General features: G+C 42.1%; 8 protein-coding genes and 2 long non-coding RNA genes across 14 annotated transcripts in view; 6 read left to right on the forward strand and 4 right to left on the reverse strand.

Annotated features, from left to right (window-relative positions):
• LOC306838849 overlaps window positions 1–36,645 on the reverse strand; it is a 332,925-nt gene extending 296,280 nt beyond the window's left edge. Inside the window, exons 1-2 of the long non-coding RNA XR_013781130.1 lie at window positions 36,551–36,645; window positions 18,064–18,226 (exon numbers count right to left, since the gene is read on the reverse strand). This is a non-coding gene — a long non-coding RNA (uncharacterized lncRNA). The remainder of the gene's footprint in view (window positions 1–18,063; window positions 18,227–36,550) is intronic.
• Window positions 1,499–7,015, forward strand: LOC306838809 (ectonucleotide pyrophosphatase/phosphodiesterase family member 7-like; the record flags this gene model as incomplete). Its single annotated transcript, XM_079367184.1, has 6 exons — window positions 1,499–1,736; window positions 2,166–2,311; window positions 3,239–3,868; window positions 5,407–5,638; window positions 6,133–6,256; window positions 6,424–7,015. 6 exons carry the CDS (start codon window positions 1,499–1,501, stop codon window positions 6,479–6,481), a joined length of 1,428 nt encoding a protein of 475 aa, XP_079223310.1. The 3' UTR covers window positions 6,482–7,015.
• cbx2 (chromobox homolog 2 (Drosophila Pc class)) lies at window positions 8,232–14,479 on the forward strand. Its single transcript, XM_079366001.1, has 5 exons — window positions 8,232–8,332; window positions 8,441–8,484; window positions 10,555–10,620; window positions 10,990–11,059; window positions 11,137–14,479. Exons 1-5 carry the CDS (start codon window positions 8,261–8,263, stop codon window positions 12,466–12,468), a joined length of 1,584 nt encoding a protein of 527 aa, XP_079222127.1. The 5' UTR covers window positions 8,232–8,260; the 3' UTR covers window positions 12,469–14,479.
• Window positions 33,446–41,505, reverse strand: nog1 (noggin 1). 2 transcript variants are annotated; one of them, XM_079367222.1, is made up of 2 exons: window positions 41,453–41,505; window positions 33,446–35,124 (listed from the first exon to the last, which is right to left on the reverse strand). In XM_079367222.1, exon 2 carries the CDS (start codon window positions 34,513–34,515, stop codon window positions 33,847–33,849), a length of 669 nt encoding a protein of 222 aa, XP_079223348.1. In that variant the 5' UTR covers window positions 34,516–35,124; window positions 41,453–41,505; the 3' UTR covers window positions 33,446–33,846. The 2 variants fall into 2 exon arrangements, with proteins under 2 accessions (XP_079223348.1, XP_079223349.1); XM_079367223.1 differs by having other exon boundaries at window positions 33,446–35,016; window positions 41,453–41,498.
• Window positions 41,506–60,098: 18,593 nt separating this feature from the next.
• Window positions 60,099–64,696, reverse strand: pctp (phosphatidylcholine transfer protein). The gene is made up of 6 exons (XM_079365992.1): window positions 64,515–64,696; window positions 63,401–63,518; window positions 61,937–62,016; window positions 61,652–61,823; window positions 61,416–61,483; window positions 60,099–60,882 (listed from the first exon to the last, which is right to left on the reverse strand). Exons 1-6 carry the CDS (start codon window positions 64,641–64,643, stop codon window positions 60,808–60,810), a joined length of 642 nt encoding a protein of 213 aa, XP_079222118.1. The 5' UTR covers window positions 64,644–64,696; the 3' UTR covers window positions 60,099–60,807.
• A 652-nt stretch (window positions 64,697–65,348) lies between these two features.
• On the forward strand, window positions 65,349–69,366 carry tmem100a (transmembrane protein 100a). 4 transcript variants are annotated; one of them, XM_079366670.1, is made up of 2 exons: window positions 65,349–65,667; window positions 68,110–69,366. In XM_079366670.1, exon 2 carries the CDS (start codon window positions 68,197–68,199, stop codon window positions 68,617–68,619), a length of 423 nt encoding a protein of 140 aa, XP_079222796.1. In that variant the 5' UTR covers window positions 65,349–65,667; window positions 68,110–68,196; the 3' UTR covers window positions 68,620–69,366. The 4 variants fall into 4 exon arrangements, with proteins under 4 accessions (XP_079222796.1, XP_079222797.1, XP_079222798.1 ...); XM_079366671.1 differs by having other exon boundaries at window positions 68,113–69,366; XM_079366672.1 differs by having other exon boundaries at window positions 65,349–65,601.
• Window positions 69,367–80,535: 11,169 nt separating this feature from the next.
• LOC306838741 (small integral membrane protein 36-like) lies at window positions 80,536–81,122 on the forward strand. The gene has a single exon (XM_079367087.1). The coding sequence runs from the start codon at window positions 80,703–80,705 to the stop codon at window positions 81,003–81,005; it is 303 nt and encodes a 100-aa protein (XP_079223213.1). The 5' UTR covers window positions 80,536–80,702; the 3' UTR covers window positions 81,006–81,122.
• A 6,233-nt stretch (window positions 81,123–87,355) lies between these two features.
• mmd (monocyte to macrophage differentiation-associated) lies at window positions 87,356–92,728 on the forward strand. The gene is made up of 7 exons (XM_079367218.1): window positions 87,356–87,806; window positions 88,862–88,943; window positions 89,035–89,195; window positions 89,554–89,628; window positions 89,715–89,816; window positions 89,990–90,059; window positions 90,489–92,728. The coding sequence occupies exons 1-7, from the start codon at window positions 87,772–87,774 to the stop codon at window positions 90,690–90,692; spliced, it is 729 nt and encodes a 242-aa protein (XP_079223344.1). The 5' UTR covers window positions 87,356–87,771; the 3' UTR covers window positions 90,693–92,728.
• Window positions 92,729–93,415: 687 nt separating this feature from the next.
• LOC306837598 lies at window positions 93,416–95,391 on the forward strand. Its single transcript, XR_013780980.1, has 2 exons — window positions 93,416–94,792; window positions 94,837–95,391. It is a non-coding gene; the product is annotated as an uncharacterized lncRNA (long non-coding RNA).
• Window positions 95,392–95,645: 254 nt separating this feature from the next.
• On the reverse strand, window positions 95,646–106,998 carry hlfa (HLF transcription factor, PAR bZIP family member a). The gene is given in 5 exon segments (XM_079365331.1): window positions 95,646–97,747; window positions 98,018–98,107; window positions 98,109–98,224; window positions 105,006–105,359; window positions 106,551–106,998. Coding segments are annotated over 5 exon segments (891 nt in total). The 5' UTR covers window positions 106,666–106,998; the 3' UTR covers window positions 95,646–97,531.
• Window positions 106,999–122,732: the final 15,734 nt, after the last annotated feature.

Here is a 122,732-nt window from a genome sequence, read left to right on the forward strand (position 1 = left end):
GAGGCACAAAACTTTCCTTTTAAATATCTAATATTTCACTGAGTCCCATTCCCGGATGAACTTTGGTGAGTTTTGGGGTATTTTAAAATGGCCAAATTTGCAATAAGTTCAGCAGATAAAAGAAAAAAAATACACTACTTATTTCTTGCTTTTCAGTGGGTTACCACAGGAAAGCTTTTGGTGCTTGGACCCTGCTCATTTATAATATGATCTTTGAGATATCAAAGATATAAAAGTATGATACAGAAGTCTAATTTGTCCCTGCAAAAACCATGTCTTTATATTGTTAATCACACATGTCCATGTTCTGCCTTAATGTGATGACACTGTGTTTGTCTGGGGAAGGTGTGCTGCACTTGTTGTGTATCGGCAGCAGGGAAGGCTAACGGCAAAAAAAACCCTGACTTTCTTTTTTTCTTCAAGAATGTGTGAGGCTCCCTGTGGAGTTCCTGTGCAGAGATTGAGAGGGTCAGATAAAGTTTGCTCGCCCCTCAAGTTCAGAGTGTGTGTGTTTGATAAAGTTCTCATAGCAAAGATCTGAGACTCACGGCGGTCTCAGCAGTCCACAACACTCCTTCCAAATCTTGCTGACATTGGACAGCGAGCGTATAGAGTTAATATGGGAAAGCTAATGAATATGAATGAGGTAAATGAAAGCTGATGAATGTTATCCCTTATCTCCATAAAGATTGGACGATTCCCTTGAACCCCAGCCAAGGACACACACAATAAAGAACCAATTTGAAGAGTTACCTTGTCTCCCAATTTGATGGACGTTGATAAGATTACATCACAATGAAAGTGATATATAATGTGTGGCTGAGTGGAGTATGATCTGAGTTGAAACACTGAGGAGGGGGCACTTGGAATAGTTTGTCCATCGCAGAAATCAATGTGGATTTTAAAAGATCTTTTTAAAATAGCCTGGGGCTAAAATACACATTAGGGTTATTAGAATGAATATGTCTATTAGACTCGTTTCTTCCCCAGAGACCACTGCTAGCTGACGAAGAGATATATACTCTCATTTTCCTCTTCATTTTGCCGGTGTCAGATCAATCATGCACCATCCCAACTCAAGGTGAAAGCCATCAAAGTGCCATTCCCTCATTGTCAATGATATACAGGAAACTCCGAAGCACAGACGGGCGGGCAGACAAACAGAAAGACAGCATCAACAAGCGAGTTAAAGGGAAACAAACAGCCGGGATGCCCGGGGAGATTAATCTGCTTTACTGCCAGTCCTCAAGAGCAAAACAGGGGGGGGAGATGAAACTGGCTGTTAACACAAGTCCCAGCTGAAAACAGGACTCATAAACATCATCAGGTTGCATGCGGGAAGTGCTTAGATAAAGTCTTTCCAATCTATAAGATAAGATAAGTTGGAGAAACTTTGCTCAGAGGCTGATGTCTTTGGAGACATCAGGTGAGAGAGGCGGGTCCTCCTTCAGCTCGAGTATAGATTCAGCTCAAGACCTGTGAAGTGCCTGTTGTCACCATGTTGTGGACTGCGAGTCTGTGCCTCCTCTGGGGCTTGAGCGCCCTCGGAGCCCCTGTGAACAAACAATCGAGACAGAAGCTGCTGCTGATCTCCTTCGATGGCTTCCGTTGGGATTACGACCGCGACGTGGACACGCCGAACCTCGACAAAATGGCCAGGGATGGAGTCAAAGCTCTGTATGTCACACCTCCTTACCTCACTATCACCAGCCCTTCACACTTCACCCTCTTGACAGGTAAAGTGTTTCATTTTCTACAACAGTGCTCCCAGTTGGCAGGGGATCTGCATATCATGGCAGAGTAGGAACCAGCTCCGGGTTTAGCTCGGGAAGGATTGAAAAAAGCCACGGGAAAAAGGAATTAGTTGTAATTGAATGTCCCAGGGTCCAACAGCTTTTATAGCTGAGTAAGATAATTATGCTTGGATGACTGAGGGAAGAATCCTGTGCTCCCCTTTTCTTATTTTGACTCTCAAATCATCAGTGCCTGCTAAAGGAAATTTAACTTCCTTGAAATTAAATTCCTCTAATCTCCGAAGTTGGTCATAAGACCTTGTCCAAAAGCGTCATGCCACTCAGCCCGTTAAGTTGATGGAATTTTTAATGTGAATGTGTCACGCTCTGAATAATGAGTGCACGCAGACTGACAGTGATTCTCTTCTGTAGGCCGCTACATTGAGAACCACGGGGTAATCCACAACATGTGGTTCAACACAACCACCACTCAGACGAAGCCGTACTATCAGACTCAGTTTGTGAATGAGTGGTGGGACAATGGCAGTCTGCCTATCTGGATCACAGCGCAGAAGCAGGTCTGTGCAGCACCGTTTCCAGCTTATCTCTGTGAGAGACTGTGTGGCTGTTTGCAGCTCAAGAAACAATTTCTCTTGACAAAACATCTCAGAAGGCCTGCGGAATAATTTCCGCCAGATCATCGCAGCTATATTGCAAATTATGTCGAGGGTGTGGATGTTAACTGCATGCAAATGACAGCTGGTGAAAGGCTGCTTAAAAAGTTGAGCTGTGGGTGAAAGAAAAAAATCTGTAAAATGTTGTTTCCCTTCACGTTGCTCTAAAATATGATTGGATCAACCTTTGGCATGCTTTTAAAAATGTCCATAACTTGTTGTTGTTGTTCCCACAAACAAATATCACATTTGGCAGGCTTTGTCAGTGTCCTTAACAAGTGGCAACATCTGATGTTGAAGAATGAAGCTGAAATGCAAACAACTGCAGTACCTTAAGTGTCCACTTGGGGCTGCCCCCCCCCAAAAAAAAGTCCCATACACACCCCTTCAAAAGAAGACAGTATATTTAGTCTTCAAGCTTTATCTGTGGACCTTCTCCTCTCTCTTCTTCTTGTTGTTGTTTTGATCTTCAGCAATGTCTTAACTCAGCTGATTTTGCTGCGCTTTACCTGATTGGTTTGTTCAGTAACATGGAGTGAGTAATGAGGAAGTGTCGTTATGAAGCTGATTGCACAACAGTTATCCAACCACCATTTATCAAACTCTCATGTCATAGATTTGTTGGATGACTAAACTAGTTAACAGCAAATTCAAAGATTGACAGAACTTCATTTAAGTACTATCATTTGCATGTCTGCTGAGTCTTGCACATGTATATGTGTCTAGAACATCATATTTTAAAGCATAGGGCCTCTGACAAAGCTGCTGTATTCTGGGAGTCTGGAGTCAGAACTACATGCATATTTATGCGTCTTTTTTCTACCCTTCCAGGGGTTAAAAGCTGGCTCCCTTCATTTTCCTGGCACAGCCTCCAGTTACCAGGGACAGGTTGCTGAGGTGCGGGAAGTTGAGCCTTTGCTTTACAACTACAAAAACGAGACTGCATGGAGGATGAATTCTGACAAGGTGATGGGCTGGTTCAGAGACCAGAATCTGGACTTTGTCTCCCTGTACTTTGGCGAGCCAGATGGCACGGGCCACAGATACGGACCCGACTCTCCGGAACGTCGGGAGATGGTGAAGCAAGTGGACCGAACGGTGGGATACATCCGACACTCGGCTGAACGACACGGGCTGAGCGACCACCTGAATATTATCATCACCGCAGACCACGGCATGACTTCAGTGTACCGCAATGGTCTGGTAGAGGAAATCACCCTGTACAAAATCCCAGGCTTCTCTTTCGGTGACCTGTCTTTTCACCTGGTGGACTTTGGCCCTTCTGGGATGCTGTTGCCCAAGCCAGGGAAGCTGGAGAAGGTTTACAATGCCTTGAAGGGTTCCCATCCACACCTTCATGTGTACAAGAAGGAGGAGATGCCAGAGCGTTTCCACTTTGCCAAAAATGATCGTATCCTCCCCATAATTTTATGGGCTGACTCAGGATATGTCATCAATGGGGTGGGTGGACAGAGTCAAATGTTCTTTCCTTTGCCAATTCTCGAGATGAAAGAAACATAGTGACGCAATATCACTTTGAGCCAAGAACCCAAGGCACTTACCAGGCTTTCACTTAGCTCCAACGCAAACCAATCTGTAGCAGTTTTCTAAACATAGAGGTTTTCTCTGATGTCACTTGGTTTTGGTCATGAATGAAATATGAACGAACCTTGAAGGAGCATAGAGAGATGTGCAGCAGCAGTTTTCTCCCCACTGCAAGTTCTATTGATTTACCCTTTAAAGTAAACAGTTACCTCAGGTCGCCATTTGTGCCCCATCAACATGCCAAGCTGCAGAGACCGACGAAAACACATTGGGAAACATTACTTTCAGGAGAGCTTCTGCAACAGTTACACTTGTTGCTGCAATGAATGGGAATGGGAATGGGAATAACTAAATAGTCCCGACACCCTCACAAAAGAAAAGGTCTTCACACAGCACCTGGTTCAGAAATATCCCCCAGTCCTGACTGCAAAAACACTGAAATCACCAGTTTTATTTTGCTCACTGCAAATGGCGAAACTGGACTCTTTTGAACCAGTTATATTCTAATCTTCGTACATTACAATTTTAATCAAGTGCATTTGCATGTCCTCGGGATAATCCAGGCCCTGGCTGATGACATGCAGGGCTCTCGAATGCTTCATGAAGCTATTCATGCCTCAGAAATTCAAAATTAGCATTTTCACTTGGCTCCACGCTCCGCTCAGTCGTTCCACTGTGCACTAACTTTGCAGCTGAATGTGTCAGTGCTGAGAGCCATTAAATCAGAATTTATTTCAAAGACTAAAGTAATTCAATCATGAAATGGCTTCAAATGCTGAATATGAGGAAAATAATCAGCGCCGGGGCCTCCTCTGATGATGAAACTGCTAATCTAAAGTCTATAGGTTAACAGCAGCAATGATCCAATGTATTATCAGAGTCTTTGTTCACTTCCTTTATGGCCATTTTCAGTTTGATCTCAGGGAGGGATATGCTTGCTCAGAGTGTTACTTAACAACTAAAAAGATAACCAGCTGTCCTAGAATATTGACACATCTGTCACAGGCATAATAGTTACCAAACATTACCCAAGGGATTCATGTCTCCTTTTCAAAAATCTGAAAATAGAGATTCCATTTCTAATCTTATTTAGCCGTTTTTATTGGTTGGTATGACATCACAAATGGAAAACAGGCTTCAACTTTCCTGTGTTGAAGCTTTTTTTTTGTTGCTTGTCCAATATCGCCCTCTGCTGATTAGGTAAGAGAAAGCAATATGTGAGCTCTGTTGCTGGTGAGGGAGCTTTGTTTTTTTTTTTTTTACTCTAATTTGCTCATCAAAAGGTAATACGTCAATTTGCAGAAAGCTTTTGCAGATGTTTTTAATCTCCAAGCCCTCAGCTTTGCTTCATTCCACTTGTGTATTTTTCTTTGTGAATGCATATTTGTTTATTTTTAACCTGTTTGGCACAAGCTAAAGAATACGTTGTTTGGCTGTTCTTTGTGTCTGCGCAGTATTTTCCGGTTCAGTTTAACAAAGGCGAGCACGGCTTTGACAACCAGGAGCTGGACATGAAGGCATTCTTCAGGGCAGCGGGCCCGGTGTTCCACAAGAACCTGGAGGTGGAGCCCTTTGAGACGGTGAACATCTACGCCCTGATGTGCCACATCCTAAAGATCCAGCCCGAGGTCAACGACGGCCACCTGGATGTCACCAAACACATGCTGGTTACCAGTCCTAAAACGGGTGAGTTTATATATCAGACTAATGAGTGCTCTCCCTGAGGGTGAGAAAGTGTGTCGCTTCAGCACCTGCTCTTTCCTTATTAGGCCATTCATCCATCATCTCCGACAGCATACACCCAGATCAGATGTAAGTTTGAAAAGGTGAAAGAAAGGAGGTCTGGAGATCTGAAGTAGCTATGAGGAACTTTCATTAGGTGTCAAGTTTCTGTTTCCTGTGGTCAAATCAGCAGTTCTTATCTCTTCACTAATCCTGTCCTATTTCTATTCATACATGTATTTTTAGGTCTCAGACGCAGTGATATTTATCCAGCATGAAGTCAGCTCAGAGCCTGTGTGTTTTTACTCAAAGCATAAACATCTAAAAATGTATTTAAATGTTGTAGTTTTGATTTGTAAAGACTAAAACTTGGTGGGGAAAAGGTGAAAGTAGTGCCCTTGTTGGGACTATTTTCAGCAGTGGATGACTTTTTTTTTTTTTTTTAACGTTGGTTTCAGTTGAGCCCGTGAATTACCTGGAGAAAGTCTTCACTGGGTTGTCGGCAGTGGCTGGATTTGTTCTTGTAGTTTTTATAGTCATGGTGTCTCACAACATACTGAAGAGGAAACGTAAGAATCAAAGGTAAGGACCGGGAAACGCTCTTTTAACTGGAATTACTGGTTGACTTTTAAATATTTTTAAGGGAGTAGTACAATACTTTTATTTATACACTATTTAACTACTTTTTGTGACTGTGGTGTTTCAGATGTTTTGTTTCACCATCTGTTTTGCTTTGCTGCTGTTCTCAGATTGGGGAGTTCAAAACATCTTCCAGAAAAGGAAAATACAAAACAAACTTCATTTTAATCTTTTCAAAATTACCACTTCAGCATGAGATCAAGGGGCAGCTGTTTGTGTGTGAGGAAATTAACTCTGTTTGGAGAGCACCAGGAACCAAAACAAATCACTCGACACAAATGAACAGAAGGCAAAAGTTAGCCTTACAATGAAGAATTTTGGAGCTCGGTTGTTTTTTATGTTTTCATTGTGTTTAGTAATTTAGGTTGTAAAACGTCTGTGGCAGTGTGTGATGGATCAAATTGTACATTTTGTAATTTATTATTTAAATGAATACTTTATATTGTATCACATGATCCTACATGTATGTTTATGTGCCAAATGACTGTCCTGAAAGTGAGCATCTAGGACCAAGTAAAAAAATGAAACTACTTATTTGTAATCTATGAAAACTTAATTAGGCCTACTGTATAACAACTGTTAAAGAAAGACAGCAAGCATGGTACAGATACACTGATTAGAGTAAAATCTCCATCAGGAACAGTCTAGCCTCCTTTGAGAAAAAATATATAAAAATAAAAGCATTAAATGCATAAGAATCAAGTGTATTTTGTGTTTTTTTCTTATTTGAGTGGATATTTGATGACTTTATCCCATGTTTGTAATCATTTTGGAGTGTCATTCTTTAGATTATAAGCAGGTTACAACCACATGATTGTAAATAAGAACTACAACAAATAAACATAACGTTAAGAGGACGGTGGCTGTTGAGGGACATATTTCAGCAAACCCATTCACAATTGCCCGCCTCTTGTCGAGGAGAGGCGTCAAGTTAAGCGCCGGCGTACTGAACTTCCGGTTATTGCTTTCAGAATAAAGTAATGTCTGTTGTTTTCCCCACTCTAACCATGCATTTTAATATTGTATTTCTACAAAATGTAAATAATACAGTTTAAACATGAGTTCTACTTATTAAAATCATGACGTTTCTCAATTTGTGTTGTCCCTCATGTAAAGTGGCTATTTTTTATGGATACAGATCCAACAAGTACATTTACAATAAAAATAATAATAAAATATCTCATGAATGCTTAAGAGTAAAGTGAGTTAAATCACAATATAATCAAATAACGAATGCTAAAGAAATCCATTTCTCACTCTAATCATTTGATTTGCTCGCTAACAAAGAAAAAGGCTCTAGTTAACCAAGCTTATGCCGAAAATGCATGTTGGCAAAAAAAATAAAATTAAAATTTATTTAATTTAATGAAAACTAATAATCTATACAGATTAGGCTGTATTTTCTGTCAGGCATTGCTTTTAATAGCACACCTGGGACAACATTTAGCACAATGACTCACAAAGTACTCTAATGTTTAAAAAGTGATGTTTAAAATGTTTAATGTCACACTTCATTAATTAATAAAAACACTGCTGCTACTATCTTTTATTAGTAATATTAGTGATGATTTGTATGTTTGTTTTTCTATTCAACTCTGCAAGTTACATTTTTGGTTTGGTTGTTTGTATCTGATTTCAAAAGGGCTCCTGAGTTTGTCCATAAAGATGATTATGATGATGATGGTATCAGAGCTTATTAAAACAATAGCTCAACATCATCATTTTCGATCAGGCTACTAAATAAAGCCCACCAATGTCTTATTTTTCCACAAAAAAACAACTTTCCCCACCGAGTATGGTCGTACACAGAGCGCTTTTACTTACAGAGTCTTACTTTGAAGGCCAAGTGTGTGATTTCCGGTCCCGCACGAGGTGAATTCTAATTGGCTGGCAGCGCCCCCTCGGTCTTTCGATAAAGGATTCTTATTCGGGGCGAAGAAGGCAGACATGGAGGAGCTGAGCGCGGTGGGGGAGCAGGTTTTTGACGCGGAATGCATTTTGAATAAACGACTGAAAAAGGTACGAGCTGTGAAAACGTCACAACTTTTATTATCTTGTTGAATTTCGTAGCTGAGCGGCTTCTTCTTTGTTTGATTTTTTTTATCTCTCTCTCTCTCTCTCTCTCAGGGGAAGTTGGAGTTTCTGGTGAAGTGGAGAGGATGGTCATCCAAGTGAGTACAAGTGGTGCTGCTGCCCGGAACAATGAAAACAACAACAACAACGTGTCGCTTGTTGCTTCAGCTCAGACTGCTTTTTTATTTTTCCACTCCAGGCAGTCTCGTTGTTTTTTTTTTGTAGTTTCTGTCGGTGGTTTGTTCGTATATAAACCTTTTATAGTTTCTCTTCTTTTGTTCATAACACCTCACATTTGTGAAGTTAGCAGAAAGCTAATTAAAACAAGGCTAAATCAGCTTTTTATCTAATTCTACTTAAACCCCTTTCTTTATAGTTATTGTGACGTTTGTGTATTTTTTTTTTTTTACACAACTTTATTCAAGTTTTATTGTGTATAAATAGAAGACTCCCCATGTGTTGAATATTTTATTTATAATTTTATTGAAGGTTAGATGTAGTGCCTTCAGATGTAGGTATACTCTACACATTTATAATAATATTTTCCCCCAAAATGTGTCTGTTAAGTGGCCCATCCACTAAAGGATCAATGACCTCTGTTAAAAACAGCAGCCTTTAAGACTGCTCCTGCATATTTAGCCAATTAGAGACAGAGTAGAGAGGCTCATCCTTTTAGCTTGCTACTAAATATTGTCAATAAATCAATGGTGTCAATCAATAGTGTTTTAGAAGTGGGTATACTCTATATAGTCTTAAAAATAAATGGTTATAACTGTGTATAACCTACACTACGCTGCTGGTTAGATTTATGACTTCACTACAAATGCTGATGTTTTTTAGTTTAATTTCGCTGCTTGTAAGGCTCCACTCGGCCTTCATTTCTTGTCACTTGGCCTTTTCTGTTCACTCCACATTGTTGCTGTAATCCACCATCAATGCACACTGTTGCCTGCCAGCTCCATGGCTTTCTGTTAGACCCACATCCTTTGTGTGTGTTAATGTGTGTGTGCAGGGGAAGGGGGGGGGGTTGATTATTTCACTGGGGACTGCTGATCAGAATAGGCTATTCAACAACAAGTGATGAAGAGAAAGGCTGCTACAAATGCATGTGGTTCAGATCACTTCAAGAGGAGAGCCAGCTGCCCATTTTCAGTTTGTTGGTGGCATAAAGGCAAATAATTATTCCCTACTTTATAAACAAGTTATCGTGAGTTTACTCACAGTCATTAGGAGACTCAGCAGGTGCTTCAATTTTACATTAGGACATAAATGTGTAAAGGTCAGATTGAGATTAAGGAAATGTCAATAAGGTGCTTGTTTATGTGCAGGTGTTAAAAAGAGGCGACTAAAACGAGGTTATTTTGATATCAACATGCACTACAAAGTTATTTTAATGACTTCCCACAAGTTACCGAGCTTTTTCAAGGCCTAAAAATAGTCCTTCCTTCCTGTGTTAAATCACACTGACTGAAAACAGAACCGATTTTGGTGGCCGTGGGAGGAGGCAAGTTGTGAAGGGGGACCCCCACCCCACACACACACACACACACCTTAATGGTGTTTCACAGAAATTGCAGAACTTTCCCATTTAAAAAAAAAGTCCTTGATTATTTCCATGGCATTTCCCCTTCTCATGCGTCGTCTCTTTCGTTAGATTATAAATATTTTTGTTGTCTTTTATTTTGAAAGAGCTAACTTCTCCTCTCCTGCTGCAATTCTATTGGATAGTACTGTTCTATTAAAAGCAAATCAGTCTTCACCCAGAGTAGGGATTTGCATGTTTAGTCACCCTGACTGTTCAACGTCGACATCAGAAATATTGGTCGGTTAAAGGAATTCTTCATCTTTTGGCCTTCAGTATTTGTAACATGTTCAAACTACAACACAGTCGGGGTTTGTAGGTCCAGTAAAAGGATGTTGTTGTTTCAAAAGCAGCGTGGTTTGGCAGTTTGTTTGTTTTTTTTGATCTAGAAAATGTCGATGAAGTTGCACGAGGCTGAGTCAAGGTTAAACTGTCACATCGAGCAGACCTGTGCATATTTCGTTTGTCACAGACACGAGGATGTGATGTGAACCTGACTCTGAGTGTCACCACATACTATAGGATAGACATGACATGTTGCTTTGCATGACAGCGTACATTCATTGTCTTATTCCGTTTATTTCAGACACAACAGCTGGGAGCCCCAAGAAAACATCCTGGACCCGAGACTGATGGCAGCATTTAACAAGAAGTGAGTGTCCTTCTTTTTCTTTTTTAATAAATGTGGACATGAAGAAGCCTGTTCCATCCTTTTTTTTGGATTTTAAGGACTTTAGAAAGTAAAGCAGAAGTACAGAAAACTTTCCTGAGACCTAATTAAGGCAAGTTAGACGTACTTACATGTTGAATGTCCCAGAGGAGCAGTTTGGTTTGCAACAGAAGTCCACAGAGGGAACATGTTGAGCGAGACAAAATGCACCTTGTTAGAACGTTATTTAAGGTTTGAATGACGGCAAATACACATGTAGTCAAACCAATCCACAAAAGAAGGATTTTAGAATGATGTGGATCGTCTTAAAAGTTAAAAAAAAAGTCTGTTGTCATTTTTTTGCTCGCATAGGGAGCAGGAAAAGGAGCTTCTGATGCGCAAGAAAGGCAAAAGACCAAGAGGAAGACCACGGAAAATAGTAGTAAGTAAAGTACAAAATCGTGGTGTTTTTCTTTAGTTGCTGGGGTGAAAAAGTCTAATGTTTGTTCTTCCATTCAGGAAAATGTGCCTGATGATACAAAGGCAAGCAGCTCTTCATCTGCTTCGTCTTCCTCCTCGGATTCCTCATCCTCCTGCTCGTCCTCAGACTCCTCCTCGGATGACGACGACGACGGCGGCAGCAGCAACGTGAAACAGGCGACCCCAACCAACCGAACACGAGACCTTCACCCCGTCCCTCAGAAGAAGGCGCAGATCGTCGTGGCGAAACAGGAGCCCCCCAAAAAACGAAGCAAGAAACCCGACGTGAAGGAATTCCAGCAGAACAAGGGCGCACGCAAAATCCTGAAGGGGTCTAAAGATGGCGATCTGCCAGGGGTGATAAAGAAGCCCGTTCACCCGGCGAGCTTCACCTTCATGGGGTTCCACCGGGGCTCGCCTCGGGATACAGCGGCCGGTCAGAACAGGAGCTCTCTGGCCCAGGGAGGGGCGGTTAAAAACTCACTGAGTCCTGTGGTGGCTGGGAGGTCAGCCCAACTTGCCTCCCCCTCCTTGAACAAATCAAGCCAGAGCAGGAATGTCAGCGAGGGTAAACTGTCCGTCTCGGGTGTGAACAGCGGGACGAGTCTGGATTTGAAAGCAGCTGCGAGTAAATCGAAAGGGGTAGCGGCTTTGAATTTAAATACTTCCAAACACCCGACTCAAGGCACCACACAGCACACTCTGAGTTCCCCAAACGGACAAAAGAAACCCCAGACCCCTGTGTCAACACTGCAGAGGATACCCAATACGAAAGCAATGGCGTCCTTACCTTCCAAGACGGCCTTTTCCAATCAAGGTTCTGGTCTTCAGCCGCTCAACCTTCAGAACAAGCTTGTGCAAAGGAACACTGCTCCTGGAAATGGAACTACTCCCGGCTCGGGCCTGAGAAATGCAACAAATCCAGCAAGAAAGACTACTGTAGCGCAGAATCAGGAGTATACGCTTCCGAAAAGTCCTGCGACTCCTGGGCGATTAGCCACCAGGAAGAACCAGCCCGGAGCAGAAAAGGTTCCGGAGACGACTGAACTCCAAGGCAAGCTGGAGAAGAGCGCCACGCCGAAGTCCACCGCAGAGATCCAGAGCCAGCGGGAGAGATCGGCTTCCAAAGACGTCAAGAACGCCAAAATGAACGACATGAGCACCGGCGAGGACGAGAGCAGCTCGGACTCGGATCAGGATTCTTCCTACACCGGACAGGATCGCACGGGAGCCGTCCAGAACCAGGACTGGAAGCCGACAAGAAGTCTGATAGAACACGTGTTCGTGACGGACGTCACCGCTAACCTGGTGACCGTTACAGTCAAGGAGTCGCCGACCAGCGTGGGATTCTTCAGCATTCGTAATTACTGAAGGCAGATGGGCTTTGAAGGGAACAGATTTTATGGATGAACCGTCTGCTGAAGAATACGTCATGGAAAAGAAGTCAGTTTGCTCTAGGAGTCGTTTCAGTCAAATAAATATTTAAAGGTTAAGATGCTAGCTGAATATCCACGATTGTGTTAATTTATTCGTCCATTTCTGCATACTTTTTTTTTTTTTTTTACAAAATGGCCGTAGAAGAAGGACGCTACCCATACAGTTGCAGGAAGTCTGCGTTTGGGTCCGACCTGCTCACCCCAAGAGAGACAATTCTTTGTGGTTTCAGCGAGTCCAAAATCTGTTTCATCACTGGCCTCCTGGAGAATCCTAAATTATTCTTCGTACTAAACTTTGGAGAGACTAAACTAGCATTCATACATTCCTTACTGTGTTTTATTGTTGGAAGATCTAATGAAGAAAATATGGACTCATAGCACGGACTGGTTTGGTGTCTTTTAAAAAATCGGTAGAAAACATTTAGCTCACGATGCGTCAATGTTTTTAATCCAAATCACTCCATAGCTAGTGTAGACCAGTTTGTTCATTCTTAGTGTAGTATTGTTTACTCCAGTTGATAAGTTAGCTACCTCTTTCTCCTGCGTCTGCTGCATATACATTTTCTTATGGGATTGGAAAACCTCTCCCTCCAGGGTATATATCACTGTGTACTTTATAGTATTTTTATATAGCTCTAAATGTATTGGACTTCCATGCTGTATCATCTTGTTTTATTACCTGCAGGCAACGGATTCTCTTCTGTGTCATGAAAAAAAAGAAAGTCAATTAAAAGAGACTCTTGGTTCTAACTGATACACACCCCTAACAACATATCAACAGAAGAATTGGATTGCAGAGTTCAGCACGTTTGGACGTTTCTCTTCTCAGACTTGTTTTGAACGTGGACAGAGTTCTCGTGACGACACTCCCGGACATCACAAACTCTGTACCTGTTGACGCTCAGCCGTCCCATCAGCCTTTTGCGATGGCTTCAGGCAGCAGCTTTGAAGTCATTGTGAGGAGAGGTTGGGCGTGGACAAAACCCTGACAATAAAACGTCGGGCATTGTTTGTAAATGACCACGAAACTGCAGATGTCACTTTGCCATGTTGTTTTCTTTGTGCTTGCAGCAGCTGCAGATGTCTCATTTCAACACACCCACCTACCTACCCGCCCGCTCACTCGCCTGCCTGCATGTACACGAGCTGCAGGCCCGGCCCTCCCAGACACAGAGAGGGGAGGAGAAAAAAAAAGGTTTTTATCTGATGTAAAAGAAAAGAAACCACAACAATGTGCCGCTACTTTCTGCTCCCATGAGAGGAGTTCAGCAACCAAGCACTTCGAACTGAACTCTTCTGTCTGCCCCCCCCCCCCCGCTCTGCAGACTGTGCCTTTCTTCTTTTCAAAGACTAAACACAAAAAAAAGGCATTGCCCCAAAGATAGCTAGAATTTCAGGTTGTTCAATGGGAGAACCCCTAAAGTGAAGCACGGAGACGGAGCATCTTTATTTTTCTTAGCCGGATTGCTGTGAACCGGAAAAAGTCTCATCGGTAGACTAAACAGGAATGCATGGGACGGACAAATACCTGATGCCTTAATGGAAACACGACGCCTTACAAAGTTCTAGAGGTAGCTCCCGTTTCAGACCGAGCCGACGACAACAGAAGTGCTTTCTCATCTCGAATGAGCTGCAGATAAATCTACATTTCAGAATCAGGATGTCTTTATTTCAGGTGACATCAGAGGTGATCACCGCCACGGGTGACGCCAAGTGTTTATTAGACTGCAGTTTTTATTGTTTCTACTTTTCTTGTTGGGGGGGGGGATGACCTTGGCATAAATGTTTTTCCCAGTTTTGTTTTAGATCTACTAACCATATCAAGAGAACCTCTTCCCTCTTTACAATCTATTTATTACAAATCCTGAGCCCTCCAGGGTAAGACGGTGTCATCAATCTTTGTATTGGGCTACACGTCGAATCGACTAATAAATGGTACAACCTTTTGTTGGACGTGTGTTGTTTTTTTCGTCTTCTTTCAATCTTTTTGTGATTTATTTATCAAGTATGAATGCCAAACACGTCCTGCTTCCAGACCCTTCAATGTGAACTTTCATTGAAACGGTTATTTCGGTCCATATATGTATACAGGGACAGGGCCTCATTCATCCCCTCTGGAACTTCCTCCCAAAAAGCATCAGAACCACCCCCCCCCCCCCCCCCCAAAAAAAAATACCTTCAAGAAATCCTTGAAAACGCACCTCTTCTATACCTCCTATAAATACTAATAAACCCTGTTCTCATCATCCTTCTGTCACATTATTTATTCATCATTTCCTTTTCACAGATTTATTGTTGTTCTTTATTATGCATCTTTGTGAACAAAATAAATTTAAATGCATTATTGTTATTGCTGCAGCACTTTATCAATACCACAAAGCAAATGAGAAAAGAGGAAATGATCTCATTCACTCTCCAATCTCCCCTGAGGAAACATACTGACTCTGCCACTAGATGGTGCTGTTGCACTTAAAGGCTGAAGCCCCCAATGGTGCTGAAGTGTCTTAATTAACCGCCATGAAATAATCACTTATAATTTGAACCATTATCGTGATTATATCTTCATATGCAGCAAATCTAAACGGTGCATGTTCTATCTAATGCATGCACTGAAGACTACAACATGAACCTTAAAAGTTAAAGTAAAATATTTAGTTTTGAACGTTGAAATTAGAATTTAGAGGAGCAATCTGTAAGATATCGACTGAATGAAATTATAAAAGGACCATCCTCCCTGATCAGACATGAAGGAAACCACAATGCAGCAGCCAGTATGTCTTCCTTCTAACTTTAGATTCTGGTCCTGAATGGTCTGGATTTGTTTGGACCAGAGAAGGTAGACGTTTGGAAAAGTCCTGCGACTCCTGGGCGATTAGCCACCAGGAAGAACCAGCCCGGAGCAGAAAAGGTTCCGGAGACGACTGAACTCCAAGGCAAGCTGGAGAAGAGCGCCACGCCGAAGTCCACCGCAGAGATCCAGAGCCAGCGGGAGAGATCGGCTTCCAAAGACGTCAAGAACGCCAAAATGAACGACATGAGCACCGGCGAGGACGAGAGCAGCTCGGACTCGGATCAGGATTCTTCCTACACCGGACAGGATCGCACGGGGGCCGTCCAGAACCAGGACTGGAAGCCAACAAGAAGTCTGATAGAACACGTGTTCGTGACTGACGTCACCGCTAAGGCACCCCCCCCCCCCCCCACACACACACACACACACATGTTTTGGACGCTTGGTTTGCCAGATATGAGAGCAGTTATCAGGTCAAAGCAACAGTGTTGCAGCGATGGAAGTGATCGGGCAGTGGAACTGGTTCAGATAGATATAGAGCTGGCTAAACACTGAAGCTTCAGTGCCCACCACACGGTAACCAAAAAATACTGCAAATGTGCGGGACTTCAGCTGTGAGACCTTGGCTCGCAAAAAGCTATCATATTCTCTCGTCTAGCAATTTTTTTGGACATTTATTAAGCTGTAAATCTTGTTGGTCATCTGAGTTTGTAAAATAGCTACTTTTGGTAGTTTTTTTTTTTTTTTATGGCGTAAGAAACTCAATAGAAAGCGTTGTTATTGTTTTGCTTAAGAGACACAATGAACAAGAGAGTCTGCAGCACCTTTCAGCACCCACACACCCTGCTCCCTCTCTCACCACCCGCCTGTATTTACACACTCTTAAAAACACTGTCACGCAGCCTGATGAACTGACAGAAGTTATCATTACACAAAGCGCTCGATTCCATAATTTATAGAGATCCCCGTCCCAGTCATGTGGAATTCTCCCAAAATACATTCAAGTAAACACTTACGCGACAAAGAGGCACTCACAGTGGGCCTGGTATGCATAAACAGTATGAACAGTGTGACAGTGTAATCCCAGCCCCCCCCCCCCCAACTCTACACACCAGCAAACCAGGCCCAGCGCTGACTTCACACCGGAGTTGGAAGAGAGCCCAAACCCTTCCCCATGCACCTACCCTGATCCCCCCACCTGACTCTAATCCACCTTCAATCACAATAACACACACACACACACACACACACACACCCCGAACCACGCTCTTCACAGTTCTTCTCCAGGGATGTTTTGTTTTTTTCCACCAGGACGTCTTATTGTTTTAGCAACACAAGGTGCCGTAAATCATTCAGCTCTATGCTTCACTCCGACCTCTGGTTAAAAGCCAGAAATACGATTTTTTTTCCCATGATGCATCGTTTAAATTGGGAAATGATTCAAAGCGTGCAAACAAAAACCCAGATGAAGAGGAGAGAGAGAAATCATTTTTCTCCTTTCTTTGTTTGCAGATCATGCGTTTACTCACCTTAAAGAATAAAGAAGAGTCAAGCACAAAAACGTTTACTGTTCAGGAAACTTAAATATGCCGGTTTTCTGTTTTTAATGTTCACAGATTTGTTTCAGTCAGAACTGAATTTAGGTTTTAGGGTTTTATTGTTTTATTCTGTTTTTGCATTTTTAGAATTTCTGGAGATGTTTAAAATGAAGTCTAAATGTCAAAAAATCATCCCACTGTAATGTTTTCTGAACTTGATGACTAAAGCACGGCATTCATCTTCACAACTTTATTCTCTGCTGGAAAAACAAAACGTCTTTCACTGCTGCTTCATCCTTTCTTATACTAACTAATAACTGTGACTGTTCGACTTTCTTCCAGCCATTTTGACTTTTAATGTAAAATTTTATTCATAACTGGCAGCTTTATTTTCAAACTGCTTTCGAAAAATGTTTTCTTTTGTTAACCTGCCAATAATTCTTAAAATTCCTAATTGATCTTAAAATCGTTAAATTCTGTTCTCTAAATTGGGACACTGGTTCGTGACGCTATCACTTCATCTTTGTGGTTTGGACTTCATCTTGATTCTTGTCTGTTGACCTTCTGCATAAAAAGACCGTCCTGTGCATTATTTGAACACTGTAATATTTTCCAACTTTAACTTTTTTTTAAATAAATATTTCATCTTTATGATTTTATTCTCAAATGTCAACTTTATTCTCAACTAGTGACTTTCTGCTCAAATTGTTGTTTTGAAAACTTGATTTTTATTTTGTTTTATTAAAATGTAAAACTTGAAAATGTTCTAAAGTCTTGTTTCAACACTACCCGGTTAGCTTGTTATTGCATGTTTTGATTCATCGTTGTCAGAATCCATGCTAGATATTGACTAACATGGCTGTTTAAAGACCAATATCGATTCCGATATTTAATGTTCTCTGTCGGTATTTGTGTTAGGACTCCTCTCTATCTTGTGGTTGTGACCGAGCGGGGCTGGTTGAGTTTTAAACGCCTGGGATGGTCGCTATTCGATTTCAAAGGGAATGTTTAGAAACCTGATCCGGCCCTCCAGCGAGCATACCTTCTACACCCTCGTCTCCTGAGCCCCCTCACTCTAAATCACTCCACTGGAGCAGTGTAAACAAACTTCAGTTTGCTCTCTGATATTGAGAGGTTAAGACAAGCGGCAATCCTCCACTATGACAACACGGTCTCAGACAGACGATGTCATCTGTCTTACCTCACTCTCCATCCATCACTACGCCGGAGTCGACATGTCTGACAGTCCCACTCTCGCTTTCTCTCGCTGGCACAGGCCCTCCACATCCGTCACCTTTTCCCTCCAACTTTACTTTAATTACACGGGATGAGCGCCGCCTCCTTCCCTGCGAATTCACGGACACCTGAAGGGCAAGCAGGCAGAGAGAAAACCCATTGATTAGTCACAGTATCTGATGTCTGAAACACTTATCCTTCTGCCTATCAGCTACCTGAAAAATGTGAGAGAGCAAAGTCAATAACTTATTGTCCCAACAATTTTCATCTTTGAAGCATCGATGTAAAAAAAAACAAAAAGTCAACATAAAAACAAGTAAGTGTTAAATTAAAGCTCCCGTGAGGAACTTTTATTGTGGGTCCATTATTGCGCCCCCCTGTGGACAAAGCAGTTGTCAGTTAACATTCACATGTGTCACTCATTGCAAATCTTGACTGAGGCCAATGTGTTGTTAACGGCCTCATCTGACACCAACCCTGCAGCAGCAAGTACAGACATTTAAAAAGACTTTAATGAAATGTCCCATCATCCTACAGATTGTTTTGTTTGCTTATGTCGGTGATATAGAGACAGCAGTTTTACATTTCAGTTTAATAACCAGCTTAAACTCCTCGCTTCAGCTTGAGATGAAATATGAAAAGGCAATATTTATGATTGAATACTAAACTGGTTTGCCTGTAAGTACTTCTGAGAAAGTTTTTTTTACCGTTGCCGTAATAAAAATAAATGTTAACTGAATTTACAGAGTGATGAATTTGAGTCGGCAAAGTAAGGCGACTTAAAGACGTGATGAATGACACTTCAAAAACATACAGAGAGAAAAACATTTCAACTTGCTTTTCTCCATAAAGAAGCCTCCTGGTGATGTATAGAAGATTATAAAAGTGCAATCTCACAAGTAAAGACACTTTCATAGTGGTATTTGGGCATGCAAACAAACTTCACATGAATGTAAACAGACCATAAACAAAGTGATTGTAAAACCAGAGATATATTTTCCCTTCTTCGAGGCTTTTTCCACAAGAGTGAATTGTGCATCTCTGTATTTAATGCTTGTGAGGGGTGTTGAATGAATGTTCAAACTTCTTAACAAAGTGCAAGTTTGATGTGACAGAATACAATAAGCTTTACTGCCCCCTGTATTGCTCAAATATAAAAATGAGAGAACCCAATACAAAGACTATCATTAATAGTTTTATTAATTGTGTAAATTATGAGTAAAATATGAGAGCACATAACATGAGGTAGAACAGTTATCAGCTCCAGGGCTCTTTGGTTTGCCGAGCCAAAAGGTAGTGTTAAAGTTAGCTCCTACAGAGCAGCACATTGAGGTGTATTCTCTTCATCTTATTTTACTAACTTGGATGTTTGTTAAATAAGAAAACGCAGTGGCTTGAAAAGTAGCGTAACTTTCTCCCGAGGTCATTTAAGAATAAAGTATGAAAAGACAAACATTAAAAGGACCTAAAACGCAGCCTTGAGGAACACCAAGGTCAGGGGAAACTCAAAGCTCCAGAGATTACACGAGACGTGGATGCTACCGACGTGACGCCATTTGGACTACTTTTTCTGAAGATTTAATTTTAGCGTTCAGCTGTCAGGTCTCGATGTTTTGGTGCCAGAAGAGACGGTGCTTGCAAAAAATGTTCGGTTTGTTTTGGGTACCATGTCATCCTCGTTTACAGGCCACCATATTGAATGAACATCATGCTGCATTGAAGAGGAATAAACACAATGTGTTAAGACCATTAACTTACAATGAAATCATTCATATGGGAAGGTTCATTGTCTCATAGACTACGAGACATCCTTCTGCAGTGAGTGGATTCTCCACCGTACTGGCCAATAGGAAAAAATGTAGTTTTAAGGTGCTTCTATATTAGTCTATCTTCAGAAACAAGATCCGATGTCCCCCTTTTTATTTTCATCGTTAATGCTCCCAGCCACTAAAACTCACTAGACTCTAGACATCATGGAAAGTACTTGATATGTCATTAATTGTAAAGCAGTGCATCTTTAAAAAAAAGGCTGACACTTTTATTTCTTTTTCTGAAGGGAAACTCACAGAAGGACTGGTTCTATCATTCCGTCTTTGGAAAAATAATAAATATACATCTCCACCAGCAAAGGCTTGCTGTTCTTATGGAACAGATTATTCAGCATGAAGCCCGACACTCTCACTGAAAGAACTGTGAAGATAGTGATGAGGACTCAAACTGGAAAATGTTTTTTTTTTCTATTCATGCAGATCATCACCGTGACCCACACCGACATAAAACAATGACTAAAGATGCTGTGATGATGAATGAATGACCCAGTGTACCAGCTTCAGCTCAACTTTGTGTAACGTGCTGAACTGCTTCCATGCATGCATATTGCTAAGTGCATCACCTGTAAGCCTTGCAAAGTGGACAGCTAAGATGTAAAGACTCAATTGGATGCAGAACTTGTTTTCTACGGGTTCAGACATATGACATGTTTATCGCCTTAGCAACACTAGTATGTAAGCAATAAACAGCCAAAGTGAAGCACGATAAAAATAGCAGAGAAAATGAAGAAAAACAAAGAGAGTAGTTTGACAAAGCCTCTGAGGAGTCCTCCTACTAAAACCGTATTCGACATTAAACAGATTCCTCTTCCAGCGAGCAGTGTCTTTAACACCCACGGGCCAGGAATAAGGAGGAATCTCCCTCTGCTGTGAAGCCGGGGTAACAAAGTCAAACTGTATCTTGCAGACAGAAGGTGCCAGCGGGGAGTTTGCCCTTCTGATCTTTGCATAATCTGCTCTGGGGAAGACACAGCTCCTCTCCTTACCACCCTTCAAAGGCGTCTTTCTTTTTTTTGACTTTCACCCTCACATCCTAATCTGATTGAGGAGGAGAGAAAACATTGACTATTTCACAGGACAAAGCAGTGTAAATATTTGAAGCCAATGCTGTGATACACTGTTGGAAATGGAGCTCAAATATTGACTATTTAATTAAATTAGGTGTGTGTGTGAAATGTAGCGCTTGAAGCTTCTCATCTGTCAGGTTGTTCTGCTTTAATCACACAGATCTTTTCCAAGCTTTGACTGCATCAGTTTGACCCAAACTGGGGTCCATTAGTCGACCCACATAAAACTCCTCAAAGCTCATGGCACCAGCAGAGGCGCGCTGATAAATCAGCGGCAGGCTGCGAACAAGGCCCGGTGCCGGCGAACCTGTGTGCAACAGGACAAGTCTATCGGTGAATTTCACAGGTCATTACTCTGGCTCCAGCCCCTCGTAGCCTCCAGTGGCTCTGGAGACGGCCAGCTTTTTTTCTCAGAGACAACAGCTTACTGGGCTTTGTGCTAGCTAAACAAGCGTGTCTGTCTCACAGCAGTAGATTAATGTCGAGATAGTAGGGCCTGCTCCTCGGGGAGACCTGTAGAGGAGCCATCCTTCAACCTTCGGAGGCCATTACACAATAACAGAATAACAAAATCTGAAAGAGGGGCTCATTGACTGAACCCCGTCCTCTGGGGAACTGCACAGAGCCGGGCAGACTGAGAAAGAGGTTTCTGAATTAAGCCTGAGCGAGGAGAGGAGAGGAGGGAAGAGTGAGCACATGAAGATCAAACACAGGGGATAAATGAGGAGTTTCTCACAACTGATTAATCTTTCAAATATTCTTTCGATAACTCCATAAACTGCTTTCCCAATAACATGTTCATTACAGGAAAACATCTTAAAAGATGTCTCTCTTGTATTTTTTTTTATGTTGGGACATTTAGTTTGAACTTATTCATGACTAATGGACAAACCAACTCCTCTGGTAAGGAGCTGGAAAACATACAACGTGTGAGCACCTTTGGTTGGAAAAATGACCAAAAGAATTCATAAATACTAATAGTTGCACATTTGGGAAGAACTCCCAGATACGTTGGTCCTATTTTATATCATAACTAGTGTAGCTACAGAACGTTTCAGAACTGCTTTTGTATGCGATGGACTCTAATGACACTTCCATTAATCGCTCATTGCTCTCTTCAAGGATATCAAACTTCATAATGAGAAAATGGGGATTATGCCAAACAGAAATTTTGAGTTAGTGGTTTGTTTGTTTGTATGAAACGTAGTAGTCATGAAACACTGTCAGGAAACCTCTGAGTTCTGCAGGATCTGAAGAGAACAGCCTGATTTATGTTTTTGAATCATTTGATCCCAGCTCCATCATTAAGGTCTGACTCTGAGGGAATCTCTCTGTGACACTGTCACACCTCAAGTATCAGTCTGAGCTTGTTAGTCACAAGAACAAATCAGTCAGTTTGGTGCATTTTTCTGTTGCAGTCATTGCAGCTCGTGTTGCTGCTGCTGGGTGAATCAATTCTAAAACGGTTCGTCTGTTGCTCATTATGAAGAGAAGAAAACGGGTCGGGAAAAAAAATAGAAGAACTGCCCTTTGCTTTGGGACAATGGGTAAATTAATCAACGTTTGCAGTCTGCAGCCGTGGCGTCTCACCGCTGTGTGGGCTGCGCTGCCGTGTAAAGAGCATTTTCATTGAGTGTCATCTGTGAGAAGTTGTGTGTGGTAAACACACAAACCGTCGACCCTTCACATGAATGACAGTAAACAACACAGGATCTGTGGCTGCGACCCCCCACCCCCGAGGAGAAAGGGCTCCACACAAACACAGCATCCGACCGGCTCTTAATTTGTTTAAAGCGGCCCATTCAAACGGGAGCGTCAACACAGAGAAAATCTCGTTTCCAGGGTCTGTCGCCATGGCTGGGGTCGTGTTGTTTGGGGAAGGAGATCAGGACGCCGCTGACGACTCAGCTGACTTCCAGCACACACAGCTTCACAGAGGCGCCAGGTTGTAATTAACACTTTTCAGATTACGTTTACAGGACCAACATGGGTCTGCCTGAGTTTTATTACCGCCTGGGTTGTGCTTCTGCCCTCCGTGGATACAAAACACTCTCTGTTTGACGCTGGCCTGTCCTGTGTGAGAGCGTTTGACAGCCTTCTGAGAGTCTTCTGGCTGTTCACAGATAATGACAATCTCCTCTCAGTGCTGCCAGTTTTTCCAGCTCTGACTGAATGAAGATGCACGCTGCAGCCTGACAATATTTATATATTTCTGCCCCCCCCCCCCCATCTGCAGCTTTCATTCATTTGCTTGAGCTCGTGCTGTCGGTCTAACAGTCCTAATAGAGGAGCAGTGAAACTAATCCATTTCTTGGCAGCAGGCGGCAGACAGCTGGGCAGCGTGGAGTCACAACAAAGTGGCAGATTTAATTGGAATTGTAATCATTTTCATGCAGCTCCTCGGCTTCTTCTTCGACGAGAAGCGGCGCTCCAGGTTAACATGCCACGGCAATAAAGTAGCCATTAAATGTGCCGATGACCTCAGAATATGAGGGCCAAGTCTTTGAGCGTTAATCCAACATGCTGTTTAGTGCAGGATACACAGATAAAGTCTTCCAACTGAAATTAGGATAGAAGTTATGCAAACATGCAAAGTTAGAAAAAACTTTTTTTCGATGAAATATCAGGACAATAAAAATCTGTGATGTATCCTGTACAAAGGCATTCCTAATTGTTCGTGAAATATCTAAAGTCATGTTCAGTGCAAACAGTAGCAAAAGGTTTGCATGCTGTATCTTTCATCACTGAGAAGAAAAAGAAACTCATGCAGCTGTGAGAAAACATCTGTGCACATCTGTACCACTAGGTGGCAGATAATGTATCTCCTGAAATACTCACCGGTCGGCGCCGTTTGTACAGTTTATGACACAGCAGATGTCATGAGTGTTTCTGGGATGAAAACGTAAAACTGAAGGCTTCCAGTTGTGTCTAAAAAAATACAATTTCAGCAGCTGAATAGAAAACAAAAACATGTTTATCAGAAGCTTGAATCCTGAATTAACATGCAGAAAAATAAAGCAGAAAAAGCCTGAATACAACCAAGAGGATTTATAATAGATCAGAATACAGAGAGGTGTCAGTCTGGATGGAAAGAAGCCTGGGTTTCCCATTCATCTTCCCCAAACCACACTTGTGTGTCCCGAACACTTCACACTGAATTAAAGTGAAGTGGAAACCAGCTCTCCAGACGAGCTGCACTTCTTTCCACTCCTGTGCCGGGTGATAAATCTGCAGTCTGCCATCATCTGCCGCCTGCCTTTCCTGTTCCCCTCTTTTATAAGTGTTCTTCTTCTTTGTCTGTTCAGGCAGCTTTACGTGCAAAATAGGTGATGGTTTCTGAAGATTTATTAAAATCTGTGAAAGACTGGGAAACATTTCAAGTGAGGTTGCCGAGGTTTCTCCAACCACATTAGACTTAAACTCTTTCAGTTAGTGAGCACTCTTCTCCAGCATTCTGATTAATCAAAATTAATGCCTGGTCCATCAATATCTTTAGTACAAATCAAAGAAAGGGGGTTTCATTTTCAATTCTTAACTCCTTAAGGTGGTTTGCATCTATCGAGAATTTATTTGTAAGATTCTGAATTGAGTTAAAATGTCCAAAGATCGACTTTTTGATTGACGGGAGGATACAAATGATATTTGATGTCACATATTGGGGCATGGGACCGTTGATGAAAGAGTATGAGATTGCAAGGCTTTGTGCCCTCGAGATAATTTAAGGGAAAAAAAATCTTTATGCGTTTGTAATAAGGGATGGAAGATTTTACTGTAGGAGATTAGCTTAGCTTAGCATCAGGCATGCAGAGATGGGGAAACAGCTACTCTGGCTCACTTCTGAAACTCACTAATTAACATGTTGTATCTTGTTTGTTTGTCTCTTACACAAACAGAAATGTAAAAACACCAATTTGTGGTTTAAGGAGGTGCTACATGCTGGAACAATTTCATGACTAACAATAACTTCAGAAAAGCCTGGTGAACCAAATCTATGCACAGAGTATTAAACCCTGCAGGTCCAATGTGTGATACTTGTCAGTCAAGTTCTCCTTTCCAATAAGTGTGAAACACACAGTGAAGAAATGTTTCTTTGTGACTGAGATTTGTTTTAAATCTCTTTACTGAAATGTGGGATTACGTCCATGCCCATAAAACATACAGGATTTATGTGACATGTTTGTGCAGCACCTTGACAGAATGCAATTATATCAGCAAACCACAGGCGTGTTAATGACGGTGCTCAGTCACCGGGATGGAGCCGCGGAGTTGTTTTAGTCTCGTTTTCTGGTGCTGGAGGGCTCTTGTTCCTGATAACATTCGTGTTTTATGAACTTTTAGTAATCCGGTTTGAGAGGAGCCATGCCAAATCAGTCATTCGCAGATAATCTCAGGTTGTCGCATGCATTCACATTCCCTTCTTACTCCGTGACAACCACACGGTGAGACTCTCAAGCGATGCCTTTGCGAGACGGTCCAAGAAGGTTCTTTAACGGGAGTGGTTGATTGGCCGAACACAGGCCGAATCGATGTGATATCATGTACAGTAAATGAGACGTATTGAAACCCTGGTGTGCAGAATAAAAGTCCCAGGTCTAACATATTTGACCGTCACTCCAAGAGACCTATCTTCTTCTCCATAATACTTGAAATCATTCCAAACAATAAGCCACAAGAGAGCCTCAAGATGCACAAGAAAAAATGTACCAAGTTTTTCCGCTTTGGAAGTTCAACATTGCTAAAGGTACAAGCTAGCAAAAGGTGCACTGTTCTGTATTAGCAGATTCGACCAACGGGAACTCCTCGGCCTTTGGACTGTTTCCAGGTAATATTCAACGCACAGGGAAAAGAGAAAAAGAAGGAAGATCCAGCTGAGCCTTTCCAGGAGAGCTGCCAATATATTCCCAATTCCCTAAGACCCGACACCTCACCTCCTCTCATCCTAGAGCTGCCAGGAGAGGCCAAGTGTTGTGAACTGTCCTCAACCATCATCCAGGCCCAAAACTTATAGACCTAAATGATAAATGTCTGCTCTTTTGGAAAATGTTCCCAACATTATTAAAATAGTTTGAAGCCTTTACTGATTGCGCGACTTTACAAAATGTAATATTTTGCAAATCCAGGGCTTTAAACTGCAGGAAGTGAAAGACTGCTGACGAAACCCATGTGTGCTTAGCAATGTGACTAATACCATATAATGAATCATAAAATCCAGATCAAACAGCTACAGTAGATCTGTGCTGGTTTGTGTCACTCCGCAACCATCCCATCACGTCCTCCAGCTTTTCCAATACCATGCTGTCATTGGTGCAAAGTGGACACTGAATGGTGTTTTAGGAACAGGGAAGAAAATCAACAGAGAATGAAGTCCTGGGTGTAAATTTCAGAAAGTCGAGGAAGAAGGTGAGATGCTGAATCAAGCAAGAGTTGGAGCTGGAAACAATTTGCAGAAATGATCCCTTTAGATACTTAACATTTGATCAAAGCTCACGCAAGTGTGAAGACAGGGAATTAATAAATATCCTTAGGCAGCTTGTTTGGTTGTGCAAGATGACAGAATGATAGGAAAGACTTGGCAAGCGCTGAGGAATGGGTAAACCTGAATCTGCTCCAGGCTCTGGAGGTGCCAGTGTATTGGAAGGTGAGGGGGGGGGGTGGCTTGGGAGAAACGGGGAGACACGGGAGAGGAATGATGGACGGCTCACACGCCAGCCATTGTGAGAAAATTATAGCTAGGTGCCGCCAACTGAGGCAGAGTGGCGGCCAGCCAAAGCCCCGGGAGAACAAAAGGCCCAGGATCCCTGTGTGAGTGAGTGAGTGAGTGCCGGCCTGCCCGCGGAGCCCCAATCCTTCATATTTACATGCGACGCTCAAGAGTTAATTGCACTGAATTCCTGCGCTGGGTGCAAAGTGGGGGCTGTTGTTGCTTTATTTTACATAACAAACAGTCTACTCATTCCTCTCCGTTTCCAAGGAACTTGAACCAAAGATGTAAGAAGGCTCCGAGCTCCTGCAATTCAATCACGATTTTGAGAGACCTACAAAAAACAAAAGATTCATACTATTTCTTCTTTTTATGTGGTCCAGCAATGGCAGTGGTTTTATCAAAAAGATAATTAGGTTAAGTGTTAGCAAAACAAATGAAAGCTGCGGGTTAATACTGGCTAATATTTCGTTTATATGTCCAGTGTTATCATAGAGCTTTCATCTTATAAACTGCCTCGATGCCTCCCTGAGGAAAACAAGAAAGCTCCACACATTCCTCCAATTACCCTGCATGCTCAGGGAAAGATATGTATTTGATTCAACCTCTCAGGAAATGTTCATGTGTGCGCTTTCAGCTTAAAGGGCCCCCTTAACAAACCAGACCTCATCCTCACAGTAGTGGATGGACAAAAGCCAAAATGTGTCAGGGTTGCTACAGTTCCTGATCTTTCATAAACGAACAGTGCCCTCTCCACTCTCCAGACTTGGCAGCGCTGGCCCGTGCACATCAAAGTATTGGGTCTGACCTTGCATACCAGATGAGGTTTGGATTAACGAGCTCTGGACATCAAACAGCAGGATCACCCCCGCACAAGTCATCAAACCCAGCTCGATGAAATTTACAGCGGACGAAGAAAAAAAAAAAAAAAAAAGCTGGAAAAATCAACATCAACCTTGCCACGCATCCCGGTTTGAACATCGTGACCAGGACGGCCGCAGCAGAGAGGATATTTCAAAAGCCCCTCCAATTATCTGATATGTGGGAGAGCACAATGAACTGGGCCGCACGCCAAACAGCATCCTTTACCAAACAAATAAAACTTTTGACAGGACGTGTCTGCCGTTTAGAGGACTGCACACCCACAAACTGCTTGTGCAGGACAGCGACAAACACAGAAAACATTATTTCTGTTACTTCATTTAACAAATGAAAACAGAAATAATTTTCACAATAATAAACACAATAAAAATGTAACTCCGACAATACACAAGATATAATGAGAGTACTGGCTGCTTTTAGTAAGGAGATGCTTTCTATTAAAGAATATTAAACATAAGTAAAGTCGCTGAAGGTACAATATGTTTACCTAAAAAAACAACGATGAAGTTACTGAATATATTTAAACCACTAAAATGATGTTTGTTCTTTTGGTCATGTTTGTTGTTCACCAACAACCACAGTCCTGACTCTCAAAACTGGATGTCTTACGAAAAATTCTCGGGGCTAAATGAGACTTTAGAGCAAACAAACATGGCGGACAACAGGCAGGAAGAAATGGCAAAATGTTCTGGACTTCTTTAAAAGTAAATTTACCTTGAGCTTTGGGATAGTCCTAAACAACCATTTCTCCAAACATGGTCACGACTGGCTCGAGAAATCCAATACGGAAATGGCTAAAATACAAAACGGGAGGTTTCATATGGTTGTTCTGAAACGGGTAGATGACGTCACGATGTTTGAAATACCATCCTAGGTACAAAACCCACTAAGCTACGAGTACCAGAACTCATTGGAGAACCCTCAGCTGGAGGACGTAAACCTCCCGTTAGAACAAAACTAAATATTGGAGGAACCAAATAAAGGCTGCTGGGACAGGTTCATATAGGAGCTGTTGTTCCCTGTTCAGCTGGGACTGAACACCTGCCTTCATTCAGGGACGTTTCCCTGAGGCCTCTGCCCGACATCTGGACACTGAATGAAAGTGACTGCATTATATTTGGCCATATTGACAGATGTACAGACAGACAAATTACTCCGGTCATTAAAGCAAGGTTTGTAGTCTTTGGCAAGCTGTGAATTAAGAATAAAATGGAAGTTCAATGTAGGTCAGAGCTCAAATAATCTAGATAAATAAAACGTCAGATAATTAAACAAACCTTCCATCCATTCATTATCTGTAGCACTTGACCCATGCATGCATGCATCATACAGGGAGAAACTTTCAAACTTCACACAGAACAGGCACCTGTCTGACAGGTTATCCAAACCAAGAGCGTCTTGAACCAGCGTTTGGTTCATCCCGCTGCACAACTTCTGCTTAGCACAAACAGAAGCAGAAAGACAAAACCTGAAACAGTGCAAACAGTATCAACGGAGCAACATCAAACACAACCAATCACATGTTTTCAATGAATCAGAGAACATGCAAACTCCAATAAAGGGTTTTTGCAAAAAATAAATGAAAGGTTGTTATTTTCTTGTTTTCTTAACAAATTGAGCTTGTAAGAAAATAAAAATGCATCTTTAAAAAAATGCCGCTCAGCTTGATTTTAGATCCTGGCTCTTCATGCTTAAAGGAAACACACGAGCGCACATACAGAAACTGTCTCCGAAGATCAAAAGGAAACTTCTCAGCTTTCATCTGCGCATACAGAACAAAACTTTGTGTTTCGTTTTATTACAGAGTCGTCGTCCAAGTGTTTTCTCAGAGCTTTCAAACCTGATCATTACAGAACATTCTTTCATGTGCTCGACTGTTAAACTGCATTTTTTCTTTAATTTGTCATTTTCACTAAATAAACACAACTCTGAGAGCTGGCTTCTTCTGTTTCCTTTTTGTATCCATCGTAAAGATGCCACGAAGGCTACCGCTGGCATATTAATGATCCAGTCGAAGTTATTAAAACTAATTTTATCATTTGTATTGAAAAATGAACGGCTTGTGTTTGATATTGTTGGCAGAACTAACAAGGAGAGGTTTGCTTTGATCAGCGAAATATCTGAACCCTGTAGGAGAATTTTAATCAGCAGCAAGGTTTTTGGCTTCAAAATATCTCCAAACAAAAAAAAAAAAAAAAAAGAAGTAAAGTTGATTAGGTTAAAGGGAGGAGGGAGGGGAGAAGCATAAAACAAGTCCAAACCCAAAGAGGTCATTAAGTTAATGCTTTACTGGTGGCTAAAAGCATTACACCGCCTGCCTGGGTATCACAGGCTGAAGAGATCTGCGGACAGCCGAGTCTGTTCGAGCGCCACGCTGAGCGGACGACGCTCAGAGCTGACAGCCGGCTCAGAAGTGACAAAGGGTGTTAGCAGCCCTGCATCCTCCAGTCTGCAGCTGCTATTAGGCACCAAGCACTCTGTCAACACTTATTACTCCACACACAAATCATGTGAGTGTTGTCAGCGCTCTCCTGTGCTACAGGGGAACACTGCAGGAGAGCAAGACGGAAACTTCAAGAAGATGCTTCTCACATGATCTGAGGAACAGGAGCGGACATTTTTGAAAGTGCACAAGTAAGCAACTGGAGGAAATTTAATTGGTTGAAGTAATTAATCTGCTGATGACATCACAAAGATGTATCACAACTGTAAACCATCATCAATATAAGATTATGAAAAAAACAAAACAATGAAAACCAAGCAGCAACTTCCCGTCTTGAAAAATGAAGCCGATGCAGAAGTGTAAAATCCTGCAGTTCTTTGAGTGTCCACTAGAGGCCGACTCCAAGAACATGCAGGACATGTTTGAAAAATTAAAAAAGCAAGTAAACCAACCCATTTTTGTATGTTTTAGCAGGACACATGATCCCTAGAGGGCACTCACACTCTGCAAAGTTGTCCCGTATTGTGCTTTAGCAACAACTGCGATTATCGCTAGTACATAACTCCGTAATACAACACATGCATGGATTTAATTATGAAGCATGCTTGATTATAAGACAGGCGGACTCAAAGATAAGAAAATTAAAGTGACCTGCAGTCCAGCCCGTGTCAACACAGAGCTCAAGGTCGCGACTTTACTCACTTAGTGACAGATACAGCCTGAGCACCCCGAGACTTCTCCATAATGAAAGCTGTCCACGATGTGTACTTGTGCTTGTACACGTGCATTAGCTGTATGTTGAAGCACACCTCTTCTAAAACGTGCAAGGACCAAGGAAGTGTACGGTGAACAAACGGGAGTTCAGGGGCACAAAGCGGATTGCTGAGTGTGAGTTTGAACTCAACTGCTGATCTTTCAAGGGAACCTCGTGTCCATTTCACTAAAAACCATAACTATCCCGCAAAAGTACGATCTCCATTTCTTGGTCTCATAGCAGTGGTTTGAAGAGACTAGAGATTTGTTATGGATGCCTGGAATTGAAATAATCAAACAAAGAATCATCAGAGAGTTGGATGAGCAAGTAAACTAAACTTGTTAGGACACCTGTCACTTCAGTGCGGAAAAATCCGGGTGAAACAAAGTGGAGAGCTGAAGCTATGAGAAACTCTGATGTGACTTTCTTGAGGCAGCTGTTAACTGCCCAGCCTTTAATCCTCGTGGCAGCTTCAACTGTGACACACACAACCTGATATAGGTGGATATCCACGGAGCTTTTCGGCTGTAAAGCTGGACTGCGGTTAGCTTAACGCGACAGCACAAACAGTATCAGGGAGAAGACACGAGGATCACCGCTAAACACCGACGATCCAACACACACACGCACATCAAAGCCCGTTTACTGTGTTTGTTTGAGCTGTACGGTGGAGATCTTCACCCTTACATTGCTATCCTGTGACAAGAGCAGGGATTTGTCTGCAGCTTGTGTACGTGCAGAGCTGGCTCGGAGGCTAAGGAGCATCATTACGGACTAAACACAACTAAAACAAAACACAGGCTTTCTGGTGCCCCACAGTCTGCCCGGCTGAGGCAGTGGAAGAACGGGGGGGGGGGGGAAGTCATTTTCAGGCAGCGAGAAAGACAAGCAACACAAAACTCAGACGTTTACATCTCTAATTTATGAAAAACCATTATTTTTTTATTTCTTGAGTGCACCGGTTGGCGACATCTTTTCAAAAAAAAACTCACAACGTTCGGCCAAATTTTCTCTTTCAGACCAAAGTACTTTTTTTTTCTGATTCTGGTGACGCTCTCAAAGTTTCCAAAAGTGCTAAATATGCAGTATATTCATATTATGAATCCTGGGGAAATGCTAATAAAATAATGACAGTGCAGCAGTTTAAATGTGCCTCTAATAAAGCGCTGGAACAAGCTGAAACAGAACCAATGTGACGCCGTGGAGAACCGAGACTGGAGGGCAGAAGTTGAAGAGTTTAAGAGATGAATTAGCATCATCAGGCTCACAGTCAAGTAGAAACAGCCATTATGTGGTGGTAGTAAAATGAGAGGAGAGTACCTGACTGCCAACATGTGAAGCAGTTACTGATGTTTTAATGTCAGAAGATGTGTTGTTGCACAGCGTGGAAGAGCCATTCTGATGTTTTACTTCAGCTGAAGCGGCTCCACCAAACTTTAAACGTCTCGTTTTTTTTTTTACCATCTTACAAAGTTCTTCCACCAGCAGCGACTGTCCCACTTCATCGAAGCAACTCTGAAGTATTTTGAACAGTTCATTCATGTTTAACAGGAGGAATCCATACACTTTAGCATCTGGACAGTCTGTGTGTGTTTTTTGTTGTTTTGTTTACACGAAACTGTAGCTACATTTTCACGAAAGCCAAATTAAACAAAAAGATTAAAAATCATTTTTCAGACTTGTAGAAGTAGCCAGACGACGTGTCCAGGGTTGGAGGAACGTACAATGAAAATAATTCAGTACACACTGAAACTTCAAGAGACAGTAAAGTTCATTTTTAACCGCCAGTGATCGCGGATGTCTCTATGATACTTCACTCAAATATAAGTACCGGTATATAGGGTATCAGTAACCTGATGCTGTCTTTAAAACATGTGAAGATGTTTGTAGTAGACAAAAACAGCAGTTTTAGTTCCTGCCGCTCACTGTGGTGTTTTTAAACTGCAGTTCAACCGACCGTTCTTCATCCTTTACTCAATCAAATCAAAGTTCTTATAAAGTTACTCCTGTTGTTTATCTGCCATTTTCCCAAGTCCTATGATGAAGCTGTAGTGAAGTGTTTGCAGGTTGTTTTAATGATGTAGGCTTTACAGCAACATCCAAAACATGAACTCAGGTGTGTTTTAATGGTTTCATTGATTCAGTCAGAGAGACAACAGAAACAATAGTCTCAGCTAAAGCTAGCTCCTCTCTCCTCTCCTCTCCTCTCCTCTCCTCTTCTACTGCTGGGCTGAAAATGGGAAGGAGGAGTTTTGCAGATGAAAGAGCGAACACTGTTAGCAGCGGATTCCTTCAATCACTGTATCAGAGCTCCTCACTTTATCAGCACGTAATGGGTCTGATTTATGACTGACAGTTTACAAGTGATAAGATCGTTCTGGCTGACTGACACTAAGATGCCATCTATGACATTTTTTTTGATAATTGCCTCATTTTTAAACAGAAGTAATATAAATTTCCAAAAACCTCTGCGTGCTCACTTAATCTCCTTTAGTTTAAATAATTATGTGCGAAGATATAAGTGTACATACAGATTAACCCTGACACCGTGGGGCGGCCCAAAGTGCATGATTGTAAGAAGTAGGTGATGCGTAAAATGGTGTTAGTGTGACACATTATGCGCACTGTGGCAGGTGACAGGCCCAAAGGAAGCAAAGAACAGCGTCTCAACTCGTTTCTGTGTTGTTTTATTGTACGAATATAAAGAATAAATAACACATTTCTTTAATTTACAGGATAAAACAGGTCACAGATACATGGCAGTGTTCGATAAATCCACTCTTGAGGTCGATCTGCTTCATCCAAATATGGGAAGAAAAACAGCGAGTCCTTACGTGGCTCTATACATGGCGCCATATCTCCATAAATACAAAATATAGAACCAATATTCTCCACAGATAAAGTAGACTCTGGTTACAAAATAATACTGACTTTGTACAGGGAGCTATAAAGAACTGCATGGCACCGCATATACAGAAAATACATTCCTACCCTCGGTAGTGCACGTGAGAAAAGAATCACAAAAATATCGAGCTTATAATTTATTTTTCAGTCTTTATTTGTTTTTATTTTTTAACTCGAGCAGGAGCATTTGCAGTCCGTGATGATGGGGTACTGCACATGTATCCACGCGCACTTAAGTCCCCCTTTCCTCTGCGCACACCTCCATCTGAGCACCACCAGGTGGGTCGAGTTCGCGGGTTTGCACACCATCCCCTCCGGAACCGAACATGACCTTTTGCTGAGACAGCTACCCACGCGCACGAACCGTGGCCAGAACCTGTTCCCCAGGTCGGTCCACGTGTACACGACCGGGCAGAACGAGTACGCCCACAGCCACTGCTGAAGCCGCCGCTTCAGTTTCTTACTTGGCTTGTGCTTTTTGCCGAACTGGACGTCGAAATCCACCGCTCGGATCTCCTTAGGGAGTATTCCGCCGGGTTTTTGGATGTCAAAGTCATCCAGCTCGTCATTACCGGTGAATTTGTCCTCCACTGGGGGCAAAACGGACAAAAAGCGGGTGTCAAAGTCCCCCAGCACGCTCTTCAGCTCGGTCTCGTTAAGGTCCCGCTCTTTGGGGTCGAACACCGGATCCGGATCTTCTTTTAATTCCACCAGCGGAAGGCTGTCACTCGGGATGGGGCGCAGGAGGTAGTAGTGCTGACAAATCCCCCTTTCCATCAGAAGTCCGAGGGAAAGCATGAGCAGATACATGGCCACACACTGATGAGGCTGATCCATGTCTCACGGTCCAGAGGTGAGATCTGTGCGCACACGGAGCTGCAAAGTGTCCACTTTCTTGTGCGCAATTACGCGTGAGCAGTATCCAACCCTGCGTCTCTGCTGTCCCTTTAAATGTCAGTGTCCCATGGTGAAAATCCGCGACAGAAATAAAAGAAATAGTTCCATTCAGCATCAGTGGAAACTATTCTTTACTTCAAACTGGATGACAAAACTTAAATGTCTCCTCGGAGTCCATGCGCGCGGGCTCGGCATGATGCTCTCGATGGCTCCACTACAGATTAAACAGTGAGTGAGTGAAACCCGCGACCCTCGTTTTATACCCCACACAGCGTGACGTCATTTCAGGGCCCCCTCTTTGAATGCGCTGGTTTGTTGTCTCGGAGGAGATCCCCAACAGCTCCTTCTTCCAGCGCTGAAGAGGAGGAGTAGAGAGGGAGGGAGGGAGGGAGGGGGCATGCAGGGAGAGTAGACGCCCCCTGTCGGTTTTTTCCAGACTTCCTTAAATCAGATTCACAGTAGGAGTGATTGTTGGGAGTCTTTTCATCTGGGGAATCCTTCAGCTGGAGATGCAGCATGAAGAATCCAAAAGGTACATGGAGAATCTCACTAAATAACCAGAACACCAAAAACGTCATCCTGCACATGTTCTGTATCATTTAGACGCTGTTACATGAATGTGACCAGGCTGATGCAAAAATCAGTCATATCACTTTAAATACCAAAAATACACTTAGTTATTGTTCTAACATTTCAAGATGTATTTTTTAAACTAACTTTGATTTAATTTATCGTAATGTTTATGTCCAACCAAAGCTTCTCTGATCTTGGAGCTGGGGATGAAGTCACATCCGGGTTAAATGCCAAGACGAGAAAAAAGACCGCCTTAAAACCGCTCAGAATAAAGCCTTCTGACCACCGCGCATCAAACGAAACTAATCCCAGGAGAGCGCCTAGCTTCTGGCAGCGCTTTAATTTTTCAGATTTCAGAAATGTGTCTGTGACTTTAAAATGGCTTGAAAGGCCGTTGGGTGTAAGGCCAACAGAAGTCAAATGCATGAGGAGAAAGCTGGATGTTCTAGAAGATGTTCCTCATAACTGCAGATTGTGCATAAAAAAGGACAAATCATATCACCTAATTACCAGAACATTAACAATAATTGTGGAAAGGTAGAATTTACAGTCTGAATATGGGATAAAACGGCCTGTTAAGTACACTTTTTGCAGCGTATTTACATCTCATGTCCAACTCAAGTGGGAGAATAATTCTGCCTGTAACGGAGCCACGGCGAGCCTCTCAATAAAGCCGGCCAAATTAGCGCCCAAATAAACAACGCTCAACTCAGCAGTAAGCCATGGAAAGTATCACAATTTGTGAACCTGTCTAAACTCAGGCTCAGAGAATCATTCTTTGAAAAAAATAATAATAATAATAATAATTTAATGGAAGAACTTAGCCAGCTGCTACATCAGCCATAAACCATCCGCTTGAGATAAATGCATCTCTGTTTCATTTTGAATGAGCTAATTCACACAAGCGCTCGAAGCACACGACTCATTTAGTTTACGGTCAAATGATGGTGAAAAGTCTGGAAAATGTCACCCTTATATTTTTCATCTGACCAGCATGTATCATAAACTATGGAGCCCCCCCTCTCCAGCAAAAAAAAAAAAAAAAACGTTGACAGATCGGCTCAGTTCAGCGCTCACATGTGGGATGGTGAAGAGTAAACGGCTCATATAAACCTGATGTCAGCCTCCGAAACTGCTTTAAGAAACAGCAAGTTATTTTAAGCATAATGCAATTAACCAGCAGCACCGATCATTGACATGTAATATCACAATGGACATGGAGTACTGGCCCTTATTTAAAGGTTCATTCTGGTGTTTTTTAGCCTTTCCCCCTTATTTGAAGGTGTAGTTTGTAGAATTATATGACAATGTTTACGGTCAAATATCTCAATTAATTAAAATTTGACTAAACTTGACTATTGACGAAGTCATATTTAATGTTTCAGTTGAGTTCCTACATTACCTCAAATATGTCCGACAGTTATCAGAGTCAGACAAATCCATCATTTTGCTGTTGTAATGAGGCGTATCTTGTCGCATCAGCTGCCATGACAGACAAAATGTTTATCGTTGCTAAGGAAACCCCAGATGTTACGTCAGACCGCTGCGTGTTGAAAGCTGCCTTAGCGGTTGTTTTATGTGCTACAGTGACACAAACCTCACTTGGATACGGTTTCGCCCGTTTGTATGGATAATAGTCCACATAGTTTCATTTCCACGGGGGGAGGGGGGCAGCAGCAGAGAGATTCCCCGCTAGCCTCCACGCCATCTTTTGGTATCGTTTAGATTCAGAACTCCCTGCGTGGTAAAACACATTTTAGCCTTTAACGTCTAATATGCATGACTTTTTTTTTGTTTATTTTTTATTGCTCTGGTAGATAATGTTGATGTGATGCGTTTAAAAACGGGATGAAATACTGTAGGGTTGTTATATCCATTCATTATTTATACCACTTTTTCCCACTTGGGGTCTCCGAGGGCTGGAGCCGATCCCAGCTGTCATTGGACGAGAGGCGGGGCTACACCCTGGACTGTTCGCCTGTCAATCACAGGGCTGACTTTTCTATCCTTTTACTCTTAATCAGATATAGACGGTGCATCGCTCTGGCAAAAAACAAGAAAGTGGACAAACTTTGGCCGCGTGTGTTTGCAATGAAAGATTTCACTGTCGCCTCTCACAAATCCACTGCGGCGCTCCTCGAACGTTTTGCAGCTTTGAGCCATTTTACACCCTAAAATATGAAACATAAACAGGGGGCCTCGGTTTATTATTACAAGAATGACACTTTTAAAAGGTCGTCATTGCACACTTGAGGATTGCTCAAAGAAAAAGCTGACATGCTTAATGAGATTTCTCACGTTGGAATATTTCATTTCGACTGTGGCTGCACGGGTGAAGTCCAAATATGGTTCTCATTAAGTGTCATCAGGATTGCCAGACTCATTTAACGCCGAGTTGTTTTTGTTTCCTCTAATCCCTTCCTACTGTTTTACCACAGGAACATTCGATAGTGAAATATTCCTCCTTGAAATGACAGGTTATACTTGAGACAGACGCCTGCCTAATTGAGGAGTTTTATTCTCGTGTTAGCCAAACAAAGCTCCCGTTGGCTAATAAAGCTGACGATGTAATGACCTTTATTTAAACCGGGTCTGGTCCCTGAGAAGACCCTTAAACCTGCGCTTAAGGATATGCGTTTAAAATGAATCTCCTTGTTCGAGCCGAGCCGAGTGCAGGTCTTTGTATACTTCCCTGCTGATTTCTCATTTAGTGAGAAAAAGCAGACTTCTTCTCTTGGCAGAGAGTTGGCGGCGGTGAAACTGAGAAACGGCACGCTCAGGTAGAAACACACACACAGCCGGGAGGACTCTGCGACTCTGATAGCTTTCAAGCCTTTATATGAGCAAACCACAAAAAGACCGGAGAGACTTTCGAGGTCTCTTCTCGGAGACGTGGATTGATCCGAACAGACGTTTCAGGCGTCGTATCTCCTCCTCAGAGGCTCAGTGTGGAAGGTCATCAATAAGAGAGCCAATCACGAAGCACAAAGCACCCTTCACATACTTGATCTCCCTTCAGTTCGCCGTTTCACACCTCGTGCTAATTGAGGCCACGTTACCAAGCTGAATACACACAGACATGATGTGGCTGCTATTCTGTTTACGCTGGCACTTGGGGAGGTGTGCAATTTGCTCGTTTGTTTAGCCCCCTTTTTTTTTTTTCCATTCCCACACAAATCACAATAATCACTCCCGCTGTGAGCTTAATTAGAAATAATTGCTTCTTCTGACGGCTGACCATGAGTCAAACAGCTGATTTGCATTCTTGAGAGGCCGAGCTATTTCTGTCGACTTTTAGAACTTTTTTTTTTTTTTTTTTTTTCAATCTTGGCTCTATTTTTAAGGTGTTTTAACTAAAATGGGGGCAGAAAGTTTCTCCCAGTGTTTGTGAAACAAGCTGGCGGTAGGAAAAGGCAACCAATCAAGCTCGGTCCATAAAAGTTTTTGCCACAGACGAGCTCAGCTTGTTTTCCCAAGAGTCTGACAACATTACAGAGAGAAAAGGATCTTTTGACAAAGAGTAAGGGTCTTACACGAGGCAAAGTCGTCCCGCACCATGCTTAAGCACAATTGCCCCCCCCCCCCCCCATTCTCCCCCCTGGCCTGCACTCTCACCGCTCCGGGACAAACAGGCCTGAGCACGGGTACCTCTTGGACCGTTTTCAGCACTGACAGAAAAAGTTCACAGCTTATACATCCTAATTATTAACCGAACCTTCAAATGTTAATCTACACAGAAACATAGAGACCTATAAATACATCTGCAGTATAACAAGCACTACATTTACTGGAGCACGCTGAGCTCGTTTTTCCCACAGGTCGTCGAGTCGATGCTCAAAGCTGTCTGAGTCCGTGTGTTCCTTCCATTCCTCCATAAAACTTTTCACAGACACAAACAACCAAATAAAGTCGTTAAACCAAAGTGCTCAGTGATTAATCAGGAGACTGAAGTTTTACAGCACAGGCCGACAGGTGACTGATGAACTCATTATATATGCATGGAAACAAGCGATAACAAGCGATGCAGCACTGTTTGGTAGTTTGGGTTGCAAATCATGAAAATGTAAATATATTTTTTACAATACAGCGTCCTCAACCTCTAAGACCATCCGCTCAGGCTTCATGTGTTATATTTATAAACAGATGTCTGCTTTGTAGTCTTGAGTGGCACTGACAAACTACATCTATGGATTCTGCTGCATGCAGGAAACAAGTCGGTGTGGTGGGAAAAAAAAAGATCCAAAATGCACTCATAGATCACCGATATTAGGCGTTTAACAGTTCTTGTTGTTGACTAAAAATGGGACCAAGACGTATAATAATGTTTGTGTAAAGACTGAGGTAACACTGATCCAACCTTGTGTGGTACGGACTCTCGAAGCCATCATGCTAACCTCTGTCTAACTTGGCCATGTTGGCTCAAGAGCAAGTCCAAGTCAGCCGTTACAGATCAGCCTTTATTTTTCCTGGAATCAGAGTAAACACCTGAGCTCTTGATGGATGACTCAACACTCCATCAACTTGTCGTGTGATATAAATGAAGCTTGACAACCAGCGCAGAACACCGCAGCTAGCAGGCGTCTGCTGCAGCTAGCGAGGGGGCGGGGGTGGGGGGGCGTTTAGAAGACTTCAATGCCACTGCTGAGTCTCTGATTCCTATGAGGCGATCCGGCTGGATTTCTACGGATCATCAGGAGCCAGAGCTTCAGCCGTGCCAGAGGCTAACTGTGAGCTAGCAACAGGCCGGGAGTCAGACTGTGGAGGTGGGGGATGACGGGGAGGTCGTGGTGTCTCCAACCCCAACAACACAGACGGCTGTTTGTGCCATGCAACCCCCTCCACCAACGCTGCCGACCCCACCTCGGTCTCAAACTCTCAGCTCCTAATTCACACTTCATAAATCAAGATGACCTGTCCTCGAGTGAATTCATCTCTCTCTCTCTCTCTCTCTCTCTGTGCTGGATAATAGTGGCGCTATTGTTCAAGGATGGGGATTCATTTCATGGACATAAAATCTCCCCGAGCACGACGTACATGAAGGCTTGAACGCCGCCGCCGCCGCAGCTCCCGGCACGTCCACACGGAGCAGGGCCGAAGCTGCAGTCGTCCTCCGCGTCAGGCCACGTCTAGTCCGTTATATTTTCAACTCCTCTGGCAGCTCAAACAGTTCCAAAAATAAGAACACTAATTGGCCAGTGTTTATTTCTGTTTGGGAGAAATACTCTAAGTGTTTTTAGCAGGTTGTTTGTGGCACGATGGTTTAACAGTCGGGGCTCTCTGGGAGGTACAGCTCAGTCCACTGCACGGAAAAAGAGCCAACTCTCCCCCCTTTCTTTCATAAATAAGGTCTTTTATACCGAAAGTTGGTACTACAGTATAGTTGTGTGTGAGGCTGGCACGGCGGCGTGTGACATCATGAGTGTTGACTCATGAGCAGATGAGTGATGCACACTGAGCTTTTTGCCTCCTCTCAAACTTTAGTGGCACAGAAACAGCAGTAAAGCCTCTCTGCTTCTGTGTCTCTCTCTCCGCTTGGGGAAGGGGGGGTGCGTTGGTAATGAAGCAAGTGTTCCTTTGGTTTGGGGGGGGGATGGAGGGGGGGCTGTCAGCTCAGCTCCACACACAGCAGACCTCTGTCACCTGTTGCCACCAGCGGGAGGCTCAGGGCGACGGGCGAGGAGCCAACACTGGCGGCCAGTAGCGGAGCCCTGACTCCACCTATAGACAGCTCAGCGGGTGATTTACTCGGCCTCCACGCCGAGGTGTCTACGGACACACTCGTCCTGTATAGGCTGCTGCGAGGAGCTGCGGCACACAGCCAGGGCAGTGTCTGAGTCCTCGCACTTAAATGTCTGACATGAAACAGTTGTCATTTTTTTGGGTTGTTTGGCGTTAGCTTGGAAAAATCCAGTGGATGGCACGGCTAATTAGCTCTCTTTTCACTAAACGATGTGACGGACACAAACGTTTTCAGGCAGCTCAGAAGTAGAGACTCCTCAACAACGATAGCAGATATTAAACTTTAATACAGTTCGACTGAAACTGAAACAATACTGACAAGAACTGCAGTTTTTTTTCCACTTCCATATTGTTTTAATGTTCAACACCAAAGGTTGCAACTTGGTTCTGACACACAAGGCTTTTGAGTATTTATTTTTTTCCCCATCTGAAATTGTTGCACGTCATGTCATGTTGTGCTGATAAAGTTTGAATACTGACTTCAAAACTTTCATCCCTCATTATCTCTGTGTGTGTGTGTGTGTGTGTGTGTGTGTTAGTGTGTGTGTGTCTGCAGTGTCCGTACCTCAAACTGTCAGCTGTTAAGGATCAGTTGCTTTGCAGAAGTTTTTCTGGTTCCAGCAGAGAGAGAGCAGTGATTCAAACTGGATCACAGATATCCTAGAAACACACCTGGGAGTGATTTGAGATAATTGTGCAGCTTCTTCTCAGCAGGAGAAACTCTCCCTTTATTGACAGGTGAAAGTCTCTTCACTCTCGTCTCGTTTTCAAGTGGAGTAAAAAAAAGAAACCCAGCAAAATCATCTTCACAGCTTGATCAGTATGATTGATGTGTATGAGACGTTTTGTCTAGAAAAACAGATCTGTTTACAGATCTGAAAATACTCAAAGAGGTCGTAAGAGTGTGTGGCCTTTGTTTTTTCTTCTCAATGTCAGTGACAATGATTTGACACATTAACTCTTTGTTTTTCTAATCCGGGTTTAGGAGAGTTGAAAGAGTAAAAAAAAAACAGCGAACAAACCTCATCAAGCATCTCATTGACAGGAGACAGTTTAGTCAAATTCAAATTGATGCAATGTTGCCACAATACAGCGTAACCACCAAAGGTGCAGCATGTCTTTAAAATGATATGAATGGATTCTGATGCTGCATCTTTGTTTATTTAAATGAAATAATTCAAACGTTTGTGGTGGTTCCTGTTTCTTTGTTTAGAACATATTGTAAGATATTTCCATGTGGCGCTATGTTGAAATCACTGAGGGCTAAATAGAGGTACATGCACATTATTTACAATGGATGCCTTTCTGTGCCTGTGCAGACAGCTCCTCTGACGTATGTAAGAGTGCACAAAGCGTTCAGATGAGCTGGCTGGCTCTGTGCAGCCGAGAGAGGAAACAGCAGCAGAGGTAGAGACAGAGAAATGAAGACTGACAGCAGGAGTAATGGGACTTGAGTCCTGGGGGGGGGGGACGGGGGAGGAGGGGGGCGTTTTTGGGGGGTTTTGAGGCCTGGCCAGCGACTGCAGTAGCAGTCAGCGCTGCAGAGGAAAGGGTTAACAGGAGACAGTAAACTGAATCCAGATGTGCTGTTATTATTAATATCTCTGGCTGATGAATGGGAAGGTAAAATTACAGGCGCCAGCCAGGGAGGCCCCGTGTGTTGCCCTGCCACCCAGGCGCTTCCTCGCTCACCTCCACAGCTCGGGCAGCAGATCGGGGTGAGACGCAGCCGGGAGGGAAAGCAGGCAGGTCGACAGTCAGGCGGTCACTTTCACCAATAAGAGTTTTTTTTTTTTTTTTTATAGCAAAAGGCGACAGACACATGACATCATAATTCAACTTCATCTCAGTCGACGTGCACAAAACGTGCAGCTACTGTGCGTCTGAAACTCTTCAAACTCTGAAGTCCAGCAGTGCCGGATTTTGATGATGACAATTCTTTGAGCGTCTTCGATAAATATCCCGACAACCTGCACGACATGCAGCAAAGGGCCGAGCTCACGCGTTACAGCCTCCGCACATGAGGCGCATGCAACACAATCAACAGGCTGTCGTCCCGCCCCGTCTTCAACTCTTCATCATCAGTCATATTTCTGCATCATCTCGGATTTGCTGTGAATCTTTATCCCCGTTTGTGTATAAGATGAGTGTCTTTTTGTTTGTTAATAAATCAAAATGAGCAGTTTAAAGGTTTCAATAAATCCTTTGTTGCTGTCGTCAGTGGATCTTTAAGACACGGGCGTCAGGAATATAGGAAATCAGAAGAAGGAAATTAAATGAAATAAAGGGAGAAAAAAAAAAGAGTCTGTTGCGTGTCTTTCACAGCTCTGCGTGTTTAAGCCTCGACATGTTTGTTTAACTATCAGCTGCTGTTGAGTTTCTCTGTCAGGCGGCTCTGCGGCTCGATAGGAAGGAACCCATAATCACTTTATTGGCTCTGTTAGCTTCTCACACCTCCTCTCGTTCACACCTCGGCCTCTCTGTTGGTTCAACATGCGACAGTGTTGTTGCTGTGAATTCAAACAGACGTGGAGTTCAGACAGATCCTGGCAGACAGGAGAGTGTTTTCTTTTTCTCCTTTCAGCGCAGAAGGAGACACGCGGAGGCGCTGACGTTTCTGCGCTCTGTTATTGAACAGCAGCTCGGCTGGTTCGGATCAGGACTTTGTCAAAACACGGACAAAAACTTGCAGAAAAGACACACCAGAGCCACAGAGCCATACTTTGTTAAATGTTTAGGCTCCAGACTCAGAATCAGCCAGGAGTTATGCCAGCCATTATAGTTTATATTTACAGAAAGGTGGATACCCCTAATGTTGATTGACACACAGACTAAACTAATTATCTACCTTCTTAACCATATTAAGAGCAGATCACCATTTTAAATCACTGCAGCCTATTAAGTCCAAATCAGAAGTGAAAGCATTTCAGCACGTCCGTCCAAAAGAAACCAGGTCAACTCATCGTCCACGGGTGAAATGTCCACCCCTGTTTTTTTTCCACTTTCACGGTTCCCATTTTGTCAGCTAACCAGTCGTGGCCTACGATGTGATAAAACTCCTGAGAGGAACTTTTTTTTTTTTTTTTTCTCCTGTGGACAAAGAGGTACCTCTTATCCCTTTGCTGAACTTTTTCCTGGACATGTTCATGTAGCATGCTATGCCACTAATTAGCACGCTAACGGGTAATTTGTTAATGGTGGACCTTAATTTAAAGTGTGAACAGAAATTTTACGACAGGACTTGCGGGGGGGTTAAATTCAGGGTGGAAAATGTTTGGACGCATTCAGCTCACACCAAGAAATATGTGTAATGCTCCGGAGGATCCTGAAGCTCAGATGATGCTGAATGACTTGCTATTAGTGCGAAAAACTCGGTGAAATGAAGAAGCAGTGAAAGTTACTGGCTGATTGAGGATGAAGAAGGAGATGGGAGGGGGGGGTGGGGGTACAGGGTGGTGGGTACTAGGAATCCAGTGTAAATCCAGTAGGGGAGATGGAGCCTGGCTGGCCGCGGGGGCTGTTGTTTTAACCATCAGACGCACAGCGGTGGATGGGGGGTGCAGTGGTTGTAGGTGAGGGGGGGCGGGGGGAGGGGGGGGTGTCCCTCTCGGGTTGCTGCTGTCCCCAAACAGTCCTGTGGGAGCTCCCCCCTGAACTCCCCCAGCCAGCCTCTCTGTCGCTGTCTGCCCCCCCACACTCCCCCCACTGCCCAGCATGAGGGCCCCCCCCCCCGCCTCCCCTTCATCCCTCCACATGACAGCTCAGAAGACAAGCTCACGCTGACTTTCCTCACGCTGCTTTGTGCGCTTTCTACACGGGGCGAGCAGACAAATTATGCTTAATGACCGGTGCTGCTTCCACAGGAATGGCTGCTGCTTTGTTGCCGGTGCCAAGAGTGTAAATGTTAGAGAGCAACTTCACGCAGACACCAAGGTCCCACTGAGCAGATGAACCTCTGCGGTGCTGCAGTTTACAGGCTGAACCAGGTCTGGGACTCCTGGTTAAAAAAAAAAGGAGCCGAAAAAAAGAGTCCCAAACTATCGAAGAGACAACAAATTGTCTCCCAGGTCAAGTGAAGAAAGTCGAATTTAAGAGGATGGTTGACGAGGTGCTATCATCAATGGGTTCGGGTTCTTTGATAGATTTGCAATAAAGAACTTTTACTTTGGCTTTGACAAGATGTGCATCTGAATCTCGCATCGTGTCCCATCTTCAAAGGTGGCAACAGAGGCGCTACAGAGGTTAGAAAGTTAGACCACTGTGCCATGTTCAGTGCCGAAACACGATTTTAACACATTTGCAGAATCTATACAAATGTACAAAGACGTGATGGCAGCCGAGCAAAGTTAAAAGAGCTTTGTGAAAAAAGCAGCCTAAAAAAAAAAGAGCTTTTTATTTAAGAAGAAGAAGCAGACTGAAAAGATGCACCATTTGGTTTAAGAGTTGCCACTTCTTTAACAGCGTTTTACTGATTGCATTTCTCCATGAAGTTTCGGAGCAAACTGTGATAAGAGATATAACTCGCACTCGTTGCATCCGCAGTTTTCTTGTTCTGAATCTTCCGAGAAAAATAGAAAAGTCTTTGCTGCAGAAAAAAAAAAGGTTCCCAGCTCTGATTGATCTCCGGCGGCGTTGAATTACAAAGCGACTTGAACAAACAGGAAATTGATAATTGATTTCTAATCAATGCAACCGAGCAGACTACTACATACTACGAGCTAGAATTTCCACTAATTCCAAGAGTCTGAAAAATGAGGAGCGGCAGAGGGAGAGAGGAGACTTTAAAAAAAAAGTTGGAGTCAGTCTGATTGCTCCCCAGGGAGACATTTCCACCCCAGTGTCCCACAAATGACATGTTTGTGTGTAACGTAATCTGCTTTCTTAAAGAGGTGACGCTTTGGAGGGAGACACATTCTTCCCAAAGGGCCCTGCAGCCAAACACTCAAAATGTGTCGGCTTCTCTCCTTCTCCTTTCCTTTTGTCAGAGTTTAAAACACTGGTGAGAGATCATACCTGCTCAGGTGATTAGCTCTGATTTACAATCTCTGACGGTATTCCAGAATTCCTGTTTGGCCTACAGGAGCATAAAGAAGTCACTTTATGTTACATGTAATGTGACTATATCAAAAGATGTTTTCACACATTGTGATGTAAAACGTCCCTGAACAACTCAACCCTGGGTTGCTGTATTTTTCATGTATGACCGTCAACGAGTGTTTTTGTCTTATCGGATGGGACGAGGGTCTCAAGAGGCAGGATGTGGCGTAAAAAAGACGATAATGGTGTCCAGATTGTAAGGACAGTTTTTCACAGATTGTAAATAAACAAGTGGGAAACCAGCGGATAAGAACCTACTGACTTGCAGAATAGAGTATGAATCAGCTTCACTACATACATGACCACTGCACCAGTCATCGATATGAACTTTATCACCCTGTACTCTTGCATTGGATTCTCCTGGATATGTCTCTCTGTGTTCTCATATCAGCACGAGTCGCTTTCACACAGGATGAAAATAATCCGCCTTCTGCGTTCACACATGCGACTCAACCCAAAATATTCTGGGCATTTTTTAAGGAGTTTTGTGCATGTGTAAAAACGCCATCATTATAACTGACATCCTCCAGCCTTAAAGGTCCAATATGTCAGATATCTACTGAATTAAATCGTGAAAATAACCTTCCTATATCATGACACATTAAGGAAACATGCTATGCATAATCATCTCCAAAAATTTAAAAAAAGATTATATGTTTGAAAACTGTCAAATCTTTTTTAAAGTCAAGAAATATTTAATTTTTTAATATTAAGGGTCTTAAGTATGATCTTAGCATCCCAAACAAAGGTACAATGACCCCTGAAATTAGTACAACCAACAATTAGGGAGGCACAATTAACCCACAAATTATCATTTTAATGATATACTTGTGTAAGGGGTCATACTGGTGGCTGATAGGGGGCCTCTCTGACATCACACTGATGCATGTGATGGGTTTTGTTTGTGTGTATTTTAGATCTGTGGGTAAAACAACAGAGACCATTTTTTCCCCTCTTATTATTGCAGAAAAAAAAGAGGACTAATGGTTACTGACCGTTTTTTTTTTTAGGGATTCTTGAGGGTAAATTTATTGGACGCTGAAAAGGAACATCTGTGTTGCACACAAGCAAATTAACAGTCAATTTGTACCAATGAGATGTGTTTTGGTTTAAATTAGACCATCACATAAACACAGAGAGAGAAAGACATTTTCCACTGCTGCGGGCGGCCCGCTGTTTGTTTTCTGAAGCGATTTTCTCACGCACAATGAAACGTAAAGACTCGCACGGACACTCGACGTGGCACCTACTGTAAGAAAAACTTCTGTTTTACAAACAGTCTACAACGGAAATACAGAAATATAAACTGAAAGATATCTTCACAAATGAGAAGTTGGAAGAATGTAATTTAAAGAGGACATATTATCCCCCCCTTTTTCACCTTTTCAAACAGTCCCCCTGTGCTCTAAATGAAACGTCTCTGCTGTGCTTTGGTCCAAATATAACATGAAGCACCAAAAGAGGTTTGTGACCCTGTAGAAACCAGCTCTCTGAGAATGCTCAGTTTAGTGTGTGTGTCTCTTTAAATGCAATTTATAAAGACACAGAGCCCCACAAAGAGCCCCTCTAGTTTTCATAATATGTCCTCTTTAAGTTATTTTTCCTTTAAAAGTTACCCTAAACCATTTATTTGCCATCAAATCAAAAAGAACAACAAAAACAAGCGCTCTCAATAATTAGCTAAGTCGTGTAGCAGATAGCGTAGCTGCGGTGTTGTCTCGTCACGGCTGCAGATAAATGTCGCGTCTCGCAGGGAAATCTAGATTGATAGATGGTCCGCCGTGATGTGACAGCAGATTGGCCTGGAACGGCACACTGTCACCGCGCTCCACTGATCAAAGGGGTCACGGGGGGTCAGCGGGACAGTTCACAGTATTCACACCAAAAAAAAAAACACAAAAACCAGGCGTCACTCACAACCCTGCACATTTCTCCACCTCAGCCCCTGCTGGGTGAACTCGAACCGCTGTAATGATCACAATGAAACTAGCATAACAGGAAAATTCACTTGGCCCGCTTACTGTACATCGGTAACATTACCATAAAAAAGTCACTTTTTTTTATTTTGAAAAAGAAAATATTTATTTATATTTTGAAACAGGCTAAAATCACAATAAATAAAATGTGTTTTTGTTGCTTCAACAGGTAAGATTGGGTGTACCAGGGAAGGGAACAATTATAACAAAATATAAGGGAACAATTTGCATACTCGCAAAAAAATTGCAAAAACATTTATTGATTGACATTTGGACACCATACTCATTTATAAGCACGAACATTTAAGCTATACAAGTTCTGTTGTACTTTGGGGTCTTACTGTCCCAACTTAGTGAGTAATTACAATAATGGATATCATTTTTTTTTGCACTCTTTAGAACTCAAAATGTGTCTTAAGGTTTGTGTGTTGTTCAGGTGGCGCCCAGGTCTTTGTAATTTGTCCGGGTGAACTGGACCCCTACAAGTGGAATTTGAATCTACAATAAAAACCAAATTAAATCAATGTATAAACATCAAAATGCTGTCTTGCGTTTTTGTGGAAATGTTCCCTTTTTAAAGCACTTTGTATCTGTGTTTATTTTGTATGTTCTTTACGTTGAGCACACATCATTAACCAGTTAGATTTGAGCTCTGTGGGGATCAAAGAAATTCTGGGCCAGCATGGGTGCTGTCTGGCTGTGAAAACTCAACGTTGTGTCCGGGACTAGAAGGGATTCACTGCAAGATAGAGGAGGGGATCAGCGGTCTGCTGGGTTGAAGTGTGTGTGTGTGTGTGTGTATGGGGGGGGGGGGGGGGGGGGGGGGTTGAAAGCAAACAGTCTTCTGCCAGTGTGATATATGTTTAAGCCCACCGGGTGCAGAGCACAGACACCCAGCTTAAGATCTTTAACTCGTCTCAGAAACCAGGATGGTCGATCCCCGCCGACTCTGCGACTGGAGCTGCTGCTTTATTAAAGAAAAACAGAAAGTGTAAGTAAATGCCCATATGAAGGCAAGGCGCAGCCTCGTCCGTTCTCAAAATCTTGCTCATCTCATCAAATCTCTTTTTATCCTTGGAAACAAATGCAGTGACTCGATATTGCATCGTTTAAACGGGTACGATACCCTCGAAATCAACTCCTACCTTTAAACTCTCCGTGCATTCCTGACCGTCTTTGAAGGGGTTCCTTTCTGTCTGCTGAGGGGTTTGATTGGTAACAATGTCCAGGTTATACCTCCATTCGAGATGAGAGAAGACTGAGCTGAGGTCAATCAAATGCACGAGGAACATTTGGTTTTTGACTTGCAGCAGCGTAATCAAAAAGGATTTGGCAATAAAAGATATGAACCTCACTGAGGAAGAGGCAGGGCGAACATCCCTGCAGATATTTTTCACACCAGATGACGTCATGTTGGGCTGCAGCTTTAGCTCCAATCTAACCATTAAGCCACAGCCCATAGACTTCATGGCAACAGCTGAATGCATGAACACATACTCCACATGCAAACAATTTGCAAACAAGAGGCGGAAGACGCTAGAAGAGTCGAACTTATACAGAGCTCTGATACAGTACCTTGTTAGTTGACGTGGTCGTTCACAATATCTTCGCCTGCCTGCCGCCATCTTTCAAACAAACGCAGCTTGATCAAGAAGGGAAGGTGTAACAGCAGAACCTTACCACAGTTGCGTTGAAGTTTGGTTTCCACCATGCGGTCCGGTTTGGCCCTGATCTATGGACAGCCATTCTGAGTGACAAGCTGAGTCGCAGCGGGAGTAGGGGAGACTCTGTGGAGCTGACAGTGAATGATGTGCCGCTTGTCGTAAAGACACTCTGAGATCGGTGTCTCCAAAGGCTTAAGGAGCAGAAGAAACACACGGAGGATCAGACTAAACAAAGCCCCCAAACCCTGGATTCTTAGGTGAACTACAAAGACAAAAAAATCAGCTCCTCTCAATCCCACTCTGAGTCCAGAGCAGCGCTCCAAGCGGGCAGCGGGTAAGCCACTTCACATGAAACCGTAATGTGGCCGTATATTCTAAGAGGAAATAATAGACACCATGACACTTCAAAGATGTGCTTATCTGTCACATAAATGTCACTTTAAATAAACATAGCAGGCCTTACAGTAAAAAGAAAGTGGTTTAGAGGTTATAGAACAGAGTGAAAGACGATACATCAATTTGTCTGTCAGAGAGATCAACACAGGAGGGGATTCTTTCGCTGTTACATCTCTGCAGGGATTTTTTGATGCCTTTATTTTAGATGTAGAAGAGTGGACAGAGTCAGACATCGGGGAGAGAGTGTTTGGTGAATGATATGTGGGAAAGGAACCACAGGTCAGATTCGAACCCAGGCCGACCACTTCGAGTATCGTCTGTACATGGGGCGCACTCACCAACCACTGGGCTACTGGCGCCCCCTACACTGTGATTATAAGTAGCATCAACCTCGACCTCCAGGAACCGCTCAATATTTAATAATGTGTGTGAAGAATTTCTGCATTTTGCTATTTAAAATCTTTAAAGTTGAATACCCAAGAGTTTGAGCTCTGATTACAGCAAAACAAAAACAGTCACAATTGGCTTGAAAATGGGAATCAAGTATTTACAGAAGTCTTTCTGCCTGTGTTTTTGTTATTATTATTATAGTTATAAAACTGGTTTAAAAAAAGATCCTAATTTTGTTTTAGTTAAGTCTTTATATTTTCTTCAGTGTTTGTTGTTGTTGTTATGATAAACACATTTACTTTCATTGTGGGGGGGTTGTAATACTTATTTTGGTCGGTTTTCATCTTCCAAATTTCTACAAAATACTCAGTTTTGAATCTTTATTTGGACCAGAAATGGGTTTTTGAAACATGGGAATTTGGTGCAATACAGCCTCTTGTGGCCCAAATGAGAATTACAACAAATGAGAAAAACAGGGTACCTTCCAAAGATAATCAAAGGAAAGCTTCTTTGAGCTGATCCTTTCGTCATCACCAAAGAGAAAGTTATTTTGATCCGACTTAAAAATTGCAACAACTGTTTTTTGTTTTGTTTTTGTCTATCAGGGGCTTCCGTAGAAACGTTATTGTCTCTCACATTTGAAATGATGCCAGGCCCTTGGTATAAATCTTTTACAAGAAGGCAATATTACTTTCACAATTATCGTCTACTCTGAGAGCGAAAACAAATTGAGTGAAGAATTATGTATGTGGAGATAAAGGGGATGGTTTTGATCTTACGCAACAGTGATCCTGGAGGAAGCTGATGTTATCAGAGTTCAAGAAAAAAAAGCGAGGGGGGGGGGGGATGGGGGGGCTGTGCTCATCCAAAGTCTATTGAAATGGTCTTTGAAGATGCTCAGATTTTAGATGAACTCATCCCTGCCTTCCCATGAAGAATGATACTCGAAGGTCAAGCATTTTCCTCCCACAATATTTGTATAGTTCAGCCTGCCAGTGATTGTGTGTGTGTGAGTGTGTGTGTGTGTGTGTGTGTGTGTGTGTGTGTGTGTGAGAGAGAGTGAGTGAGTGTAAAACAAACTACAAACATGTGGAATCAGCTCACAGAAGAACCGCGGCACCAGACAGCCTCCGTGAAGATCATGTCTGCAGCTCGGATCCCCGTCGGTATTTGTGCGAGCGGTTAACAGGCGTAGAATTTAACTAACTAGAATCACAAATTCAACGGCGACATAGCTGGAAAAAAAACAAAAAGCCTGAGAGTCTGGACCTCAGCCTCTCTACTGATTCTGAAAACAACCACATATAAGTGAGGTCAATTCAATTATTTATTGACACAGCCTACGTTCATTAACTTTGTCATTGCAGACGGTACATTTTTAAATACCAACTCTACAGTGCAGAGCAGTCGATTAAGATGTTTTTTTTTTCTTCCCAGAAAAAAAAAAAAAGTGGAAGAGTCAGAGTTTCTGTGGCCAAGTTCAGCCCCCTGAAATCTTTGGATTTCTGCCGCTGTGTGTGGATTCAAGGGCGAAGCCGTAATGAGCAGTGGCATTAATGATACTGCAAGATGTGCTCCCGCCAGAGGCTGAACTCCTGCCAATACCTGGGTTTGTACAGGGCTACGTCTGCAGGTTACAGTGTTTGAGGAGAGAGAGAGAGAGAGAGAGAGAGAGAGAGAGAGAGAAAAGAGCAGGATTCAATCAGCTACTATTGCTGAGAGAGAGAGATCAGCTCACAGGACGAGGAACGAGCTTCATCTTTTATTCCTCTGATCCATCATGGCAGCCGCCATGCTGGACAAGCTGCTTCAGCCTAACTTTCAGTCAAGCTAATGGCAGACGGAGACCTGGAGCTGAGAAGAGCTGTATGTGTGGAGGACCTGATTCATTCATGTTACATTCAAAGTATTGCATTAAAAGCATTATGTGATCGTATGTGTGTGCAGCAGAAAATAAACCCAAAGTCACAGACTTGACTTACCAAATGTGAGTCCACTGGTTTCAACTGTTGGAGATAAGTTGTGTTTTTTTTCCCGTTCATGACTGATGACTGAATATTGGACATTGAGGGGGTGCTGGTAATAAAGCATTGCATCATGTGTTTTCAGAGGCCAATTTAAAAAAAGGCACTTTCCCACACTTTTTGCAGCAGCACATGAATTATACACATTACCAGAGATTTGATGCCACAGAGGGAACAAAAGCAGGATGATAATAACAGTAATATTGTCGCAGCCATTGTGTGTCCTCCCCCGACTCCCTCGATGTTTGTGAAAGACGACAGAATGAGGGTGACGGCCTTTGATTCTGGGAGTCGGTAAATCAGTCTGCAGGGACACAATGAGACATCTCATTTGAGGTATTTGTGTATTTTGGGTTTATTGGTCCCAAACTGCCCCCTATCCATCTCTGACCAACACTTTTTTTTTTTTTTTTTTTTACCAGGGGATACACTGTTGGGAAGTTTATAGAGGAGCACTTAAGTTCACAGACGGGTTTACTGCTGGCTCCGTGCGCTCGGTGTGAAATAACAAACAATTCTCTTAAAACGGGTTTCACTGCTCCATAGAAAGTGTGGGGTTACTGAAACACAAATACGAGTGGAGACACCAAGATTCATATCTAAAAACAACAGCGTTTTTTTCTTCTTCGTCTTCTTCTTCTTCGGTGTCGACACATGCACCGCAGAACGATGTCATTCTGGGTTAATTTGATAATGATAGCGTAACATGAAGTTAAAGCCTCCAGCAGGATCAGACATTTAAAGAGAGTATGAACAATTATGAGCTGCATTAAGTGAGGGACAGAAACAGCAAACATGTTTGTGACCCGAGTGAATTTATTATTTATTTATTTTTTTTAAATGCTCCTGATTGTTCATCTTCATCCATCAGTTGAGCGCTTCTTAAAATGCGACTGTAAATCAGGCTTATAAAACAGAGAGACAGAAGAATGTTTGCTGGTCACGTCTGATCATTTTCACAGACTTTAAACAGGTCTCGTGTGGCGCTCAGCTTTGTTTTGTTGAGCCAATCAGAGCTCAGAATCACTGCGTTTTTTTGGTTTAAACACAAAAAAACCCCCTTCTTGTCTTCTCTTGAGAATGAGATCATGTCTCAGCGAGATGATGGGATTGAAGTCCTCACTTCTTCACACTTGCTTGCGAGGAATTCTCCTGATCGTATCTGGGTGCGTTCTCCCATCATCTCAGTTCAGACGGAGAAGAAGAAGATCCTCAGGTTCCCATCCTGAGTCCCTTCAGGCTGAGAAGAGAAAACTCGACATGATGAATTTGCATTCACACACCCAACACACGGCAAAAAAAAAAAATCTCAGGAGGTTAACAGAAAGGGTGAAAACGTAAAAACAAAACCCTCCCACTGCCCTCGAGATATTCCACAACTGTACCTTCAAATCTGTCCTGAAAACCAGAAGGAAGACGACCAGACCACAGGTCAATGGTTTGTTTCACATTGTGTTACGGCCCGTCTTGTGTCTCCCTCCCGTCTCTTTACGCCGTTGAGTTTAAATGAGTCTAATCCAAATAATCACAGAAGGTACAGCAGTGTTCCAAGAAAAGCACTCGAGCCGTGCCAGAGAAAATTATCACTATTTTTCATTCCTCGATAAACATGTCTCTGCGTTACATGCATTTTTAACCGACACCCTTATTTTCTGGATGCTTTACACCCTCTGCCATTTAAATAGAGACATTTAGCACATCAGCACGTACTTTGGTTTTATGATCATGGGCAAGCGAAAGGGAACGGGAGGGGGGGGGAGAGAGAGGGGTGGAGACATAATTTGAGGTTGTCAGAGGTTTTATTTAGCCTGTGATTAATCAGGACCAATCATAAATCCAGAATTTACACTTTGACTTTGACTGCAGGACTTTGGGATGATCTATGCTGCTTCGAGTTCTTCTCACGAGGAGGAAATGGATCGTGCAGCACTTTGACTGATCAAGAAAGAAGAAGCAGAACGACAGCAGCCACGAGAAAACTGACAAAGCTGCAGGAAAAAAAAGTGCCGATCCTCCAAGTGGGTATCCAGAAAGACAGGCTTCACCTCCTCTGTGTTCAAGCTGCTCATGCTGCTTTGTCTCAAGCTGCTTGGCTGACTGCTGGTCTGGCCTGCTGATTGCAGTGATAGACATGGAGGAATCTGGCGCAGGCTGCCAGAAACCACAGAAGAAGAAAAAAAAAAAAGGAGGAGAGGACCCTCAGTCAGTCTGCCGTCGGTCTGTGCCGGTGGGGAGAGGTAAACACGAGTCGTCCCTCTTTGGTATGTGGAGCTTACGTTGGCCCGGAGAGTCAGACGAGGTGCCAGTCTGGAGTTTGCTCCGCTTACTAAACACAATTATTTTTGATGAATGCAAGAAGGAGTAAAAAGTCTCAGGGAAACAAACAGCTGGCATTACTGTAAGCATGCAACCCGTGATCATTGCTATTACGCAGTCGTATCCATCTGAGCGCAGACAAACTGCAGACTGCAGCACCATTCAACGTTAAGTGTGCTGTTATAAGGGGGTCCTCTTAATTGTAGTGTATCAACACTGTAGACCTCGGCTCATTACTCAATAATGTTTCCATCTCAATGTAGCTCGCCCATCGACGGTCTCTCTCTCTCTTCCAAAGTGTCTTTCCTTTGTTTGATTGAAAACAAGTTACATGACATCGTTCGAAAAAAAAGACTTTTATCATCCATAGGAGAAAAAAAAAATCCCCCCAAAAAACAGGAATAGACAAACACATCCGAGGCTTGATCCAAAGCCAACTGGCCTCGGTGGAAGATCTTAAAGACGTGTCCCCTCTTCAAAATCAAGAAGACATCTAAAGCCTTTCAGAGGATGAGTGAGAAACCTCCGCAGAAAGACAGTCTCTGAGAAAGAAACATCACAAGTACAGTAAAGAGGCCTCTAAGAAAGGCAAACCGTTTTGAACTTCTATGATAGCAGGTCAAACCAAAAATGACGTGGGCCCATCCAAAAGGGGAATCCTGGCGCTGTGTCGAGTGTGAAGTAAGAAATGCCCGTCTGCCAAGATTTAGTATTGAAAAACTAATTCAAAGAGAAATACGAATCTAAGAGGCCCGCTTGTTTTCCAGTTCACTGACATCTTCGCCCAAGCATCAGAAGGAGATCTGTAGAGATCTGATTGGCAGCTGGATACTCGACGTCATATTATTCTTCTAAAGAAAATGAGAACTTGAAGGCAAAGTTGGGAAAATGGTTTAAGTGGTTTTTAATGAGCACGACCTTCTTGTAGTCCCCCTTAAAGGCAGCGATAGATCATATCTAAATTACAGCGCCCGAAGACAACCCCTTCATTTATAGGAAGCCTCTCATCTAAAAGAAGCACTCGAGCTCAGTAACAGTTTGATGAATTATGATTCGGCGAGGCTGAATTAGCTCAACATGTTCGATGTTTGATTTATTCCGCTGGCAGAGAAACACAGTCTCCGTGCAGCCGTCGCTCATGTCAACATCGAGCTGCTCGACTGCGATGAAAGCTGAGTTATGTAAGTCGCGTGGCCGGAGGATGAATGTCAGACAGACGCAACATTATCAGCTGGCGTCTGCTCCAAGGGGCGCTCTTATGTTTGACAGGGATTCAAACCAGGAACCTCTTCCCTACAAGGCGGCAGGGCTCATTTATAGGGGGCCCCCTCCAAACAGCGTTCATTATTATTTTCACAGCAACACTTAGCAGGGCATTGAGTCAGTGCCCCAAAGCACAAAAAGAAGGAGTCACAGGAAAGCTTTTTGAGGGTCCCAGATTCTGTTGAGTAGACCAATATCTAAAACAGAAATCTATTAAAAATCACAACAACAAAAAAACCCTGTTGAAAAATAGGCTTCCAAGCAGAGCCATTATTTTGTTACCTTTGGCAGACAGCGAGGCACCTGAGAAATCTGAGCTGACGTAAAGGGTTGGGAAGGGGGGGGGGGGACTCAGTCCAGGAGAAAAACGAGACCACTTTCTGAAGGTAATTAGCCCGGTGTATTACCAATCAAAAGAACCTCGCTCCCAAACACAACGGCCGGCCAAGAAATATATTTGACCTCCATTTGTGAGAGAGCGGCAGTGGAAACACTGGAGGGACTGACTGTTATTCATCCGAGACGTTCCAGCGGATTCTATGTTGCATTCAAGTGGGATCCGACGTCTGATTTGTGTCACTGCTGCCACTGTGTCTCCCAAACAGACGGAGGAGGACTTACAGAAACTGGATCTTTGAACACATCAGGGGGGGGGGGGGGGGGGGGGGGAATGCAGGGAAAAAAAAACTGACAAAAATTTCCAACCTCGAGACAGAAGAGAAAAAGTTTGAGGCTGTTTTTTTTTTTTTTTTTTTTAAATGAGATGAATTAGCTTCACCCGAACAAAAAGTAGAAATACATGATTCATGCTTTTGTTACTTAACTCACGTAACGCTTCTGTGGTTCCAGGCAACATTTTCAGCTACCAACGTACCACGTTCACCAGCAGAGGGTGTTAAAACATCAAATATCTGCCTGAGAGATCAGCTGGATGAGAATCAGTGCAAATGCATCATCTGTGTTGATTTGTATATTAAAAAATCAAACCACCTTCACAACAATATAACAGTTCTAAGTAAATTATAATTATCTCCTGTCTGTGCCAAAACTGTTCACTAGAAATACAAATATGAAGTCTTCAGTCATCTCACTAGAAAGAATCTTTTTTAAAGGTTTATTTATGGGCTTTTTTGACTTTTTAATTGAAGAGATGGAACTGTTACCATGGTTACATGCACACTTTGATTGGTTACATGCACACTTTGATTTATCCTGATTTTGAAGATTACGATATGTGCAAAAGGGGGATTTAGGTCTTATTTTCATTCTGTCCAAGTGTGTTTAGGAGTTCATCTTTTTAAAACCTCTCCCTACCCAGGCAGCAAGACTTTAAATAAAAACATTATTTTTTGTAATGGGAGGAAATAATGGCTCCAGATATTAAAATAAACATGGAGGGCATTTATAGAAGGTAAGCAGCCGGAGAGTAATCAGGCTAAAATGGTTCTTTGTTGATTAAAACAACCTCTCTGCAGTGATTAGATTATAACAGACTGCTTGTAAAGGTCGCTCTGATGAAGATGGTTGAGCGGCAATAAAACATATCAGTCTCTAAAAGCATCACTGCACCACCAGCAGCAAAGTGACATCACAGGAAACAGGGAGCAGCTTCTTCCCTCAGGAAACATCTGCGCCGACACTTCACAACTTTAACAAGTGATGAGCAGAGGCAGAAAGAAAACGGACAGGCGTGTGTGGGTGTGTCGCCCTGCTCTCCCTTTTTATCACAGCCACAGGAGAGTGATCAGGAGGATTATAAGGGCAACGGGGAAATGACCCCAAAATTCATTGTTTCCACCAAGAAGCCCCTCGGAGGCGGCGACTTGTGGGCTTTCACTGACAAGGATTAAAGTAAAAAAAAAAAATGTTTTGACTTCAACAGAAGCCCACTACATCCAACTCAAGCGGCTGCCACATAGGCACCTGCACACACCTGTTAATCTGAATGATTATTAGAGATCTTTCAGCTCGCAGAACCAATCGCCTAAACTTCAGCTTCAATGACAGAAACAAAAAAAAAATCTGTTTGGTCAGAACGGATCAATTCACTGTCAACAAGCACCGTTGTTTTCTCCTACTAATTTACCTTGGTCTCAAAAAGGCCCTTAAGAAAATGGTCAAACCTTCGAGGTTTCAATAATTTCAAGAAGGGTTCACATAGGATTCCAGTGCACATTTTATTTAAACCTCACAAGAACAGACTTCAGTAAACGTTTTATTTTGAACCTCAAACACTAAGACATTCGGAAAAGTAAACAGCTGAAAACATGGCTACACTTAACAGTTCACTTTTTCTTTTTAGCCACAAAGCAAAATAGCATCTGCAGCACGGCGTGCCAACACTTTCTTGCCATTGCCGCCATAAGGGATTTTTTTAATGTCAAATCACGCACATACACACACGTGACAAAGTCATCTTTTTGCACCATCCTCCCTCGCTTCGTCTAACCAAGCCCATCTCCCTTTGTTTTCAGCGGACTCTGTTTCTGATTGGTTGCTAAAGAGGAAAGGAGCTCCATTGGTTTGTTCAGCCATAGACTGTATGACAGCCGATAGAGGGCGTTAGAAACGCAATGCTTACGACGCACCGCGCTTTAGGAATGCTTACGAATTTCAGCAGCCTGTACATTCACACCAGTCTATGCGGAAAAAAAAAAAATCGTCTCATAATTTTAATTTGACGGAATTCCGTCATGTAGACGGAAAACTTTAATCCCTGCACCGAGCTGATGAAAATGAATGAAATGCACTGATCACGATCAATAATGAACTCCTTTTAAAAAGCTTAAATGGACTCCAGCTTGAATAGTTCTTCGGACTACTCAAAGCGAATTTACACCGCATGTTACACCTCCATATTCACATACTGATGGTAAAGGCTGCTATGTAAAGTGACCATGAGAGGTAACTTATCCCATTAATACACATTTATACACCAGCGACGAAGCAGTTGGGGCAACTTGAGGTCAAGTGTCTTGACCAAGGAAACATTGGACATGTTGCTGCAGGAGCTGGGAATTTGGATATAAATAGGATAAATCAAATTACAGATTTTAAGGTTTCGATGAGAAAAATAGAATATGTTGAGGCAAGACTCAAAGGAAATGCTTGCTTGCTTTTCTCCACAAGACGCTCCTTTAAGGAAAAGAGTTTGGGAACTAAGGCTGTGCAGTGCAGGTGAAGAATGTGTTGCTATTTAAATAAAAATGTCTATTTAAACTGCTAAAATATCTCATCAATAAAATATAATCATTTTCTGACTGATGCTCTGAGCGTCACGATCTTCATGAAGGGAGAATTTAATAAAGTCTGTTTTTGTCTTTTCTTCTTCTTCAAAAAAAAATGTTCATTGTGTAAAAAAGCATCAGTGCAGAAGAGAGAAAAACGCAATAACTGATGTGCAGGACAAAAAATTCAAAGTAAAGTTTATTCATTTCAGCAGTATTACACAGTAATAGACCTTTCATGAAAAGTGAACATCGTATCCACCTGAAATACGGAGGTATTGAAGTAAAGCCAAAATCATTATAGTATTATCTCACACAATGTATCTTTCATGTGTACACAATAAACCAGCATAGTGAATAACAGCACATCCTCTGCATACAAGAATCTTCACAGGCAACATTCCTTTAAAAGTGGAGATTCGTCCCGGTCACTTCCTCGTAATAACGAAGTGGCTCGAGTGAATTGAAAAGGACACGAGGTAAAATCCCAGTGTGAACTTCAAGACATATATCAAGTTATATTGCATCCATAATATTTTAAACGTAGAGTAGATTACAAACAAGGTCAAATGAGGAAATCCTAAACACTAAAAAACCCATTAGCGACAGAGGGTCAAAATCTACGGAAGCCCTGAGAGGCAAACAGTTACATATATATACTCTATATATATATACATACATATATAAATTTTATTATTTTTTTCTTTTCATTGTTTTAGATGTCATCAAAGACACGAAAAAAAATGTCCTCGAGACATTTTGTTTTGAAAATGTTTGTATTAGTTTAGTGGTTTGCGTTTCAGGCTTTTTGAGCCTTAAACAACAGATTACAAGCCTCTTAATATATATATATATATATATATATTTTTCACCTGCCTAAAAATGTTTTAAGGACTGACTTCCCTGATATTGAAACAAAACAAATACCATAAAAGACCACATACTAACGTGCTTTCACGTTTAAAAAGTGAAAAAGTGGTAATTTAAAAAACTTTTCCATGACTTTTTTTTATACTAATGCTTTTGTTTTTACTTGTTTCTTAAGTAACACACAAAGAAATGAATTCATTATCGATATAGCTCTATCAGATCCAATTATGCCTTCCCCCCCATTACGCCTCCACAACATTCAGAATGTAGCAAAACATCAAAAGGGACCTAAATATCCTGCCTTGAAAAGGCGGCCCGAATAGTAGTTTCAATTTTTTCATTTGCCCTTCAGGGCTTCCGTAGTTTACAGTACATTTGAATTTTTCTACAAACAAACCTTGACATTTTTCTTTTAATATAAAAGCTCCTAATTATTGAGCTTCTAGTGATTGCACATTAAAGATAATACACTAAAAATAGTTGATTTCTTCCCTCCAGCCTATAAGATTGCTGGTCATGCAAATCATGCCTGAGTCAAGCATGTCATCAGCATGCTACAAGGACAAGTAGCAGCCCACATAGTGTCACATTTACCCCATCCAGAAAGGTCACATTTAATCATTCAACATTAAAATACCTGCCAAATGTAAGACAAGGAAAACCACATCAAGCCCTCGTGCATTTTCCAGCATCCTGCTCATTTCTCCTGGCAGTACTGGCTGTAGTTGCTGCAGGCCTTTTGCATGTTTGTTAAGAAACCTGGAACTCCAGTCTGTTACAAAACACACACACACACACACACACACACACAAAGATTGTCTATCAGTGAGCGGCATGAACCCACCCAGGTGTGGCAGCAAGGAGAGGAGCTGTTTACGTCACCGTGCAGCACATCTGCAAACAATAACGATGGAAAAACCAATAAAGCCTGCCGAGCGATGGAGCCATCTGAGGCCTAAGAGTGAACCCTTTAAAGTGTTTTCTTTTTTTTTTTTAAACCCTCATCAAAGATCTGTTTGAGTAGGTCGACAGAAACATGCGTGCAATATAAATCATTTGATGTGTTCGTGGGAAAATGGATCCTCGGAGGCTTCCACACGTCAACGATAGATTAAATGTTCCCCCTAATAAAAGTAAGACTGTTGTTCGGTTGCTTTCGACATTTCACAACATTACGAAGAGTATTGTTTGTGTTTGTTTGATAGTTTTTGTTTGGCTTTTTCTCCATTTTGACTCTCAAGGCAGAATTCTGAGATCAAGTGATGTTATTGATGTTTTATTCTGGACAACGATGCATAGACTCACCTTAGCTGCCCAGTTCACCAGCCAGGTAGGGATCATGCCCCCGGGGTTGTCGAAGTAGTTCAAGAAAACTGAAACAAAAAGCAAACATGATCAGTGATACTAAGGTTACATGATTTGTGTTTATTCATTCGAACGAGGAAAAGCTTCAAGAACTTTAGCATCCAACAAAAATGTGAGCGGCAAATTCATCATCTTGATCTGCATTCGTACGGTTTGATCCCCTCTCCAGGTGTTACCTTTAGTTCCACCGGCTCCATCGCTCTCCAAAGCCACGCTCTGCTTGTAGTCTTTGACTCGCAGGACTCCTTTCTTCTCTTCGCACGCCGTCTCCGGAGAACTCCTGGCCAGGATCACCCAGATCTTCCTGCCGTCCACGTCCAGATCTCTGCGCTCCCTGATGTACACGTACTGAGGGTTTAAGCAGTCAGGGAAGACACTCTGTGGAACCCCCCCCCCCCCCCCCCCCACAGTAACCCAGCTGATAATAATCATGCAAAGAGGTAAATCTAAAGGAAGGATACATCTCTGTTGGACAGAGGGAATGGGTAAACCACTTCCCAGTAGATCGCAGTCTGTCCACTGAAGTCTTTCTCATAGAGCTCTGAGTAAAAAAACAACAATAGAGGTTAATGGATACATAATACTTTCAGAAATAACTTCAGATAGTCTGTCTAATGTGGACTGCAAACGTCTAACTCTGTATATTAGGATTGAAGTTATCAACTCTGTAAAAAAAAGGGGGCGGAGTCAGACTTTTTCAACCACAGCCAGTCATCCCGCAAAACATAATAAATACCCGACTCAGCACATTTCTGGCGGTTGTGTGTGAAGGTGTAAAAGAATGATGGGGGTCATTTATCTCGATATGTTAGTGCGCAGAATGTGTTTCTGCAGGTGTTCATCATGAGTCTGGTTACACGCTCGAGGTTTCTGCAGCTTAAACAACGTTTGTCCTCGAATCTGTAACTTTGCTAAACGTTGCTAAAATCCACGAGATGACGGACCTTTGAGATAAAACAGCAGCGAGTGCGTTCTTTTACTTGCTTTTTTGGTAAAGTGCCTTGAGATGACTTTTGGTATGAATTGGCGCTACACTAATAAAGACTGACTGATGGATATATTTGCGTGACCACCTGCTGGGTAGAAACGTTGTGATGTAATGAGCTCTTCTGTTGCACTGACTGAGCGTGTGCACTCGTCCTCTTCTCTTCATGCAGCTTTTGATTCTCGTGTGTGCAACAGCTCTGCACATATTCTCAATCAGACACCACTACAAATACACTAAGACACTGCTTCCACCCGGGGCAACAGCCCTTACTACAGCACAGACAGACTGAAGACTAGAGCTACAACATGTTACCTTTAGTCTACTGTAGAGGAGCGTGAGGACAAGAATGAAGAAAAAGGAAAAGGTTACATCAGAGCATAACAGCAGGCTTAAATAAAGAGCTCTCTTACAGGACAAGAGGATGTTTAAGAAAGTAACGAGTGCTCTACAGCTCGTGTTGTTGGTCTCAAGACCACTTTATGAAGGTCTTGGATTTTGGATCAAGACTGGTGAAGACCATCATTGGAAGTCTATTTTTCCCCGGCATCACGGTGATTAGAAGGAAAACAAAAAAAACAAACAGGAAAAAAAACCCCAATACTTTCATTTCATTTGTAATCTCATTTTTATCCCCCGGTTACGGCTGTAACCTTTCCGTTGTTACGATCGAGATGAGTGACACGCCCCACACACACAAGATGAGGATTTATCGGAGTTATTTATGGTCTTGGTCTTGACTCGGTCTCGATTCCTACATGTTTCGGTCTCGGAGCACTCTGGTCTCGGGTATGTCTTGGTCTTGACTACAACACTGTAAGCCAAAGTGAATGAACAAGTACCCACGATGAATTCAAATAACTGAGTGGAGAAGATGAAGGGAAGTTGGATAAAAGTGGTCATAATAATGCAAGCTTTCTTTTTCTGATTTTTATTTTACCTTTCACATATCCATCCCATTTTTTCCGATACATCAGGTCCATGTAGACATCTGCGCACAGCTCTGGGGAGCAGGTGTTAAGCGCACCAAAGACTTTGTACTCATAAAGTCCAGTTTCCTGAAAAATAGCACATGAAAGTTTCCCCAGTGAAAAAATCAGGTCAACAACATACCACACCCCGCAGTATGTGACTAATCCCAAACCACACAACTCTGATTAGAAGCCCGCTGTGGTTCATTCTTTCTCCGACTAACGGCCGAGGAAGAGAGTTGGATTTAAATCAAATGTAGAAAAACAGGTCTGAGGAGGATTCTCTCAAACAAGAAGTCCATTAGTCCTGACAAAGTGAACACCTACTCGCAGAGCTGGTGCGAGTAGGTCTACTTAAAATGCACAAACACATAAAGGGAATTGACCAAAATCCACTCACAAAAAAGTTGTGTTTCTCAGGTAAAACCAAATATGTTTTTGAAACCATTAAAATATGACAAAGTTTACTTTCCTAAAGTAGTTTCATGTACATAAATTCAATCAAAGAAGAAACTGGTTTGTTCTTGTTAAGAATCCAGACGTGTTTCTGATTAAACTCCCTAAAAATATCTTATTTTTGTGCTATTTTTCAACTATTTCTACAATAACATGCAAAAGTGAAGGCATGAAATCTTTCACTGTCTGTGTAAAATGAACATATATCTGTAATCTTGATATGTCAGGGGTATGCCGAGTTGAAGACTGGATCTTTCTGACATTATAAATGTGCACCATCGGTTTTCAAAAGTGTTTCAAACGTGCCAAAACTTGAGGTCAAGTTAAAATAACAGTTTTTTAAATGGAGTCTGTTCTGCAGTCAGTTTCCGAACTCTCCCCCAATTTCCGTATATTTCCCATGTCGGCCACTAGGAGAAACCTGCTAGTGTTTATGCTTATACTGCAAATCAATGAATTAAAACAATGATTGTTTGATTATTATTATTGTAAAGAGCTGATACATGTTGCTGTAGTGGTGTTTGACGCTCCAGGCTCCGCACAGGAAACGACACAGACGCGTTCATACATTCAGCACCAGCCGTATCCCGTTTGTGAAATCAGCACTTTTGGTTTATTTCCTGTTACCTTGTCATAAAGCCGGTAGATTTTCACTCCCATCGTCTCGGTGAAAAGCTCCCATCCTCCCTCCAGCTGCGGCTCATCCAGCTCCCTCCACGCGCTCTGAAACTCCGCATCTGTAAACTGCAGCGACATGACAGCTCTGCCTAACGCACACACACACACACGTACACGCACGCACGCACGCACACACACAACACACACAAATCTCACACACAGCAGGTGTTCCGGTCACACCCTTCAGCATAAAAGATGGGTCAGTAGAGTAAATTGAATTTGTATTTTAATAACCTTGAGGATAAAGACGGAAAATCAGCTAAAGAGGGATTAAGAGTACAATTAATACATATTAAGAATAAAAATAAAATAATAAATTATGTTTACATATATTTTCTCTTTTTATTTTTATAAAAGTTGATAAAGTCTCCGTAAGCACAAATGTGTGAGTAAAACTGGAAAATATTAATAAGATACAATAAATAGAACAACATGTAAAATTATAGCTTATAAAATAGAATATTGTGTAAAATTAAATAACGTTTTTTAAAATTTGAGGCAAGTCAGGGTAGAAAACTGAAGTGTTATTTAATATAATGTAACATAAATATAATTCATTATAATTGTATAACCTGATCTCTAGCTTGTCAAGTATTGGGTATAGCAAATTCATAGACAATAACTAATCAACATTGTTGGCCTTCTGTAGCTGTAGGTAAATATGCTATCATGCAATAAAATAGATTTTAGAACTTACTTCTGTTGTTTAAAAGATTTCCCACCAGTCATTCACAAAAAAATAATCAAGAAGCTAAAGTAGCTTTATTTTGAAATATGCACCCGGAAGAGGTGTGTTGTCTTGTTGTTTCAGGCTTCACCTTCCAGTCATCGATACTTGAAATAGTTGCTCTCAGTGAGGATGGCAGCCCTGAACCTGAGCGCTGAACAGGGGGACGGATGGGGGTCAGGTTCCAGTCCGGCACAGAGACGAGCTGAACCCAGGACAAGAACTTTCTCTTCTTATGAAATGAAAGTTTTGAATGTTTTACACTGACTGAGGCAGCAGAGGAGCGACATGGAGACCTTCAGCTGTGAGGTGAATCACTTCTTGTGCTTTCTTGTGTGCGGAGCTTCAGTCGAGCAGAGAAAGTTAAGAAGCCAGGTATTACAGGAACTCATCCCTGTGTCCGTCTTTTTTCTAAACTCTCTTTACATGAAGCTGCTGTGAGTTTGTTTGATGAATATTTTGAGTGTCTAAAAAAAAAATTATTACAGCAACAGTTACAGCAACCCAAAATGCTCAAACATTAAAAACTTGAAGAATTGGTCTAAGCCTATTATAATGTTGTCAGTCAGAGCTGAAGAAAACACTTTAAATACTTCAACCTTTTGTTGTTACCTGACACAAACCATCTGATTCTTTCATTTATAAATTAATATCTTGTCATAACTATATCGAGAGGACTTCAGAATTTTCAATACAACATCTGCATTACCTGATATTGGATAATTTCCTGTTTTTCTTTTTTTTTTTTTTTAAATTAGCCTTCTAAAAGCAACTCTGCACAAGTACCAACATGTTTTCAGATTATTTAAGAAAGTTAGTTTGTATTTGTTTGTAGCAAAAAATTGATCTTTAATCATTTAATTGTTTTAAAATATGTGGTGTCAAAAAATCTTGAACTCACAAACATGTAAAAAAAAAAAAAAAATCATATTCAGAGGTAACCATAGTAACAACAGGCATCTTACAAATGTAAAGCTGACGTTAGCATAGCAATAACAAACATGTTTGTAAAGCTGGCCCCTGAACACACCCGTTCTCAAAGTGGATTGTGTAAGGGATCGGATCTTTTTGGGACCCCCAGAGGTCCTCGGAGGTCTTCAAGGGGGGTTCCCAGTAATTTAATTTTTTTTCATGATGACTCAGCTCAAACAGACTAACCCAACTAAACTTTAACAAGTGGCTCTAAGTTCAGACCGTGTTTGAGAAAGTTTGTGAATCGCTCGAAATGTAGAAAAACGTCACGCTGAGAGTTTTGGACTTCAACCATCTGAAAGGGTGAAACAAAAAGAAGCGTGAACATTTGATGAAGAAGAGCTCAATCTTTGTTTCGTGTTAGAGGAGTGTCCCGTTGTTTCCCCTTCTTTAACCACTTTCTGTCTAAATGAGTGGACTACAACAATCAAGACATGCTCTTTGTTTTTCATTGTTCATAAGAAGTGGAAATAAGAGAATATAATTGTTCACTAACCAAAAAAGATGGACTTTAAATTGCATATTTTACTCTGTTTGAAACCTAAACAGAAAACATTTATATTTCTTTGGGACAAAAATTAAATCAAACTCTCACAGCTGATTGGTCTGCAGATAACTGGTTAATTACAGTTAACTACGATCATCATTGGGCAGAAATGAACTCCTGTGTTTTAGTATTTAAGATGAAGAATCACCACACCAAACTGTTTCCCAAAATGCAGCGAGTACAACATCAGTACAACTCGAGTCCAATGTTTTCAACCTCCTGACAGTGATTAAAAGCAGTTTCTTTTTCTGCTCAGACTCCGTATCCCAGCTTTCCCCACAGCAGACGTGACGGAGGGCGAAGAATGCGTGCTTGTGAAATTGCCGTTGATTTTGAGGCTGCTCGTGTTTCAGCGAGCAGTTTGTAATGTCATATCCTGCGCTCTCCAGGGAATGTCTCAGCTCGTGCTGGGCCCGGCGCTCCTGCGTCATTCAGACGGCTCCTCCGACCGGGTCAGGAGGAGGCGGCGGCCGGGTGTTGTGCTGAGAGGGGTTACTTTGAAGCAAGCGGCGTGTGTTTGCTCGGGGAGCGTCGTTGGAATTGTGAAATGCGGTGTTGATTTCTGACAAAAAGCATCTGCAGAGTCAGGTTTTCTCTCCTGGAGAGCTGAGTCAAGCTTTGGACCGCAGCTTTAACCAACAACTGCCTCACTGCTTTCCAGTGAATTCTGGGATTTTTAAACCAACACCATACTTTTTTTTTTTTTTCCCAAAGGCTTTTTGGCTTTATTTGACAGAACAGTAGATTGAGAAGGAAATGGGAGAGAGTGGGGAATGACATCCGGGGAAGGGAGTCACGGCACTGGTTCAAGTCCCGGCTTTGGCCCTGCTTGAAGGACTATAGCTTCCTAAACCGCAAACTACATTGCAGTTAAGCTAAGTACAGAAGCAATCCGAAAACTTTTTGTACTCATCAGGAGTTTTAGCCTTATTCACACATGCAGAAAACTCCTAAAGTTTTCCAAGTTTGCTGCGTTTGTGAATGCAACTAAGTTTCACCTGCCAACCGCTTAGTATTTTTTCTGAGTAAGCTGATGTGAGAACACAGCTCGACTGAATCATGGTAAATCCACTGGAGCCTTGAGTGGGAAGGGCGGGGCTATTTGTACCCTGGAACCGCTGCACGAACGTAGACTGTATCTATCGATCTCCCTGATTGAATGAATCAGCGTTCTTCACCTTTTGCTGATATTGCGTCAGCTTTCCCTGTCTGACAGCGAGAGTCTCCCGCTGTGAGAACAATCAGATCAGGAGGATTTTGGAGGCGTTACTTAATAAATTCTTTGTTTCTTCACGCAGCAGCGAGGAACACCTTAGCGAGAACAGGTGAACAAACGAACCAGGACCCGCCTGTGGTTGGTTACCAGAAGGCTGCTCAATCCTGCCATGCCAGAAGAAGCTAATAAGGACGCCATGAGAACCCCAGTGACCCTCGAGAAGACCAACAACAACGAGTCTCCCGCAGCCCCCCGCAACGTGACGCTGGTGACCATCCCCATGGTCAATGAAGTCCAGCTGACTGCGGCCACCGGCGGGGCGGAGCTGTCCTGCTATCGCTGCACCGTCCCGTTCGGCGTGGTGGTGCTCATCGCCGGTATCGTCGTCACCGCCGTGGCGTACAGCTTCAACTCGCACGGATCCACCATCTCTTACTTTGGGTTGGTGCTCCTCTCGGCCGGACTGGTGCTCCTGGCGTCCAGCGTCGTCTGCTGGAAGATCAGGATGGAGAGGAAGAAGGAGCGCCGACGGGAGAGCCAAACCGCTCTGGTGGCCAACCAGAGGAGTATTTTCTTGAACCTGAACACATGAGCGGCTTTTCAGTTTTGGAAAGAAGGCCTGATTGTTTTTTTGTTTTTTTTTTCCGATTGATTTAGGGAACCAGCTGTGGACAGATGTTGTGTTTTTAGACCTGCAAAATCTCAAGCCCCGGAACTCAGAGCTTTGAAGACATTTTAAAGGGTTTATTTGTCAAACAGACATCGAGCATCTGGCGGGCCGGGAACGCAGCCAGGAGGAATGTATCACAATTAAGATGAATTACCAGTGAAGCGAGTGAGAGGAAGTCTCTCATTAATCTGCTGATGTTTACAGCAGACTTGATTGTAATGGGAAGGACAGGACAATGATTCATGCCTTTTACTTTGCTTCATAACGTGTACTCTCACAGAGAATTATAATGAACTGCCTTTACTGGAAATGCGGTACTTATTATGAGGCCTGTGTTCAAAACCTGCCGATGTATTCTGTCAGATTAAAGAGCACAGGAGAGTATACTTAGAGAGAATCCGGCAGCACTTTGATTCTCCACTGTCATCCTAATCAGTCATTAACGACCTATATTCACAATTTAAACAAGTAATACATCAAGAATTGTATTATTTTTTTGCTAATTTTGACGTATTTTAAGCATCTGAACTCTAATCATTTTATCAGTCTGTAACATTATGTCCATACTGTAAAAAATATATTGTAAAAAAATGTAGCATTCTCTTTATTGCTTGCATGTATTCATTGTTTCCAGGACGTCATGAGGTTCAATAAACTCATTGATACACATGTAATGCTTCTGAGTGCCCAATAATGACGAGTTGTTTCAAGGTTTCCGTCAGTGTTCACACCCTACAGGATGAGGTTAGCCTAGCTTAGCATCAATTAAAAAAAAAATATATATAATACACTATGTAAAAGGGGGCCTCGAAGAAGACTTACAGACATAACAATGGTAAAAAATGAATAAATAAGACCTCATTAAAACGGTTTAATGGGTGCAAACATTTAACAGCTAACTCAAAGCGTTGGTTGAAAATGTAAACAAATCTGTGCTCAGACCAACTTTTAGTTCCCCCAACTATAATCAGTGTAACACCATCAGTCAGGCGTCTTTATGTCAAGACCTGGAATTACGTGAATTTGCAGGATTTTCCAGAATTAAATTCAACATTACGATTCAAGTAAGATAACAAAAAAAAAATTGAGAAAAACTAGAACAATATTCCTACAATTTTCTTTTCTTTTCTCCTTTCAATTGTATTAGATATAAGCAGTGGTGCCATTTAAAAATCGAACCAATCACAAATGATGAACAGCATCTAATGCAAGTCAGAAGATCTTGGGGTTTTCTTTACGTCTTGTCACTTGGCTGAATTGGCGCTTTTTCCATCTATTTCCAGTTGGTTTGTTTTCCTCATCTGTAGTTTTTTGGCCACACCTCATCATGTTTATATAGTGTTTAGTCCAAACCATTATCAGCTCGTTCCACTGCCAGGTTGTCCACATGATTCAACTTTTCAGGATATAAATTCTCCGTGGTAAAAGGAAGTTGAACTCTCCAGTTTGACCCTGTTGGGTTTAAAATAGTCTGGACGTGGAAGTGTATTTATAGGCAGCATTTGCGTTGCTATGTGACACCAGACACTACAACTAAATGGTTTTCTTTGCGTCAGAGGAGAACCTCCAACACACTTTTGGGAGATCACCACCGCCGCACGCCATCAGCTATAGGCCGAGATCGGATCAGGAACACTTTTTATGAGATATGTGACACCGCAAGGCGTCGCCTGCCTGCGTCTCGGGTTAGATGGAGACAGACTGAAGCTGGAAAAACGGGTGACTTGATATGAAGTTTGACAGGTGTTCTCTGCCAGCGTCTTTAGCCTCTTTACACACGGCTGGCACCTCCTGCAGGGGCTGCGTGCGTCACTTTGTGCTTCACGTGGTTGTCATTCCAGGCTGAGCCACGCTGCCGGGTGAGTTTATCAATAAACAAGAAGGATGCATTTCCACAACAGGTAATAAACTAAAGGACAACAACTCAAGTCCAATTTAAAGAGAGGTTAAACAGTCTGACAATATCAACAATCAAAGCTGTGATGGGATTGTTGTTGGGTTAAAACTGTCCGGTTTTATGGATTTGCAGATCAGATGAGGACCAAAGGGAGAAATGAAATAAGGAAAGCTTTGGGAAAAGGAGGGAAGAAAAAATAAATAAACAAGAGGCCGGAGAAAAGGAAGGAAGAAAAGTGGTAATATAGTTAGGAGAATAAAGGAACGGATAGCAACTTTAGTAAAGGAGCAAGGGAGGAGAAAGGAAGCAAAAGAAAGAAGAAGAAACGAATCAAGCAGAAAAGATGGAAGAGAAATAATGAAGGAAGCAAAACAAAAAGGAACTCGGGAAAGAGCAGGAAAAAATAAGCAATCGAAGACGGATGTCGAAATGTTTGTTGAAAAAAAGAAAGAAGGAAAGAAAGCGCAACAACAAAGAGGGAATCAAATCTATAACAAGAAAGAAAAGAAGAACGTTTGTATTTCAGAATGGTATCCAGAAGGACAGAAAACCAGGAACACGTTGATCATACACTAGAGAGGAATCAGACCTGAGCTGACAGCTTCTGACCAGCTGACGGGATTAAAAGGTCATTTCCTTCAATGAACTAGGAGAAGCTATTTTTTTCCCCCTGAAAGGTTTGTTTTGTTAAACCTGGCTCAGGTTGCCTGATTGTGAACACTATTCTGCCCCTAAAGCTGGAGAAGGAACAAATATTGTGTTGATAAGATCCGTTCTAACAAAAGGGCCAAAGCGTGAGGTCACGCGAGGTATTCTCGGAGGGAAGGCAAACTGTTGGGATCAGGAGATGGAGATGGGAAATGAAAACTAACACTCGAGAGATTTTTGGAAGAGCTTTTCAGCAGACTGTATCCATGACAACAAAGAGTTGTGCTTCCTAAGTTTTTCGATGTTCCGTTACGTTTGTATTTCCCTGTAATTGGTACCACGAAATACATCAGCTGAGTAAAATCACGCATCGTTTCTGAAGGAGTGATTTGAAGTCCGGAGATGGCGGTGGCCATATTTGGGAATTCCATTTGATGTATTCATGTTTTGTTGCTTCTTGCTCTGGTCCAACCAATCACTACCTAATCAAACCAAAGACTTTCATAATCCATCCATGTTCCTCCACTGATCCGAGGCAGCAGGCGCTGTTGGACAACCAAGACTTCCCTCTCTCCAGCAATGTTTTCCAGTTCCTCCTTGGGGATTCCCAGGCGTTCATATTGTTACAGAAATTGACATTTATATCCTTTTTCTCCTTTAAAACAGTGATTTAGAGAATAAAGCCCTTAAAAGCTTTTCATCTACCGGTTATTGACACAGTACAGTTTGTATGCCATAAAAAAAGCTGTTCATGTCCCACATAACTGATGCAGTTACATACACAGAAAGATTGTTCAATACATGCTTTTAGCAGAAACAGTTGTCGAATATATGTTTTATAGTTTTATTGACTGTTGCACATCTGAATCCTTTTTCTCCAGTTTAAAGTTTATGGTCAACAATCGAAGAAAACAAAAAAGGACGTCAGAAAAAACAGGAAAGTTAACACCCAGCTGTCAGTCCCATCAAACAAGAATGATTACGTCCATGTGTGTGAAGAAATCAGGACCAGTTGTTTGGTTTTTTTCAGCCAGTTTGTTTGTCCTTTTCCACGACTGTGATTGGTTTCGACTCTTCTGACGCACGTATGTTGCGGTTCAGGGAAGGTTGCATACATGGTCAGTGTGTCAGCCTGTTCTGGTAATCCTCTTCATTTGTGAGGTGTTTAAGATGGATGGAATACATCTGATAATATTTCCATAAAATTATAAGAAAAAAAAAAAACTGCGGATGATATTAAAAAAAGGAGAATCTGCATCAAATCTGTTCTGTGATGTTTTCTCTGCCCTGTATTGCATTCATTTCTTTATCCACTGATTTGTTCAAAAAGACATCTGTAAAAAGTATGTTACTGTGTCAGCAGCCACATTTCACGATCGGAAAAAATGGGTCACTTTAATCTGCAGATAATGACTCAGCAACCTTAAGTGGAGCAACCCGAGTTTTAATCTCACGACAATGAGACATCTTGATTTACAAACATTCAAAACACACTTCAACATTTATGATCAACAGTCATTTCTGCAAAAGAAATTTTAGTGAAAAGCTGAGGACAATTTTTGTCCGCTGGTTTGTTTTGGTTTCATGCTGGTTTCTTCAGGGTGAAATCTACATCATCCAAAAACTGCACATTTATTGAACAAACTCATTCATTTACCTCAGCAGAAGGTAGAAGTGTCGGCGCCACAATGCAATCACTGTATAAAAGAAGAAAGTTGAAAAATTGTATGTAGGCTACGTCAAAGTCAGAGTGCATGCACAAGTATCAGACAGCTTTGATTCTATTCAGAATAAATAGATTTTTTACTTCCATAAAAGTAGAGCTGTTTCATAAATGATAAAAAAAGAGTGATTTTGGGACAGAGATGAAGGATTACAGTTGATGGGAGAAGTAATAAGTATGTAGAGCATCTCCAGTGAACCTTGAATGTCTTTCTGTGATTAAAAAGTGAGATTTGTTGGCTTTCAGTTTCTCATTTCGTCTTTCAAGGACTGTTTTTCTGACGTCTGTAAATTGAGTAAATAATTTGAGAGGCTGAGGGAGGAAATGAGAAGGTGTGTCTGACATGCCCGCCGAGGTCATTTAACAAACACAATGATGTCATGGGAAGTGGATTCTTCACAGCACTTGGTTTCCTTTTCATTTGAACAGCTGAGCGGAGCCCCTCTGTGAAGCTGTACATCGTGTAAAAACCTCCGGGGCTCTCTGGGCAAACCTCTGGACCCTGCGTGGTTTTTCTGCCCTGATCTACAATAAAGTTTCGTGACCTGGAGCTCGTCGAAGTTCTGCTCAAAAAGTGCCAACTCCCAAATCTGATAAGAAAAAAATAATAATAATCTCATGATAGCACATCTGTTCCCAACAAAGTTTTAGTTACAGCGTCACGCTTTGCCTTTCTAATGGAGATGAGGCCTCTCCCTGAACATCCAATCAAATCAGAGTGTTTTTATTAAGGCAGACTTTGTGGTCTTTGTGGTTTCTTCTTGGATCGTCTTTTAAATCATAGCTGTGGCCCACTGGTGCAACAGTGGACCCCCACCATCCCCCCCCCCTTTACTCTCCTGAGTCACAGTGTGTATGCAGCCATGTGGGGGTTGGGAGTGTTGTGATGGGAGCTGTGGATTTATCAGCTGTGTACATTCCTCTGCGCGCCGCCTGGGAAGAAGCGAACAGGCTGCTGTGATGACGTACATGAGACAATGGCGAGGAGGAGGTTTAACTGCTCCCCGCTGGTATAGATTGGGTGTGAATGTGAAACGCTTTAAGACACGCCGGCTGAAACACAGCTGGAGGACACACACAACTTCTGTCATCAATCATGTCGATTTATGTCCCTGCAGAGAGGAGGATCATTTGCACTAAATTATAATCCTCCATATGGGTTTGTGTTGACTTTGGAAACTTTGCACATGTTCTAGTTAAGAGTAAATAATACAGCCTTTTATTCAAAATGTCAGCTTTCCTCCTTAACCTGCATGTATCCTGGATTTTTAAAGCGCTGATCTGAAAACATTTATTTCTCATTCATTAACCCGTGTTGTTCACGCAGCCAGGGTTACAACACTGCTTCATTCACACATCATGATGAGTGTATTTCTGTGCTTCCATCCTCACTCTCCACAAGTATTACAGAGGTGACGTCAATGGCAGCTGCGGCGTCAGTTATGCTAATGCAAACAACATGTGCATGAAGTTTGGTCGTCGATTACTCTGAGAAAGACTGCTGATTGGTCATGATGTGTTACAATCATGACGTCTGAAAAGTCAGAAAAGTTACTTAAAGTGTTTAAAGGAAGAAAGCGGAAATCAAGAACATCCTGTGTAAAAGTCTCCCTGAGTCATGACTGTCGACAATAAGTGCATGAGACAAGACGGGGCGGCCTTGAGTATAAAAGCTGCTTTAGTCAAGAGAAGAAGAAGAATATACTCACTGGTTATTTGGAGGTTTGCATAAGCGTCTTTAGATCACTGTCATTTTGTGTCAATTAAAGTGCAATATGAAGTTATGAGTTTGCCAACGTGTGCTAACATTAGCCTGCTAACACAACAAAGCAGGACAAAGCTAACTGCAGCTGCTGCTTGCGTTTAATGATGCTACATTATGGTGTGTTCTAATTCATTCATTCCTTCGCGTGAACGTTTTTAGTGACGTCATTTATGAGTTAAGCTGTTTCCACATCAAAGTTGCAAAAAACGAAAAAGAGGAAGGAGCAACTTTGTGTAGAAGGAGAAAAAGAAGAAGACGAAGAATTAGAAGAACAACAAGGACGAGAATAAATTAATGAAAAAAATATGTGGAGGAATGAAAAAAAGAAGATAAATAAGTACAATAAAAAGATTTGAAGGGAAAAAAGGGAGGACTACGGTGTGTTAGAAGAAGACGAGTGGAGAGAGGGGCGTGGCCTCAGCTGTCAGACATCAGCGGGTGATGGACAGGCTCGAGGGTCTCGCAGATCTGATAAAGAGAGTCCTTTCCTTCCTGAATGTTGCGGACTGTTTGTGTTTGAACGTCTCTTCTTCTGGGTGTGGGAACCAGCTCCTCCCAGAGTTCAGGGTTTCCTCTCCACGAGGACCCTGCAGTCTGTCACTCAACCTCCAGCTGAACCACCAACAACTTACAGGCCCATGACGACCCGGCACAGTTCACATTAGTTTTATGTATGAGCCTCTGTTTGATGTGGAGGAACAGAAGACATGTGTGCAGAGAAATTAACTAATGTAACAGAGTAAAGAAGCTCTCTACTTTATCATGAGCATGTTTGACTTTCCTCTCATTTCTTTTATCTGTTGTATTCTTCAAAGAGGACGAGAGTGAATGAGTCAACACGGCCAACTATGTTTGATCAGATTCAGAGCAGCAAAACATTCATCTTGGTCTTCTGTCGGTCTTTAAGCAATCTGGTCTCAGTTAGTGTTTTCATGATGATAACAATATGCAGTGCTGTAACGGGACAATATGGAGATTGGCTCACATTTGGTGCCAGTCTCAAGTGGTCACTTAAAGAATTGCAGTTGTTGTCCTTTAAGTGTTGGCGTCACTTCTCAACCCTGGAGGTGGCTGCTTGGTTATTCTTAAAAAAAAAAAAAAAAAAAAGGATTATCTCTGCTTCAGTTTGATATGTATTTTTGAAGACTGGCTTTTTTTTTTTATTAAATAGGCCAAGTCTTAGATTTTGTGTCTTGCCCTGCGGCTCAGACTCTGAGCGTCCATCAGCGGAGCAGCAGGAGCTCCTCTCAGCTGTCTCCTGCTTGTGTAACAGCACCTCGTCTCTGACCTCATGGAACGTCTCTGAAGACAGGACGAGGAGACGAAGGATCACGTTTTCCACATCTCCTCCCTCCTCCCAGAGACCTCTGACCTACAAACCAGTTCAGATTGAACTCAATATTCCCCTCCGGCCCAGAGAGGGAGACGGGATCGGATCCAGTTTGAAAGAACAACAATGAATGAAACATGAAACGTTTTGTTGTGTAACCGTGACTAAGGACTTATTTAAAATCTTTCAATCTGAGTTTTTGGTTTGATTCCATATTTTCACAACTTTATTCCCCACAGATACCATGGTGCCAAAATAAATTGGGTTACTCTTGTGGAGTCACATCAGTTTTAAATTAATGGCAACATTTATCTCTCAGAAAATGTATTTAAAAAAATATGTCAGAAAGTTATACCCCCAACCAGTGTTCATAAAATATCTGATATGATCAGCATTATTCAAAAAGTAGCATTTACAGTGTTGGCCATTAGCATTCTCTATAAGCAAGTTGACTGGTAATGAAATATCAGCTCATGTAACTACTATGCTTCAGCTCCACTTTCCTCAGTCTTACCTTCCTTTCTCTCTCTTTCTTCTCGTCCAGACCGATAAGTCTCCCTTTTTTTGACTCTTCGGGGACTCTCATTGACAAACTTCTGCTATCACAGAAATAACAGAATCAATACTTAGTGGTGCAACAAGGTGGAGTCAGATGGGGCCGGTTGGTTTTCTAGTGTCAAGCAAAAATGTGCACATTTTGAGCTACTGCTTTCGTTTTAAGGTTTGTTAACCCTCAGGGGCCCCTCTACGGGTCTGGGGCCCCCGAGCAGTTGGCTGCCTCACCTGTTGACAAGCAGCGCCTCTGCTTCTGACGACATGAGTTGTGGGTTGACTTGGAGCCGTGAAGAGGTCAAACGCTCCATTGACATACGAGCCGATGAGCATATTTGTCAAAAGTTGGACACTAATCACAGAAATACAAACGTGTGAGTCAGCACAGGAACGAGGTGGGGGGTGGGGGGATGGGGGGCCTGGACAAAATCCTCTGGACCAAACCAGTTGGTTGCTAACCCTAACCCTACTACTGCAACTATTGCTTTGTCTTGTAGCTCTCCTCTCGTCTGTTCTTATTTTGCGTGTGCCACTCTTTAACACCAACCCTCGCCATTAATCACAATTTTGATTCTACTGTATCTTATCATCCAGGTTTGTTGCTCTTCATTTTTTTTCTTCTGTTTGATGGTGTGAGTGCAGAGGTGAGGTCAGGATGTGTCTGATCTGACACTTAAGTCTCTCACACTGCGAAAATGAACCAACAACCTGTTGCAGCTTTATGCCTGCAAAAACAGATGAAGAATATAAACGCACCCTGATTGTCTTCTGGAGGATTAAGCAACACTTCCTCCTCCTCCTCCTCCTCGCATCGCTCCTCCTGTCTGTCTTCAGGTCCCTGCAAGGCGCTCGGACTGCATGGCACCAAAGTCTGGCGCTCGGAAAGATCTATCTCCCAGATACGGGCAGGAGAAACTCCACCCAAGAGGCCTGTTATACACAAAGACAAACGCACAGACAAACCGATTACATCCTCTGAGCTAATCATTCCCCGAGTCTGCCAAAACACAAACATCCCCCCAGGACAGAAACGCCACTCTTCCTCCGGCTCACTGCTGTTTTCAGAGCTCTAAATCTTTGCTCAAACCGTCCAGGTACACACCGTCCGACGCTTTGCTTTGTCTGCTCAAGACTTACTTTGAAGTCTCACAAGAGTTAGTTGTTTTTTATGTCACAATACAAATACATTATTGTTATTTTTAGTAAACTTTTCATTCTTTTGCATGTCCACAAAGCAACCTATGAGCTGGTATGTTTCAAACAATTACATAAGCTAAAGAAAAGAAAGACTCCTTGTCAGAGTTCAGATTGCCCTTGTGATTTGTTTCATGTAGATTTAGTTGTAGATAAATAAATAAATGGATGCAGGATGGACATACAACATTTGAGATTATATTTCATGTATGTGATGTTGTATTTACTTGTATTTGTTTAAATGAAATAAAATGTGCAAACAAATTAAAAAAAAAAGTTATTCTCTGTGATTTTAGCAGCCCCTCTCTGACACAGGAAAACCGACCCTGTTGTCCCCCCCTGCTGGCAGGCTCGGTACTTACATTTAAATTCGAAAAACCAGATGTTCAGCTCTGCTCTCTTATTGGGTAACATTCTTTTGTTGGTTCTGTGCACATGTTTCTGGGCTCTACATCATGTTTGCAGGGGTAAAATGCAAGGCTGAATCTGAATTTGAAAATGTCACATATCCTCATTTATGGATGTGAGACAATAACCCCCCCTCTTATGGCAGATAATCCAGATTTTTGTTCTGTAAATCCGTTTTTTATATTCCTGTTTCAAACGACAGAGTGATCACTGACATGTGCTGAGGAAACATTCAAAGTGATACACTCATCCAGATGTTTGCGTCCCGGACCGGGGGGGGGGGGATGATGCTCAGAGGTCGTTGTTGTTATGCGACAGATGATTCATCAGAGGTCAAAGGTCACTGTATGTTGAGTTCTTGGAGCGATGCTCAACATGAGGCTACAGGAGCTGAACATGGGGTCAGGCAGGATCGGGGTCAAGCCTTTTCTCTATAACATTGGTTTCGTGAACAAACACACACAAACACACACACAGGGATTACAGACTTAACTTGGCGAGAGGAGTGAGGTCATTCTGTACATCTGCAGCCCGCCCCAATTGTGACACACGAGGCAGAAAACATCATGACCGACTTAGTTTGATGAGCAGGAACAGATTTCTGCAGAAACAGTTGCACATAGCGGGAGCATAGCAGCCAATACAAGAGTCGATGTTGAAATGTTTTAAGAGATGAGGAGGAGACGCTCTTGTGGCCTCTGCCAGGTCGAAGTCCTGTATCGCCAACCTGATGGATAAAAAGAAGAGCGCCTAAATAAGATGCAAGATCATTTTAAAAAAGCTGCAGAAGGATAAAATAATAAAAATGCATAAACAATGCAAGACCAAAACAACGAACCCAGAAAACTAACAGGAACAACACTGCATTAGCTGATATCCAAATCCGTCACAACAGAGGTCCTCCAGCCCACAGGGGGCGCCAAGCAGAACTGGATGTTGGTGATAAAGTTAATGGAGAAGATAACAAATGAGATTGGGTCCAATAAAGGGATGACTTTTTCAGCCTGTCAGGTGGAGCACGTTTAAGTTGTTGTATATATATTTTTTTTATATATATATATATATATTTAATTTGAAGCCTGATAAGGACTCATTGTCTTTCTTGGCCAACGTATTGTAAATGTTTGAATCACACATGATTTAATATCTGCACTTTTGGAATATGTTATCTTTCTATTTATGCATTTCCAAAATGCATTTTGATCTGTTTCATAATTTAATTCAATGACACTTTTTTATAATGATTTTTTTCATTAATTGACTTTGGAGCCAAAACTCCACTTCCTGTCTTTCACTTTTATAACCTCACGTCAGGTGCATACAGACGTTATGGTTAGATTACTGTGCAATAGGACGCTTTATCTGCCCACTCTTCAAGAAAACAGTGCCTTTTTTATTCCATGTCAGAATGTCAACATGAATTCTTGCTTCATTCCTGCTCTTTACTCCTCCTCCCTCTCTCCTGGAGTGTTTGTCTGGGTCAAAGTTCAACCTCCAGTCCTGCTTCTTCTTATTCCTCTCCCCCTGCAAACATTGCTCAGTGCTGCCCTCTGCTGTTTCACAACAATCTCAAATAACATCGCCACAAGAGAGGCTTCTTATAACCTGTTGAACCATCTGAAACTAGAGCTTAAATCATCACTTTTCCCCCTACATGCACTTTTTTTTTTTTGCAAACCTAAACGATCATGCTTCCTTCATGCATACGTTGTGTGTATTGTCATGCATCAGCGGGGATTACACACCCGAGGAGTTTGCTGCTGATCACTGTGATAATCCCGTCTCTGATTCCCTGGTGACTGAGGTGCACAGAGGAGCAACACACACTAGAAGATGGCTGCTGTAATCTGCACATTTTACATGTTTGCCAAAAAAAAAAAATTACATGAGGTCACAGATTTAAGGGATTTTTTATAACCTGTTTTTGTACTTTATTAAATCTCACGCACGCATGTTAGCATGTTTCTGAGTGGCTCTTTAGCCGCTCTGCCTGGCCTCTATTAGGCCAGATGGCTTCCTTCGTCAATCCCCACTCACAATCAAGATTAAGATTACACCATATACACACGCACACACACATACACAGAGAAACACATGCACTCAAAAACATCACACAGTAATTAATGTTCACTTGCTTGCGGATGATATAACACAGAATCTGTTCGGTTAGTTGCAACTGAAGCTTAAGTTATTAAAGAGAGCCATTGATCGCAGAAGCCCAAGGTTGGAGGAGTGGCATGGATTAAAGTATTTTTATACCACAAAGCCACGTATCCACGGCGCTCATCTGAAAGCGAGAGGTGAGAGGCAGAAGCGAGGCAGAGAGGGTGTAAGGAGGGGGGGAGGATAGATAGAGAGGGGGAAAGAGCTGCTGTCACCAGGCTGGTTCTCAGTTCTTCGCTGCCGTCGATTGTTCCAACTCTTCCGTCTTCCGAGGCCTCTGCTTCTTCTCCCGGGCCTCAGGGCCGCCCAGCATGTTGGAGGCACCATGGGCTTTCTGGAAAACTACCAGGAGATCGACCCCGTCACTTTGAACCTTTGCATCCTCATTGCCAGCTACGTTATCTTGCTCCTGGTCTTCCTTATATCGTGTATCATGTACGACTGCCGGGGCAAAGATCCAACGAAGGAGTACGCCCCTGACCCGCAGCCAACTCAGTCTCCCATCAGGTTGGTGGTGATGCAGAGCTCTCCGGCACCGGTGGCACGGTGGGACGCGGCCAACATGATCACGACCTACCACGAGCCGACACACTCGGACTTCAGGGAGAAGAAAAGCACGATGGTCTAATTAAGACTCAGTGACTCACTTTTTGTATATACCTAAATCTTTTTTGTACTTTTTGCATTTCTATATTATATTTTTGTCCTCTGAAACAATGCTTGGATTTGAACTACACAGAATCAGACTTGCACGGTAAGTTTTGTCTTAAAGGTTAATTCTGCGATTCTATTACTAATAGGTACAACAAAAATGCCTGAAATTGTTGCAGGAGATTACTTTACCTTGCAGCTTAAAAACACAGATACAGTTTGAATGCAATTGCCCCAAAGACTAAACAGGTATGCTTACCGAAAGTTTTGACCAATCTCACCTTGGCATAGCTTTATCATATTTTTGCAGGATCCTTTGCATATTGGAATAACACTCTCACCCTGTAGGCCCTACAGAACATGAATTCCCCTTTAAATTCTGCGTCTACGCAACTGAAATCCTTCTTTAGCTCGAGGATCTCAAGCCAAAGCCTGCAGTCTGCCGAGGAGAGGAAATGTCAGGACTGATAAAGCACAGGGACTAAAGAGGCCATTTCTGTTGTGTTGCACTGTGAAGCTGAGTGTGGGCGAGGTTTTCGGATTAAGGTTAGGTTCAGTGAAACATACAGAGGACTGCAGTATAGTGAAAACTTTGTTCAAGTCTTGACATATGTAATTCTTCCATTTTGTCTGATATTGAGTGTCTTCAAAGTCAGAAGAAACTCCCTCGTCCTACGTTAACACCTCTGGACTTTATTGCTTTTCTCCAATATAAAGATAACACTATTACCTCTACCTTAACTACTCCACTAAATCAAAGCTTGATAGCTCACAATTGGCTGCAATTCAAGGATTAGGGTTCAACATTTGGTTAAGTCTGGTCGGACAGTCACCTCTTGCATAACCCGAGGAACCCTGGTGAGCATGGATGTGGTTGTCGAAGCTGCAGTCGGAATGGGTTTAAGCTCCTGATCTGAAATGTCAACCAATTTTCTTTTTAGATGTACATGTCTTTAATCACTTCACCTACACTGACTGATAATAACCTGTTGACTTAATTGTCTCCAAGGGGAAATCGGTTTTGCAGCCAGGTTAAAACAAAAATCCTGTATACACAGGCGCATAGACTGAGACAACAGACACTACATACTCTGTGAACAGCATTAAATACGAGAATGTATCATAAAACCATCATTTAAACCAGAATAAAACTCTTCAGTCATCGGGGGGTTCAGTCTTCCGATGGACTGAGTTATAAATAATTTTTCAACCTGTTCGACTTACCTGAGGACAGAAGCTCAACCTCACCAAGTAGGGTATGTTGAGGACACTGGAAGACGCCACAAGTCTTAGCTGCAGCTCTCTTTCTGAAGGTGAGCGACGGATCAGTTTATTTATTCCCAATGATTTTACTTGCAACAATAATGATGTGTTGCAACCTTTTGTTGTCTCCTGCTGATGGATAACCAAAGCCAAAGGTGAGGACAGACTCCATCATAGAGTTATAGAAAAGTTTTGTGAGTTTACTACATACACCAAGTCAGTTTAGCGTACGGAAAAGATGCTTTCATACAGACGGCTTCTGTGTTCTCACTGAATGTTAGCCTGTTGGACATTACAATACCAAAGTGCTTACTTCCAAAAAAATACTTGCACATGTCCTTGATTTTATTGTCTTTAAATTTCGAAAAGGAGTTATCGTACGACTCAATAAAACCATCCGCCACTGTTCCAGGTGCTGTGTCCTCCCTCTTTAACAGACTAACTATGACTCTGTCGTCTGGGAACTTCTGCTTTGATCACAATTTACAGAATAGGTGACAGTACACGGCCCCGTGGGGAACCAGAGGAGGAGAACACAAAGCTGTTTGCTCTCACACTCAGATCTGTTTACAAGAAAGTCTAACATCCACCCAACAACGCCAGGACACAGGTTAGAATAAGAGAGCAGTTTGAAGATGTGAATGTTTCTGTGACCCTTCAAGGTGGTTTAAAAGCATATTGAGAAGATTCAAAATAGCATCATGAACCTCATTTTGCTACTATAACCAACCTGTAGAGGATTCTATGTCTCTGACGAGCTCTTTTTGTTGAGCTTTTCAAATGTCCTCACTACCAGTGAGTTCAGGACCTCAAGTCCTCGAATCCCTGAAGCCACTAGGGAATTTGATCCTAGGCACTGGGACAATTGGCGACTTCTTCTTCAAGTTCGATTAACCAATATATAACATTATATTTTATTATTACAACAATAAAATTTGTGTCAATGCAACGGGGTTTTAGTCATTTTGAAATCATAAAATTCCTAAGTATATTTCTAATGACTTTTATCAAAGTTTGCATTTGGATTTATGCTAAGATTGCTATTTTTTTTGCTCATCTTTGGTTTGTTGATGACCATCTTAGTCTACTTGTCTGTTGATAATGTCTTCCTTCCAGGAACAAATGTACAAATACTATATATATGTGAACTACAGAGAAAGGTTAGAAGGCCAACTGAAGCAGTCCTTGCCTGTAACATAGACCATATATGTCCTAATACCTGATTATTCAACAGACTGCAGATTTCAGTGTTTGCTGCCAACCCTCAACAGAAATAGATCTGGTTCAGTAAACAGAAACTTGGACGAAACTCGGAGTAATCCTGCTGCTTCTGAGAAATGTGCAGTCAATGGGTCTAGTTCATGAATTAGGCTAGTGGTACCTCACAGAGAATTTGCTCAAATTAGCACAAAAGGTGGTGAATAGACGAATTATCCCGGACAAAATTACTACTTTTAAAAGGCTAAAATTATACTGAAGCACTTCGATTATATTGGCATCATGCAGCTAGCGATACCTTTTAATTTTTAAACGCTTTCTGCTTTTTTGTTCATTGACGATTCCAGTAAATTCTCCCATAATATTTATTGTTAATGTGCAACTGACCGAAAAAGAAACACACGTATTCGTAAAAATTAAACTGAGGCTAGTTTCTAAGACAAAGTGTTGCTTGCATTTAGCCTTCAGTTTCGCAATGCTACAAAGTGGCTGCTAGCTTAAACATTTAGCAAGTGACCAAACTGTTTTTGTAAACAAACCAATGAAAACCTTCTTAATGGAACAAATGTTTTTTAAACGTTTGTCTGGAACATCTTTTTTAATTTTCAAGGTGTGCTGAACTAAATGCTTCTAAAAGCTTTAACCAATATGACCAAAGAAACGTGATGTTTCTGAAGCTGTCGGCTAAGTAGCTAGTTCCATCATCCAGTGGCTTCTAGTTCAGTAAAATAAAGTTCGGTTTTGTTTGACGTGTATTTGTAGTATGTGTGTAGCCAGAATTATACACATACAAAGAGCCTGATTAATCAACTTTAGCACTAAAATGTTTTCTAAAGTCAATAAGACATTTTGTGGCCTTTTCTTTTGAAGGTATTTTCTAAAGAGGAGGTTTTCAATCACTTTCAAAATGTACAGGTTTCATTTAGTTACATATGTTTATACCCTGCCTGTCCTGCATGGAGGATAACTAGGAATTGCTTTCTAGCGTGAAACAGTAAACCAATTACAGAGCTGTTTAACCTTGTGTCACGAGTGGATATAAAGCTCCCTTCATTCTAAGGACACCCCTCCCCTTGTTACACTTAACCTTTACATTTCATTCAGACATACTCACAGTGTGTCAAATGTTTCATATATTTACCCTTGGAGTAGTTGCTTTGAGTAGTCAGAAGACTAGAAAAGCAATATATAAACTCTAGTTCATTCACCATTGGAGGACTCTGGAGTATAGGATTGCTTTCAATCATGGAAACTGCAAGTTAAATTTAAGGTCAACAGGTGATCGATCCTTTTGTGAGAATTTGTTTGGATCAAAGAACACGATCATGTCTGACCTCTGGCTAATACAGCTAATAACTGGATGTTAGCTGGATTGGATAATTCATGTTAACTTAATTGCTTAGTGCTGAAATGTCATCCCTGGCATCGCAACTGAAAAAAACCCAACCAAAAAATACTATAAATAATATATAATAATATATAATATAATATATAATAATAATAAATAATACAAACTATAAAATAAAATTACACAGTTTTAAACCCAAAGGAACAGGTTTGTGAAGTTTATATGTCTGTTGCAAAGTGTTTTCCCTGTGAATGCAGCAGAGAAGCTAAAAGCAGTGTTACCTAATGAAATGTTGAGCTTTGGCTTATTACTGGAACGTGTTGAGCCATGACTCTGAGGCGGGTTTAACAAAGAAGTAACATATGGTGTCATTTGACCAATTAAGGCTTTATAAATACAACCCAATGTGTCTGCATCCGCGCCCATCCCGACATTTCATATGAAACACAATGATGTGTCACCTGAGGGCCGAGGGATAGGAGCTGAGGTTGGGCAAGCTTTGCAGGAAATGCAAGATCTGGATCTTTTTCCTAATGAGTAAGAGAAGTATGTTATGTTTCTGTAGATGAAGCCAAGGTTTTGTCTTAATTTGATGAATAGTGTTAATAATTAAAATTTTGCAGGCTTCAAATTTTGCCAAATAAGAAATTTGGAAAGTCAGAAACAGTCAGTCATTTATGTGCAACTGTGGGAGTTTTAGTTGCAGCATAAAGACAAATAATTTCTCTCTATTTCTGAAAAATGTTTCTTCAAGAGACAGTGTTGGATGTAAAGTGATGCTTCTGCTTGCACAAGGTGAAAGTGAAGTTCAAAGACCAGAGAAACTCCATCCACCCCCCAAAACAGACAGACAAAGACACAGACAGAGATAGTTTACAGCCAGGACAGAACGATATCCTGGGCTGCTCTGACAACCTGCAGCTCTGTATCACATTAAAAGTTTAAGCTGAAGTTACAAAAACACAGACTGGGAGACACTCTAATTACACACTGACTCTGGCAGTCTTCTGTTGTCTGTTTTTAAATGAAACACATAGACAATGACTTTCACTCATTTTCTGGATTGATCCCATTTTCTGCTTGCACTCATAGCGCTTCAAAGACCTACAACGCTTCATTAAATCTGCTTTACACCAGTTTCTATACATTTCAGATACAGACAATATCTATATGTGTAAGCATGGTTTTGTTTGAGAAGAGAAAGTGCCTGTGGAACATTTCAAAAAGGGTTCAGTGGGTCTCTTTTGACTATAGGTTGTGTGCAGCACTAACAGGCAACTGCATGAACTTCATTAAGCCCCGTGATTGAACTTTGCGCTTACATAAAGGCTCTGTTATATCTGACAGTCCCTGATCAAGTTACAGCGCCATTATGTAACTGAGCTGCTACAGCGTGACACTGTGCAGTATGTCACTTTGTCTTCTGCGACGTCTATTACCCTTAACACCAGATTTCTGAATGTCTTTTTCCACGACACCTGCTGCAAGATCATTTTGTATCCTTTTGCCTAATACTGCATAATATCTGAAGTGTAAAACATGATGAAACCTGATTTAAGTTCAGTCACAGTAAAGCTGTTGACACACTTACTGTGGTATATATTGCATCCTCCACTGGGGACAAACTGCTTATATAACATGGGGCTTTAGCAGAACAATCTGTATGAAACTAAACATTAAGTCTGAACGCTTTAATCCTTTTTCTGCATGTGTATTATATGTGACTACTGTATTATTATTACTTATTGCATTAGAATTAGACCAAACTAAAATATTTTAAAAAAGGCAACCATTTAAGTATTTATCAGTTGTTATTGATAGAGTCAAAGGTTTTTCCTTCTTAATTCACTAGAATTAGAATTGAAAAAACAAAATAACATCGGCCAACCGAATTGTTTATAATCAGTATTATTAATTCTGCAGAATTATTTGTTCAAAATGCGTTTATTTAGATTTGTTTATTTAGATTTATTTCCTCAATCCTGCAGTTGTGCTGTAAAGACAATGTGAGTGACGTTACAGAGATCTTTCAAAGGTTTATATGAAGGCCAAGTTAAACCATAAATTAGAAAAACAAAAAAATAAAAAGAGTATTTCAGAAAATGTACCAATGTTTTTTCTGCTTTTTAAAAAATGTTAAGCTGTGAATTTTGCCCCACCCAATTTTGCCCCGGCTGTACAATATGCAAATCTTACGATATCTTATATAAAAAAATCACAACAGACAGAAACTACTTCCCAAACACACACAAGAGTAAGAGATTATTATAGACTATTTCATAATAGAAAAAAAATCAGTGTTCAAGTATTTCTATGCAATTTATTTACATGTTTATTTGTTGGTTTACGGCAACACCCTCAACGTTTGCACTTCCAGAATGTCAAGTAAAGTCCCGCCACGAGATACCGCCCCTCCTAAAACCTCATTGGTCAATGTATCGCTTATCTTGCTCCTTATTGGCTGAGATTGCTGTTGCTCATTATCTTACCACTGGGCGGTGGGGCACAAACGAAAAAAAAAAAATCACATTATTTTGTTGAACGGCTCAGCGGGGGAGCTGCACGTCATTAGCCGGCGGAGCTGCTTTGCTTGCAGGGGCCTTTTTGGGGGGTTTTTTTTGTCTGCCTCTCGCTGTTGCTCATGGATATTTTTTAATTTACCAACGAGGTAGAAAGCCGGTGTTTGATACAGGATGGTACTGAGAAAGCGGCTAAAACAGTGCCTTTGTAGTTGGAGCGTTATAGCTGTCAGTGCCTTGTAGCTGCTGCAGTATAAGTTAGCGGAAGGTTAGCTAATGCTAGGCCATCTTTTTACTTTCGTCTGTGAGGACAAGTCGTCGTTTTATTCTTCCCTTTGTTAAACGGGTTACTAGCTTCTTTTGTGCTGTTTTTTTCTCCACTTCCTGCTGTAAAAATGGTTGAAATGAAGAGAGTCAACAGCTTCCAGAGGTGGGTGAAATCTGACTAATATACTGTCAAGTATTGATCTAATAAGTCTATTTATGTCCGATTAAAATCCCTCCAGACCAATCAGGTGACAGCTCTCTTCACGTCTGTCAACGTAAACCTGTTTTTTTTTTTTTACCTCTCAGGTGTGGAGTCACATTTCACTTTCTGGATGGTTTGTTTTTACTGTGAGCTTCCTTTTCTCTCAAATAAGGCAAGCAATAATGTCAAAACTAAGATGATTATTCAACTAGTGTATTACAAAAAAAACAACTTTAAATCTCAGTTTGAATAACTTTAAAATTGTCTGAATGTATTCAGAGTCCCAATGCTTAAAGGTGTCTTATATTTATTATTTGATCCTTTATAAATATGTGTACTAGAGCTGTTCTGTAGCTCTTCTTATTTCACGAGTAGAGTTGTAAAAAGTACTTTTACTAAACTGTAAAAATAATAGTTACCTTAATTTTTATGGCACGTATAATTAAAAAAAAAAAAAAAGGTATTTGTTCATGTGTGGAGAGATGGTGAAGAATCCAGGTCAGTTGTGCCTTCTGGGTCATTGAGCACAGAAAGTACAAGGACCTGTTCATCAGATTCGGGGTTTAGTGTGAAAAACAGACAGGAAGGAAAATGAAATTAAAAAAATCAGAAAATGGTCAGTAAGTCATTGTCAGCCTCTGAAAGTTTAGTGGTCTTCCTCTTCATTCAGTCGTTCATACTCACCGTCTCTCGTCCTTTCTGAACTTGGTGTTTCCTGTTCATGTTGAATCTGTCGCGTGCGTCTCTGACACTTCAGCTCGATGAGCTGGTCTTTGTCGCTCATATCTGGAAGTTCTTGTTCCGTGTTTGCCGCCACTTGTCGTGCATCCAATCGGAGGCGTTTCCCCTCGCAGGTGAACAACCTGAATGCAGAGGGAAAAAAAGTCATCCTGGATGCATTTAGCCGAGCAGTCTGTGAGAATCTGTTTTGAATCAGACTGAATCGTTTTGGTGTGTGTGTGTGTGTGTGTGTGTGTGTGTGTGTGTGTGTGTGTGTGTGTGTGTGTGTGTTCCAGGTTCATGAACAGACGGGCCTCTGCTAACTGCCGCTACCAGCCCACCTGCTACGAGCACGCTGCAAACTGCTACACTCATGCGGTGAGTGCTTTGACTTCCTTTCGAACGCGCACGACATCACCTCTTCAGGATTCATTCTGATTGGCTCCTCGGGGTTCTTTCTTTCCCGCAGCTCCTCATCGTGCCGGCCTTCGTGGGCATGGCGCTGCTCCATCGCCTGTCGGACAGCGGCTGGGAGAGGATCACCGCCTTGGTGTACGGCATGGGCCTGTGTGCGCTCTTCCTCGTCTCCACCGTGTTCCATATCGTCACCTGGAAGAAGAGCCACCTGAGGTGAGCGCCAAAGACCCGATTTTTAAACCGGGCCAGTCCCATTGGGACCAGAAGGTTCTTTTTTTAAGGGAGACCTGGTCCAGAATAGCAACACCAGAGATACTCTTCAGAAAACAGTTACAGCAGGTCAATCATGACTTGTTACTAGATCAAGTACCATCAAATCTGTGCTGCGTCTCACGCTGTCATTATCACAAGAGCAGCCGCCACAACACGGTTTTAGATGAACCGTGTCCTCTGTAGTTTCCGTACAACACGGGGAAAGAAAACGAGCCTTTCACGTCTTGTGTGAGTCGATGCGTTCGACCGATCTTCTTCCCCGAGTGACCCTCACTAACCCGCTGGCTCTTTGTTTCAGGTCTATGGAGCAGTGCTTCCACATGTGTGACAGAGTGGTCATCTACTTCTTCATCGCTGCCTCCTACACGCCTTGGTGAGTGTCACGCGGCGAGCAGCGCTTCCTGCGACTGCGGCTGCAGGGAGAGAAAGGGTTAACGCGTCTGCTTTTGTCGTCCTCAGGTTGAACCTGCGCGAGCTGGGCCCGCTGGCGGCACACATGCGCTGGTTTGTGTGGCTCATGGCCGCTGCCGGGACCGCCTACGTCTTCAACTACCATGAGAAGTGAGTTCAGAGCACGGCTGGGGTCAAACAGGGGTCACGATGCAATGTGTGTCTTTGTGCTACGAGCGGCCGATTGGATGAATTTATCCGAATGAATCGAGCATTCAGTCCCAACAACGAGGCCCTTTGTCATTCTCCTCATCCCTCTCCATGTTGTGTTTCTGTTTCCTCAGGTATAAACTCGTCGAGCTGGCCTTCTATTTGACCATGGGATTCTTCCCCGCTTCAGTCATGGCATCAATGGTTAGTATTCATATTCACTCATCACACAGCACTGCTTCTTCTTCTTCTCTCACTTAGTGTTTCTTGTGGACAGCCTCAGGGAGTTTCAGGAGAATCCTCGAGGAGGTCAAGTTTGATAAACCAATGCAACGTCATCCGTCTCCTGTCATGAGGAAACCTGTAGCACAGTGCAGAGTCAAAACTAATCAAATACGTGTTTTATAGATGTGAATGTGAGTGGTTAGATAATGGATGGATGAAGCTTCAACATTTTACATCTGTCTAAGTTGTGCTGCCCTCTTGTGGTTTAAAAGGATATTGCAGCCTTTCTAAGTCTTTCCTAAAATGTGAAATGTTTTACTTAATTTTTCCAAACACCACATTCCACTGTCTCGATCAGCTGATTGGACTTGGGGGGGTCATCGTTTTTTGTTTTTTTCTGCCTTTCAGAGCAACACTGACGGGCTCCAGGAGCTGGCCTGCGGTGGACTGATCTACTGCCTCGGCGTTTTCTTCTTCAAGAGCGACGGCATCATCCCCTTTGCCCACGCCATCTGGCACGTGTTCGTGGCGCTGGCTGCTGCTGTGCACTACTACGCCATCTGGAAATACCTCTACAAGGCCCCCAGCGCCGACGCTCTCCTCCAGTCGTGACGCACGACGTGCACGCCCGACTCCCTCTCCGCCCGCCGAAGCTGCAGCGACAGCCGTAAAGTTTACCAAACAACGACCAGGAAATGTTTACTGTTTTGTAACGCGGAGGAGAGCAGATTTAACCGAGGCTTCTTTAAAAGCTGTTTTCTACAACTTGAGTCACAGCGAGGGAGGGAGGTTCGACTTTTTGCTCTGAGCCCCGGTGTATCAGGAGTAATTGAGAAATTTGATAGCAGTCTTTTGTATCGCTTGAACTACAACACATTCCATGTCGGGGTCATTTGTGAGTTCAAACGTGGAATTCAGGCGCTGAGTCACTGAGTGAGGTGCAGGGGTCGATATCAAGGGAACACATTTGTACGATTTCGGATACTTTTGCTTTCAAAAAAATAAACCCGTTTCCCTAAAAAAAAAAAAAAAAAAAAAATTTCCAGTGAAATTGAAAAACCAAAGATCCCACGAGCAGCTTCACGAAAACTTGACCGACGGAAAACAAAAACGTCCCTCAAATGACCAAAGTTTTGATAAAATTATTAGTGAATTCTGACTCTTCTTCCTGTTTGGTTTCAAATGTTAATACTGAGACATTTTGCCCTCTTTATCATTGTGATCCACTCGAAGCATGTCAGAGAGGAAGGCTCATGTTGAAAAAACACTGTTTATTATTATTTTATTTTTTTTACAGTGATGACATCTCATTCACAACAACACAGGTTTTTCTTTTCTCTAATGCATTCTGGTTTTTCTGTTTGGTATCTGAATGCTGACAATCAGGGCCAGGCACGAGGGGGAAAAAGTCAAGGAGTCAGGAGAAATGATAATGAAAGTGCTGGACATGAGACAAACTTCATTAGAGGAATTTTTTTTTTTTTTTTTACATTTTGTAAATAAGTAAAACATTTTCAAAATGCCAAAAAAAGTGGGGGTTTTTCTAACAAAATGTTAAAAAACTTGGGCAATACTTATATGATTTTTTTTGTTCTACCATAAAAGGTAATGAGGTATTAAGGACGTAAAAGAGAACACATACATTGGAATGAGGAGAGATTTTTTTTTTTTGCATTTTGCATTTTGTGAATTTTCAAATATCAACCAAAAGCCAAAAAATCCAAATTGCCTTGTGTGTGGGCTCGTGCATGCAGGAGGTCGAGGGGCATGATTGGTTTAGAAACAACGAACCGTCATCCGACAGTGGTGGAAGTTTTTACAGGCTTAAAGCTGCTACAGATGACGGAGCTTCTTCGTTCCTTTTTCAGAGCACATCAGATCTAAATTACTGTCAGGACATGGAGACAATTTCAACCAAAAACTTTGGTGTATCTTAAGGAAATTACCTCCCCTACCTTTAATTTTTATGTTTTGTGAAAACAATCTACATTTTCAAAATGCTATTTTTTTTTAATTTCTCTGTTTTTCTGTCATGTCGGGCACTTTCACTGGAAGCGTTTCCAAGCATTTGTTTTCTCAATACTTGAACCTGATGCTCATCCAGAGTCCACAGTTTCAGATTCCTCTGTAAGTGTTTAGCGCCCCCTGCTGGTGGGCTGCTGTAAATACCCACATTCACATCTCCGGGGGTGTAGAGCCGAATGTTTTTGTTAATGAGTCGAAAGATAAGAGAAAGTCAGCTCAGGCGGATTGATGAACTTTTCCACTTATTACTGTGAACAGTGTGCAGACGAGTGTGCGTGTGCATGACTTTTGACTGCTCGTCTCATATTCCATTTCCATTCAAACCACTATGACGAGCCGTGTTTCTTGTTTTTTGTTCATTGGCTCGATGGTTCCTGACTTTCTCTCTCTGCGTCTGTCTTCTTAGCGGAGCTGAACGGACGAATGTTTTCCTCAACCACTCTGTTTTGTAAGGATTGTAAATATTCTGTTGTTGTTCATGATCCTGGCCTTCGCAGGGGGAAAAATGAAACGGCTTCTTGTTTGTCCCATTGGTTGTTAATGGTGCTGCATAACATGAATGCTCCTCCACTGTCATTAAGACCTTTCTAATGTGAAAATAAAAAGTGATAATGCCCCAAAAACAGAGATCCTCTCTTTCTTTCATGTTTGCTTTTACTCTCAGGACAAAAAAACAAATGAGAGCCGTCCTTTGACTCGACCCCTGACCTTTAGAAACAACTTAAAAGAAAAACCTTTTTTGACAATGTAACACCAAATTTTATTCGATAATATTTAAAACTACTCAGGCTTACCTGAAGTGAATTTAAAGTCTCCATGAAATGGAACTTCCAGATTATCCGACTGCGGTGTCGAGACGTTTTTCCTACTGAAATGGGACAAAGCCAATCACAAGATGGAAGGCGGGACTTCACGTCGTGATGGATTGTTAGAATCATAAACTAAGACTGACTTTCTTTCTCTCTCTCTCTCCAGTTTTGACTCCATCTTCTACCTTCTACTTTTTAATAAAACGTTTTTTTGAAAGTTTATTTCCGATTAATTATCAGAAATAAAAAGTGTCATGGATGTTTTGGAGGTAGAAGATATAATTCAGTTTCCTTGGCAGAAAGATATTTCTTGCATACTGTATTATAAAGCACTTAACATAAATATAAACATGAGAAAACCTCATCAGAGATTATCTTTAAATCTTTGGCCGGATTTGCATATTGTCCAACAGTTTTTCATGTGGTTGGTAACAGGTTCTGATGATCATTTCACTTCCCAGCTGGATTTTATAAATTATTTAAAAAAAAAAAGCAGAGCAGAGAAAGACGACACGGCAGATAAGAATTGGGATTTTATTAGACACTACAAATTACAGAGAGACGGAGAGGCTGAGGGCTGAACAGCACAAATAAATGTCATGTAATCCATTCCGTGACAAACGGGTAATACACCTTTCTGTTGTGGGTTTTTTTACACTCTGAAACAGTCCGTTGGTGTTGCCATGAATACAATGGTTACAAGTCTGTTGCAATGTCCAAAATAAGAAATGAAAAGAGTCGTCTGTGTGTGGCTGCAGTAAATCGATTTTTGATGCACTAAGAAGCCCTTCAGTGCAGATCTGAAGCCGACTGATTGGAGATGAGAGGTTTACATTGCTGAGAGACCGGGGAACAGTCAGTGTATTCAAGGCACTGGAATAGACTCCGAATTATGGTTAACGTTTCCGGGTGAGGTAGTGAAATCACTCGACAGTGAGGTAATTTTGGGATACGCGTGGATTGATTATTGGCTTTTTCCTATAAACGTTTTTTTTTTTCTATATATATATTAAAAAAGATGCTCCATACAGGCATCTCTCCAGTCTTCCCTCTCTCCTCTACAAACCCTGTATACACTCGAGTGCATCTGTGCAGAAAGGATGCAGAGAGGAAACATCCTCTAAAGCGCAAAAAAACATGAATAAAAGATTAGAAAAGAATGGTTTTAACATCAAACACACAACTTTGGATCACGTTAATCAACTAACCCTGGACTGAGATCTGACCAACTCGTCCGTTTCTGCTGTTTCAATGGGCTGATAGTGTTTTTCTTTCAGATATTTAGGTTTATTTTTAGGACATTTTTGTAGTTTTCTCCACAGTTTTCAGTCTATACTTCCCTGAAAAGAGAAAACACGAATACTTTCAATTTAGAAGATCGCAACTCAGGTGTATGGAAGTCAAGAGATAACCATATCATGAACCGTTTGTTTTTACTCTGTGCACATTAACAAAAAAAACAAAGGTTAGCATGTTAGCTTAAAACTGCATCGTCACTGCAATCATTTTAAACATGCCATGAGTGTTTAAATAAATAGTTAACTCAGCTTTAACAACCATTTTCTTTGTTTTAGCTTATTAAGCATGAGGCTGATTTTTAAATGCAGTTCGCTACATTTTTTAACAGAAGTGAGCTCTTTCATAACCACTTGAAATATACCTCAATGAACCGACAAAGTCGCTGAGAGGAAAGAGCTCCTGTTGGAGGCCCCCCAAAAAAATGAAAAAGAAATTCCTAGTGTGTTTAAACCATAAGTTTTGGACCATTTTTGCAAAGCGTTAGATGAAACAGATAAACACCATTGGTTGGAAAGTTGGTCCCACAACTAGCTAAGCTAAGCTGCTACGAGTAACTTCATTTTAGAAGAAAATAAAATCGTCGTCGTCTTAAATCTGTCTGCAAAAGCCAGCATTTAAAACAGTCAAACTCGTCACCATTTAATTTGAATATTAGCGGCTCTTGACCTCCATACGTGAATCATCATCAGAAACATCATTATCAGCCCATAAAAACACAAATCTGTCACAATAATCTTATCGTCTTTGACAAAAAGCTTCGCTGCATTCTGCTCTACAAACGAAAACGCCGCTAACATTCAGGAGGGGGGGGGGTCGTAAGGAGGGTGGGGGGAGGGCGAGGCTCCACAGTAAGCTTTCATTTTCAGAAAGATAAAACAAAGCTTCCCAGTGTCCATCACTCAGGCTCAGGGAGACGCTACAACTGCATTCAAGGAACCGAATCACACACAGGGCAGCAGCAGCAGCAGCAAGATTACCCAGCTATAGATTTCCCTTCCTTCATCGTAACTTCATCCCAGAAAGAAACAAGACTTAACAAGCTGCGCGGTTACCAACAAAAAAAAAAGCCTTCGAAATAATTCGAATTTTAGACGCTAAGAGACAGATATGGACAAGATGAACGTTTGATTTTCTAGTCTGGTTTGTAGTCGATGGATTTCACAAAGAAAAGAAATAAAGGGGGGGCGGGGCGATAACGTTACATTCTCTCTATTGGACTTCTGCATTTTCAGCATCTGCTTCCTTAAGAGTTCAATGGGATTTTCATGACATGGCAGAAGAGTAATGAGAGAGCAGTGATCATGGTAATAATAATTACTATAATAATAATAATAATAATGCCCAGGGAGTTTGGATGCTGCTGAATAGCCACAAATCTCTGTAAAACGACCCCGTGTTACTAGCTAATATAGAATATCAAAATACCACTATATGTCTTTGAGTTATATACTTGTATTCTTTAATAATATTCTGGATCTGTTGTGCCTTTAAAATACATAGTTCAGTAATGTATAGGAAAAATACTGTACAAAAACAACAACTTATAGAGTTGGTTTATATAAACATATCTCTTGTAACCAATATATCATCTCTGCGGTGAATCGTTTTGGTCTGCAGTAAACAAATTGATCGGGTTAACCACAGTATTGGACAACACCATCCAACTTTTTTGTTTTTTTTTGTTGTGTCAACATCTTTTACATTCATACAGCCATCTTTCAAAGAAGAGGGCAAACATAAAGCTACGACGAGACAGACTAACAGACATCTGTACGGATTACTCCAAAAAATAAAATAAAAACACTCATATTAAAGTCATGCTAAAGTGAAACGGAAGCGAAAAGAATTATCAACAACTTTGCAAAATAAAAAGATTAGCGAACAAAAGTGTTTCGTTCCGTGAAAGAAAATCATGCCTAAAATCTGAAAACAAGAAGGAGCCTAAACCACGATGTCAAGAGTAGTATTAATGCTAACAATTATATCAACAGAATACACATATTTATATATATATTTATATATATATAAAAAACAATCTTCCATCTGAGAAATAAAAGGTAGATAAATATGAGGACATTTTGAGTGAGGATCAGCGGATCAGATTGTGAGACACGCATTAGTGCAGAGGTTAACTAAGGGTTAACTTAGTTAACGAAGGTGAGATATAAAATGAGGGGGGGTGGGAGGGGGGGGACATGTAGGTAGTCGTGTTAGTTTAAGTCTGGACAAGGATTATTATTGCTAAGTGTCCGGGTGATAAAGGGAAAAAAAACAAACAAACAGAAAAACAGCTAAATGTTCACCAGGACTGCACACGGAAAAAAATAAAAGTTCAGTCGAGACGTGACAGGAGGTTTCATGTGCTGTGTTCAGAGCAAAATGAGCTAAATACCTTCCAAAGTGATTCTCCTGACTTCCCGAAAAAGATCGAACCAGATCAAACTAAACTTCATTAAAAAAAAAAAGAAGAAGAAGAAGTGTTTAAAAACAAGTCCGACAAACACGCACACTTATCTGAGCATACATGATATTCAGCATGTGGTTAAATCTTCAACTTGGTGTCGGCTTCCTGTATCGTCAATGAATCGTGACAGGTGAGGATTTCAGTCGACTTGCTTGGTACAGAAAAGGAGCAGGCTTTGCGTCACTTTTGGTCTGAACACTCCTTTAGAAACACTTTGAAAGGTTCGACGATTAAAGTAAGACGTGGAATTTAAGAGAAGGGTTCAAACAGAAGAAGAGGATCGGAGTGAAACAAAACTTTTGACGGGGGTAAAAACAAACAAACAAGATTTCGGAGGTTAGAATCAGGCTCTCGGACATGTCACACAATAAAAACACAGAAGAAGAAGAAGAAGTAGAGAGACAGGAAACAGCAGTTTTCAGTCCTGATCTCACGTATAAAATCGGTATGAAAGTGAACAACAAAGAGCATGGCATCGTTTCTCAAAAGTGGAAGGTAGAGCGGGGAGGGGGGCGGGGACTCAGCTGGTGGGTTGGCTCATCTCCTCACAGTACATTAAAGTGGGAAGTATGCATGTGTAAATACATTATCTATGTATATATATATATATTTATATTAAGTCAAACAATGTGAACAGAAAATCAAAGGAGGAACAGACAAATCGAAGCTTATGATAGAAGTCAAAATGACAGTTGTAATACCAGAATCATACAGATGTGTGGAGGGGGGGGGAGGGGGGGGGGGCAGTGCCACAAAAAGAGACACATCGTCCTTAAAACTTGAGGGGGATGACGGGTCGCAGGGGACAGAGTGGGTGTGGGCTGGTGCATGGGTTTTTTTTGGAGGGGGGGTCCTCACAGGGGCCCATGTCGGGCCTCGTATTTAGCCACAATGTTCTTGCAGCGGCCCAGCTCCTTCCTCATGTCCGCTACCTCCATGCGGAGTGCGGCGTTCTCCTTCTCCAGGAAGCTGGCGCGGATGGCGATCTGGTTCTCCTTCAGCCGCCGGGCGTCCCGTGACCTCTTGGCCGCCACGTTGTTCTTTCTGCGCCGGGCCCAGTACTTGTCGTCCTGGAGGGGAAAAACAAAAAGAAAAGGAGTTAAAAACGGAATAGTTTAATGACGGAGGGAGCATCGTGCTGCCCAGAGAGAGAGAGAGAGAGAGAGAGAGAGAGAGAGAGAGAGAGAGAGAGAGAGAGAGAGAGAGAGAGAGAGAGAGAGAGAGAGAGAGAGAGAGAGAGAGAGAGAGAGAGAGAGAGAGAGAGAGAGAGAGAGAGAGAGAGAGAGAGAGAGAGAGATGAGAGAGAGAGAGAGAGAGAGAGAGAGAGAGCAGGAGGTCACCTTCAGATCCTCGGGGATGAACACCTTGCGGGCCTTCTTGATCATCGGCTGCGGCTTCAGCTCCTCGGCGGAGAATTTGCGTTTCCTGGGGGTCGAACATCTCCTGGCCGGGCACGCTGGACAGAGCCAGGTCTGCAGGGTCCGGGTCGTAGGTCATGGGAACCTGGATGGACTCTGGGTCGATGGGACTGGGGGTGTCACGAGCTGCTGTAAGAAAAAAAACAAAAAAAAACAAACAGATGAGTTTGTGTGGGGAAGAGAAGAAGTGGTGTGAAGATGTTTATGAGAGAGGGGAGGGAACCTGAAGCTCTTCCTGTTTCCACTCCAAAGAAACGTGACAGAAATGTCCGGCTGTGACATGAGACTGAGCGTGGGTGCAGATTTAAAGAACGAGAAGAACTTCCGACCAGCAGGGGGCGCTGCTACACAAACTTAAAAAAAAAAAAAACACAGCTGTACGTGCAGGGGAGTCTTTTTTTATCTTTTCTTTTTCGGCCAATCAAAGTCGATCCCTGTGAAGCGTTTATTCGTCCCTCCACAGACGGACAGTAAGATGCCTTATTAAAGCAGAAACAGCCGTTACATAACTCTTTTCAAAGCCGCCCAAACTCCATCAACAAAAAGAGTGGTTTCACCCGGCAGAGCAGAGGAGCTGCTGGGTCAACATGTTAGCTTGTCTGTGTCACTGTGTTTGAAGAAGTCAAATCAGATCCAAACAAGTTCACGTGTCAGCAAAAAAACCCAAACACACACAAAGAGCCGAGGCGACGGCGGCTGTCAGCGGGACTTTTAACACACACACACACACACACACACACACACACACACACACACACACACACACACACACACACACACACACACACACACACACACACACACACACACACACACACACACACACACACACACACACACACACACACACACACACACACACACACACACACACACACGTGTTTGTTCCTAAAAAGGCTTCAAAAGGATCTTTGTTGAAAAATTCGACAACTGCACTTGAAGCTAAATTGTTTTTATTGTGACCTCTTCCAGCCAGCAGGGGGAGCTATCAGTCAAGCTTTGCACCAACAGGTGGGGACAGCGTGAAGTGAGACAGCTCCTGTCTGCTGAACTCCAGTGGAGCTGCTCTCCACAGGTTTAGTCCTGTAAGCACACCTGCTCCACGCTCCAAAGCAGAACCAACTGAAAAGCCAACTGAGAGCAGAAGGTGCAGCGGGCCTTTTTCATTGGCCGGCAGCTCGCACATCATGACCTACATTTCTGTGCTTGGTGAGCCTGACATGACAGGCGGTGGCGTCGTGAGCATGCTCAAACTTGATTTTCTGGAGGTTTTGAGATTGTGACCGCTTTCCGTGTGCGAGACGAGAAACAAAACAGGAAATGTGCACATCAGCAGAAAGCGTCCCACCCAGAGGAAGCGACGGGAGGCTGCTTCACGACAAACAAACAATAACACAGCAGAGGCTGCAGCTTCGTCCGTTCACCACCAGAGACAAACACAAAGTTTGAATTTGATGAAGTATGCAGAGCTGTTAGGAAGGGCTCGTTAACACCTCGTAAAGCGCAGAGCTGAATGTGGAAAATCTCCCTCAGGACAGATGTTTGACACGCACACGCCTCCTGCAGATGTTGACGTTTGCTTCACAAAGAGCGAGCGAGGCGAGGTGTGAGACACCAAACACACATTTCACTTGAAGTGTGTGTGTGTGAGGTGAACGTGTTCAGAGCACAGATGTGCTTTTATTTTGATTAAAACGATCCTTCACACTCTGCTTCTTCTCTATGAGATCACATTTTGCAGATATCTGTGGAGCAGCGGCCCCCCATGTGCACAGGCTGTGCCCCCCCCCCCTTTATTTTAGTTTTAATCTAACTGTTGCATTAATGCAGACAATAATTAGGATAATTATAATTTTGCTGATTTTGCTTTTTTAATGGTTGCTACTCTAACCAGCTCTCCTCCTACACTGAACAAAATTGGCTTTTAATTTGAAAGGGTCTTCCTGGACAGAAAGAGAAAATGTAAATAGGCTGTGCTTTTTGTTCTGGCACATTCTGATGATTGATGGAGTATGGGATAAAATAATTGATTTTATTTTATTACATTTAAAAGGGGGGGGGGGGGGGGGGGTCTACATTAGGGCTTATGAAGGATCCTGATTCAGACTTCATGATGAAGACCTCTTCAAACATCATCTTCCTCATCTGGACTTTTGTTACGCTCGGCTGATTTATGAGATTTCATCTCCACGATATCAGACCATAAAGATCCTCGTCAACAAAAGGATCCGTCTGCCACCAGCTCTCGGATCTCATGACTCCACGCACACACACACACGTGCACACACACACACACACTCACTCACTGTAATAACAAAGCTAATCCATCCCTGCATAAACTGAGACGCACATATTTACCTTAACCTCGCACCATTCAGAAAGAGAGCGAGGCCAGACAGAAAGCTTCTTACAGACTCAAACTGGACGCCGTCATAAACAATCCCTCAGGCCTGGACTCAGACCTGCAAATAGCCCGCCTCGCCCTAATCACCTCTACGGGCCGTTCTGTTCTCTGAATTAGCGCCGGTAAAAGTAGCCCGTCCACTGACCACAAATAACACCTTTCATTTGAGTGCTCATTGTGAGGTAAGTGTCGTTTACTGAAGAGGAAGCCAAGCAGGAAGAGTCAGAGCCGAGCTTCATCAAAACACCTGTTGAACCTGTTTTTTGTTTTTTTTTATTATTTATCTGCTCGCTCACACTTGGCTCTCTGTCACGCCATGCGAGTGTGAGCGAGTGTTATCATGCGGCCGAGCAGCTGAACTCTGACCTGGGTGTAACACGGGAGTAAAAAAAAAAAACGACAAGTCGTCATGTAAAAGGCCGAGCGTTTGAGGCCGAAGGGCAAGACGCTTCCAAATGATTTCTCTGTTCTAACATGACTGACTACAAACGGGCTCAAACGAAAACAACAAAGAGGAGCTCACGAACACGAGACTGAACAGTGTGTGTATTTATCCGCCGCTGAAAATAGTCCCTGTTGGTTGAAAACTAAACAAACATTTAGTTAGCGTTTAGAGGTAAAGAGACACCTGTAGAAAAGACGAAACCAGACTTGTTGTTTTTGTTTTCCTTCACCCAAAGGTTACTCAGCACTACACCTGATTTATTGATTTATTGGTGAAGCCGGATAGAATTGACGAATCAGGAGGACTCTGTTCCTCCAGGTCACGCAGCAGGACGTGCTGATCCTGTCCGCAGGCGTCCACATGACCAGACGATTCAATACAATTCTAAATTCTAATCTTCCGTGTGTGTTGAGGATTCCTGCCTCTAACACTCTGAATATATGTTGAAGCCATATTTAGCTCCTTGTATACGCTCATTAGCTTCCCAGCGGGGCCTCTTTTTCCCTGACTTCAACGCTGGAATGCACCACAACAACACACCCTGTGACCCCCCCCCCCCCCCCCCCTCCTGAATCTCACTTCCCCTTTGGACTCACACCGGGGTCCTTCTGACCTGTGCGGGGCCCTTAGCGTCTGCAGAGCGGAGAGAGCGCGGACAACATCTGCTCGTTTGTCAGCGCCGCGGAGATAACAGTGTTATCGCTGCGGCTGAGATGGTCGTTTAGCAGCTGCGAGCGGGGGCACAAAGGGGATTTGCGGTTGTTTTGGATTGTTTTGTGGCGGTGTTGAGCGGCTCGGTTAAGAGGAGACGCGAGACTCGCCAAGCTGGAACAACATTGGCCGCACGTGACGAACGCACACCAGAGTACATGTGATCTCTGCAGGGTACAGCCTGTGCCTTGGCTCCGAGTCCGGGGCCGTGTCGGAGCCATGCTCGGGAGGGGAGGGAGCGGAAGACTGGACGGAGAAGAGGAGAGAGTAGAGCGAGGGGAGGAGGGGGAGGGAGGGAGGGAGGGGGGGGGGGGGGGGGGGGGGAGTGTTCATGCCGTGACAAGCTCCTGTTTGCAGCTCAGCGCAGCACACGGCGCCCGCATGTGTCTGTCACATGGCGCAGCACACTGCAGGAAACCCAAGCTGCGTTCACGTGAGAGGTAATGTGAAGGCACAGACAGACGCGGACCCAAACACAGAACACACACACACACACACACATACGCACACACACACGCACGCACACACGTGCACTCGGGCTGGAATAAAGTGTACTGTACAGACGCATCTGTTTAGCTCGGCGTTCTCACTTTAAAGCCTCTCAGCTCCCGTCTGCACATCATCCCTTACTCAAAGCCTTTTTTTTTTTTTTAAAGATCACATTACATACGGGGACATGATGTTTTTATTTACAGGCAAACACACGAAGTGACGAGCAGGTCGCATGAAAACGTGACGCACTCATTTCCTGTCTTACATCTTAAAAGTGCTTCCTGGTAAACCTGCTGGAACGCCGCCGTGATTCCAGCTCCGGCCTCTGAGACGACTTCTCCTCTGACCAGCTGCTTCGTCTCTCACGCTTTACACACTCAACAGTTTCTGCTTGAATCCAAAACAGCGGCGAACTCTTCGGTATCAAAAAAGGGGAAACGAGGCTAGAACAAGGGTTTGAGCTCTGTGCAGACGTTTCTACTTCTTTAAACAGAGGAGTGAGAAAAACAACATGCACCTACACAGACACCTGAATCGTGAAATTCTCCGCACTAAAAGTCGAGCCCTGGAGTCTCATGCTTCAATTCACAAACCCACATTTTACTATGCAGTCAGACTCCTGCACTAACACATTCCGGCTTTTATTTCACTCCTGATTACCGATCATGTTTTGCTTCTCTTTATCCGTTCGTGTTTTGTTTTTGTTTTTTTAACTCAGCCTCCACTGAGGGGTGTGTGCGTGTCTTTTTTGATCCAGAGTAAAATCAAACAGGTGTTTTATTTTGAAGGTGTAAGAATGGGGATCAAAGTGCGTCTCACACAGCGGATTTTACAGGAACATTTCAAACATTTAAAAGCTCTTAGAGACGGGTGTGAACGTCTTTAGAGGGAGACTGTTGGAGCCGATCGGTGACGCTGTCAAGTCAATAAATAGATATTAGACTGAACATATCCCTAAAAACTTTCGTGGACGAGTTGTGTGCGTGGATAGAGACACAAAACTCTTTAGTGTTAGAAATACGTGGGAACCAGAATCTGCTCATACGAAAAGCACCGCGGTCCACGATACGAGGTTTCCACACATCGACACAAACTGACGAACATTTTAATGGGTCAAATCTTTTTCATACTCATGAGCAGTAAAAATGTCTCAGGTTGATTTTTGCTTTGAGCTCTTGATGGATTCAGTGTGTCAGTGAGGTTATTGTTGTCCTCTGGCTCTCAGTCTGGATCTGAATATTGGCTCGTGTGCAGCGCTATCAGGAGCTTCCTTTTTCAATACATTTCATCACATGTGGTCGCTGGTTTGTTTTCTAATGAGAGTGGGAGGGATGCAGTGATTACTGCTCTGACGTTGTGCGTGTTTTTTTTAGACGTCGATTTTGATTCCAAAATTGTGGCACTTTGAGATTTGCTTTAAATTGGAGGAGGGAGAAAAAGGATTCAAGATTTTTATCGTCTGAGGTTTAAGAGACTTCCCAGACTCTCTGTCTGTCACTGCGTCTTTTAAAGAGCTTCATTTCTTCCGGGGTTCCTCCTCACCTTCAAAACTACAAAAGACACAACACGCTGACAGGAAGTGTTTTTGTGGTGGCGGTGGCGGCACACCAGCTGCGGGGGTCAAAACACAACACGCCGACACCATGGCACGAACAAATTCAAAGACGTGACTCTGGTTCATGGAGTGTTTCAGCTTCAAGTAGACGGGGGGGAAAAGAAAAGAGCGCACGGAGCTGGACGAGTTTCACGTGAAAGAGCCGACAAACAACCGAAACGAGGACGGAAAACGATGTTGATCCGTGTTTGTCTGAATGAATCTAAGTGGCAGGAGTCCTCATCACAGAGTATTTAGTCCATCAACACACTTTGACCCACCACGTCTACAGCGTTTACAGGTGAAACACACACACACAGTCAGTTTGGGATTCAAACACTGAAGGACTCCGGTGGCGTGCTCGATCTGGCTCCGTTTGTGTGTACAGGTGAAGGTCGGCCTTTTTTTTTAACATGATTCAAATAGTTCTTCTGTCTGCTGAATTGAAAAAAACAAAACAAAACAAATAAACCCAAACAGAGTCTGGCAGCAGCTTAGCCAAGTCCGTCACACAGTTTAACACAGTCTGAGTACCAACGGCCCACTTAGTGTCCGATGTTATCGTAACACGATTCTCAACCCTCAGAAAGCTCCGATAGATCCACACACAACCGCACGACGAGGGAAGGAGGGTGTCTGTAACCTCACTCAGCTTCTTAATGTTTCACTGACTCCACGTAGAGACGATTCTAGGTGCTGAAAATCATCAAAAATTAATCTCATTAACTCGACACCGCGGGACAAAGAGGAAATCAAGTTCAAGCTGGAGATGCTCATTTATGAATCACAAACTAAAACAAATAAGCTGTTTTTTAAAAAAAAATCACTAATCCATCAAAAAGCTGAGTGAAATTGAAAGCAACACATGAGGTTCTTACAGCAAAAAAAAACAAACCGATAATCCACCTTTGTAACCACAGCACAAAGAAACCCGCCCCTCCCCTCCCCTCCCTCGCCTCTTGGTCTGTTTGAGCTGGACTCTGGGAGTCTAAAGTCCGGTTCAGGGCTGTAAATCAGGGATCAAGTACGTCAGCGTGGCACTAACCTGTCCCTCTAAAAGCTAAAGCAGCAGGATACTAAATGAGAAACACAGCAGCTTGTTCTATTTCAGTCGGACAAAAGGGAAGTGTGCTTGTGTGCGACAGGTGAGATAAAGGCTGCAGAGCCCTCTTGAGCCTCCCCTGACATCAGTGAGGTGTGAACGAGTGTGAATCCACGTGTGCGGCAGGTGTGCACATCAGGCTCGGCTGCATGTGATTCCTACCTGCTGTGGCGGGGCTGTGAAGGCAGGGCTGAGGTGCCATGCCCGTGTGAACTGAGGTGGTGGCGCGACTGCTCAAGTCCACCACTGTGGGTGTGGTCGGGGTAGGCGGGGCGGGCGCCGGGGCCTGCGCCGCCTGAGGTGCCTGTGGGGTTTGGTCTCTCTGGGTTGTGTTCGCGGGGATGCCGTTTTCCGACAGGAACTCCTCCAGGTCCATGTACTCCAGCTGGAAATTGTCTCCGTCGTAGGACAGGGTCTTGTCCCACAGGGTCGGCCCCAGGAAGGCCGACTGTGGATGGTTGACCGCCGTGCCCTCATCGTCCAGCTTCTTCTCTTTCTCCTTGTCTTTCCCAAAACCTGTAAATGTTTGCACACAGTTAATGTCTGACAGCAGAGGAAAATCACGGGTCGTTGCATGCAGTATAAATAGACGGCTGCCCGGGGTTTATCTTAATGGGTCAGTTAATCAATTTCAAAAAAGGAAAAAATAAATGCAAGGTTAAAGGCACTTTTAGAAGTCAAATATGTTTGATTCAAGTTCCCTTTGAGGAGGATTCATGCACATGTAGAAATCACTGAAACCCATACACATGACTAAAATGCCTACGAGGTCACAGCTTGGTCACCTCAGACCTAAAAACAATCACTGGCATGTTATAACAAAATCATTTTTAAGATAAGGGATTTCTAATTGTTTAAAAAGAGTTTATCTGAAAATGTTAAAGTTACATTTATTTTTCCAAGAAAAGTTATCACAGACAAGGTAGCTGTTTTCTCTTTGGAAACGAGCTCATTGTTCAAAAGGTTGACACGGGGACATGCCTTGACAAAGTCCATTCGTACAATGGTGGCAACCATTTAAAACCTTAAACAAACAAAAAATATTATTTTTTTAATTTAACAAGAAAATGTGCTTGTTTTGTTTTATTCGGGTGAGCTGACCTTTAAAAAAAAAAGAAAAGAAATGAGGTCGCCATTTTTGCTTAGGTAGTTTAATTACTAACGAATATGTTCAACTAACAACTAAACATGGAGTAACGCAAACACACACAGTAGGTACAAAGCAGTAAAGACGCCCTCTATCGACAGGTTGCTGCACCACTGTTATAATCCCATTGAAGCAGTGAGGTTTTAAAGGTTATAAACTCACCTTCCAGCATAACAATAAACACTTCCGAATTATGCTATAAGTGAAATCATAATTATATTTCAAGCTAAACTGGCAGCTTAGTTGAAGGAGAAGTTCGAGTCAAGCTGACGGTCTACAAAAAAAAGACCCGAGACAATCATCGTTATATTATACGTATCTTAAATAACGCTCAAATAACAGCATGTTATTATTATATACGACAAAGATCGTAAAACATTGCGATGCGTCACAACGGATAAACAAGTTTAACTTGTGTCCTTCACTGTTGTTTCATCTGTCAAAACCACCATGGATGTCAAGAGCACAGCGGAGAAATACTTTGGCCAAGGGGAGGTAAAAGCCGAGTCGGTGTACGTGCAAAACAAGATGTAACCTTTTTTTTTTTTTTTTAAACGTACCTTCATCGTGGTGGAAAGGCAGCTTCAGTGGATTTTCCAGCAGTGATTTTAGCACACCATGGGTCGGCGGCAGGAAAGTTGGGTTTAGTGGAAGAGGTCTGGCCATTTTCTCCATACGCTTTGAAGGACAACTGGAGAATAAAACTTGCACAGACGACACTAAATTTCCCCCCCGGAAAAGGACGCGACCAAACTCGTTGACCAGCCCGTAGAGATCCTCGCAGACCGCTTGAAAAAGACGCCGGGGCTCGGAGGGAGGAACACGGGAGACCGCGCAGCAGCAGGACAGTGAGCGGCTGGCTGTCTGTCGTCGAGGCTGGCTGGCAAATAGCTCCCGGAGAAGGAGGAGGAGGGAGGGGGGAGCCGAGCTCTGACACTACACTTCTCCATCCATGTGCGGAGACCGGTGGAGACTGACGTTGGTGACGTCAAAGCCCAAGAGGGCGGGAACACTTCAAACGGGGCGTTCAAATGCCGTATCTCCGAAGGGCGATTTGTAACATGCTGCCTTCAGTGGTAGATGGACTTTTTTTATTCAAGCACTCAAGGCATCCAAATGAATATTTTCAGTCATAAATATTCAGTAAGACCACGGTGAAAGGTCAAGGTAATCTTTATTATCAATTTTTCAACATCTGCTGGACAGAAAAATAAAGAAAAAACGTTTATCTCTGAGCCACGTTATGATACAATTATACAATAATTAGAAATCATGTTATTTTTTACAATACATTACATTTTTGTTTTGGATTATGTTGAGTTTGTTGTGAAGCTACTTATGTGATTTAGGCTGGTGTTTGTTTTTGTGCATACTGTCTGTTGTTGTACTGTCAAGTTAGTAACACAGTCAGATGGGAGCTTTAAAAAAAATGTTTGCATCTTTGCATTCTTTTAAAAAAAAATAAGCTTAAAACATCTGTTTAGAAACATTTTTATTTATTTATTTATTTATTTTTTGAGGTGGGGGGAATATGCAGAAAACTTAATAATGATGCAGGATAGATACATACATTATGGAAATATCCACCTTTTAGGAACTTTTAATTCTTATTGCAGAAAAAACTTCTCTAATCGATCCTTTTCAAATTGTATTTTCGCTTTGTATTCAGGTATCATTTTACAACATGATATGTTATCTTGTGTTGAATGTGATTTCCCCAATCTTGAACAACAAACCAAGACACAGGGTCTGGGGAGGGTTTAGACCCAAGCGGCCCACAGTTCTCTATCGCCCTTTGCCCTCTTATCAGGTCAGTACAGTCATGGTGTAAACTTTGTTTTTTTGACTTGTGGTTTAACATCATGTCACAGTGACATGATGAGTGCAGCAACATGTCTAACTCACTGTCATGTTGTAGAGCCTTTCATGTTGAAGCTGTGCAAGTTTTTCAAAGGCGATACGCCTACAAACGCTGTGATGGACAGGCCCTGTAATGGCGATTTTCTCCGGAAACCCTTGTAAATCCCTCATAATTTAACTGACCATGAAAACAGAGTGAATGGGAACTTTCCAAGTCTTTATGTTTCCACGCCTGGTTAACATCTTGGTTTCCAGCTTAAAAACTTGTGGCCTAGTGGTTAGTGCATCTGCCCCATGTAAAGAGGCCTGTCCTCAAATAAAGGCATAAAACGCCCAAAAGCTGAATACATGGACCGCATTTGTTAAAGTTTTACTTCTTATGTCTGCTCAGAAAGATTGTAACTTCAGCTGGAAATGAAAGGAACTAAACCTCATGCGTACTTAAAAATAAAGTTATTGAATATGTTTTCTCTCAGAATTTTGAGACAGGTTTTCTTCCATAGGAACTCATTTGAATGAAACATTTTTCAAAATCAAATCAGTGGCTTTCACTTTATGAAAATCATGCTTCTTGTTCAGTCAGTGACACAGTTTAGATTTCTTACTGGTGCAGTTTTTCTCTCTCTCAGCGAACACGTCCACTTATCTCCATTTTTTTAGAACACAATGCTGCATCCCTTACACACCATCAGCTCTTTGCTATACAGTCATCAGAAATCAGCTTCTCTTGGGAGCTGCGTTCAACTGTAAGTGTAGGCAATGAGGTCGCAATCACCATAGACTGACATGTAAATTTGACCTACTTTCAGCCTATGGGTGTTGTCAGATTGCAACTCTATCCATGTAAGTCGTGGCAGAAGGAAACTCATGTTTTCCTGTGTAGTAACAGCTGAGTCATATAGTTTGAAACCCTCGCTGCACTCTGCCTGATGTTTGTTTTTCATGATTAACCAGACTGTGTCAACATGCTGCTTATTTTCCACACACAAACAGACACACACAATCCCTCCCAAAACAGAGGTGGAAGGCTGGAAAAGAAAGCAATTATACGAGGCAATATATATATATATATATGACAAAGGTCTCATGAAAGGAGCTGAACTCAGATCTCATTTTTCATGCCATCAAAGCAAGTCTTCTTTTTGCATCGGACGAAGCTGTTCTTTTCTGAATTCAAACCTTTTATCTTAATGAGACTCTGCGGGGGCTCCGTTTGGACGCTCCGACCTGTCACATCATTCAGACCACTTCTTAATAGTTTAGGATACTCTGCAGGTACAGTTCTTTGGTTACTTCGATTTTACACTGGCTAAACAACACAGACTTAAATGAAGAAATACATGTAGACAAATGCATTGAGCGTCCAGCTTTTGTTGATGTCCTGACCACAAAATTATGCATTTTTTTTTGCTGGCCTTTCTGCCTGTTATATAGGGAGGATGACATGCGGCAAAGGGCCGATGTCAGATTCAAACCCACAGCTGCTGCAACAAGGCCTATTAGCCTCTGTACATGCGGTGTGCAGTATAACCACTAGGCTATCTGTGCGGCGTTATCATGTGTTTTAATGGCATAAAAAAATCTTAAAATGCACTTTGTTTCAGCTTTGCAAATATACACCCAATAGGTACTTCTTTACGTACTCTTTCACAGTCAAACACCGAGCTATGGGAGTGTCACCCACTTGGGGGAGGGGTTACTGCCCTTTGTGATGTCACAAAGGGAACATCTGCGAAAGGGATGTTTGAGCACACATTCTCAAAAATGGAGCAGGCAGGCAGAAGACGAAGAGGATGGACCTTTTTCTTCATTGGGTGCTTCGTAGATGTTCGCATAATGTGTGACCAGGAGGCAAGAAGAGGAAGCTGCAAGAAGAGCTCTTCTGGTGATCACTCCCATTGATCGGTGAAACTGAGGTTAAAAAAAAGGAAGTTTTCAGAACACAAGTGTTCAAGAGACGTTTACACCTTAAGCTTTGTCTCCCCTCATAGTTTGCATTTGAAACAACTCTGGCCTGGATCTTTTGTGCACTCTTAAGAGAAAATCTACTAACACTTTCTGGCCCTCTCTATGCAAAGACAGATTACAGTCCTAAACCTCAGACAAATAATAAATCCCAGAACAAATGAGGTTTAGAAGAAAGGATCTTTAGTTTAGCTAAAAGAGTAAGTTTTAAAAACAGGTTTCCATCAAAAATCTAGTTCACCTGAGCTGCCCCGGATCAGTTTGACCTGAGCTCAAACCAAATACTACGATGATGCAAACTTTCAAACCTTTGTTTGTCCTCAACTTTGGAGTCAAGTCACGTCCTTAAAAAAACATAACCAAAGCACACTTCACATTTGTAAATGTTTTAACAATCCATCTGAGACAAAAGAGAGATATTTATATTCTGAGGCAAGAGAATCTGGTAAGCTTTTGTGCGTGTTGAGATCCGCAATGACCTGATTGGATGGGTCACCCAACCTGCTGCACACAAATAACTACAAGTTGAGGCAATTCTCTGCCTCTGAGAACTAAGTTTTTCCATGTAGTACGTGCAGGAATTGTAATGTTTTTTTATCTGTGAGAAAACTTTGTGCTATGAAATTTGTGACGTATGAGCCGAACAAGATGTGTGTTGTATGAAAGCGGTCAGCTGAACAGGGCAGCATGCCTCCGAATCAATGCGGGCGAGTTAATTAAGGACAAATAAAAAGACGATTCAAAAGAGCACCGTTCCTGTGAAAATGTGATTTCAGGCTGTGACAGAGAGCTACAAAGACATGTGTGTGGAAGCAGAGGATTCAACAGTTTATAGAAGGCCTGCTGCTCAGTGTCAGGGTCAGTCTTTTTATGTTTGTTGTGCAATATTTTTCTGGATAAACCCTTTACAAGTGAGACTGTCCTTACATGATAGATGAAGCTCTGGGCTCTTGTTTTTTTTTTTTTTTTTTTCAGTGTCTGAGGAGGAAAGTTATGCTCACTGAAAATAAAACGTATAACGTTCACTTGTTGCTTCCAAACTTTGCCAATCCGGGGAAAAAGACATTTGTTTTTCTGAACTCCTGTAACCCTCATATGCGTAAGCACAATATAAAGCTTTCCTCAGGGAGAATAAAAATGACCCCCGATGGGAGGCAAATGAACCATCAGGTTTTGTCTCCCCTCCGTCCTCAATCAAACACAGCAGCAGGAGAAGCTGAGTGGAAACCTTTGGAAAACCTCTATGTCAACAAGTCTCCACCTGAACAACAAAGCTAACATCACATGACGCCACGCTGTTTGCAGACGACAAAGAATCAGAAAAGCCTGAGTCATTTCAATGAGATGGCCTTGTTGGCGTAGGAGGTGAGTGATTGCAAACCTTTACACAATTAATCAGTAGAGCTAACTAACAATGCTGTTATTTTTACAAGTGGAAACACACTAGGATGTATTTTATCACAGGTTTGAATAGTTGCTTTTAATACAACAGTGACAAAAACACAAGGTGACCATTATTGGATCATTTCTTCTTTTTATTATATTTTTAATTTTGACCCTTCTAATAATCATCAATTTTGTCAATTATTGATATATTGGAGATGGTGTCATTTTAAAGCAAATCGTATCCAAAAGTATCATAGAATCAGAGATGTTGACAACCCTTGATGCATCGATTAAAAGCAAAACACAAAGAATATCGAAGGCAGGCTTGGTAATTTTCTTAATATAGCATGATTTTAAATTAAAAAAAAAAAATCTTTTAATTACCTACCCTACCTTTGAGCTATGACATCATCTAAATACAAAATAAGGAATAAGAAACTGAACTACCTCAGCCAAAGCAGGGAAAAAGACCGCAGACTAAAACTGTGTTTGCGACCTAAAAACTGGCTTCTACCTTGAAGCAGAGTGTTACATACTGCAGTAAACAGGTGAGCTGGCTGCGCTGTGGACATGGGAGAGACGCCATTCTCCCTGCTCAGAGTTATTGTGCCAGTAAATGAATCTTTGAAACGATCATTTTGTGGAGTTACACATTGTTGCTGAACACTGTTCAAAAAGATCATTCTGGCATATTGGATAAACATAATAACTGAGCAAGGTGTATGTTAGCCAGAGCAGAAGCCTTAACCTGACGCTATAAGTAGGTCAAAGAGTCCATATATGTGCTCTCTTTATTAGAAATGTGGAGATAGCAGGAGGAGAGAACACAAATGAGCTTGATGTAAAGGTATAATCCAGCCGCTCTGAAGCTTTAAAGCCGCTGCTGCTTCTGCTGAAATGATCCCGATTCTGCAACAGAACTATTCCCGTTACGTAACACTTAGAGAAGCAATTACATGGTATCAGGCTGTTATCCCTCGCTCCTAACAGCATAACAACTGAGTCTGAAAGCACACAACTATCCGAGCAGACACTGCACCCTCAGTCACACCTCTTTGAAGCCTAAATCAGATGTTGTTTTGCAGAAAAGCCTTAAAAGAAAACACGATGTTCTCGGATCTTTCGCTGCCCATTATGCGTGTTTAAGGTTGCTTTTTGAAGCCAAAACAAAAGACTGATATTTGATTGTTGTAGCTTCGTTCAAAACATCTACGTTCAGACTGGAAAAGAGAGGAGAACATTTCAGCATTTTAACTTATTTGATTGCATTAAAATGTTAAACCATTAAAAAAAACAAAAAAAAAACGGTCAAAAACAATGAGACTAAACCTTCCATGTATTTTGTTAAACTTCCTAAATCATGTCCTCAAACAACCTCGGGGATAACCTGCTCGGAAGACTGATAGATTGCCAATTTCAGTGTCTGACCTCACTAATGCTCTTTAAGACTGAATGGGAATACATCCCAGCAGCCAAGTTCCAGATTCTCCTGGAAAACCTGAAACAATGGGAGTTCATGCTGCTCAACACACTCGTAAACTATGTAAATATGAAGTGCAAATCCTCTCTGGCTGGCATGTTTTTACAGGAAAATTATGAATTTGCAAATCATAAAGCCCTCTGCTATGGGCAGTTTGGTCTTCGCTTGTTTTTGCTTGATGTCATGAAAATGCTGCAGCTCCGCCACGTCTAACATGCAAAGTTACAACACTCAAAAGCTTTTAGAGAATTGCCTCCCACTTGAAAGGTTGGAATTACCCTGAGAGTGGATCGAGCTTTGAATTCACCATGACCTGAGTCAGCGACTGAGAACCTACACAGACACAAGAGTAAAGTGTTTGTATAAACATGGACAGAGTCTCAGTGACATCACTCATTGGTTTGCAAAGAGGCCTTTTGAAGCTGAACGTAAACCCTCAATCAACAAAGAAAAAACTATTCAGAAGAAATCCGTTCCTTTCTATCCAGACACACACAACACATTTATGTTGGTGTTGTTTTATATTGGACAAAATAGAGATTATTTGGGTTGTGCGATGCTGCAGTGGTTAGCTTGTTGTACCTGGTTCGGATCCCTCTCTGACAGGAGCCGTTTGCATGTTCTCCCTGTGCATGCTTGCGTTCTCTGCAGGTACTCCGGCTTCCCCCCACAGTCCAAAGACATGCTTGTTAGGTTAATTGGTGACTCTTCATTGTCAGTGTGGCTGGATGTCTGTCTCTGTATATCAGCCCTGTGATTGGCTGATGAACAGTCAGGGTGTTTCCATCGCTGGTCGTGAAATATCCAAACTTTGTCTTGGCTCTCCATTCGGCTTCTGTCAGACAGGTACACGTTTAAATATATCATCGGGTTAAAGGTTATGTTTTCATTTAACTTCTTTGAAAGAAGTGATTAATATGGAACTGTCTGATTTGGTTAGGTTAAGAATAGAAAGAAATATTTGAATTCACCAACACTGTCATTCGCCAACGCCAATTTGTGTTGAGCCAAATCCATCAACCCTTAACTGCTATTTCTGAGACCTGGAAGTTAGTTCTTGGTAACATGAGTTGGATATAATATATATTCCATTACCTTTAGTAAGTGTAAGAACAAACAGAAAATGAAAACGTCCTTTATAATGTAATCAAACCACATTAGCTGTGCTTGAATGCAAAGAGGACAACCTTGTCTTTCCCCAGCTCTGCTTCCTGCTAAAGCAGAAAATCAGCAGGTACTGTACAGATCTGACTCTCCACCTACCCGCTCATCATCTCAGCTCGCCAGCAGGTGAAAGATATTGAGGTTTGGGGTTGTTCATCTCCACATCCCACGCACGGCATTAAACACTCACATCCCTCTGCTTGCCGGCATATACTCAGGTTCCCACACACGTCGAGAGGGCTGCAGGTGAAACAAGAGGCTGACGGATTCTGTGTATTTCTGGCTCTAATGTGTTCTGGGTCTACTTTTAGAGGCAGGAGGAAAAAGCGATGCACAGGTTGCTCGGTTTCTTTTTTGTTGCCATCTGTTTCAGGGAAGTGAATAAGTCAAAAGACGGGCTTGAAGAATGAAAATATGTCAGGAACATTGGTTGATGAGAGCAAATATCTCACAATATATTGCTTTTATATTGCATCGCTCCAAAAAAAACCAAAACAACACAAGCTCAGATTCTCTGGAACGAAATGTAAGAGTGGGGAAAATGATTCAAGTTACATTTTTTGTCTCCATTAAAGGGATTATTCTCTCAGTGAGATGCTGTCGTTTTTGTTCGAGAGGAGCGACACTTGAATGAGCATTCTGGCAGCTCGGGTGGGAGCCAGTCACACTCACTGTGTCTTTGAAATTCGGCACCGCACAAATGGGACTTTGGCTAATTTGCACTTTTGGACATTAATGCTTCGAGCAAAAGGAATTTAACTTGAACCACTGCTGTGCAATGTTCAAAGTCAATGCTTCAATGTTGAAGTTACACTAATTCAGACTTTGTTTTTCAGTGTAAAGCAGAAAGAAATACACCACCAAACACTCATCGAGATGAACAGGCCAAGACCGTTAATCCTTCATTTGTAAGAACTTGGTAACAGCGGGAAGGAGAAACTTCCTTTGCACGGGCAGAAACCTTCAGCAGAACCAGACTCATCGGTGGAAAGCCCTCTGATGTGACCAGGTGGGCCAAGAAAGAGGGAAACGTTTTACTGTCATTCAAGAGTTCCTATTTTCTTGCTCAAAAACATGCTGACATTTTTTACACTACTCAGATGCACAAGAGAACAGGAGACCGTGTTTACACGTCAACAATTTCATCCGAAGAACAGTGACCTTTCCTCGGCTGTTTGTTGAGTTTTGAAAACTGGTCTCCATTGTTCGTACTGACAACATGCATGTTCCTCCAGACATTTCACATACGTGCGTTAAGCTTCCAGCCAATGGTGACGTGTGAATAGGTGAACTACAACAACAATGGTGAACTCATTAGCTCTGCTTGTGTACATATCCACTGACATGGCTCTCAGTCAACAGTTTTGTGAAATGTACTCGCTTTGTTGTTTCGGATCATTTGGAGGAGCAACCCAACCTGGTTGTCCATCCTCACATACCTTCATGCATTTTTGTATCTTTACACGTCACCACTCTGTGGAAGGGAGAGTATGTGCGTGTTGTTTCATTAGAAAGTCACACTGCCAACTACATGCCTGCCATTTAAACTGCACTGTTTTTTTTTTACGTTTTGGCGTCTCAGTTTGCATTGTTGGCCACTTGATCTTTTGAACTCGGCAACGTTTTTTCAAAATGCAACCAAAAAATGATTCCAGTTCCGTTGGATATGTTTTTGTGTAAATGTGGCCTTGGTGTTGAATTCTAAAAAGGTGACCCTGAAAAGGTTTAATGGTCATTTTTCAATGTCCGTTACAAAGTTTATTTTTTAGGATCGAAGAGTCCATGCTGTAAGTCTTGTACTGTTCGACCCATCCGTACCTCCCAACAGCCAGCCAAACCAACATATCTTTCCCTTCTTTCACGTGTCTCTCAGACGCTCAGTTTCCATATTGGGAAGTGTTTCCTCTGCGTTTTCATGGGCTGCTGTAAATTAGTGCCCGGAGCTAATCTAGGTCATACTGTGTGTGTAGCAACAAATCAAATCTTATTCCATATAAAGAGGACATAAAATGGTTATGTTTGATCTGGGATGTTTGACATGGAAATTCTTCAATTAACCAGATTGGAAGTAATCTGCTGACTTTACAGCACATCTTAAATCTTCAGAAGAGTCAACCATTTCTCTCAAATACCTTAAAATATTCAATTACATCAAATTAAATTGATTTATTTAAAGAGGCGGCTGTTCAATTAAGGAGAAGCTGGATAAATAAGAAGGGAGACTAAATGAATGTAAAAGCTTCCATTAAGGGAGACGAAAGCCTATAAGATGGTTTGATAAAATAATAAGGTAATAAGAAACATGTTAACGCTAGGTCTCCAACGAACTTGGGACATTGTGGCAGAAGAAAACACTTACCATCATCTTTGAAACAGGAAACGAGGAAAAAATGTTTGGAAAAATCGTGATCATGCGTCAAGTGTTGTCTAAAACTACAAGAATCTTTGAAGAAGGGGAAGCATGCACTAATGGACTTTATATAGGTTTTTAGCCATGTTTGCAGCAGCTATTGTGTCTGCTAATTTGAAGATGTATTTCACCCCGGCAATTATGGCACCATAAGAGTCAACAACCAGGCTAAAAGCTCTAAGCTGCATTCAAGTCAAAGCTTGGAAATTAGCAATTTCCAAGGTCAAAGGTTGAAAAATTTCCAATTTCCAACTTCCAACATCCAATTATTTGGTGCAAGTCGTCAAACATAAATCATGACTTGATCTTTGAAAAGTGTGCAAATCCAACAATTCCGCCTTCTTGCAAAGACAAAATAAACGAGAAAAAAATGTCATGTGGAAAGATGATCTCTTGTAACTGGCTGAGTGACATATTTTGGGATCAGTTAACGTACAGAACAGGCTCCATCTTGATAAAAGCATGTATTATTTAAATGATGTTTCCTTTTAGCTGAAGGATTGTAATGAAGAATGGGCAGTTCTACAGGTGCTTGGGTATGAATGGGATGAGTTTGACCTGCAGTGTAAAAGCACTTCGAGTAGTCAGAAGTCAATAAAGCGCTAAGTCAAGTTACCTTTTTGCCATTGAGGGGTCAGCATGGCTGTAAATGGAGCTAAACTGCCACAACAAAGCAACAACTCAAAAGTAATGCTGGCCTATCATACCAGCTTAAATTAATTCATTTAATGTTGTGAAGTTTTTATTTTCAAATATATTTATACCAATATACATCGTGACCAAAATTGAGTTCCGAAGATTTTTGTTAAATTTGGATACAAAATGTCAAGAATATTCTTTAATTGAAGTTAATCACCTTGGAAACCCAAAGAAGAAAGGTTACATACAACACTAAAATGAATCAATATCATGATTTTTCGTATTGATTTACAGACTGTGTGCTTCCCTCTCCCCTTTGTTTTCACACTGAGTAATGGTTTGTTGTGCATCATCCCCCTTTTGTTGATGCATCCTTTCTTTGCCACCTGGTCACCCCATCCTCCTTCACGTGGCGCTCAATATTTCCTCCTGAATGTGGTGGTGGTGAGTGGGGGTGTTTCTTGGAAGAGACATCACACAGGGAAGCCAATCCTCCCTGTTGGAAACAGCCTGCCAAAACAACGCTGCCTGTGAGGATTAAACAGACGGTCCGGGCTGATCCTCTCTTCTGATATGATGCAAATGAGGCCGAAGCTTTCATTACATTTTCCATGTAAACTGCTCTTAGTCTGACGTGCATGATAACCAACTCTCCTGCACAAACATTGTGTGTGATTCTGAAAAAAAAGAAAAAAACAATGTAGTATACTGGCCTGCTCGTACATGCAGACAAACACATTCATGAGGGGAAAAAATAACACATAAACACACACCCATGCTGTGCTCTGCTGCTCACGGAGTCACATGCTGTCAGCATGGACAAACACGTTTCCGATCACATGCCCTCTGTCTCTCACTATCTCCTTCTCTCATTCAGCACTGCCTCCTCTTCCCTTTCTGAAAGCCTCATTAAGCGTCTGCTGCCTGCTCCCATTTAGACAATCATTAGCTGCATGATATTTGGGTTGAACCACGGCGTCCCTCTGTGAAGGAGGGAATGCTGCAAATAAAGGACAGTTGATTATCCACCATAATAACTGCAGTTGAAGTTTCCAGTTTCCAGGTGAATGTAGGTTAATACAGTACAGTACTGCTTGGTAGGTTTTGTGCAACTGAAATGATTGACTTGGGTTCAACTTTATTATTGAACATTTATCCAATATTGGATCTAATGTTATTGACTTTGACTTTTGGTTTTAATAACCTTATCACAGGTTGACTTGTCCCTTGTTGGTCCATGGTTGTAAGATGATTTGGTAATTGGTGGTGTTTCCTTCTGACTTTGGCCTAAAATGGAAGTGCTTTTGACTTAACTTGGGACTTGTTGGTCTCATCTTTAGCCTTGACACGAGACTTGGTCTTTGCTTTTGACGTCTTCAACGTCTAAAACAGGTCTTGACTGTTTAATTCAATTCAAAAAACTTTATCTGTCGCCGTTGATTTTGCCTTGATCCATGTTGGTTATTTCCTTGACTTGGCTTTTGTTGATCATGACAAAGTCCTGTAGATCTAGATGTCTGATGTAGATGACTTGACTTGGGACTCGTTTTTAACTTAACTGACTCATTGACATTTTTCATAATTTGAAGCTCAAAAGTCTCAACTTTTGACTTCAAGCAAGACTTTTTGGTCAAAATGTTTTTCTTTTTTTCCCTCTTCTTTTTTGGATTTTGCGTTTTAACTTGACAAGATGTGAAAACTGGCGAGGCTGATATTTGACTTGACTTAAAGCTTGTTGATCTAACTTTCTGAACATGGTATGTAACTGAGTTTCAGTTTTGTTTCTTAACCCATGACTCGTTTTGTTGGTTCGATGATTTGGTAAGGGATTCGTTTGTCTATTTTTTCCTCATTTGACCTGGAACTTGTTTGTTATGGCACATATTAAATATTGAATTAGAAATATCCTGGACTTTCCACTTGACTCGGGTTGTGTTGCTCTTTATTGGCACTTATTTAATGGGGGGCTTTGGACATGATTGTGTCAGACTTTGTGCCCTAACCTTTGTACTTCCTCGTGGCAGTATTTTGCCTCCTAGCATTAATAGAGTGCCTCTGCTGTAAAACTACTTTCGCGACACAGTTGGTTCACTGTTTACTTGTAATTTCCGTATTTGCCAAAAGGACATGTGATATTGAGATTAAAAGAGCACAACTAAATGGCTTGGAGACATGGAAAAAAGTATTGGTTGTTGTTGGTTCATTTTGTGTTGTGCAGCACATCACTGAAATCATGTTAATTATTTCTCTTCATCTGCTCAATTTTAAAGGGGATATGAGCGCTTGTAAATTACACGTCTGACTTTATATAAAATAATTTAAAAAAATGTAGCAAGAGCATTTGTTTGTATGCTACTTCCTGCTCGGGAAGTGGTAAATTTTTGCATATGAAAATCCCTCTGAACTTCTGCTGCTTCATCGGTCTGTTGTGATTCAGATTGGTCTGGGCACACATAAATCCCACAGCGTTCCCACTTACATTCTGAGGACTTCCTTAAACAGTGCAAAGACAAGATTGTGGATGAGCCATAAATATTCTTTGTGTACATCATTCAGTCATCCATCTATTGGTAGAAATCCAGTTAAAGTCCTACTTAGGCGGGACCAATGGGGAATTCAGTTCAATGTAGAATTGAGTCAAGAATCCATTCATAATCAGATCATCTTTTACTCATGTATGTGTACGTTTTTTTTTCAGTTAAATGGGTTAAGAATTGACTTTTGGCCTCAGTGTCAAACATTACTTTACTTTGCATGTCCATTAGCTGAATTGACAAGGAAGACAGCATCTGTCAGGCTCGTCTGTGATTTCCAGTGAGCCAGTGTTGATACTGCAACAGCAGCTGCTACACTGGAAGAACTGTCGTCTTGCCTTAAGGCAACTAGAGCAGAGCCAGGCCAGTGTCTGAAGAGTCATGTAAGGATTTGGAGTAAAGAACGGCGGGAGAGAGGGAGGAGCAAAGGATGTGTAGAGTGTCTGATTGTATGTGTGGATTTGGGCGGGGGTCCTTCAGCTGTTGTCATAGGAGCCGTTTGGAAGCCCTCCATCCGGCCTTCAGGCCAAGTGATTCACACACGATCGAATATAAGAGAGCTAACTAGCATGTTAGCATGCTAGGACCCACACAATTAAGGATAACGTCATTATGAACAGGACTTAACTTTTATGAAGCAGCTATCCATACTTCAGACCGCGATGACTTTTAAAAGCAAATGAGACAATAATAGATGCCTATGTTACACAATCAGATGGAAATGGTGACATAGCAAATTTAGCAAATCTTTCTGTATAGGTTGTGTCCATCTGGTTGTAGCCTTTTTTGCTGTGCCCTTATAATCTTCCTCGTAACCTTGCTAAGCTTAAAGTCTTTTCAGGCCATTACTGACTTTGTGAGAAACTCCACTAGTTTGATTTGTTTGACCTTTCTAATGCCATAAAAGCTTAGGACGAAAAATAACTCCGCTAAACTGTTGCTCAACATTTTTAGTCTTCAACATGTTTCTTTTGTCAATTAAATCCAAACAAAAGATCAATTCTCATTTCATCATTTTTAATTGTAGACAAGTAGGAATTGACAAATATATACAAGTTGGAATGATTACTGTCTTTACCCTGGACGTGGTCTTGACTTCATGACTTTGGATGGAGACCAATGGTATCCTCAAACTACCTGGTGTGAATGTGTCCATCAGGAGGACCTGTACAGGTACTGTGAAATCTACAGAAGTGACCCTCTGAAGTTAAAAAAAAAACAACAACAAAAAAACATGAACAGTATCACATGGTGTCCATTAATCCTGATTGATACGTGTTTTGTAACCATTTCTCATTATCACTGTTTGCTCCTGAACATGCAGCAGAAGACGTGAGGGTGAGGAGGGACGCTTGGGTGATTGTTAGGTTTTAGGTCAGGGAATGTGGCTGTGATTCTGTCTCGTTTTATTAGCTCCTTAATATTTTTTTGTACTGATTAATTGTATATTATATCATTTGTGTGTCTCCCGCTGCAGATCGAATCGAGCTTGCAATGCATCTCCTCTCAGTCATTGAGATTAATGTGCATGTCATACATGGTCCCTGACCAACTAATCAATAGACTCAACTAGTATCAGAGCAACAACAATGTCAAACCACTATAGCTTTGACCAGCTGATGGGAGGCCGCCTTAGTTCAGCACAGCTCCACGGGAGCAGAAGTTTAAAGGGATAACAGACACAGGTTACTACAGTAGTAACAGTTGTGTTATTGGTGTGCAACGTAAATGTTTCACGTGCTGCTTCCCGATCAGGCCTGCAGCTCCGACCTGAACGGAGAAAATTGCGCCCAAGAATAACGGATTAGACCTTGCTCTCGTAACTCACACTTATGTCACCTCATTGAGTAGAAAACCATGGCAGGAACATGTGACTCTGACACAACAATAAATGGTTGAGCGGCGTATTGTAGGTCTCATGGAGATAAAAGCCTATTTCTCATTTTAGTGCTTTCGAATTAAACCTGTGGAATCGCTCACTCTGAAGAGTTGTGATCCTTGCAGCAGATATAATAACAATGTGAAGGAGACCTGAGAAATATGCAGTTTTTCTGTTCCTAGGCAACATCGTTTTCGCTGGCCGTGGTGAGTTCAAGGCATGAGAGGAGAGTTAACACCGTCACTCTTCTTACATATTCTGGTTAACACGACCTACTTTCACATTTGCACACTGGTCAGCTCTGAGCCAATCAACTCGTCACTCTGCTGGGTTATTTTCGTGCTCACCTTAGATCACATCTCTGTTTCTGTTGCTGCAGAAATTAGCCGTGGCAAGTTAAAGCCGCGGCTCTGAGCAGTCACTTTAACCCTCTGCTTTAATAACAAAGCTATTTCTGTCAACCTGACCAACACAATACTCACAGCATCGTGTGGGAGGATGTTCCTCAACAGCTCCTGGCTGGAGGAGGATCAGTCTGGAATAAAGCATGCCTCACTGCATGTTGGTTGTTACTTACATAATTGTCATTTCAAATGAGCATCTTGAGCTTCCCACAATGCACATAAACAATGTTTTCAAAGGCCTTCAGGACAAGACAAGATGTTTCTTTTGCAGATATGATGAAGGTGAAAATACATCATTTAGTTTGTGGAAAAAAATACATAATGGAAACAAACTCAGTGAATTAGTGCACTCCACCAGAAAATGGCTTAAAAGGGAAACATAACACAAACCACCTTGTCGAGACAAATTGATGCCAAGCAATCTACTGCAAAAGTATGAGCATCAGATCCAACAACTTTGCAACAGAATATCTCCAAAGCTGTATTTATTGTCTCCATATGGAACTGTGATTGGTCCAAAACTGTTTCTAAATGCCTAAAGTAATCTATAAATATTTACAAAAGATCCACTGATGCTATACAGCATAGAACCAGAAATGTGTATGTTAATCTGCAATGCTTCGCAAAGAGGTGCACAAATCTGCAAATGCATAAACATTTTAAAATGTGTACTCGGATCTGCACATATACAGACCAGCTGTTGAACAGTTGATCTGTATATTGGCTCCTTAAAAAGGTCTTTTTCAGTGCAGGATCCACCTCAATGTAACGTGATGGTTGGGGCTCGTTCGCCCTGAGCTCAGGTTTATTGCGGTGAAGTCATGTCCGTCTTAGCTGCCAATAATCACTCATTAGCATGAAATAAGGAGAAGCTCTCCACAACGTTTATACAATGTTAAATAATGAGGACTGGACTAAATGAGACTTTCACAAAAATATAAATACATTTAATTACATTATTCAAACTGATTTAGATGCTTTGGTGAAAGTATAGCTGGAATTACGGGGTTATGTTTTCCAA

The sequence above is a fragment of the Symphodus melops genome, assembly GCF_947650265.1.
Source record: "Symphodus melops genome assembly, chromosome: 17".
NCBI lineage: Eukaryota > Metazoa > Chordata > Actinopteri > Labriformes > Labridae > Symphodus > Symphodus melops.

Bases quoted from the DNA above. Each gene is read 5' to 3' on its own strand.
- pctp (XM_079365992.1), bottom strand. From the start codon at position 64,643: ATGTCGCTGCAGTTTACAGATGCGGAGTTTCAGAGCGCGTGGAGGGAG. The intron at 61,824-61,936 runs GTATCCTTCCTT...TTAAACCCTCAG, and splicing joins TCCCTCTGTCCAACAGAGAT to TACGTGTACATCAGGGAGCG. The intron at 60,883-61,415 runs GTGAGTCTATGC...GTTTTGTAACAG, and splicing joins TGGTGAACTGGGCAGCTAAG to ACTGGAGTTCCAGGTTTCTT.
- LOC306838741 (XM_079367087.1), top strand. From the start codon at position 80,703: ATGGGCTTTCTGGAAAACTACCAGGAGATCGACCCCGTCACTTTGAAC.
- cbx2 (XM_079366001.1), top strand. From the start codon at position 8,261: ATGGAGGAGCTGAGCGCGGTGGGGGAGCAGGTTTTTGACGCGGAATGC. The intron at 8,333-8,440 runs GTACGAGCTGTG...TCTCTCTCTCAG, and splicing joins TGAATAAACGACTGAAAAAG to GGGAAGTTGGAGTTTCTGGT. The intron at 8,485-10,554 runs GTGAGTACAAGT...CGTTTATTTCAG, and splicing joins TGGAGAGGATGGTCATCCAA to ACACAACAGCTGGGAGCCCC.
- nog1 (XM_079367222.1), bottom strand. From the start codon at position 34,515: ATGGATCAGCCTCATCAGTGTGTGGCCATGTATCTGCTCATGCTTTCC.
- mmd (XM_079367218.1), top strand. From the start codon at position 87,772: ATGGTTGAAATGAAGAGAGTCAACAGCTTCCAGAG. The intron at 89,196-89,553 runs GTGAGCGCCAAA...TCTTTGTTTCAG, and splicing joins TGGAAGAAGAGCCACCTGAG to GTCTATGGAGCAGTGCTTCC. The intron at 89,817-89,989 runs GTGAGTTCAGAG...CTGTTTCCTCAG, and splicing joins GTCTTCAACTACCATGAGAA to GTATAAACTCGTCGAGCTGG.
- tmem100a (XM_079366670.1), top strand. From the start codon at position 68,197: ATGCCAGAAGAAGCTAATAAGGACGCCATGAGAACCCCAGTGACCCTC.